Source organism: Camellia sinensis, chromosome 1, assembly GCF_055761805.1.
Source record: "Camellia sinensis isolate YWXY chromosome 1, ASM5576180v1, whole genome shotgun sequence".
Classification (NCBI taxonomy): domain Eukaryota; kingdom Viridiplantae; phylum Streptophyta; class Magnoliopsida; order Ericales; family Theaceae; genus Camellia; species Camellia sinensis.
The window spans coordinates 39008125-39152303 of record NC_138961.1 but is presented as its reverse complement, the minus strand read 5'-3'; the positions used below and the strand labels follow the sequence as shown (position 1 = coordinate 39152303).

At 40.8% G+C, this 144179-nt stretch overlaps 1 protein-coding gene and 1 pseudogene across 1 annotated transcript; one reads left to right on the top strand and one right to left on the bottom strand.

Moving 5' to 3' along the window:
• Window positions 1-44434: 44434 nt before the first annotated feature.
• LOC114310883 (putative methyltransferase ICS2 pseudogene) lies at window positions 44435-45565 on the bottom strand (annotated as a pseudogene).
• A 30772-nt stretch (window positions 45566-76337) lies between these two features.
• On the top strand, window positions 76338-140330 carry LOC114310687 (caffeine synthase 1-like). Its single transcript, XM_082871159.1, has 7 exons — window positions 76338-76983; window positions 84793-85217; window positions 85345-85366; window positions 85767-86039; window positions 86856-86983; window positions 94785-94790; window positions 139769-140330. The coding sequence occupies exons 2-7, from the start codon at window positions 85099-85101 to the stop codon at window positions 139980-139982; spliced, it is 762 nt and encodes a 253-aa protein (XP_082727285.1). The 5' UTR covers window positions 76338-76983; window positions 84793-85098; the 3' UTR covers window positions 139983-140330.
• The last annotated feature ends 3849 nt before the right edge of the window (window positions 140331-144179 follow it).

Genomic DNA, 144179 nt, shown 5'->3' with positions numbered 1-144179 from the left:
CAGCCTTTGCTATCAGCTTCAGTGGTGCCCTTTTCCGGCAGGTATGATGCCCTTTCTGGCAAGTGTGTTGATAAAGGGGAAAAGACAGAAAACATGACTCAACTGTGCCCCTAATTCATCATTTTGACCATTTTTTTTTTGTTTTTTTTTTGCTTTTGCTAAAACAATTTTAACCAAAATGAGAGTTAGATTAACACGCTTGTTCAATTTTCTGATTTAAAATCATACAAGTCAGGTTATGAGCACTGAAAATTTCCTTTTTTGGGTCTAAGAGATGGTCCAGTTTTAGAAAAATGGAATAATTTTCGAAAGAATTAGTCAACCTCATTAAAAGTTCTCAAAAACTATTTTTGCAAATGGCCACTGCTTGACCAACGCAGGATTTACTCTTGAGATGCACAACCACATATCCAAAACAATGGAAAATTACCCCTTGTCTAAACGGCACTGCATGGCAACTGAAAGTTGCCCCTAGTCTGAATAGCACTGCATGGCAACGGAAAGTTGCCCCTAGTCTGAATAGCGCCGCAGCACGTGGCAACCAGTCCTCATAGTGACAATTACAACCAAATTCTCGGATACAGAGAAGACAAAGATGACCAGAACCATCACATGGACACAGTCAAATTTGAAATGTTTTACGGCTGGACTTCAGAATGAAGTTGCCTACGTATCCCAAACATAGGAATCAAGCCTTACGTAGTTCGGGATTAAGGTACACTCAGGTATTAACCTCTCCTTTTGCGCTCTACCTTTTGCTAAGGCCGCCCTTCCGGGTTTTCAACCTTGCGAGCTATGTTCTTTTTTTCTTTTCAATTCTTTTCTTCTTTTTTCTTTTTCATATTTTCTTTTCATTTTCTTCATTTTTCTTCTTTTCTTTTTTTCTTTTGTTCTTTTTCTTCTTTTTCTTGCTCTAACTTTTTCCTGGGTCGCCCTTTCGGGTTTTCGGCCCAGCGAGCCTCTTAAGGGTAAAAGTTTAGCTTTGTCCATGTTGAATGGTTTGAGATCTCGGAGCCATCTGAATCCAAGAGAATGGCTGTTGTTCGCTGATGATGTAGAAGTCCATCCAATGGAAGGTGAATTTGCCCCTAGTGTTGTGGATAGGAACATGGTTGTCCTTTAGCAATACTTTCTTCTTTCCCCCTTCTAGGATTTGGCATTCTTGCCAGTCTTCCCTAGTTTGCAGAAAAGACTCATCTTTGACTCTTCGAGTGCATCTGACATTTTTTCCCCTAGTTCAAGGGCTGCTTTTGATCTAACTTCGCAAGCTTCCTTTGATCACATCTGATATTCTCGCCCCTAGTTCATAGGCTACTTCTGATCCAGCCACACGGGCCTTACATTGTGGTTGACCGTTGAACATTCTGAATTAAGGTTCAAGGTTTGGAAGCAAAGGGGTTGAGTCTCGAGGCTGAGAGCGATCCTAAGTTGCACAATCTCAAGAGCAATTTCACACAGGTCTTCGCAAGACCGCACAAAACATTTTTTTGAAATCTTTTAAGAAAGCGACAAATCGCTCTCGCTGAAGACAATGTAGAACCAATCTGGATCAAGCCAGGATCCTTCTCAGTACTCACATTAACAAGCACGATTTCATTCATTAAGGGCTTAGCACGCCTCTCTTTGTCTCATTTGGTCAAATTTTGCAAATCCCGAGGAATTCTTTCATCTTTGTTTTCACCACAGTGTTCAAAAAGTTTTGAAAAACTTAGGACAATGCAATGATTTGAAGGCATAGAAGAGCAGGTGAAATGTACTGTCGTTTCATTCGAGTTTACTGGCTCAACAGGCTCAAAGCAGAAACAAGCACAAAAGTATGAAAACCGTGACTGTTTCATTCAGATCTTCTGGTGTAACTGTCTCCACGGCAGAAACAGACTCAAAAGAATACGAAAAGACAAACACAAAACAAAATAGTGATATCCAAGGTAACGCCCCTGGAATCACTCGACTCCTACGCAACAGGACTGACTTGATACAACAAGACAGACCCAACTGACATAGTGCAAAAAGACTGACTATATACAAAACAACAAAACTGACTGAATACCCAAGTCAGAAAGTGCAAAACTAGCATTCGTAAATGCTCAAAATCATGCGTGCCATACGCCACATCTGAAGTAAACTGATTGCCGCCCGCAGGTGGTTTATCCCCGATCACATAATCACATTATCCCCCAAGTTCACCGGTCCAGTGTCGATAGACTTTCCAGAGCTTGGCGCGGAAATGACCCCATCGTCAATCAGATCTTGTATTTCGTGACGAAGACGAAAACACATGTCAATATCATGGCCGGCTTGTTGATGAAAGGCACAATACTTAGCCAGGTTGTGGGAAAGAGGAAGTTTGTCTAGTAATGGCCGTGGCTCCAGGGGCTTCAGATCCCCCTTTTCGATCAGGACCCTCAGGGCCGTTGACAGAGACATGTACAGTGGGTTGAACACCCTTTGGTCCCGAGGTGGGTATTCGGCAGGTTGTGAGCTGGTTGCGTTGGATGTACTGACGAAAGGGTCGGTAGGTGCTGACTTTTGATTATCTCTTCTGAGTGTAGGATTGGAGCTGCTTCTGAGTGTAGGATTGGAGCTAAAAGGGGTATTTCTGGTACGACACCCCTTGTCTCGGCTTGCCCCTTGATCTAGACTGCCCCCAACTTGAGTGGCAAAAGTATCATCCATAGTTTTTGCAACCACTGTAACCACTTGCTGTTTGTTCAGTCCCTCGGCTTTCGAAGCCTCAACAGCCCACTGAAGGTGTTCATGGGGACTAATGTCTGCCCCAATGTTGTTCTTACCACTGGCCTCCACTTTGTCAGGAGACTGGCCTTCTTCCGATGCAGCTAGTCCCAAGATTGGGGAGCCCTTTGGTGTGAAATCCTTGGTAGGTGATGTGGTTGATGATGGAGCCAAAACTCCACAGGCTAAATTTGCCACTATTCTTTGAAGATCTTCAATCATCCTCATCAGCTCAGAAGTGGGGGGTTCATGGGTTTGAGATGATTGGGATTCCGAGACTAGATGTATGGTAGGTGCCCCAGATGGGTGTTGCATTTCGACATCGGTCTCACCCTGCATGGAGATTCCCTAGGTTAACGCTGCTACCATGGCCACAACCTCTTCCAAACACTGTGCCATCACGGTCTGCTAAGTTTGGACGAAGGTGATACGACTAGTGACTGACGGATCAGATGAACCAGTAAGCCTGGACTGGCCTTTCTTTAACTTGCCTCAGCGAAGGAAAATACTGGCTGCTCTAAAGTGAATCTTTGAACGGAACGAGAAAACAGGCAGCATTTCAGCCCAATTTCACCAGAACAGATATAAGCATAACTGAATAACTATATTCGATCACTGATCACTGCTCTCCAAATTACTGCCCCAAAACTGAATCTGATACCTGCAGATATAACTGATTCTCAAATACCGATGCCTGTAGGCCTGATACCCAGACTTGTAAGCTGATACGTGCAACTTGTAGAGACACACTCTAACATCACATAGCAAGCAAGTGAGAACCAAAAACACCCCTATGGAGGGGTAGGATTTCCCTGTTCTATTTTGTCAGGAGCTATGGTTTCACTACGCACACAACGGTTTCAAACAACCTATAATCAGGTAAGCAACCTATCCTAGTTTGGGATGGTCACTATGGATTCCAAATATGCACTAGGTTGAATGGTCAAAAAGGGTGGCCCGATAAAAATCGGGGTTTGCATTCCCATCGTGGCAGAGCCCGTAACCGGTCAGCCTTATGGCATGCTTCTCAAAGCGAGCCTCCGACAGATCGTTCAAGAATAGCAGATGGCAAACACGGTGTCCTAGGTGCACCAATACACATGTAATGCAAAGAAACACATAAGTGTAGTCAAAACAAGATATCATGAGTTCGAGTCAAGTTCTTGAAATTCCCAACAGAGTTGCCAGAAATTGTGGACGCGCCCGAACGTCCCGGGAGAATCCCATTTTGTTCATTGGGCTCACTACAATTCGGACTCAAATGTCATGGTTTTGAATCTAATCTCGCAAAGTGCAATGCAAGACCGATAAATCACCAAAGAGTCCAATCCAGCAAATTATTTTGAAAAACTGATTTTTAGAAAGAAGTGCCAAACATGAACTGCTTTGCCAGATACAGAGTCGCCACCTGAATATTTATTTTGGGAAATTTCGAAAACCCTGACTCGTTGCCTAAGGCCACGTGTCCGTCATCACCAAAGTTGCCTCGGCTCGGGAACTTGGGTACGAGAAGGAAAGGTCATCTATGAGCACCCCCACTCGCCCGATCAAAGATCGGCCTGTACTAAGCATGATAACTTGTTTTTGAAAACACATGTGTTCTTGTTCCAGTTAATTAGCTAGAATTACTATGTGATGCGCACAACACACAAGTATAGACTAGATCACCTAATTTGGAACAAAGCATCGCATAAGGGTTTGAATGTGCTACTTGCAAATAGACTAAGACGTGGATTTTGCCACCCTTAAGTGGGCTTAAGAAAACAGGATTTTGCCAACTCAAGTGGGCTTAAACCTTACATTTCGATGAATTGTTCCAATTCAAGTAATCCAACCTTCACCCACAGGCATTCAGGTAGTTATATCACTTAAGCAGTTAGCCTCATGACAAGTATGCTATCATGGCAACACTCACACTCATGCAAGATGCTAAAGCATAAACACTCGCCGAGTACTCCGAGCCAAAACAGAAACTAGTTAGTAATCAATGCATGATCCTAGTTGTGTTAAGATGGCTTATGCAACACATGCAAAATGCAACTAGAAATAGGCTCGGCTATCCTAAGATGTCATGTGAAATGAAACACTTGATACATGTATTTAAATTGGGATTGAAATACAATGCAGTTAGTACGATGCGCCAAGCCCGGTGCATGCAATATAGATGAATGAATGCACACATGCAAGCATAAGGTATGCTAAACAAAATATGCCCTAATACTAACCATCGTAAGCTAGTAAATAAAAGGGAGAAAGACGTGGGGCTAGAAGACATGCATCACACACACGTACACTTATTACAACAAATGTGCCCTCTCGAAGGAGGGTCCGAATAAATAATACAGAACTGACTAATTAACTAACTATTCTAGCTAATTAATTATTACAAAACAAGTTGAAACAAATAACTATTCTAAGTTAACAAAGCACTGAAATGGCCTCATGACAAGGGATGCATGCATGCTCGAATCGCCTCACTCGAAAATCCATAGCGACGCCGTAACTTGCCTCTGTTTGCAACTATTTTCAGAACACTTCACCAAGCTCCACAAAGCTTCAACTCCACCTAGGAGACCTCTAGGGATGCTGCCGGCCAGTTGTTGGGGAGGGAGACCACCTGCCGACCACTTTTCTTGCTGAAAAACCAGAAAAAGTGGTCGGCCAACTAGTAATACTGGTCGGCCGACCAGTTTTGCAACAATTCTTCCAGTTTGCTGCAACAGAGAGCAAGAAAGGGCATGTCAATATATTTGCAAGATATGTGTGCGCAACCACCCTCCTATCATTTCATAAGCTCAAGGGAGTGTGGTTCTCGACCCTCGGGCCACCAATCACGCATCTCGATGCATGATGGCCGAGAGATGAAGTTGCACAATTCAATATGAAAATGAATGCACAGTAAACACATAAGGCCTAAATCTCTATCATGTAAGATCAAGAGCGTCGGCGACCGAGAATTGAGGCACGTTTCATCACATCAAGTATGAAACGTCCCTCGTTTCTTGTGTTTGGACTAAGCATCTATTTCAAACACAATGCAACAAGTGGGATGGAACATAGCATACTCAATGCAAGGAACAAGCACACTCAATGCTAAGCAACAAAATGGCATACACAATGCGAATGACAGCCTAGCATACTCAATGCAAGGTAAGGTGGCATACTCGATGCAAAGTATATGGCATACGCAATGCAACAGTCAACATAGCATGCAAAAAACATGCAATCAATCATGCTCAATGGACTTAAATTAAAGTGGACAGACCTCAGCCATGCCCAAATAGAGGCCATTGGTGATAAAATAAAGGCATGGAAGTAAGAGAAATGCATGCACGTGTATTGGCTCACCAATTAGGCATAAGAACACAGCTCTCAAAAGGCATTGAAAGGATGAAACATGGAGTACAATGGCATATGTTCCAGCACTGAAATGTCATGCTAAATGACTTCAAATCATGCAAACAACTCATGTGATGCATGTTGCAAGGCTTAAGCATCGAAGCTAGTGAAATGTATTACACTAGAGGCATGCAAGACAATGCTCAAATGGCCAAACCAGTCCCAAACAGACCTTATACAGGCCAAAACAGTAGCCAAAATGGACTGAGATGATGGCTTGAAAGGGAAGAAAATGAGGCTCATGCCATGGCTCACAAACAAGGCATAAAGGGGCAACTCTCAAACACATTGAAGGAGTGATAAACATAAGAGTATGGCAAAGATATAAGCTCTGAAATATCATTTAAAATGATGCCAAGGCATTCAAACATCACAAGTATAGCATGGTAGAGGCCTCAAAACTCAAGACTAGCCAAGGCATTTGCACTATAGCTATGCAATGCATGAAGCATATGGCCAATACAACCCAAAATAGTCCTAGAACATGCCAAAAAAATGACAAAACATGCATGGAGCAAAGCCAAAACAAGCTAGCATGAAGGGTCAAAACATGGAGTATGTAAGGCCAATAAGGAGGTTTACGCTACACCTACCAAAGCCAAGTGTGTGATGACTTAACCAACAAAAATCAGAGTTATGGTATGTCAAATGATGGCCAAAAACCTACTGAAATGGAGCTAATACATGCTAGAAAGACATACTACTTTGCAAGGCCACAAGTAGGTTTACACTACAAGTATAAAAAGCATGCAAGATGTGACCAAGACAGACCAAAACAGAGTTATGGAAGGTCTAGAAAGTCACAAAAACATGCTTGAAAAGAGCTAACATAAGCCACAAAAAGATGCTACTTTATAGAGCTAACAAGGCATGGCATAGAGAGACAAGGAGGGGAGGCTATCCCCTCCCATTTGGGACCTCTAAACAAGCTTTTTACCACTGAAAATCCTATGGATTTCAGTGGTTCTATGGCCACAAAAAGTTGTTTTGAAAGGCCTTAGAAGATGGCTCAAAAGCTATACATGTCAAGGAGCAAAAGGGAGGAAACACATCCTAGCCAAACAAGGCACAAACCAACACTTTGAGGACTGAAAAACAGAGTTTTCTTCAGTTCAAAACCAGGCCAAAAATAGTTTAAAACGGTGGCAAAACAAGCATGCAGGAATGGCCAAGATAGTATACAAAAATGAGCTTATAAGAGGGAGATGTTTATCCTTGAAGCACAGTTGCAAAACAACCACTTTTCTGAGCCAAACAACCTTCAATCAGCCCAAAAATTAGTTCGAAGAGACCTTAGTCCATGGATATGCAACTTTGATGAAGGATGCCTAGGCCAACTAGTTATATTTCTCTACTTCTATGCCCTTCTATGCACAAAAGCGGAAGAGAGAGTGAACTATAGAGAGAGTGGTAGAGATTTTGGTCTGAAAATTCTAGAGAGAGAGGAGTTTTTAGAGATAGAGGCTCCCAAACTTGCTCAAGAAGTTCTCCCTTTGCAAAATTGGAGATATGGCTCATATATAGCAAAAAGCAAGAGTTGGTTCGAAATATCTGTTTATGGAATAGCTGGAGGTTGTGGAAGACAGCTGGAGGGAAAATATCTTCAAAAAATCTGAGTTTGGGACCTGCCAGCCACTTTACTGGTCGGCCGACCACTTTTCTGGTCGGCCAGCTACTTTTTCTGGTCGGTTGACCACTTTTCTGCTTTCCAGGTCTAACTTCAAGTAGGCATAACTCCTTCATCTGGACTTCTTTTCAGGTCATTCTTGTGTCGAAATTAAAGCCCCGGAAGTAAGCTTTCCAACGATGGCAGCTTTACATCAAAATTCAAACTGTGAAAAATGTTATTCCTATTTTGGTGAAGCCGCGCAGTTTTAGTCCTACTCGGATTCATGCCGAACTTCTCCCAAACTAGTTTTCTTCTTTCCTTTCCTCTTTTCTTAAACTCCAAACCCCTAAACAAAGTGTTCTGAAAGATTTTTCAAAGATTTCATCTCTCTTTCATTCATTTCCACTTTGTCCTTGCTCGATTTATCGAAAAGCGTGACATTTAACAAAATGCGAGTGTCAGAACATCGTAGAAACTTTATTTTCAAAACATTTTGAAACAGAGGGTTTCGAGGTCTAAAATATTTTGATCAAGAATGTTTTGGTCCAAAAGGGGTATGAAGTTGAGATTTGTCTCTCTCCTTGCCGAAGGAACAGAACTTTGGGCCTGCACACATTTCTCCACCAAGTAAACCATCAGTAGTGCCCCAGTCTTGAGGGCGGTCAAAAATGGGGTGTCTACACCATGTTTCCACTTCAGTCATGCTTTGAATGCCTTTGAGTGTTGTGCATTGTTGCCTTGTTTGTGGCCTAGCATGCATGCTTGCATGCCTAGGCCTTTGGGCCCTCATCTCAGCATGTTTAGGTCATTGTTTTCACATACTTGAGCTCTGTCTATGATTAGTTCATGCATTTGTGCCATGTATTGCATGCCTCCTTTGTGTTGCTCTTTGCTAGCTTTCATGCCTTAGGACCCTAGCATGCTTTACTTATGTTGTTTGAATGATTTGGCATCATTTCTTGCTTCATTTTAGTGCACTTAGTATTGTTGTCACTCATCGAGCACTCTTGAGAGTTGTGCTCTTTGGCCTCTTTGATGGCCAATGCATTGTGCATGCATGCCTTGCTTTATGTGCCTTCATTTCATCACCAATGGCCACTGATTTGGGCATGACTGAGGTCTACCCCTTTTGGTTTAAGTCCATTTAGCTTGTTTATTTACATGTTGATCGCATGCTTATTGTTGATTGCATTAAGTATGCCATGCTTGCTTGCATTGTGTTTGTAATAGGTGCTATAGTCCAACCATGGGAAATGAGGGACGTTTCATATTTAAAGTGATGAAACGTTCCTTGATTCCCTGTCGCCGACGCTCTCGATCGTACATGATAGAGTTTTAGGCTTTATGTGTTTACTTGTGCATTCATTTTCATATTGAATTGTGCAATTTTGCCTCTCGGCCATCATGCATGAAAATGCATGATTGGTGGCCCAAGGGTCGAGAACCACACCCCATTGAGTTCATAACATGATAGGGAGGGTGGTTGTGCATACATATCTTGCAAATACATTGCCATACCCTTTCTTGCTCTCTGTTGCAGAAAACTAGAGTCTGGCAGCAACAACTGGTCGGCCAGCCAGAAAAAGTAGTTGGCCAACCACTTTTTTTGGTTTTCAACAACAAAAAGTGGTCGGCAAGGGCCTGGAGAGACCAAAAGTGGTCGGCCACCCTCCCACAGGATTCCCAAGGTGAAGTTTCATCTTTCTGGAGCTTGGTGCAAGTTTTTGAAAACAAATGAAAATAGAAGCAAATCGAGGCATCGCATTGGATTTTCGAACGAGGCGACCGAGCATGCATTCCTTTCCCTCTGAGGCTCCTGATTTACTGCTTTCCTTAGCTGCCATGCTTAGATAGCTAGCTTTTGCTTTGGTTTGTACCTTTAATAGTTAATGCGTTAGCTATTCAATTCGTTTTGTAATAATTAGTTAACTAGGATTAGTTAATTAATTTGTTGTGTAATAATTAGTTTAATTAGCTTAGATTAGCTAGTTTGCTCCTTATTCGGTCCCTCATTCGAGAGGACGCATTGTTGTAATAAGCGTGCGTGTGTGCGATGCATGTCTTCCAAACCCCCATTTCTTTCTCCCTCTTACTTAAAGGCTTACGATGGTTAGTTTTAGGGCATATTTCATTTAACATATCTTATTCTTGCATGTTTGCATCCATTCATCTGAATTGGATGCGCCGGGCTTAGCGCATCATACTAACTGCATTGTATTCCAATTCCAATTTGAATATATGCACCAAGCTGCATTTCACATGACACTCTTAGGATAGCCGAGCCTATCTTAGTTTCATTATTGTATGTGTTGCATTAGCCATTTTAACATGAACTAGGATCATGCATGATTTCTAACTAGTTCCTTGTTTTGGCTCGGAGTACACTGTGAGTGTTTATGCTTTAGCATACTGCATGTGTGTTAATGTTGCCATGTTAGTATGCTTGCCATGAGGCTAACTGCTTATATGTTATAACTGCCTGAATGCCTGTGGGTGAAGGTTGGATTACTTGAATTGGAACAATTCATTGAAATCCGCATTTTAGCCTACTTGCGAGTAGCAAACTTCAAACCATTTTCCAAACAAATGGATATGCGATGCTTGGTTCCAAATTTGGCGATCTAGTCTATACTTGTTTGCTGTGCGCATCACATAGTAAGATTAGCTAATTAATCGGAATAAGAACACATGTGTTTTCAAAAACAAGATATCATGTTTAGTACAGGCCGACCTTTGATCGGGCGAGTGGGGGTGCTCATTAAATGACCTTCCTCAATCGTACCCAAGTTCCCAAGCCGAGGCAACTTTGGTGATGACGGACACGTGGCCTTAGGCACGAGTCAGGGTTTCCTAAATTCCCCTAAAATAAAATATTTAGGTGGCGACTTTGTATTTGGCAAAGCAGTTCATGTTTGGCACTTCTTTACAAAAATCAGTTTTCCAAAATGATTTGCCGGATTTGGACTCTTTGGTGATTTATCAATCTCACATCACACATTGTGAGATCATATTAAGAACCGTGGCATTTGAGTCCGAACTGTAGCAATGAAGCCCAAGGGCGCACCTACAGCAAGTTTTGCACGTGCGGTCGGCCTAAGTCCGAGAAGGCTCTGTTTTTCTCCTCTTTTTGGGATGTGTGTATCATTTTTCTTGTCTCTCTCTCTCTCTAAAAATACATTGCTCTCCCCTCTGTCTATATCTCTATCTCAAAACAAGATCAAATCCTTGATCTTTCACCATCCATTAGAAATTGGTCCATAGTTTCTTCGTCAACATTGTAGAGCCTCTTGAGAACCACATTATGGGCGGTGGAGATCTCTTTTCAACACCATCAAATCTAGGGTTTCATCTTCTCATCTTCAATCCAAACTTGAGGTAGGGACTTCTTTAGTTATATATACATGTTTTTCTATATTGATGTTGTTTTAAAGGCTTTCTTGAGGTTATTATGTTGATTTTGATTTCGTGGCCCAAAATGTTGAGATTTTCAAAAGTGGGTTTTTTTTTTAAAAAAATCTCAAATCTTTCTAAGATAGCATCTTGAGGGTTGAAATCCTCTTAAGCAAGAAGATGGTGTGCTCCTTGAGTCCCCTTTCAAGTGTTTCGTGTGTGTGTTTTTGGTATAGGAGAAAACCTAGAGATTTTGGGAATTTCCTTGAATAAAAGAAGATGAGGGTTTATGGTTGCTATTATAAATATATATATATATATATATTCATAGTTGTGTGCCATGATAAGTAAGAAAGTGGAGAGTTTTCCTTGTTTTATTACAAATATATATATATATATATATTGATGATGGTTTCTCTACACAAGAGAACTATTGAGATTGGAGATTGTTTGTCCAAATTTTACTATAACTTTGAAATGATTAAAATGATGGAAGTGCATGAATTGTGGACATATTGTTATATATTGGCAAATGGTAGCAAACTTTTAGCTAATTGTTGGTAGGGTATTGAAAAGAGAAAATGGAAATTTTGAACCTTATGGAACTTTTGTTGGAGTTATGCGGAGAGTGGATAAAACATGATGTATATATATAATTGTTACAGTAGCTTTTCTAAAACCTTGCATGTTACAAACATTAGATTTGGAAATTGGAACTTCTTTGAGAATGAAATATCGTGGAATGAAATCATGGAAAAGTTATGGGGTAAATACGTTGGTAAGTCCGGTTAGGGGGCGTAGGTGAATTTGATTAGTTGGCTTGAGTGTCAGGGGTGAAAGACCGAAAACACGTACGGAGAAGGTACCACTTCCCTTCCGGTTAGCAACTGGTAAATTGGGGTTATTGGTAGTGCTGGTTAAGACTACTTGCAGACACCAACCTAGGGATTACCTGAGTCGTATTTACCGCCCCTATTGAATAAAATTTTGGAAGCACCGAAATTGTTGAGATTCCAAGTTATTATTGGAAACATGGTAATTTTCAGAAGAGCGTGTAAATAAAATTTTCTTTACAATGGCATTGCATGGCTTTTGCACTTACATTTAATATTGGAGGTTTGCATAACTGTATATACTTTGCAAGAATATTGGGCTTTATGCTCACCCCTATGGGATTTTGGTGTAGGAAAAGATGTGGTGATTCCGCCAAATTGAGGGCATGGACATATTTTTGTGAAGAGCAGATGACTCTATTTTGTTGTAAATTTTCTTGTTAGCCAAGGGCTTTAAGTGTATGGGTTCGTAAAACCATTTTTGTGTAACCGGGCTCAATGCCTTGGAAGATGTAAGCCCTTAAGGGCATTTTAATTACTTGAGACTAGATGCTTCACATGCTATAGATTCATGTGTTTCTTTTCATACCATTGGATGTATATTTGCATGGGAAACTTTTGTATAAACTCGTTCGTTAATCATGTAAGGAAGGAAGGATTAACATCATTATATAGTGAATGTTGGTTGATGTGGTTGCTTTATATTGGTTTATTTTCGGGGCGTTACATATTTAGTTTTTAAAAATATAACAAAAAATTTAAAAGTAAATGTTTTTAAAATGTGAAATTATATGAGACTAAAGTTACATTGAAATTTCCTTTTAAAAGTTTTTTACTTTCAAATTAGAAATGAGTTAGAAAAGCCTTTTTTTTTTTTTTGACATTTTATTTTGAGGATTTAAAATTTTTAACATGTGTATTTACAAAAATTTAAAATTAAAAAAAAATTAAGAAATTTAGATTAATGTTTTAGAGCTATTTTAGATGCAAAATCATTATAGTTTTCTATCCGACAATGCAATTTTGTAAGAATTTGTTCAAAACAAAGTTAAAAAAAAAAAGTTTAAATTTAATTTTTATCCAAATTGATTAAACAAAAAAAATGACAAGGATTACAACCTTGTGTAGGTTTCATTATAAAAAGAAATAATTAATAAATAAATAATCAAAACAATAATGTTTTTTGATCAGCAAATAAAATGAACTTTATTAATGAAGCAGAAAACTATTACAACAATAAAGGAAAAAAGAGGATGAGTGCAAAAACAATCCCAACTAGGGTGGCACCAATAAGACTGCCCAATCATATGCTAGCATACCATCATGAGTTGGTGAGGAACCAACCAAAAGCACCCAAATCAACCTCAACCAAGTGAAAGCTAACCAAAACTAATACATACCAAATAACCCAAAACTACCAAACACAACAAAACAGGACAACAACAAAATAACAGCAGCAGAGGACATAATAATAAAACAGGACAACAACAAAATATCAGCTGCAGTAGCCCAATTAAAAGATCATTACCCACACAAAACCAGCAGTAACCCATATCAGCAGAAAATGGACATCAAAGCAAGAACATCAGCAACAACAACCAATTGAAAGGGATCACTACCCACACAGATCAACCACCACAGAGTAGATACTCCTTTTCACCAAGTAGAACCAGCATCATTAACAAGTACAACATTAGTAGCCCATCTTCACCAACACCAACCCAAACCCCCGGAATCGAGTTGGAAGGATTCCAATAGAAAAACAGAAATAACAAAAACACCCAAGCTTACAAAAAATCTGTAAGCTTTCAACCCCCTAAACATTTTCTAATATAAGAAAAATTAAATAAAAAGTCAGAAATAGAATACTGGTGCTCTTTGGAGTAAGCCTCCAACCAAATAGCTAATTTGACGATGATTGCCTCCTTCAGCTCCCTATCATTGGTTGTATACCGTTGAACAAGCAATCATTTCTATACTTCCATAAAGACCACAAGGCAACTAGAGGTAAAGCCAACTAGATTTTCCTCTTAGATTTTTTGACTCTGTTACCATCCTACCATTGTAACAACCTTTCCACTGATTCAGGAACCACCCACTGAATTCCTCACCACTGTAGCAAATCAGTCCACACCCTCCAAACCAAAGGGCATAAGATTAGTACATGCTGAACTGTTTCTAGCTCATTATTGCAGAACGCACACTGATAAGACACACTTCCATCTGAAAATTCGTATCCTCTGCAAAAAATCAAATGGTTTCACCTTGTGTTTCCATGCAAGCCACCTAAAGAATTGCACTTTGGGCGGGGGATAATTCACCCATATCAGTTTACTAACAGTAGACTGCTCACCAGTCTCCAAATTTGTATACTTATAGGGGGTGGAAAAAATATACTGATCTGATTGTGCTGCTAACAAAACTGGTTTATCCTTTTCATTCCTATTTAGTGATGGAGCCAGACATAACTCCTCTCTGAGTTTGTTAAGTTCCTCCTTCTCCCAAACAAATAAATTCCTCCTGAAGCTAATTTCCTAACCACCAGTACTATCTTGCTTTTTAATAAAAGACCTTAAAGAACCTCCTCTATCAGTAGATAACCTAAACAACCTGGGAAATTTCTCTTTGAAAGAACCATCACCAGACTATTTATTCTGCCAAAACCTCACTCTGTTCCCATTACCCACACTAATCTGAACATTGATTGTGAAAAAATTGATCATAGGTTTGTGCTCTACAGCAACTAAAATATCACTCCACAACTTTGATGCCCTCTTATCTTGGTTCAAATTTGGAAACCATACTCCCCTATTTAGATTGTATTTACTACAGACCACCTTCTTCCATAAAGCCTCAGCTTCATTAGCAAACCTCCACTACCACTTTATCAAAAGACAATCATTAAAATCTCTAATTCTTCGAATCCCAAGCCCTCCTTGCATCTTGCTCTTAGTAACCTCCTTCCACTTCACCAAGTGTAATTTCCTCTTCAAATCTAGTCCTCCCTACAGAAAAACAGCCTGAATTTTTTCAATCTCCTTTGCTATTCCTGCTGGCATTTTAAATAAAGAGAGATAGTACACTGGCAAATTGGATAACACAGCCTTGATCAAAGTCAACCTACCAGCAAATGATAAAAGCCTTCTTTTCCATCCAGCGAGCTTTGACCTTATCAACAATTGGCTTCCAAGATTTCTACCTACTTGGGCTAGCACCCAATGGCACCCACACTAATCAAAATAGTAATGTTAGGAATACAAAAATCAAACACAAAATGGGATACTGTAGTGATCCTGGTTTTGATCCTTCTTTCATGTTTTGCCACCTGCGGACGCGCCCCGAGGGCCTCATGCTACAGTTTGGACTCAAATTGTCAATGTTCTTAATCTGATCTCACAATGTGCAATGTGAGATTGATAAATCAGCAAAGAGTCCAAATCTGGCAAATCGTTTTAGAAAACTAATTTTTAAGAAAGAAGTGCCAAACATGGACTGCTTTGCCAGATACAGAGTCGCCACCTAAATATTTCATTTTAGGAGAATTTAGGAAACCCTGACTCATTGCCTAAGGCCACGTGTTCGTCATCACCAAAGTTGCCTCAGCTCGGGAACTTGGGTACGATTGGGGAAGGTCATCTATGAGTACCCCCACTCGCCCGATCAAAGATCGGCCACTACTAAACATGATATTTTGTTTTTGAAAACACATGTGTTCTTATCCAAGTTAATTAGCTAATCTTACTATGTGATGCGCACAACAAACAAGTATAGACTAGATCGCCTAATTTGGAACAAAGCATTGCATATCCGTTTGTTTGGAAGTGGTTTGAAGTTTGGTACTCGTAAGTAGGCTAAAACACAGATTTCAATCAATCGTTCCAATTCAAGTAATCCAACCTTCACCCACAGGCATTCAGGCAGTTTATATCAACTAAGCGGTTAGCCTCATGGCAAGCATGCTTTCATGGCAGCATTAACACACATGTAGTATGCTAAAGCGTAAAAGCTTACCTAGTACTCCAAGCCAAAACAAAAACTAGTTAGTAATTAATGCATGATCCTAATTCATGTTAAGATGGCTGATGCAACACATGCAAAATGCAACTAGAAATAGGCTCGGCTATTCTAATATGGCATATGAGGTGCTACATTTGATACATGTATTCAACTTGGAATTGAAATACAATGTAGTTAGTATGATGCGTCGAGCCCGGTGCATGCAATATAGATGAACGATGCAAACATGCAAACATAAGTATGCTAATTGAAAATGACCCTAAACTAACCATCAAAAGCAGGTAAGTAAAAGGGAGAAAGACGTGGGGTTGGAAGACATGCACACACGCACGCACACTTATTAAAAAATTCGCCCTCTCGACGGAGGGTCCGAATGAATAATACAAACGAACTAATTAACTAACTAACAAGCTAATTAATTATTACATAACCAAATGAATAACTAGCTACAACTAATTATTACAAAACTTAATTAATTAACAAATTAACTAATTAAATTACAAAACCAAATGCTAACTAACAAGTAAGCAATTAAACAATGTTTCCTCGGCAAGTTGAAGAAGGTGAACATGCATGCTCGGTTCCTGTCCCGGTAAACTCTCCGGATGCTCTTTAGAGGCTCTGTCTGCACGGTGTCCTCAAGGAATTCCTACTGAACCTCAGCAAAAGCAGTCTAAGGAATACATCAGTGGCCTGCCAGCCATGGAGAGATGCTGCTGACCACCTGCCGCCCAAGGTTGGGCACTGCCGGCCAATACTGAGGGACTGCCGTCCATCTGTAAGGCACTGCTAGCCACTGATGTGCTGGGAAACCAAGCTACAAAAGAGCACAAAATAGAGAAAATGGAGGGTCTCCCTAGGGTATGTACGCACTATGTCACTCACCTCAAAACATCAAGGGAGAGACATAGTCGGATCCATGACCATCAATCACGCATCCCGATGCATGATGGCCAAAGATCCAACTTGTGCAAATCAGTATGAAATGAATGCACAAATAAACATGTAAAGCCTAAAACTCTATCATGTGTGATCAAGAGCATCGGCGACCGAGAATTGAGACACTCTTCATCACTTGAAGTATGAAACGTCTCTTGTTTCTCATGCGCGAATTAACACTTAATCCAAACAACAATGCAACACAAGCATGGCAAACATGCAATGCAACTATATGGCATACTCAATGCTCAATGCTAAGAACTAGATGGCATGCTCAAAGCAAGGCGATCATAAGGTTCTAATTACAATGTAATGCATGCATGTACAATGCAATATAACAAGGGTAACAACATGGCATGGAACAAGTATGCAACTATGTACCAATGCATGCAACAACATGTGATATAACAAGCTTGCAACAACATGCAAAATGGATAAGCATGTAACAACATGCAAACATGCAAGCATGCAACAACATACAAGGTAACAAGCATGCGACAACATGGAAAAGATGGACTTAAGCCAAAGTGGGAAGACCTCAGCCATTCCCAAATTAGTGGCCAAAATGATGGATTGATGACACACAATGCAAGACAAGCATGCATGCCAATTGGCCCAAGAATTAAGGCATAAAGAGGACAACTCTCAAGCACACTTAAAGAGTGACAAGAATGGAAGTATGACAATACTACATGCTCTGAAATGATGTTAGGAATGATGCCAAATCACACACACAAAACACAAGCATGGCTTGCATGAAGCTTATAAGCTAAAAACTAGCAAAGGGGCTTAAGCCATGGCCATACAAAGCAAGCCCCGAAGGGCCAAGGGGGACCTAAAACAGTCCCAAGGCAGGTCCAAACAAGACTAAAAACAAGCTTGAAGCTAGCCAACATAAGCTAGAACACAAGTTCGAAAGGCATGAAGCATGCAAGGCTACAAAAGGAGTAATAGACTACACCTATTAAAACCAAACATGGCATGACATGGACAACATGAAACAAAGTTACATCATGGTATAACAAGACCAAAAATGCACTGATATGATAAGCCAAAGGCTTAGGCTTAGTGGCATGCACAAAAGTTCATTCTTGAGGCATAAAGCACAAACTCTTCAAGGCATTCAAAGCATGTCAAATGCAAGTGTATGACCACATTTCGTGGACTGAAATAACATTTGAAATGATGGCAAAGCATGCAAACATCACATGTATGGCATGGTAGGGGCCTCAAAACCCAAGGCTAGTTAAAGCATTTACACTATAGCTATACAAGACATGAGTGATATGGCCATGGCAGCCCAAAACAGTCCTAGGACAGCCCAAAATAAGAATAAAATCATCCTAGAGCAAAGCCAAAATATGCTAGGATGATGAGTCAAAACATCATGCACATAAAGCTAGTAAACAAGATTTGTTCTACAAGTATATGGAGCATGCAAAGGACGACCAAACCAACTATGGACAGAGTTATGTCATGGAAAAACATCACCAAAAACATGCTGGAATGGACTCAACATAAGCTAGGATGACATACTAAAGCAAGAAGCATATAAAGCTAGTTTATGAGATTTACACTACAAGTGTATCATACATGCATGGAGTGACAAAACCAATCCAAAACAGATCTAAGGCATGGTAAAACATCACCAAGAACCTACTGAAATGGAGCCAACACATGCAAGAAAGACTTGCTACTTTGATGAGCCACAATTGGGATTACACTACACATGCAAGAAGCATGCAAAATATGACCAAACCAACCATGGACAGACTTAAGGCAGGTCCCAAAAGTCACAAAAAAAGGCCTGAACCAAGCCTCAAAAGTACAGAGAGGCATGGTCCTTTGGAAGGCCAAAAACTCAAGCAAACAAAAACAAGAAGAGAGGGGGCCACCCCCTCTGATTTGAGACCTGAAAACCACATGACTACCATTGAAAATGCACTGGATTTCAGTGGTTAAAAAGCCAAACCAAGGCTAGCTCAAAGGCCTTAAGGCATGGCTCAAAACAAGGCCAAACAAGGCAAACAAGACCCTCAATAGCACAAAGACCTTAAACAACTACCAAAAGCACTTAAATACAAGACTTTTTTCAGTTGAAAGGAAGGCCTAAAACAATATACAAGAATGGCCAAAATGAGATACAAAAAAAGTGCTAAAATGGGAAAAAAACTCACCCTTGAAGTCCAACTTCGAAACCAGCAACCTCAGGGGCCAAAAACCAACTTTCAAAGCTCAAGTAGCACTCCTAAGAACTTCAGCCCAAAGGTGGTGGTGTGTCTCTATGTGTTGTAGTGCAAAAGTGCAAGAAAAATGCACAAAACTAACAACAATATAGAGAGAGAGTAAGAAATATGGAGAGAGAAAGCTATATCTCTTCTAAATGGCTGAACGTCTGCTAAGGAGAGAGGGCCTCTCCTTATATAGAGGGAAAACAATGCAAAGCTTTTTCAAGAAGCTTGGCAAGAGCTTCATCCCTCCATACACGTGTATGGAGGGGAGATGAAAGGATTCCAGCTGGTTCAAAAGATCTGGAGTGAAACCAGCTGAGACAGGGGTTCTACCAGCCATCAGTGGTGGCCGGCAGTGGCTCGCTGATGGCTGGCAGGCTTTACTAGTGGCCGGCAACAACAAAGGCATGGCCGGCAACAACAAAGGCATGGCCGGCAGTGCACCAAGAAAAGCATTCTGAAAAGACCAAGCCATGTTCCAAGAATGGGGCATGAAGGATACAGGGTTTGGAAAGTTCAAACTTGTGACGATCTGCCGTGAAAGTCGAGTACTCGGCGAGCAATTGAGCTAGTGGCTGGATGTGCCTCTATGCACAATCGAGTCTTGAGGACGGTCAAATATAGGGTGTCTACAGTTGGCCCTCTTTGACAAAACTCGAAAGTCACAAAGTGACGGGAGTGAGCGTTAAAGCCCAAAGATGACCCATTTTTGACATGGCCAAAGACTCAAGAAAACACTTAATATAAGCATGCAGAGATGCGCCCGAAGGCTGGGGCAACATGCAAATGATATACAAGATGCAAAGGCATAACTTATGATTATGCAAAGAGAGCTATAATGGAGCAATTATATACAATAAATGCAATAGTTTTAAGCAAGTGGATAACAGTCTTACATATTCCAACAGAAAGGATGTAAGAAAATTATGCAATTCTCACCACATCTGACGCGGAGTGAATATAATACCGTCGGGTTTGGCTGGTTGCGTCAGCTTCAAATGAACCGTACATACAATATCGTGCCTGTAAAAGGAAGAAACTCAACAGGTACAATATCGTCAGAAACATGCATAGCAATTAAAGTGAAAAGTGCGTGACAACGCAAGTGAAGGGGTGCAAGACAATGCAATCCTGAGGGTGCGAGACATCGCGGGTGGAACACGCGTAACAGCGCAAAGAAAACATGCATAACAACGCAAGATAGAGACATGTGCATAACAACACAAATAAAACATGCGCGACAACGCAGGTCATAGAAATGCGAAACAATGCAAATAAAATATGCGAGACAACACAAGTTATAGGAATGCGAAATAACGCAAATAAAACATGCGAGAGTACGTAGATAAAACATGCGTAACAGCGTAGATAAAACATGCGTAACAGCGCAAGTGAAAGAAGAAGACATGAGTAACAACGGAAGTAAGACATGCGTAACAGCGCAAGTAAAACAAGAAAAGCATGCATAACAGCGCAAGTAGAAGAAATAAAACATGCATGACAGCGCAAGTTAAAGAAGTGGACATGCGTAACAGCGCAAGTAAAACATGCGTAATAGCGCAAGTAAAACAAGTAGAACATGCGTAACAACACAAGTAGAAGAAATAAAACATGCGTGACAGCGCAAGTTAAAGAAGTAGACATGTGTAACAGCGCAAGATAGATGTGCATAGCAATATAAGTAACATGTGTGATAGCGCAAGATAAATGAAGTGCGTAACAATGCAAGTAATGGGAAATGCGAAACAACGCAAGTTAGATGAGTGCGAAACAACGTAAGTTAGTGGGGTGCGAAACAACGCATTTAACAAGCATAACAACGCAAGTTAAAGGGGGTGCGAAACAGCGCACTTAACAAGCGTAACAGCGCAAGTTAAAGGGGGGTGCGAAACAACGCACTTAATAGGTATAACAACGCAAGTTAAAGGGGGTGCGAAACAATGCACTTAACAAGCGTAACAGCGCAAGTTAAAGGGGGGCAAAACAATGCGATCTAGCTGTGATGCATAATAAGGTGGAAGGGATGCAAGACAATGCAAGTGAAGTATACATAATAATGCAATGCACTAACAAGTGCAGGTGAAATGCGCAAAAAAGTGCAAACAATGCACTAACAGGTGCAGGTGGGTGCACAAAATTGCGCGAACGAAATGCATGCACAATATAACAAAACAGTGTAAATGATATACAATGTAACGAACCAATGCAAATGATATGCAATGTATTTGAGATGATCAAACCATAAGCAGTACAAGACCACACAAATATCATAAAGGGATGGAGATGCAACATTAGACTACTTTTAACACAGAAAAGGCAGTGGGCACGAGGCGAACGACGCCTAACACAGGCTAACTGCCTACATCCTCAGTGCTGGCCCAGCTCAGCATGGATGCTTACACATAACAAAACTGTGTTTCAACGTGAAAGGGGTGCGAGCACATGCAAAATTATGTGTTTCGCAGAGAGACCACAAAGTACAAGTAATTGGGTAGTATGATACAAGTGAGGAATGATCTGCTGAGGAAAGATTGTGATCCTACATGCTGAATGCAACAAACTAAAATATGATGCAATGGATGCAATGGATGAAGCGAAAACGGCGCGCGGCCAAACCACATTTTGCCTAGAAAAGGCATAGACACAAAACAAACCACGTCTAACATAGAAATGGTGTCGTCACCCTCAAACAATAGGCGCGTACACATAATCTCATAACCATGCTTTAATGCGAAAAGTATGGACGCATGCCAGACTAAGCTTAACATGGAAAGGCGCAAGCGATAGATGGATATGCAGTGAATGCATCAAACTACAATGCAATATACTCTATATGGGGTGAATAAGGCACTAGGCCAAACCACATTTTTCCTAGAAAAGGCATAGACACAAAACAAACCACGTCTAACATAGAAATGATGCCGTCACCCTCAAACAATAGGCGCGTACACATTATCTCATAACCATGCTTTAACACGAAAAGTATGAGCACATGCCAGACTAAGCTTAACATGGAAAGGCGCAAGCGATACAATGGATATGCAAATATGTCCATGTTTAACCCATATAAATCAATTCATAACCCAGTTCAATTACATGACAAATATGTCCATGTTTCATTCCTCTTTCCTTTACTTAACCGATTTTCAATTCGTAGACATGGCTCAGAACCTGGCCAAACAATTCCCATGAGACCACAGCTCACATCAACAATACTTCCATAATTCACAATAGATACACATATTTGTTGTATCAATAACACATTTAAACACTTCCATACTTCACAATAGATACACATATTTGCTGTATCAACACTTCAATAGATACACATATTTGATGTATCAATGGAGTCCATCCCCTATCACCTCCCAAATAACATTTGGTTTAGGAGTCCATCCCCTATCTCCTCCTAAACCTGTGGAGTACATCCCCTATCTCCTCCCACACAACACAATGTATATAAACACATATCATATACATAATCCATCAATACATAAATTTAATGTATTATTCCAACCATCATATTCAGTGACATATTCCATTGATTAGTTTTAATTCGCCTAATCATCATGCATTGTCTACAACAATCAAGACTATCCTCCACCGATAGCCCAAAGCAATTTATTTCTAAACAGATAATAAATGCATCAACAGGTAATTTGACAACAATTTCATAAGTGAGCGATTAATAAATCCAACTCCACCATTCTACCTCATAATAAGCCAATTTCATTATTCCCACTCAATTTCATATTTCCATAATGAATGTCATTAATTACACTAATGACCCAAATATACCCAAACATGGCATTTTCCCCCTTTTTCCAACATTGACCTAAAGGTCCAAATATTATCAACAACCTCAATAACCTCCTTTTTAGACCGAAAACAGAAATGTTTGAATCAAAAGAATAAAACCCCTCTTTCCAATACAACACATATCAAACCCTAACTTCCCAAATCAAACCATTTATACAAAAAACTCAACATTTAGGTTAAAGCTCATAAAAATGAGTAGTTATTCCTACCTCAAGTGATGAAACTCAAAGGAGATGATGAAAAAATCTCGAAATGCTCTAAAACCCAAGATTTTCGGATTGATATGAAGCCCAAGCCAAGCTCTACACTCTTTGCAAAGACACTAAGGGAGTAGATCACTCAAGCTAGATCAATCCCTAGAGAGAAGGTAAATTCTAGAGAGAGGGGCTCTCAAAAGAGGGTTTAGAAAAGTAAGAGAGAGAAAGGAAATGTGAAAAGTGATTCAAAATCACCCAGCTGCCATCTGATATACGACTATCCCGCTCGAGCGGAGAATAGGACGCTTGAGCGTCAAACACAAAAACTGGACCCGCTCGAGCGCAAAAAGACCCGCTTGCCAAGACACAAAAATCAAAAAGCACCCGCTTGAGCGCAAAGGGAACCTGCTCGAGCGTAGATTACCCTTTTCCAGTATTTTTACAGACATTGAACCCCCGCTCGAGCGCCAAAAGGCTCGCTCGAGCGTAAGGAAATCAGCTCAAGCGTGAAGAACGCACCTACAGTAGTTTTGCAGAGGCAGAAAATGCTAAAAGTGTGTAAATTTCGCTCGAGCGCAAAGGGACCCGCTCGAGCGGACCACCAAAAATCTGGGCAACAAGGAATGGGACTAAAGCTCAACCAACCTGTTCCAAACACGCCCAATACATCCTAAAACTCAAATATATGGAATTAAAGGATGACAACAAGACATATACAACAACCAACTCCACGGAACCTAAGTCCGGATACAACAATCAAAGAAGGAAGAACCAGGATCGCTATAACCTCCCCCCTTAAGGAATTTCGTCCCCAAAATTAAGTACAAGTTTTTTTTTTTTTTTTTCAAAAACATGATTTCTCAATTACCAACATTATTACAATGCAAAATTCATCAACTTGACCCATTACTGGTCATTCCATCTCTATTCAAGAGGCAAACTTCTATATAGTCTCCAACATGCATTATCAACATGTATCTCAAAACATATTCAATGCCAACAATACATTTGCATTTCTAAAACATCATTAACATATACAATGTTAAAATTAACTTCCATTTTAAGGCAAGTTCTGAAATATATTTCCATAAATCAAAACATTTACAATATTTTATAACTTAAGACATATTCCATGCTCTTAAAGTTTATCAATATTAAAAAATTCCCGTTACATGCTTAAACATTAACAAACAAGTCCAAATACTTTTCACGGACATCCAACTCATGTTTCCAAGTGGCTTCTTCCACTCCGTGATGTTTCCACAAAACTTTCACCAAGGGAATGGTCTTGCCTTGCAAGACTTGATCCCGCCTGTCCAAGACCCGAACCGGTCTCTCCTCATACGAGATATCCTCGCCAAGCTCCAAGTCGGTCCAATCCAACACATGGAATGGATCCGGCTCGTACTTCCGAAGCATACTAACATGAAACACGTCATGCACTCCGGACAACTGCGACGGCAAAGCCAAGTGATAGGCAACCTCGCCAATCCTCTCAGGGATCTCAAAAGGGCCAATAAACCAAGGGGACAACTTCCCATTCTTACCAAATCTCATCAAACCCAGCCTAGGTGATATTTTCAAGAAGACATGATCCCTCATCTCAAATGCCAAAGGCCTCCTCCTACGGTCGGCATAACTCTTTTGGCGACTCTGGGCTGTAACAAGCCTTCTACAAATAAGCTCAACTTTCTCCGTCGTTTCCCTTACTAACTCCGGGCCCAACAAAGGTGCATCACCCACCTCGGCCCAACAAACTGGAGACCTACAAGGTCGGCCATACAAGGCCTCAAACGGTGCCATACCAATACTCGACTGAAAACTGTTGTTGTAGGCAAACTCCACCAAGGGCAAGTGCCTCTCCCACGTCCCACTAAAGTTAAGGACACAACCTCGAAGCATATCCTCAAGGATCTGAATAGTACGCTCGGACTGCCTGTCAGTCTCAAGATGATAAGCCGTGCTAAAGGTCAATCTAGTGCCCAAGGCACTCTGCAAACTCTGTCACAACCTAGCAGTAAAGCGTGGATCTCTATCTGAGACGATCGACACTGGGACCCCGTGCAACCTCACTACGTCCTGAAAATACAAGTCGGCAAGATGATCTACCAAATCTCTCAGGCGCATAGGGATAAAGTGCGCCGACTTAGTCAACCGGTCTACAACTACCCAAATAGCATCACTACCCCGCTGAGTCCTCAGAAGACCCACAACGAAGTCCATAGTGACATGCTCCCACTTCCACTCGGCAATAGGAAAGGGCTGTAACAAACCCGCTGGCCTCTAATGCTTGGCCTTCACTTGCTGACAAGTAAGGCACTTCGATACGAAAACTGCCACATCCTTCTTCATATCCCGCCACCAAAACTGATGACCCAAATCACGATACATCTTGGTGCCTACCGGATGCACCGCAAGGCGTGAATGGTGAAACTCTCAGAGTACCTTCTCTCGGCAAGACTCCGGCACAAACAAACAGTCTCGGTATCTCACACTCAGGTCGGGATACACAGACAAGCCCTTCTCAACCTTCCCACTGGAGATCTTCTCTCGGAGGGATTCTACCTCAAGGTCACCCCCCTGTGCCTCTAACACTCGAGTCACAAGTGTAGACTGCGCAACAACGGAAAACAAGGCCGCCGCCTCAACCGATTCGTCCAGAAGCAAATCAAACTCGCCAAGTGCACCCAGCATCTCCCACTCCCGGATGGTTATTCAAGCTACATCACTAATGGATTTCCTACTAAGGGCATCGGCCACAACATTGGCCTTTCCCAAGTGATAGTGCAACTCGAAATCGTAGTCCTCAATGAACTCCATCCACCTTCTCTGCCTCAAATTCAAATCTCTCTGTGTAAACAGGTACTTCAAACTCTTGTGATCCGAGAATATCTCGAATCTCTCACCATAAAGGTAGTGCCTTCAAATCTTCAAGGCAAAAATTACTGCTGCTAACTCTAGGTCATGTGTAGGGTAATTCCTCTCGTGTATTTTCAACTGACGTGAACCATAGGCTACCGCCTTCCCCTCTTGGATCAACACACAACCCAAACCCTCTCGTGAGGCATCACAATAAACCGCATAGCCCAAACCTCTCTCCGGAATAATCAAAACCGGAGCGGTGGTCAATCTAATTTTCAACTCTTGGAACGACTTTTCACAAGTCTCACTCCATACAAATTTGACCCTTTTCCGCGTCAATCTAGTCAACGGCGAAGCTAGTTTGGAGAAATCTTTCACAAACCGGCGGTAATACCTAGCTAATCTGAAAAAACTACGGATCTCAAAAACACTCTTAGGCGGTGCCCAATCCTGCACTGCCTCAATGTTGGATGTATCAATAGACACCCCTTTTCCGGAAACCACATGGCCTAAGAATTTGACCTCTCCTAGCCATAATTCACACTTCCCAAACTTGGTATACAGCCTATGGGCTCTAAGCAACTCAAGCACCACTCTCAAGTGTTCCTCGTGCTCCTCCTCCGAAAGTGAATAAATCACGATGTCGTCTATGAAAAAGACTACGAAACGATCTAAAAATTCCCGAAATATCCGGTTCATCAAGTCTATAAACACTGCCGGTGCATTGGTGAGCCCAAATGGCATGACTAGAAACTCGTAGTGGCCATATCGCGCATGGAATGCCGTCTTCGGAATATCCTCCTCCTTGACCCTCAACTGGTGGTAACCCGATCTCAAGTCTATTTTAGAGAAACAACGGGACCCCTTCAACTCACTCAACTCGGCTGGGGCAAAACGATAAGGTGCCATAGAAATCGGCACCGTGCCAGGCACTAAGTCAATAAAGAACTCGATCTCTCGATGTGGTGGCAAACTCACAAGATCCTCGGGAAAAATGTCCGAGTACTCACAAACCGCCCTCGGCAATACAGTCTGGGTCTCATCACACTCGCCACTCATAAAGCTAGCGAGAAGACCACTAAGCTCACTCTGCCCTCGCGGATCATACACCGGTGGCAACACACTACCAACCTGATCCCCCAAGAAATGGAAACAATCCTCGCTCAAGGTACATACCGTGACCCGCTGGCGGTAATAATCAATAACTGCTCGGTATGACGATAGCTAGTCCGTACCCAAAATAACATCAAAACCCGACATAGCCATAACTACAAAAGAGAATGGAAGCTGGCGGTCGGCGACCTCTATATCGCACCCTCTACACCCTTGTTTCAAAATCATTTCACCCCCAACAGGTGATAGTACACAAATAGGAGATGCTAACTATGCCAACTCCAGCCCAAAACAGATGCAAATACAGCAGATATAAAGGAATGAGATGCACCTGTATCAATCAACACATTGGCAACCGAGTTGCAAAACAAAAAGGTACCTCTCAAAACAGATGGAGCCGGTACTAGATCCTACACGGTAACAGCATACACACTCCCTGTAGGCCCCCGATCTACCTGCTCACCCCTAAGAGCAAAAGACTACTGCACAGACTGAGATGATGAAGCCCCTTGATTGGTCCTTGAGGCCTGAACTGACTGTGCTCGTTGAAAACTCTGCGTCTGCCTTGAACCAGACGCATCAGAAGTGCCATCCAACTGCGGCAATACCTTTTCAGGTGCCCTGCCTGACCACACTGGTAACAAGAGAGCGGCTGGCCTCTGCCCTAACTCTGGCATTGAGGTCGAGCCGAAGATGAAGCTGCTCTCTAACCTCTTCCCCTCTGCGGGCAAGCTGGAGACTTGTGGCCCAGCTGACCACATTTGTGACAGGTGATGTCTCCCTAACTGCCTCTCCCAGAGCCTGTACTCGGCACTGGAAAGGTCGATCTAGCAAAAGCACCCCGGGACTCCTGAGGGTTAGGACCCCTCTGCCTCCTACCGACCCACAGACCATCCTGACTCCTCTTGGAGCCCCTCTGTCTCTTCTCCTCCTCCTGCATCATAATCTCCATATGCGCTGCAGCATCCACAAGGTGCCCATAGTCCCGGGTCATAGAACCCCCAACTCTCATCTTGAGGCCATGCCTCAACTTCCTCTCAAACTTGATACAACGGCGTTTCTCAGATGCCACAAGCTCTGGTGCGAACCTGGATAAGCTAGTAAATGCGGCCTCAAACTTGGCCACTGATAAACTCAGGTGCTTGAGCTGACAAAACTGGTCCCTCAGCTTCTCCCTGACAGCTGGAGATAAGAACTTCTCCTAGAAAGCGTCTACAAAAGCCTCCCATGTACCACCAACACGACCTCTCATGAACTTCCACCACTGACTCGCATCCCCCTTAAGATAGAAAGATGCCAAGGTCACCTTCAATGCCCCGTCTTCGATGCCAAGCATCTCAAGCGTCTTCGTCATCTGCTCCAACCATTCATCAGCCTTAAGTGGCTCCTTAGGATCCCCAACAAACTCATCCGGATTAGACCGGAAGAACTACCTCTTCAGAAAGGAAAGCCCTGCATCAACAACCTGGGCCTGAACTGGATTCCCAGCTCTGAGAATGCCTATGGATTCCCTCATAGCTCCTGCTATCTCGCAGGCTAAGGCACCCATGGCCTGCTGACCTACTGGCTCGGCCACATTGGCTTGACCAACCCCCTCCTGCTGTGCCGGAACCTCCTCCGGTATAGGCATCTCCTGCCTACCACGCCTACTACGCCTACCACCTCGTCCTCGTCCTGACATCCTAATAAAGGTAACGAAGACATTAACACATTCACAAATATGCCGAAGCTATAACACTCGCGTCCTAAAACATTAGACAACTGTAATTCATTCCACGTAAGCACATAATCACATAAGCACCTACGAATTTTGTTTCTGGATAATGATAGTCCCGAGGCGTTACTAGAGTTTCGGTTAGAAACAGCATTGACCAAGTGCTTTTCCAACAAGACTCACAGAAACCCAAGGATCCAATCAACATCCAAGAAATTAAATTCCATACCCAAATAGTCACATGAACATGTTATCAACATAAGCATATAACACTACATATAAGTCTCTAACAAGCAAGACAAACCCATTGTGATACTAATCACTTCCTACGTACCCAAAGTATTCAAACCCAGTAAGTTCTGATACCAAGTTGTAACGCCCTCGAAATAAACCCATAATATCATACAATCACGATAAAGAAAAGAGAATTCATATTACAATCATCAGAGTATTCTTACAAAAGGTATTACATGTTGACAACAAAAGTAAATGCCATATAGGCTTACAACTTTCCAAGTCAACACTTGGTTACAAAAAAGAGAGAGTACTAGCTCTATACAAATAAGCCCTTGGCTTGATATACATGTAATACAACAAAAACAACAAAAAGAGTCTAGCAGCCTCAAGCCTTCCAAGCTACATCCTTGGAGGTGGCATAACACCTGTACCTGAAAATGATGTCCCATATAGGGTGAGCCAACGCCCAGTAGAGATATGCTAAACATAATATGAGCAAAAACTAAAACATTAGCATTTGATAAATGTTTACCCACATAAATCAATTCATAACCCAGTTCAATTACATAACAAACATGTCCATGTTTCATTCCTCTTTCCTTTACTTAACCGATTTTCAATTCATAGACATGGCTCAGAACCTAGCCAAACAATTCTCATGAGACCACAGCTCACATCAACAATACTTCCATAATTCACAATAGATATACATATTTGTTGTATCAATAACACATTTAAATACTTCCATACTTCACAATAGATACACATATTTGATGTATCAATGGAGTCCATCCCCTATCTCCTCCCAAATAACATCCGGTTTAGGAGTCCATCCCCTATCTCCTCCTAAACCGTGGAGTACATCCCCTATCTCCTCCCACACAACACAATGTATATAAGCACATATCATATACATAATCCATCAATACATAAATTTAATGTATTATTCCAACCATCATATTTAGTGACATATTCCATTGATTAGTTTTAATTCGCCTAATCATCATGCATTGTCTACAACAATCAAGACTATCCTCCACCAATAGCCCAAAGCAATTTATTTCTAAAACAGATAATAAATATATCAACAGGTAATTTGACAACAATTTTATAAGTGAGCGATTAATAAATCCAACTCCACCATTCTACCTCATAATGAGCCAATTTCATTATTCCCACTCAATTTCATAATGAATGTCATTAATTACACTCATGACCCAAATATACCCAAACATGGCATTTTCTCCATTTTTCCAACATTGACCTAAAGGTCCAAATATTATCAACAACCTCAATAACCTCCTTTTTAGACCGAAAACAGAAATGTTTGAATCAAAAGAATAAAAACCCTCTATCCAATACAACACATCTCAAACCCTAACTTCCCAAATCAATCCATTTATACAAAAAACTCAACATTTAGGTTAAAGCTCATAAAAATGAGTAGTTATCCCTACCTCAAGAGATGAAACTCAAAGGAGATAATGAAGAAATCTCGAAATGCTCCAAAACCCAAGATTTTCAGATTGATAAGAAGCCCAAGCCAAGCTCTACACTCTTTGTAAAGACACTAAGGGAGTAGATCACTCAAGCTAGATCAATCCCTAGAGAGAAGGTATATTCTACAGAGAGGAGCTCTCAAAAGAGGGTTTAGAAAAGTAAGAGAGAGAAAGAAAATGTGAAAAGTGATTCAAAATCAACCAGCTGCCATCTAATATACGACTATCCCGCTCGAGCGGAGAATGGGACGCTCGAGCGCTAAGACACAAAAATCAAAAAGCACCCGCTCGAGCGCAAATGGAACCCCGTTCGACCGTAGATTACCCTCTTCTAGTGTTTTTACAGGTATTGAACACCCACTCGAGCGCCAAGAGGCCCGCTCGAGTGCGACCCGCTCGAGCGTAAGGAAATCAGCTCGAGCGTGAAAAATGCACCTGCAGTAGTTTTGCAGAGGCACAAAATGCTGAAAGTGTGTAAACTCTGCTCGAGCACAAAGGGACCCGCTCGAGCGGACCACAAAACATCTGGGCAACAAGGAATGGGACTAAAGCTCAACCAACCTGTTCGAAACACACCCAATACAGCCTAAACCTCAAATATATAGAATTAGTGGATGACAACAAGACATATATAACAACCAACTCAACGGAACCTAAGTCCGGATACAACAATCAAAGCAGGAAGAACTAGGATCGCTATAATTTAAACCAGACTTTAGTCTCAAAAATTCCAAACCTTCGTGTTCTAGGCAGCAGCCATTCGAACTATGGTTTCCACCATCTCAGTTGATCTCTTAGGAACTCACAACAAACACAGGCAAGTGGCTATACCAGACCACCGAAAGTCGTTCAGGCACGACAAACACCAAAGGAATTGCACCTTCAGAGGATTTAAGGTCTCCTAGACCAGAGACGGATGCGAATATATTCAAGTGCGTCTCATGCAAGAGGAGAAAGGTATCAAACGCACGCCAAACGTGAGATGAGGAAGGTTTCAGTCAAACTGAACTAGAACTTCTCTCATGGGATGGGTGCCGATGAACCGCTCTACTCTGACGGGGATCTCACCCCACCCCCCGTGTTTCTCGAACACTTACCTTCAACTCACAGTACAAAGGTGCTGAAATGTTGGCAAGGAGCAACATCTGTTGGGGAAGCCACGGATGCCGCTTTTCTTCCTGATCATGTTCACAACTTTCCCTTTTTTCAACGGGGTGACAAACTAGGTTGGATCAGTATCTAGAATCGAGGCGCATACCCACAACCTCAACCAATGGGGCTTCCATACAAATTTCAAGCCGGGGATACACCCTTGGGTATTCAAACCAGACTTTAGTCTCGAAAATTTCAAACCTTTGTGTTCTAGGCAACAACCATTCGAACTCTAGTTTTCACCGTCGCAATTGATCTCTTAGGAACTTATTACAAACACAGCCAAGACACCCCTGACAAGGACTGATTTTCGGAGGGAGCACTTCTGATCGCCATTCTGGCTTTGAAGCAGTCGACATAGTATTCAGTTTACTCTGAACACACAACTCATTCTGAATACACAGTTCATAACAGTACTCAGTTTATTCTGCACACGGAAAATTCTGAAGAAACAGTTCAGCCTGAACAGACAGGACGCAAAAAACGGATCATGCAAAAGTTGAAACAAACTCAGATGCTCCAAATTTTTCCTTTTTTCTTTTCCTTTGCAGCCTGGAACCTATACAGCTTCAGAGAGGTCCTGATTTTACTGTTCTCACATGACCTGGGTTGAACCTTGTAGTTTTACGGAAAAGCGAATCTTGTTTTGTACAAATGTAGAGAATGGCACAGCACTCTGAGTACAAAACAAATCATTTTGAAATTGAAATTGAGAGAAGAGTTCTCGACCGGGTATTGAGCCTGCAACCGACCAAAGCCAAAATGACTCAAGAATGGGAAAGACAAGGTAAAACAACCTAAACACATCTATTGACACTCGAGATGACTCAAAATAAGAATCGAGACAAACAATAACAACAGACACGACACGCACACCACTCGGATGTGTTACAATGGCAAGTGACCTCTCATTTCGCGAGGAGCCAGTTTCTTCGGGTATTATTTCCCACCCTTTCTTATTTGTGATTCTCACATCACTCAGCCCTCAGGCTCTGTTTTTCTGAAAAAGCCCTTTTCTCACTTTTTCTCTCAATGCACGTCTCTCTATTCTTCAATCTCTCATTTTTTATCCCTTCCCTAGATGGTCGGTGGATAAACATGAAGTTATTGGGGCTACTTCCTCCGGTGATGCCTAATCGATGCCCTAGATAAGGAAGTGGAGTATCTTGATCCATTCCAATTCGTGTTTTGCACTTAGCTTGATACCTCGCTGCTTGGGGGATGAGAGAGCTTTCAGCCCTTTGTTGTTAGCTTTAGTTGTGCGCATTGTGGCGAGTAAGGTGCCCTTCTGGGCAAGTATGTTGACAACAGGGGAAAAGACAGAACACCTGACTCAACTGTGCCCCTAGTTCATCATTTTGACATTTTTTGTTTTGGTTTTCTACTAAAACAATTTTGACCAACATGAGAGTTTGATTAACATACTTGTGTGATTTTTTGATTTGAAATCAAGCAAGTCAGGCTATGATCACTAAAAATTTTCCTTTTTTAGGTCCAAGAAATGGTCCAGTTTTGGAAAATAATGGAATAATTTTCGAGAAAATTAGTCAACCTCAGTAAAAATTCTCAAAAACTGTTTTTGGAAACTGCCACTGCTCAACGAGCACGTAACCTACCCTTGAGATGCACAACCTCAGATCCATAACAATGGGAAATTGCCCCTTGTCTGAACGACACTACATGGCAATAGAAAATTTCCCCCTGTTTGGATAGCGCCGCAGCACACTGTAAACGGTTCTCATAGTGATGATCACAAACGAACTGTCAAATACAGAGAAGGCAAAGATAATCAAAAACCAATACATAGGCACGATCAATTTGGAAGTGTTTGTGGCTGGACTTCAGAATGAAGTTTCCTACGTATCCCAAACATGGGAATCAAGCCTTACGTAGTTCAGGTTGGGGTACACTCGTGTATTAACCCTCACCTTTTACGCTCTAACTTTTGCCAAGGCCACCTTTCCGGGTTTTCAACCTTGCGAGCTCAATTTTTCTTTTCTTTTCATTTCTTTTCTTTTCTTCTTTTCTTTTTTTTTTTCTTTTCATTCTTTGCATTTTTCTTTTTTTGTTCTTTTTCTTCTTTTCCTTGCTCTAACTTTTGCCTGGGTCGCCCTTCCGGGTTTTCAGCCAAGCGAGCCTCTCAAGGGTAAAAGTGTAGCTAGTCCATGTCAAATGGTTTTGAGATCTCAAAGCCATCTGAATCCAAGAGAATGGCTGCTGTTCACTGATGATGTAGGAGTCTATCCAATGGGGGGTGAATTTGCCCCTAATGTTGTGGATAGGAACACAGTTGTCCTTCAGCAATACTTTCTTCTTTCTTCCCTTCTGGGATTTGGCATTCTTACCGATCTTCGTCAGCTTGAAAAATGTCCCAATTCTTGACTTTTCGAGCACGTTTGACATTTTTGGCCCCTAGTTCAGGGGATGTTATTGATCTAGCTTTGCAAGCTTCCTTTGATAGCATTTGATATTCTTGCCCCTAGTTCGAGGGCTGCTTCAAATCTAGCCACACAGGCTTCCTTTGGTGTTGACTGTTGAACATTCTGAATCCAAGTTCAAGGTTTGAAAGTGAGGGGTCGAGTCTCGAGGCTGAGAGTGATCCTAAGCTGCACAATCTCAAGAGCGATTCCACACAAGTCTTCGCAAGACCGCGCAAAACATTTTTTGAAATCTTTTAAGAAAGTGACTAGTCGCTCGCGCTGAAGACAGTGTAGAACCAATCTGGATCAAGCCAGGATCCTTCTCAGTACTCACGTTAACAAATATGATCTCATTCATTAATGGGCTTAGCATGCCTCTCTTTCTCTCAAATTGATTAAATTTTGCAAAACCCGAGGAATTCCTTCCTCTTTGTTTTCATCACAATGTTCAAGAAGAAGTTTTGAAAAACTTAGGTCGATGCGATGAATTCAAAACACAAAAAAGACATAGTTTCCAGTCAAATACTACCATCTCATTCAGAACTTCTGGCATAACCAGCACAAGGCAGAAGCAAACATAAGAGTGTGAAAATCACTGTTGTTTCATTCAAATCTGTTGGCACAACTAGCTCCAAGGCAGAAACAGACTCAAAAGAAAGCGAAAAGACAAACACAAAACAAGCAAGTGATATCTGAGGTAACACCCCCGAAATCACCTGACTTCTATACAACAGGACTGACTCGATACAACAAGACAGACCCTTAATCAAAAAAGGCTGACTCAAAATAAAGAGACAAACTCAAAACAAAACCACAGAACTGAACTCATCACCCAAGTCAGAAACTACAAAAACCAGCATTCACAAATGCTCAAATTAGTGCGTGCCACATGCCACATCTGAAGTAAACTGGGCACCGCCTGTAGGTGGTTCATTCCCTGATCACATCACATTATCCTCCAGATTCACTGATCTAGTGACGATGGACTTTGCTGAGCTGGATGGGAGGACAACCTTGTTGTCAAACAAATCATGTACCTCATGGCAAAGACAGAAGCAATTGTCAGTGGTATGACCAGTTTGTTGATGGTACGCACAGTACTGGGTAGCGTCCTGGCTAGGTGGAAGACGACTAGGGAGAGGCCGAGGCTCAAGGGGTTTGAGATGCCCCTTTTCAGCAAGGATTTGAAATGCCTTAGACAAAGGCATGTAGAGGGCATGAAAGACCCTGTGACCTCGGGGTAGATACTTCGAGTTTTGTGCATTTTTACTGGATGCGCTAGTAAAAGGATCGGCAGGTACAGGCTTGGCTTGCTGACTTTTCCTGGGTGCAAAATTAGGGTTGGAGGGAATGGTTCCGGCATGATGACCCTTCTTTCGATTTTCCACTTGGCTTGAACTGCCCTCGGCCTGAGTGGGAAAAGCGTCATTCATAGTTCTTGCAACAACCGTGAGCACTTGTTGTTTGTTCAGTCCCCTGGTTTTCAAAGCCTCAATAGCCTGCGGAAGTTGTTCGTAGCGATCAATGTCTGCCTCCACCTTGTTCTTACCACTAGCCTCAGCTTGGTCGAAGGTTTGGGTTGTTATATCAAAGCGGAGCCCGGTTGCGGTCGAGATGCCATTGCCTATACTTAGGATGGGTTCAGGTTGGCTAAGTTCAATTACAATTCGCCCCAAGAGTGGGGGTTCTCCTGGCATGAAATTTTTGGCATACGATGTGGTCGATGGTGGAGCTGACATTCCAGAGGCTAGATCAACCACAGTCCTCTGAAGATCGCCGATCATTCCCATTAGCTCAAAAGTAGTGGGCTCACGGGTTTGAAATAATAGGGGTTCCCAGATTGGATGCACGGCAGGCAACCTGGGTGGGTGTGGTATGTCAACATCGGTTTCACCCTACATGGTGATTCCTTGGTTTAGTGCCGTTGCCATGACCACAATTTCTTCTAAATTTTGCGTCATCACAAGTCTGCTGAACTGAACAGAGGTGATGTGACTTATGGCTGACGGCTCTGATGAACCGGCGAGCCTTGACTGGCCCCTTTCTGTCTTGCCTTAGCGAAGGAGAACACTGGTTGCCCTGAACCGAATCTCTGAACTAAAAGAGAAAACATGTAGCATCTCAGCCCAATTTTACCAGAACAGACATAAGCATAGCTGAATAACTGTATTCGATCACTGATCACTATTTCCCAAATTACTGCCACAAAACTGAATCTGATAATTGCAGATATAATTGATTCTCAAAATACAGATGCCCGCAGGCCTGACACTCAGACTTGCAAACTGATACGTGCATTTCCTGTAGAGGCCAAATCTAAAAGCATATAGCAAATAAGTGAGAGCCAAAACAACCCTATGCTGGGGTAGGGTTTCCATGTCCTATTTTGTCAGGAGCTAGGGTTTCACTATGCACACAGCGATTTCAAACAACCTACAATCGGGTAAGCAACCTGTCCTAGCTTGGAATAGTCACTATGGATTCCGATATGCACCAGGTCGAATGGTCAAAAAGGGTGTCCTGGTAAAAATTGGGGTTTGTGTTCCCGTCGTGGCAGAGCTCGCAACCGGTCAACCTTATGGCACGCTTCTCAAAGCAAGCCTCCGGCAAACCGTTCAGGAATAACATACGGCAAACACGGTGTCCTAGGTGCACCAATGCAAATGCAATGCAAATAGACACATAAGTGTAGCCAAAACAAGATATCATGAGTTCGAGTCAAGTTCTCTAACTCCCTAGCAGAGTCGCTAGAAACTGCAGCCTCATGCTACAATTTAGACTCAAATTGTCACGGTTCTTAATCTGATCTCACAATGTGCAATGTGAGATTGATAAATCACCAAAGAGTCCAAATCCGGCAAATCATTTTGGAAAACTGATTTTTAAGAAAGAAATGCCAAACATGGGCTGCTTTGCCAAATACAGAGTCACCACCTAATATTTCATTTTGGGGGAATTTAGGAAACCCTGACTCGTTGCCTAAGGCCACGTGTCCGTCATCACCAAAGTTGCCTCGGCTCGGGAACTTGGGTACGATTGGGGAAGGTCATCTATGAGCTCCCCCTCTCGTCCGATCAAAAATCAGCCACTACTAAACATGATATTTTGTTCTTGAAAACACATGTGTTCTTATCCCGGTTAATTAGCTAATCTTACTATGTGATGCACACAGCAAACAAGTATAGACTAGATCACCTAATTTGGAACAAAGCATTGCATATCCGTTTGTTTGGAAGTGGTTTGAAGTTTGCTACTCATAAGTAGGCTAAAACACGGATTTCAATGAATCGTTCCAATTCAAGTAATCCAACCTTCACCCACAGGAATTCAGGCAGTTTATATCAACTAAGCAGTTAGCCTCATGGCAAGCATGCTTTCATGGCAACATTAACACACATGCAGTATGCTAAAGCGTAAAAGCTTACCTAGTACTCCAAGCCAAAATAAAAACTAGTTAGTAATCAATGCATGATCCTAGTTCATGTTAAGTTGGCTGATGCAATACATGCAAAATGCAACTAGAAATAGGCTCAACTATTCTAATATGGCATATGAGGTGCTACATTTGATACATGTATTCAACTTGGAATTGAAATACAATGCAGTTAGTATGATGTGCCGAGCCCAGTGCATGCAATATAGCTGAACAATGCAAACATGCAAACATAAGTATGCTAATTGAAAATGACCCTAAACTAACCATCAAAAGCAGGTAAGTAAATGGGAGAAAGACATGGGGTTGGAAGACATACACATACGCACGCACACTTATTACAAAATTTGCCCTCTCGACGGAGGGTCCGAATGAATAATACAAACAAACTAATTAACTAACTAACAAGCTAATTAATTATTACATAACCGAATGAATAACTAGCTACAACTAATTATTACAAAACTTAATTAATTAAAAAATTAACTAATTAAATTACAAAACCAAATGCTTACTAACAAGTAAGCAATTAAACAATGTTGCCTCGGCAAGTTGAAGAAGGTGAACATGCATGCTCGGTTCCCATCCCGGTAAGCTCTGTCTGTAGGGTGTCCTCAAGGAATTCTTGCTGAACCTTACCAAAAGCAGTCTGGGGAATACATCAGTGACCTGCTGACCATGGAGAGATGCTGCCGACCACCTGCCGCCCAAGGGTGGGCACTGCCGGCCAATAATGAGGGACTGCCGGCCATCTGTAAGGCATTGCTGGCCATTGATGTGTTGGGACACCAAGTTGCAAAAGAGCACAAAATAGAGAAAAGGGAGGGTATCCCAAGGTTTTGTACGCACTATGTCATTCCATATCACCTCAAAACATCAAGGGAGAGACATAGTTGGATCCACAACCATCAATCACGCATCCCGATACATGATGGCCAAAGATCCAACTTGTGCAAATCAGTATGAAATGAATGCACAAATAAACACGTAAAGCCTAAAACTCTATCATGTGTGATCAAGAGCGTCGGCGACCGAGAATTGAGACATGTTTCATCACTTGAAGTATGAAACGTCTCTCATTTCTTGTGCTCGGGTTAACACTTAATCCAAACAACAATGCAACACAAGCATGGCAAACATGCAATGCAACTATATGGCATACTCAATGCTCAATGGTAAGAACTAGATGGCATGCTCAAAGCAAGGTGATCATAAGGTTCTAGGTACAATGTAATGCATGCATGTACAATGCAATGCAACAAGGGTAACAACATGGCATGCAACAAGTATGCAACTATGTACCAATGCATGAAACAACATGTGATATAACAAGCATGTAACAATATGCAAAATGGATAAGCATGTAACAACATGCAAACATGCAAGCATGCAACAACATACAAGGTAACAAGCATGCGACAACATGCAAAAGATGGACTTAAACCAGAGTGGGCAGACCTCAGTCATTCCCAAATCAGTGGCCAAAATGATGGATTGATGACACAAAATGCAAGACAAGCATGCTTGCCAATTGGCCCAAGAATTAAGCCATAAAGAGGACAACTCTCAAGCACACTTAATGAGTGACAAGCATGGAAGTATGACAATACTACATGCTCTGAAATGATGTTAGGAATGATGCCAAATCACACACACAAAACACAAGCATGGCATGCATGAAGCTCATAAGCTAAAAACTAGCAAAGGGACTTAAGCCATGGCCATACAAAGCAAGCCCCGAAGGGCCAAGGGGACCTAAAACAGTCCCAAGGCAGGTCCAAAAAAGACTAGAAACAAGCTTGAAGCTAGCCAACACAAGCTAGAACACAAGTCCGAAAGGCATGAAGCATCCAAGGCTACAAAAGGGGTAATACACTACACCTATTAAAACCAAACATGGCATGACATGGACAACATGAAACAGAGTTACATCATGGTATAACAAGACCAAAAATGCACTAATATGATAAGCCAAAGGCTTAGGCTTAGTGGCATGCACAAAAGTTCATTCTTGAGGCATAAAGCACAAACTCTTCAAGGCATTCAAAGCATGTTAAATGCAAGTGTATGACCACATTTCATGGACTGAAATAACATTTGAAATGATGGCAAAGCGTGCAAACATCACATGTATGGCATGGTAGGGGCCTCAAAACCCAAGGCTAGTCAAAGCATTTACACTACAGCTATACAAAACATGAGTGATATGGCCATGGCAGCCCAAAATAGTCCTAGGATAGCCCAAAATAAGAATAAAATCATGCTGGAGCAAAGCCAAATTATGGTAGGATGATGAGTCAAAACATCATGCACATAAAGCTAGTAAACAAGATTTGTTCTACAAGTATATGGAGCATGCATAGGATGACCAAACCAAGTATGGACAGAGTTATGTCATAGAAAAACATCACCAAAAACATGCTGTAATGGACTCAACATAAGCTAGGATGACATGCTAAAGCAAGAAGCATATAAAGCTAGTTTATGAGATTTACACTACAAGTGTATCATACATGCATGGAGTGACAAAACCAATCCAAACAAGATCTAAGGCATGGTAAAACATCACCAAGAACCTACTGAAATGGAGCCAACACATGCAAGAAAGACATGCTACTTTGATGAGCCACAAATGGGATTACACTACACATGTAAGAAGCATGCAAAATATGACCAAACCAACCATGGACAGACTTAAGGCAGGTCCTAAAAGTCACAAAAAAAAGGCCTGAACCAAGCCTCAAAAATACAGAGAGGCATGGTCCTTTGGAAGGCCAAAAACTCAAGCAAACAAAAACAAAAAAAGAGGGGGCCACCCCCTCTGATTTGAGACCTCAAAACCACATGCCTACCACTAAAAATGCACTGGATTCCAGTGGTTAAAAGGCCAAACCAAGGCTAGCTCAAAGGTCTTAAGGCATGACTCAAAACAAGGCCAAACAACGCAAACAAGACCCTCAACAGCACAAAGACCTTAAACAACTACCAAAAGCACTTAAATACAAGACTTTTTTCAATTGAAAGCAAGGCCTAAAACAATATGCAAGAATGGCCAAAATGAGATACAAAAAAGTGCTAAAATGGGGAAAAAGCTCACCCTTGAAGTCCAACTTCGAAACCAGCAACCTCAGTGGCCAAAAACCAACTTTCAGAGCTCAAGTAGCACTCCTAAGAACTTCAGCCCAAAGGTGGTGGTGTGTCTCTATGTCTTGTAGTGAAAAAGTGCAAGAAAAAGGCACAAAACTAACAACAATATAGAGAGAGAGAGAGAGTAAGAAATATAGAGAGAGAAAGCCATATCTCTTCTAAAATGGCTGAACCCCTACTAAGGAGAGAAGGCCTCTCCTTATATAGAGGGAAAACAATGCAAAGCTTCTTCAAGAAGCTTGGCAAGAGCTTCATCCCTCCATACATGTGTATGGAGAGGAGATGAAAGGATTCCAGCTGGCTCAAAAGATCTGGAGTGAAACCAACTGAGAGAGGGGTTCTGCCGGCCATTAGTGGTGACCGGCAGTGGCTCACTGATGGCCGGCAGACTTCACCAGTGGCCGGCAGTGCCAGACCATGGTCGACAGTGCACCAAGAAAAGCATTCTAAAAGGACCAAGCCATGGTCCAAGAATGGGGCAGGAAGGATGCATGGTTTGGGATGTTCAAACCTGTGACGTTCTGCCGTGAAAGTCGAGTACTTGGCGAGCAATCGAGCTAGTGGCTGGATGTACCTGCAAGCACAATCGAGTCTTGAGGACGATCAAAAATGGGGTGTCTACCGCCACTTCGACTGGGCCAGTCAGGGATCGAGCTGCCCGGTCAGCTCACGAGGGTCTAGGGGGCAGCGCCCCTTGGCGGGTCCGAGGGCAGCGCCCCCGAAGCAAAAATGCAAAATGCATTCGAAGTTGCTTAACCGCTCTAGCGGCCGTTTATGTGCTCGAGTGAAGAATGTTTGGTTTCAGAAGTTTGACCTATCTGCAAAAGTACTAGGTTAGTGTATTTGACACTTGAATGGGGCTTTCCACGCTCAATCAGACCATGTTATATCAGTTCGTGAATATGATATTTTAGATCACTTTTTCAGTCATCTCTCTCACTAAAACTCTCCAGAATTCTAGATCGGGAGCTTCGCTCTCTATAAGTCATCTTCTCTCTTTGATTTCTCCAAATCCATTGGGATTTAGATCTAAGTTCTTCACCAAAGTTGGTTATCATCTCGAGGGCTTTGTTGTGTCCAGTGAAGATCGAGTTTCGACACCGCTGATTTTGGGGGTTTCATCTCATTTCTTCTTCAAAACACGAGGTAGGGATTTTCTTAGAGTTATATATATATATATATATATATATATATGCAAGATCTATATGATTTTCGAAATCATCTTTCGATAGCTTTGAAAATTGATTGTTGATTCAAGAAGTTGAGCGATTTTGAAAGTGGGTTTGTCTCTTGTTCTTTTAAAATGATCTTATGGGTTTTGATCATCGTTGATTGAAGAAAAGATGATTTTGGAAAGTTTTCTTTCAAAGGATTTGAGTTGTACAGTTTTGGTGAGAAAGCCTAGAATTTGGGGATTTTTTTTTAAGAGACTGAAAATCCATGAATGTTATTGTTGTATTTATTTTGTGTGTCAAAATAAATGGATGTTTGAAAATTTTCTTATTTATATTTATATAAATGATGAATTTCAGGGAATACGAAAATTGTTGTTCATTTTGGAAATTATTGTTCAAAACGTTGAAATAGTCTTGAAATGACTAATTGTTGAGAATACTTGAGAAGAGGGAATTGTGTTATTCCTTGGATGATGAATTGGAATAAAAGTATTTATATTCATCTTGTGTTATTGGCATAACAATTCATTTGATTACGTTAAACTTTGAAAGTTGATTTGAAAATTTGCATTGAGAAAAGAATGTTGAGAAACAAGTTTTCATGAAATGGTTTTTGGGTAAATACGTTGGTAAGTCTTGATAGGTGGTGTAGATGATATTGAATAAGTTGGTCTGAGAGTCCAGGGTGAAAGACCGAAAACCCGCGCGGATAGGTGTCGAGCCTTCTGGTGAATACTGGTAAAAATGAAAATTTGGTAGTACTTATATAGTCTACTTACAGACACCGACCTAGGGATTACTAGAGTCATATTTACCGCCCTTGAAAAAAATTGTAAAGTTTTGAACAATTGAAATTGCATGACATCATTGATTATGATGGTTTTCAAAAGATGAAAATGTGATATATCTTCAAAAAGGGGCATAGCATGGCATGCGCATTTCATCTCTTCAGACTTGTATAAAATATATATACTTTGTTAAGGATTTTCTACTGGGCTTTATGCTCACCCTACGATATTTTTGTGCAGGAAAAGATGTGGTGATACCGCCTAACTGGAGGCAAGGAAATATGTGTTGAGAGTACGAGACTCTCATTTTGCTGTGACTCAGCGTGTAAGCCAAGGGCTGTATGTGTGTGGGTTTGAATAACCATTTTGTGTAACCAGGCTCAAGCCTTGGAAACTTGTAAACCCTTGGGGGTATTTATTTGTTTATTTACTTCTTGTTGGATTACGATTTGCGTATCACAGATTTAAATCAAGAAAAAATTCTCTCTCCACACGAGGAAAAAACTTTCTATATTTAACCCTTCTCAAATCTTCTTGTGCAATACATTGGCACAACCCTCTAGTAGCATAAATGTGATGGGGACTACAGTTTATTTCACAACACTAAAAAACTATCCATCAATCTTGGAAAGCACTAGAATGATACTTGTGGTCTTCGGTAGCTTTGCTTCCAAATCTGAAACTACAATGTAAGTGAACTAGTCATATAGTTTGTCCATGATTTCATGTCCAAACTGGTTTGAAATTATAGGCTCTGTGAAGGCCTTGACAACCTTGGCAAATTTTTCCCCTCTAATCCATTTATCATTCTCTTGCATCTGTAGGCTATCAAGTTCAAACCCCTCCATATGATCAACTGTGAATGATCCGTCCCTCTCCACTATATCTTTCACTTCCTCAAGTGATAGAAAATAGCTAGGTACATTGAAGGTGTCTAATTTATCTTCATCTATCAATCCCTATTATCACGAAGGAAAGAGAGAAAATCAATAGATTGGAATAAATAAAGTAAATAATTTTAGGGTAGTGCTATGCCAAATATATATATATATATATATACAAATGATGGGATAAGTATTGATTTTATCATTTTAATGGAAAGAACTCATCAAGATGACTTATATTTTTAAAATGTTGCGGAGAAAAATTAAACAAAAAATTATTAATGTTGGACACATTGAACTCTGTTTTTCATGATCCGAAATAGTTGGAAAGCTTTAAGAATCTAACTGGTTTGAGCACCAAACTCTTAGTACGTTTTTGAGTTATGAATATTTTACCTTCAGAGAGTAAAATATGAGTCAATGTGATAGCATGTTCGTAATAATTTCATTTTAACTCTGATTAAAGCGTACTTTATATATATGAAATGCTTTTTGAGAGCAATGAAGAATACTCATTTTGGTAAAATGCTAATAACTATTTCATGTAGCCGATCCCATTTGATGAGACTTAAGGCTTGGTTTGGTTTGGTTTGGCTAATAACTATTTCATTTTAACTCAATTAAAGAATAGTTTATATATGTATGTAACGAATTTTGTGAGTAATGACGAATGATTGAAACCAATTTCGAGATATGAGAGATTTTGCACAAAAAATATATAACAAGCGAAATCAGACCTTTGTGGACGGCACCTAAGGGAATTGTCGGTTTATAGTTTGCATGTTTTACCTTTTTTACGCCTAGAAAAATTGTGTTCTAGAGGTATGTAAGAGCTTGTGAACATCAAACGAAGACATTTAATGGTAAAGAAGTGTTAAAAATTGCAGCTACTTGTGAAACCAATTGAGCAATGGCTATAGCTAATAGTTCCCAAGTAAAGTAGCTCTCCATGTTTGAAGGATGAGAAGATTGCCTACCACGAAGTATCAACACCATACAACCATTTGGAACCACCTCTTGGGATTTAACGTTGAGAAACATTGTGAAATCTTCCTGAAATTGAGATAAGTAAGCTTCTCTTACAACAGGAGGGCATGTCTTTGATATGCAAATCTTCCCCTTGTTTAATGCCAAGCCTTCTCTGCTTGTGAGTGCCTTTTATTTCACCAAAGAAACCATTGAAATGGTTAGCGTGCAAGCTTATTACGCATCAAAAGCAAATGGGTCATATGAAATAAGTAATACAACTTATACATGCAATACAATGATATTACATTAACAAAAAGAGAGTGGGATTGAACCATCATTCATTGCTTAAGAAGCACATCCTAATTAAGTTGCACATGCACCAAGTCCATCATATGAAAATTCCAGACTTTATGACATTTTCGGTAAACACTGGGAAACACATGGAGAAAGACCTTTCTACACGTGTTTATATTGCCCATTTTTTTGGGTCTACATATTTTGAATAATTTTACAATTTTTTAAAAACTTTTATATGTATCCATACAACAAATACAGATAAATACATATAGTACCGGTCATATAGTTAGAGTAAATATTGATCTTTCTCTAGTGGCATGGCATGGTCAATGAAAATTATTCATTTGTCCATCACAGTATGTGACCAACATCTAACAACTCTGCTCATATTGTGATGGGAATTAACATAGGATAATTTGATAAGTACAAGGTTAATTACTAGTTGAAACAATTGGATGTACAAACCTGGGTAAGCCAATGAACATTGTAAGAGGAATGAACTAAATGCAAGCTATTACGAGGAAAAAGCCAGCCATGGAAAGACCCCGGTACTCCCATCACATAACAAGAAACTTCCTCACATTTGTTACCAACAACCTTAGATGACAGGCCTTTGAAGAGGGTATTGAAATCGTTTCTAGGAAGATCATTCAAGTAAACCTGAAGTTCTAGTGTTTGGCAATTCAATTCCCTGCATTTCTTTTCCATCATTCTCTTGATCGTAGAAATTACTGTGAACGTGTTGGACCCGCTGCACAACCCAAGTCCGCTGCGTTAAGAGCTTCAAGAAGGTGGAAATCTTTGGAGAAGAGAGTTTCAACTACATTTTCTAGCACTGGCATTGTCATTGAGGCCACTTTTTGCTGCAAGAGAGAACAACTTTTGAGTTTGTTCCGGAAAAAGTTATATGAATTTGAGCACATATCACTAACGGCATGTTTGATTGACAGGATTAGAGTATGAGATTGAGATTATTAATCTGTGAGCCCAATAATTCTGTGTTTATTTTAAAATTTTGTTTCAGGATTATTAATCCAATGGATAAATCATCCAACAAATTTGTAGGATTATTAGTATTGGGGTAGGGGTGGAATTATATATCCTGAGTTGGGAAATAAAATAAAAAGACTCTTTTACCCTTGACTAAAAATTAAAAACACTTATTATTCTTATATAATTTTATATTTTAAAGGCTAAAAATAATTTTTAAAAATTTAAAAATATTTTTTGATATTTATTTTATCAAATTAGTTCGTATTTGAAAAAATAAAAATAAAAAACAAACCAAATATGGCCTTTGTATTTTGTATTTTTATTTTGATTTTATTTATTTATTTATATTTTTTTCGAAACCACGTTTATGAAGAAATTTTGATAAAGTAAAGATTGTAAAGAAACATTGATGGATGGTAAGATTGGAAAAGAAGATAAATATAACTGTAATCATACATTCATATGTTTTCTTATCTAATGCAAATCAAACAATACACAATTGGATAATTTATCCTACTAATCCAAATGGATAGTAAATATCATACTAATTTGATGAGATTATTAATACCTTCACTATTAGTCTTGTGAATCAAACATGGCCTAAAAGTATTAAATTGTATTGTAAATTTAAACTTGTATGATGTATGTTAATTTTAAAACAAATTTGGTTCACACATTTCATTATTTAAGTACTTTTCATGGTGTGAATGATAGAGTTGTTGCTTATCAAACTAAAGATTCGCATTTTTTTTTCTCGTAATTTATAAATATTGGAAAAAAAAAATTATTTATAAAAATGCTACACTTTTCAAACTATTTAGGAAGTTAGTGCATTTTTTTGAAATCCTATTTTCAAAATGCAATTTCAATAAAAACTCGCAAGTTAAAGATATGATTTCATTGTGATATGACCACCCCAAGCATCCACTAACATTGCATAGGGTGCGAACGTGACATGTTGAATATACGATTTCAATCTTGCAATGTCTTATTAAAATTATGTTTTTATGATGCGATTTAACATGTGATTGTAATATGCATATTGTGAAAAAATTAGCCGTGTAATTGAATTGTAAAATTACAATACATGTCTTGGAGTGTTGTTTTTCAATTTCACTCTAGACGATCTATTTTTAGTCTTTTAAGTACATATGAGTTTTAGAATTTGCTTCTAATTCTCTAATCGGGAGTTCTATCAATGTCACATATGATCCATTGTAATATCTATTTTTTTGTTTATTAAATTCATTAAAAATAGACGTAAAATCACAGACAAAAATATTCTAGAGTGACATGAATCAATTCATATCAGGGACTTGTTGTGTCATGCTATCATCAATGACTTGCTACATCATTCTATCTTAATGATATGAATATAATTTAAATGATTACAATTTTTAACTATCAACGACTAATTTTTATTGTTGGTGACTATAGTGATCCCGGTTTTCCCTTTCGTGCTTAACTGTAATCCGAATTCGGTTTCGTAAGAGTGCTGTTGTCTTATTCTCTTTCTATCCCTTTCTCTTGGTGTTCGTGCTTTGAGTTGTGTTGGGCAAGTTGGGAATAAGTTGGTTGTGTTTTAAAACGTAAAATCTTTGCCCAGTTTTTGGTCTCTCCGCTTGAGCGGCGCTTTTGACGCTCGAGCGGGACTCTGTTGTTGCTTGTCTCGAGCGGGGGTGTTGGCGCTCAAGCGGGGAAATCACCCATCCAGTATTTCGTCTGCAGTGGTAGACGCTCGAGCGGGGAGTTTGACGCTCGAGCGGACACCATGTCTGTAAAAGTTCTGGGAGCGTGCATCCGCCGCTCGAGCGGGGGATTGAACGCTCGAGCGGGGATCTGTGAGTGACGCTCGAGCGGGGATTTTGTCGCTCGAGCAGGGCGACTTTTATATAAAGCCGAGATCCGACCTTTTCGTTCACTTTTCAACATCCTTTTTCTCTCTTACTTTTCCAAAAAGCTATTTTGAGAGTTTCTGTCACTAAAACCCTAACTTCTCTCTTAGGATTGATCTAGTAGGAGTTGTTTTCTCACCTTGGGCCTTTACAAAAGTTGTGTTGATCGTCGAGGGCTATCTTTTAATCTGAAAATTTCAGGATTTGGAGCATTTCCGTTTCTTCATCTCCTTCGTTGAGTCCCATCATTCGAGGTAGGGATAACCTACTCCATTTTATGAGCTTTGTCTTTGAATTTTAGCATTTTGATAAGTTGGGGGTTGTTGGGTATTTTGAGAAAGTTTGCGCCTTTGTGTAATTTTACAAAAGTTGGGGTTTTAAATATATAAACCTATATGCATGTTAGGCATAGAGAAATGAGATTAATGTTGGGACATTGATGGAAATGGAACCTTAGGGTTGTTTTGCGAATTATGGTAATTTGCCCTAATTGGTTTAATTAATTAATGCATATAATTAATTAAAGAAAACGAGGAATTGAATTGAGAATGTTGAAATGTTGATTTATTATCCACTTGTGCATTTATTTCCTGCTTAGAAATAATTGCTTTGGGCTACCGGTGGAGGGTAGTGTTGATTGTTGTAGACAATACATGATGATTAGGCAAACTAAAACTAATCAATTGGATGTGTCATAGAGTATGACGGTTGATAGAATACATTAACTTTATGTATTGGTTGATTGTGCATATGGCCAATGTGTTTATATGCATTATGTGTAAACAGTTGATAGAATACATTAACTTCATGTATTGGTTGATTGTGCATATGGCCAATGTGTTTATATGCATTATGTGTAAACAGTTGATAGAATACATTAACTTTATATATTGATTGATTGCTTACGTGATTCTGTGTTTTTAGGCATTACTTGTGTATGGGAGGAGAAGGGGGATGTACTCCACGATTTAGAGGAAGATGTGGGATGTACCTTTAAACCGGTTAATGGTTAAGGAAATATGGGGGTTGGACCCAGGGATGCAGCTCATATGCTCCCCCATTGTAGTGAAGATACAACTCATATGCTTATCTGTTGAAGTGTTGATACAGCTCATATGCTTATCTATTGGAATGTTGATACAGCTCATATGCTTATCTGTTGTAGTATTAATATAGCTCATATGCTTATCTGTTGTAGTATTGATATAGCTCATATGCTTATCTGTTGTAGTATTGATATAGCTCATATGCTTATCTGTTGTAGTATTGATATAGCTCATATGCTTATCTGTTGTAGTAGTGATATAGCCCATATGCTTATCTATTGAAAAGTTTGTTTGAATTGATATAGCACTAAATGTATATCATGATCATTTGTGAAGTATGGAAGTAGTTTATGTGTTATTGATACAACACCAAAATGTGTATCCACCTTGAATTTCGAAAATGTTCTAGTGATGAGCTATAATCTCATCAAATGTTTTGGCCAGAGTACTGAACCTTGTTTTCAAACTCAAAATTGAATAAGAAATGGAAGGTGAATTGTAACCTAGACTTGACCGTCATGGAATTGTAATAAGATGTAAATGGAAGTGTAAGTGTTAACCATCTACCAGTTGCTAATCTCTTAGTCATTGTTCATAGTTGGTTTAGTATATTTCTACTAGGCTGTGGCTCACCCTATATGGGGACATCATTTTTAGGTACAGGTAGCATGCCACCTCTAAGGACATAGCTTGGGAGGCTAGAGGCGGACATACTTTGGCTGTCTTATTTTCCTTGAATGTATTACATATAGTTTCAAGCCAAGGGCTTAAGGTGTAATTGAGTTAGCACTCTCTTTTGTAACCAAGTGTTAACTTGGAAAGTTGTAAGCCCGTAGGGCATTTGCTTTTGTGTTGTCAACATGTAATACTGTTGTAATGAAATACCTTGATGAATAGATGAATGTGGACCTTTATGTATCAATGCATGTCCCTATATGGATGGGTTTAATGTTATTATTTTGAGGGCGTGACAACTTGGTATCAGAGCTTACCGGGTTCAAATACTTTGGGTACGTGGGAAGTGATTAGTATCACAATGGGTTTGTCTCGCTTGTTAGAGACTTAGACGTAATGTTATGTACTTATGTGATAACATGTTTAGGTGATTATTTGGGTATGGAATGTAGTTTCTTGGATGTTGATTGGATCCTTTGGTTTCTGGGAGTCCTATTGGAAAGGTACTTGATCAATGTTGTTTCTGACCGGAACTCTAGTAACGCCTCGGGACTATCATTATCCGGAAATGAAATTCGTAAGTGCCTATGTGTTTATGTGCTTACGTGGAGTGAATTACAGTTGTCCATGTATTAGGACGTGAGTGTTTAGCTTTGGCACATGTATGAGTGTGCTAACGTGTCTCTGTTACTTTTACTAGGATGCATAGGCGAGGAAGTTGCGATTTCCCTCCTTCCACTCGGGAAGAGTTGCGGAAACAGTTTGTGGAGTTACGCCAGGGTACTACACCTTTGGTGCGGTTCGAAAGATGGTTTGCTAACCTATCGAGGTTTGCTCCAGAATTGGTGGGGACGAAGGACTTGCGTTGTTTCGAGTTTGAGAGTAAGCTGCGTGACGACATCCGTGTAAGGATAGTGGGGTCTTGGCATAAAAGATATAGTGTGCTTGTTGAGGCAGCTGCCCGTGTAGAGGTTGCGGTGCTAGCAATGGGGCAGAGTGCGGAGGGAGCCATCTCGGTAACTCCCGTGACTCAGGGTGTTGGTAGGCCTTTTAAGAGGCAGAGGGGTTTAAACCCGCAACAGGGAGGTCGGGCTAGAACTACCCTTCCAGTGTCGGATTTGGGTTCGGGAGAACGTAAACAGAGGGGTGTCTTTTGTTTCAAATGTGGTCTACTGGGCCACAAGGTTTCGGGTTGCCCACAGAGGAAGGGGGCAGGGTTAGCAGTTTAACCAGTAGTTGTACCACCAAGATCATCTAATCAGCCGGGTCATATTCGACGTTTCTATACTCAGCCGAGGGCTTCTTTAGGGGTTTTGCAACCTAGCCAGGCTCAGTTTCATTCGATCGGGCAAGAACAATATCGTTTTGGGGGACTAGCAGGCCAGATTGCGAGGGCCTCAATAGAGTCGAGTTCCCAAGCCCCAGTTGGGGAAGTTTGTAGTTGTCCCAGGTGTGGACAGAGGGGGCACGTCAGTAGTTCTTGTCTGTGGCTTGTAAGCTCGTAGGTTATCTTATGTTCGGGGATGACCAACTTCGGCAGTCCAGCAAGGGACGGTAGTGGTGGTAATACCGATGGGATGGTTTTGTTTTGACTAATCCGTTTTCTAATCAGTGGATTATTGTTTTGTGATCATTGGGTTCTGTTGTGTAACCAATGTGTTTTGGGAATGCTGAAACATCTAAACTGTTTGTTTATCTATATATATATATATATATATATATATATATACATATATGCTTTGTTTGTTAATTTTCTTGGAGTGGGTGAATTGGAGCATGTTGTAGCTCTAAAGTTTTATTAATGTAATAAGCTGCTGTAAAACCATAAAATTTTTGGTATTAATGCTTTTTTTCTTTTTATTATGCGTGTGACTTGATTTGGGAAAGATGAGGGCTGAGGAGCCATGTTTTCAAAATTTGGGAGAACCACCGAGGGGTGCATGTCCTAGCCAAGGCAATATTGGAGCGAGAACCGTTTTACTTGCCGAGTGTGTGGAATTTCATGGGTATTACCCATTTAAAATTTTGTGCGTGGTATAGATTTTGGTCTACTGTCGGGTGAACTCGAGAGGATGTGAAGTGTGCGATTAATACTAGATGTAACACGTATTTAATGTGGTGTCCTACGGGGGCATAGTGCATAATTTTGTTAAGGTTGGACTTGTACCTTCGTGATAAGTAACGTTGCCGAGATTGCAGGTGTACTGATTGGCCGTTTTAAGTGAGGGGATGTTAGTCCCTATATAAGGTTGTGATTGTTGTATCGAGAGTGATGTGTTGTGGGTAGCTGGTACTATATCTCAGGCAGTAGTATAATGGGTGTTTCCTAAGTTTTCAAATTCCTTTATTTGGATCGAATGTGATAGGTTCGTACCTTAGCACTGGTCAGGTCAGAGGATGTTATCAAAAGGGTTAATTGGGTATATAGCCCGTGGTTAGAGTGTGACCCGTGGATGGAGTCACAGTGGTATGGTCTTTACGAATGAAGATGTGGGTTAATGACGAAGGAGGCGAGGACTTTTACTCCTCTGGAAAGTTAGAAGAGTGAATCTTTGAAAGCCTCGTCGGCGACTTGTAACGGTGTCGGGGTTTGGTTCATGATGGTTGCCTAGTGGTAGTTTTGACTAGTGGTTCAGCATGGAGGCCGGGCCTCTTGATGGTACTCTCGAGATGAGTGACAAGTAAGATGTAGAGTAACGAGTGGACCCTATGAGTTATTGGGGGATTCGATGTGGGAGTAAGAGGGCTTGCAAAATAAGGAGGTTTTGCCTAGTACGGTTGAATGTGTTAGATGTGATGGTTTCGAGAGTTGCTCAGTGTTGGCAAGACTATGTAAGAATGTTCGAGGGAATCTAAGATTTGTATCTCGAGTTAGTGGGAATGGTACCTATATGTTGGTTCATGTTTTGGGCCTTGCTAGTTAGTGAGTCCGTGGTGACCCCATTGGTTGTATAGGGGTAGTGTTCGTATTGTGATTGGTCATCAATTGTTGGGTGTGGGGTTGTGAGTGGATGCCGGTAGCATTCTTTGAAGGAAGAATAGTTCGTGTTCTAGAGTAATGAGTATAGCGTTGGTCAAAGTGGTCCTTCGTGTTTGGGGTTGTTGTGATTGAGGTTGACCATGTCGGTCTTCAGTCAAGGAAGTGAGCAGGCTTGCTAGATAGTCATGGTGGGGGACGGTGATTTCCTTAGACGCAGTGTTGATGCAGTTCAATTTTAGGAGATCCGGTGAGATTCCAAAATTTGTGGTTTGCGTAGGGAACTCTGTGTTTGGGGTTAGTAGTTTGAGTGGCACATCAGTGTGTGGATTACTGGGTGTAGAGTTTATTGAGTTGACTAGGCGACTTGCCGGTATCGGGTTTTGGGTTGGCATTAGTCACCTTGAGTTTAGTCTCGTTTATTGTAGACTTTGTATGTTGATTATGGAAAACTGAGACTAATCGAACATGTTTTGTCCTTGAATCTGACGGTTGGAATAATACATCTTATATGTGTATTGATTGATCATTGTGAAGGATTGGATTTTTATACATTATGTATGTATGATGTTTGGTTTGATATTGATACAGCACTAAAATGTGTATCATTTGTGTATTAAAGGGGGGTATTGTTGGGATGAGATGTGCTCTCATTTGGTTGTTGGCCAAGTCCTGAGCCGTATTTATGATATTTTTTTTGTAAAGGGAGGCAGGATGAAATTGCAAAACCATGATTTTCTTATGCCTTATGTGTTGTTAGTACTGTTGTTATTTCTATTAACTATCATTATAGAAATGTTATATTCTGTGTCGGTTGTGGCATCACTATGTGAGTGATGGTTGTGGATAATGCTGTTTTGGAAAGAAATGGAAAACAAAATTTTCCCAGTGTTTGGGCCATCTGAGGGCGTTGTTGAAAAGTTGATTTAATTCAAGGATTTTAAGGAATTCTAGATTAATCTTTTGGCAAATAAACTGTGGGTGACTCTGCGTTTTGGGTAACACCGTATTTGTGAAAAATGTTTACAAAGCTTTTGAGTTTTCGTATGGAAAATGCAAGATTTATTCCGGAATGTTAACGTTGAAAATTTAAACATCTTTGAGAAATGCCTCTTGGACAAGAAAATGTTTTCTTATTATCTACTCTAAAGATTTGCTTTGGTCGTGTTGTTGAGTAGTGACTTAGCTTGAAGCACTAGTCGGTTAATGGTGAATTGTTTCGGGGGAGGTTTGGTTTGTTGAGGCTTGCGTACCTAAGGTGTTGTCGTTTAGAATGTGTTCCCCTGGTTAGTCTCTTCCTTGGTAAGAGTGAGTCGGAGGTTTGTTTTGAAAGTAATTTCTTTCCTTGGGGCTCGGTTGTTGAATGCTCTGTGATCAATTGGCCTTGTGTTTTGGCGTATCCTTAATTTCGGGGACGAAATTCTTTAAGGGGGGGGAGGTTAGAGCGATCTCGGTTTTCCCTTTCGTGCTTAACTGTAATCCAGATTCTGTTTCATAAGAGTGCTGTTGTCTTATCCTCTTTCTATCCCTTTCTCTTGGTGTTCGAGCTTTAAGTTGTGTTGGGCAAGTTGGGAATAAGTTGGTTGTGTTTTAAAACGTAAAATCTTTGCCCAGTTTTTGGTCTCTTCGCTCGAGCGGCGCTTTTGACGCTCGAGCGGGACTCTGTTGTTGCTTGTCCGCTCGAGCGGGGGTGTTGGCGCTTGAGCGGGGAAATCACCCATCCAGTATTTCGTCTGCAGTGGTAGACGCTCGAGCGGGGAGTTTGACGCTCGAGCGGACACCATGTTTGTAAACGTTCTGGGAGCGTGCATCCGCCGCTTGAGCGGGGAATTGAACGCTCGAGCGGGGATCTGTGAGTGACGCTCGAGCGGGGATTTTGTCGCTCGAGCGGGGCGACTTTTATATAAAGCCGAGATCCGACCTTTTCGTTCACTTTTCAACATCCTTTCTCTCTCTTACTTTTGTAAAAAGCTATTTTGAGAGTTTCTATCACTAAAACCCTAACTTCTCTCTTAGGATTGATCTAGTAGGAGTTGTTTTCTCACCTTGGGCCTTTACAAAAGTTGTGTTGATCGTCGAGGACTATCTTTTAATCTGAAAATTTCAGGATTTTGAGCATTTTCGTTTCTTCATTTCCTTCGTTGAGTCCCATCATTCGAGGTAGGGATAACCTACTCCATTTTATGAGCTTTGTCTTTGAATTTTAGCATTTTGATATGTTGGGGGTTGTTGGGTAATTTTGAGAAAGTTTGGGCCTTTGTGTAATTTTACAAAAGTTGGGGTTTTAAATATATAAACCTATATGCATGTTAGGCATAGAGAAATGAGATTAATGTTAGGACATTGATGGAAATGGAACCTAGGGTTGTTTTGTGAATTATGGTAATTTTCCCTAATTGGTTTAATTAATTAATGCATATAATTAATTAAAGAAAACGAGAAATTGAATTGAGAATGTTGAAATGTTGATATATTATCCACTTGTGCATTTATTTTCTGCTTAGAAATAATTGCTTTGGGCTACCGGTGGAGGGTAGTGTTGATTGTTGTAGACAATGCATGATGATTAGGCAAACTAAAACTAATCAATTGGATGTGTCATAGAGTATGACGGTTGATAGAATACATTAACTTTATGTATTGGTTGATTGTGCATATGGCCAATGTGTTTATATCCATTATGTGTAGACAGTTGATAGAATACATTAACTTCATGTATTGGTTGATTGTGCATATGGCCAATGTGTTTATATGCATTATGTGTAGACAGTTGATAGAATACATTAACTTTATGTATTGATTGATTGCTTATGTGATTCTGTGTTTTTAGGCATTACTTGTGTATGGGAGGAGATGGGGGATGTACTCCACGGTTTAGAGGAAGATGTGGGATGTACCTCTAAACTGGTTAATGGTTAAGGGAAGATGGGGAATGGACCCAGGGATGCAGCTCATATGCTCTCCCATTGTAGTGAAGATACAGCTCATATGCTTATCTGTTGAAGTGTTGATACAGCTCATATGCTTATCTATTGGAATGTTGATACAGCTCATATGCTTATCTGTTGTAGTATTGATATAGCTCATATGCTTATCTGTTGTAATAGTGATATAGCCCATATGCTTATCTAATGAAAAGTTTGTTTGAATTGATATAGCACTAAAATGTATATCATCATCGTTTGTGAAGTATGGAAGTAGTTTATGTGTTATTGATACAATACCAAAATGTGTATCCACCTTGAATTTAGAAAATGTTCTAGTGACGAACTATAATCTCATCAAATGTTTTGGCCAGAGTACTGAACCTTGTTTTGAAACTCAAAGTTGAATAAGAAATGGAAGGTGAATTGTAACCTAGACTTGACCGTCATGGAATTGTAATAAGATGTAAATGGAAGTGTAAGTGTTGACCATCTATCAGTTGCTAATCTCTTAGTCATTGTTCATAGTTGGTTTAGTATATTTCTACTAGGCTGTGGCTCACCCTATATGGGGACATCATTTTTAGGTACAGGTAGCATGCCACCTCTAAGGACATAGCTTGGGAGGTTAGAGACGGACATACTTTGGCTGTCTTATTTTCCTTGATTGTATTACATATAGTTTCAAGCCAAGGGCTTAAGGTGTAATTGAGCTAGCACTCTCTTTTATAACCAAGTGTTAACTTGGAAAGCTGTAAGCCCGTAGGGCATTTGCTTTTGTGTTGTAAACATGTAATACTATTGTAATGAAATACCTTGATGAATTGATGAATGTGGACCTTTATGTATCAATGCATGTCCCTATGTGGATGGGTTTAATGTAATTATTTTGAGGGCGTGACAGTGACTTATCAAGTTGTCCTATTAGTAACATGGCTACGGTTTCTATTGTAGCTAAAATTAAAGGCATGTTTGTTTGGGCAGATTAGATTAGGTTGGATTAGTATTTCCATGACTAATGGTTTTAGGATTACGAATTCCTTTGTATTGTGTACCATATCCTATGTTTGGATTGAGTTATGATTATAACGAGGGATTAACAAAATATTATCCAATCCGATGTTTGTTTGAGGGGATTGGTATGGATAAGACATGACAGGACATGGAACATCCAATATATTGACCATAATACCCCTAGTATAATTATTGTAAAATTTTGCACTAGCATGTGTTATAATGTTTAAAAAGCAAATTTCCCTATTGTTGTTCCACATTCATTTCGATTCATTTGAACAAAATTTAACCTACTTTTTTTTAATAGAAAAAATAAAAAATATTCAACTATAAACTTTATATATATATATATATATATATATATATAAGCTACCATTAAAAAAAATACACTGCTATTTTAATCATCTAACCATTCATTGTCTAAATTCAAAAAAGTATTTGTTGGAACAAAATTTAACCCTCACTTTTTTTTAACAGGAAAAATAAAAAATCGTTCAACTATAAAATTTATATATACACAAGCAATCATTAAAAAATATAAAACTGCTATTTTAATCATTCATTGCTCAAATTCAAAAAAGTATTCATTTAATCCCATTTTTTTAAACATAAAACATAAAAAATCATTTCACTATAAAATTTATATACACAAGCAACCATTAAAAAATATGCGCTACTATTTTAATCATCCAACCATTCATTGCCCAAAATTCAAAAAGAAATTCATTTAAACAAAAATTTAACTTCTTTTTTTTTTTTTTTTGGGAACAAAAAATATAAAAAATCATTCAACTATGAAAAATAGCTATTTAGAAAAATAATGATATCAGAAAATACAGAAAATGAAGCAAATATATTTATGAGAAGATGCATACAAAATACCAATTGTAGACATGTTAAAAGTCATGGGTGGTAATTAATGATTACTGCAATTCATAATTGTTAAAAATAATAATGTTATCGTTCTTAGATCATCTCTAGCCAAGAATATGTCAATATCATGTTCTTAATTGCATTTTGAAATCGTTTTGGTTTTTTTTTTTAAATATTTAAAAAATTTCTTAATTTTTTAAAATAATTACAAATTGAAAAAAAAATTGGACTTTTTTTTAAAAAAATATTTCAAATATTTTTTAAATATTTAAATGAGGGTTAATATATATATAGTCATGGTTAATTTAGTCATTTGATGAGTTCAAATGAGTTAGTCCAGACTTTGGCTTAATTCTCCAATTTATATCCTACTCCCTCTGTGGGATTGAATCGTACATCATATATGGGATACTATATCCGGATGTATTATTAGTCCATACTTCAATTTTTTAACCAAATATCAGATTAATAATTTTATTGGACTATTAGTTCAATTCCAAGCACATACCCACCCAAACAAACATGGCCTAAAGGAATAAAGTTTGATCCACAATTATTTTAGTGAGTGGAAAAAAAAAAAAAACCTAACAATCCAGTAAAACTTCAAAACTGTTATTTGATTAACAAAATCTATAACTTTGATACAAATTGCAAGGTATAACAATTGTTGAGTTAGTAGAAATTTTCACAGAAGTGAGAATTGGACATACCATGAACATGAAGAGTAATGCTACTACACAAATTGACAAACATTATCTTACTACGAAAGAAGAATTAGCATAAATTTTCACAGAAATGAAAATTAGAGATTCGTGACTGACAATGATAGAGACCACTAAAAGTAGTGCTCTAAAGTAACCACTAATCATGTGGCATCAACTTAAAAAAAAAAAAAAAAAAAAAAAAAAAAAAAAAAACAACAACATTGTGGCAGTGGGTGAGACTCACTGCCATATTATTAGTGGTGACACTAATTAGTGCTCTTACTCATTTTCCATTCCTATGCCCCACAAGACGACAAAAAAATAAGTAAAAAAGAAAATCCGGTCATGCACCAGCTGCATAACTCATTTTCCATTCCTATGCCCCACAAGACGACAAAAAAATAAGTAAAAAAGAAAATCCGGTCATGCACCAGCTGCATAAGAAGAAAAACAAAAGGAAAAAAAACTCAATCAATGAGCATGTGATATGCTCCGGCGCATGAGGTGACCTCACATAAGGGGCAAAAAGGTAAATTCACAGCATTACATTATTTTATATCACGTATTTTTCATACGCATTTTTTTTTAAAATTTGAGATCTCATTTAACATGTAGCACGTAAAATAATGTAATGGTGTGAATTTACCTTTTTGCCCCTTATGTGAGGTCACCTCATGCGCTAGAGCATATCACATGCTCGTTGATTGAATATATATATATATTTTTTCCTCTTATGCAGCTGGCACATGACAGGATTCTCTTTTTTACTTATTTTTTTTGTCGTCTTGTGGGCATGCACATGTCAGGAATCTCTAATTTTCACTTCTGTGAAAATTTCTGCTAACTCTTCTTTAGTAACATGGCTGCAGGTTCTATTGTAGCTAAAATTAAGGCGATGTTTGTTTGGACAGATTAGATTAAGTTGGATTAGTATTTTCATAACTAATAGTTTTAGGATTATAAATTTTTTTGAATTGTGTACCTATCTTATGTTTGGATTGAGTTAGAATTATAAGGAGGGATTAACAAAATATTATCCAATCTGATATTTGTTTGAGGGGATTGGTATGGATAGGACATGACAGGACATGGAACATCCAATATATTGACCATAATACCTCTAGTATAATTATTGTAAAATTTTGCACTAGCATGTGCTATAATGTTTAAAAAGAAAATTTCCCTATTGTTGTTCCACATTCATTTCGATTCATTTGAACAAAATTTAACCTACTTTTTTTAATAGAAAAAATAAAAAATCATTCAACTATAAACTTTATATATATATATAAGCTACCATTAAAAAAAATACACTGCTATTTTAATCATCTAACCATTCATTGCCTAAATTCAAAAAAGTATTTGTTGGAACAAAATTTAACCCTCACTTTTTTTTAACAGAAAAAATAAAAAATCGTTCAACTATAAAATTTATATATACACAAGCAATCATTAAAAAGTATAAACTGCTATTTTAATCATTCATTGCTCAAATTCAAAAAAGTATTCATTTAATCCCATTTTTTTAAACAGAAAACATCAAAAATCATTTCACTATAAAATTTATATACACAAGCAACTATTAAAAAACATGCACTACTATTTTAATCATCCAACCATTCATTGCCTAAAATTCAAAAAGACATTCATTTAAACAAAAATTTAACTTCTTTTTTTTTTTTGGGAACAAAAAATATAAAAAATCGTTCAACTATGAGAAATAGCTATTTAGAAAAATAATGATATCAAAAAATACAGAAAATGAAGCAAATATATTTATGAGAAGATGCATACAAAATACCAATTGTAGACATGTTGAATTAAAAATCTAGGGTGGTAATTAATGATTACTGCCATTCATAATTGTTAAAAATAATAATATTATCGTTCTTAGATCATCTCTAGCCAAGAATATGTCAATATCATGTTCTTAGTTGCATTTTGAAATTGTTTTGGTTTTTTTTTAAATATTTAAAAAATTTCTTAATTTTTTAAAATATTTACAAATTAAAAAAATATGGAATTTTTTAAAAAATATTTCAAATATTTTTAAGATATTTAAATGAGGGTTAATTAATATATATATATATATATATATATATATATATATATATATATGTATATATAGTCCTGGTTAATTTGGTCATTTGATGGGTTAGTCCAGACTTTGGCTTAATTCTCTAATTTATATCCTACTCCCTCTGTGAGATTGAATAGTCCATCATATGTGGGGTAATATATCCGGATGGATTATTAGTCCATACTTCAATTTTTAACCAAACATCAAATTAATAATTTTATTGGACTATTTATAGCGATCCCGGTTTCTCTTCCTTTGATTGTTGTATTCCAGACTTAGGTTCCGTGGAGTTGGTGGTTGTATATCTTGTTGTTATCCTTTAATTCCGTGTGTTTGAGTTTTAGGATGTATTGGGCGTGTTTCGAGCAGGTTGGTTGAGCTTTAGTCACATTCCTTGTTGCCCAGATTTTTGGTAGTACGCTCGAGTGGGTCCCTTTGCGCTCGAGCGGAGTTTGATTTTTGATTGTCCGCTCGAGCGGGCCTTATTGTGATCGGGGTTTTCACACTTTCAGCATTTCGTGCCTCTGCAAAACTTCTGCAGGGTGTGTTTTTCACGCTAGAGCGGATTTCCTTACGCTCGAGCGGGTAGTTCATTGTCTGTAAAAGTTCTGGAAGGGGGGAATCTATGCTCGAGCGGCCTTCCCCTTGCGCTCGAGCGGGTGTGTTTTCCATTTGTGTCTTGGCGCTCGAGCTGGAATCTTTACACTCGAGCGGGTCCAGTTTTTGTCTCTGACGCTCGAGCGTCCTATTATCCGCTCGAGCGGGTCATACGTATATCAGATATCAGCTAGGTCTTTTTAGATCACTTTTCAACTTCCACTCTCTGTCTTACTTTTCTGAAAAGCCATTTTTGAGAGCTTCTCTCACTACTTTCTTCCTTCTCTCTTACGATTTGATCTAGTAGGCCTGATTTTCTACCCATGGGCCTTTGTAAAAAGTGTGTTGATTGTTGAGGGCTACATTTTGATCCTAGAATCTTGGGATTTGGAGCATTTTCGAGTTCTTCATCATTTCTTTTGGGCTTCATCTCTTGAGGTAGGGATTCCTACTCATCTTTATGATCTTTAACCTAAATGCAGAGCTTTTGTATAAATGGTTTCGTTTGGGAAGCTTGGGTTTGAATTGTATTATATTGAAAAAGAGGGGTTTTGTCTTTTTGACTCATATATATATGTTTGGGGTCTTAAAAAGAGATTATTGATATTGTTGGTGATATTTGGACCTTTGCGTCAATATTGAAGTTTAAAGGGAAAAATGCCATATTTGGGTATATTTGGGTCATTAGTGTAATTAATGACATTTGTTATGAAATTGAGTTAGGGATAATGAAATTTGAACATTAAGAGATAGAATGGTGGAGTTGGATTTATAAATCGCTCACTTTTGAAAATGTTAATTATATCTGTTGAGGCATTTATTATCTACTTAGAAATAACTGCTTTGGGCTATCGGTGGAGGATAGTCTTGATTGTTGTAGACATTGCATGATGATTAGGTGAATTGAAACTAATCAAGTTGTGTATTTGAATACATGGGTGCCGAATCCCGCGGATGAAATTTCCGTAAAATGGCCATTTGAATGTAATAATACATGGGTGTCGAATCCCGCGGACGCAATTTCCGTAAAATGGCAATCTGAATATATATATATACATGGGTGCCGAGTCCTGCGGATAAAATGTCACGCCCTCAAAAAAATAACCCATTAATTATACATATCATCAGAATGCAATGATAGAGAGGAAACATTTCATTATAATATTCACCAGAGTCTTACTAAATAAAAGCATTACATGTAACCTCAAATTAAATGCCCTACAGGCTTACATCTTTCCAAGCCAACACTTGGACAACAAAAATATGAGTTCTAACTCAAATCCAAATAAAGCCCTAGGCTTGAGTGTTTACATGTACTAACAAATAAAAACAAACAACTGAAAAATAGTCTTCAAAATCCAAGTCCCTTCCAAGCTAAGTCCTTGGAGGTAGCTTATCACCTGAACCTGAAAATGATGTTCCCATATAGGGTGAGCCACAGCCCAGTAAAAATATACTAAACCAATTATAAGCATTGATTAAAGCAATAGCATTCAATAGATGGTTAACCAAGATAATCAATTACATCATTATACAGTTTCATGACATTAATGTCTAAGACACGTTTTGCTTTCCAACATTATCAATATGACTCAGAACCTGGCCAAACTTACAACAGTGAACTATATATATCAAATTCACATTCTTCCAATGTCAACATACAAATGAGACTCAAGCTCAAATCAAAACACTTCATACTTCCAGTTTGATACACATTTTAGTGCTGTATCCATAAAAACACTTCAATATAAATAAGCACACATAAAAGTGATGCTAATGGAGTCCATCCCCTATCTCCTCCCAAACAAAATCCGGTTTAGAGGTCCGTCCCCTATCTTCCCCTAAACCGTGGAGTACATCCCCTATCTCCTCCCACACAAAACAATGTATGTAAACACATAACATATAAAACACAATTAATACACATAATGTCTGTATTAATTCAGCAGTCAAAATGAATGACTCAACCAATGTGATTAGTTTCAGTTATCCCTAATCCACATGCAATGTCTACAACAATCACGACTATCCTCCACCGATAGCCCAAAACAGTTATTTCTAGATTTGGAAATAAATATATCAACAATTCAATAGGCGAGTGATTTAAATTATCCAACTACACCATTTAATCAATGAATTCCTCAATTTCATAAATTAACCAAATTCTCCAATTCCCTTAAATTAATTATACAAATTAATTAATTAATACAACTAGGGTTTTTCCCAAAATTATCAAAGTAATCCCAACATATCAATATACCAAAACTTAGAACAAAACCTATAAAATGGAGTAGGAAATCCCTACCTCGAAGAAAACAACCCAAATGGAGAAGACAGAGATGAATACTCAAATACCAATGTGCTCCAAATCGCAAAATGTTCAGATTAAATGAAAGCCCTCGACTCCCTCTATCTTTTTAATAAAGCAACTAGGGTAAAAACACACTCTAAATATATCAAACCTAAGAGACAAGGTGAGTAGGGAGAGAGAGAGGTCGGACCTAGGGTTTGGAATAAAAAAGAAGATGAAAAAGACTGATCAAAACCCGCTACTGCGTATATAAACTGGACAGGCTCGCTCGAGCGAATACATGGTCGCTCGAGCGACCAGACACAAGAAAACCTCGCTCGAGCGAAGAAAAACTAGCTCGAGCCAAGAATGCAATACTACAGGCCTATACTAGACGCAAACTCTCGCTCGAGCGACCAAACTCCAGCTCGAGCGAAGAACCAAAAACAACAGCTCGCTCGAGCGACCAACTCCTCGCTCGAGCGAAGATCCAAAATTCTGGACAGCAACACTTGGTTTCTAAACCCAACCAACCTGAAACAAACCTGCCCAACACATCCTAACTCCAAATGAGAAAATAAGGGACAACAACAACAATTATACAATGACAGAATCTACGGAACCTAAGTCCGGATACTATAATCAAATGGGAAAAGACCGGGGTCGCTATAACCTCCCCCCCATAAAAGAATTTCATCCCCGAAATTAAGCATAAGTTTATAAAAAAACAAGTTTTTCTCAATTCCCAAAGATATTATATAACAATAATAAACAGCTTGACCCAATATTGGTCACTTCATCTCTTTATCAAGAGGCATCTCACAATATATAAATAAAACAACATATATCTCCACCTGTATCATTATTATGCATTATTCCTTTCAATGTTAGCAATCCCCATATCATATTCAATTGCATGATATATACAACACATTCAGCAATGTAATCAACATATGCAATGCTACACTAAACTTCTATAATAAAGCAAGTTTCAAGATACACCCATTTACTAAAACATACTCAACGTTTTACAACTTAAGACATATGTAAGGCTCTTAAGTTCAACAATAATACAAAATCTAAATACAAGATTACAAATCGATAAACATGTCCGGGTATTTTTCGCGGACTGCCAACTCACGTTCCCAAGTGGCTTCCTCCACTCCGTGATGTTTCCACAAAACTTTGACCAAAGGGATGGTTTTGCCTCACAAAACTTGATCCCGCCTATCCAAGACCCGAACCGGTCTCTCCTCATACGAGACATCCTTATCAACCACTAAATCGGTCCAATCCAACACATGTGATGGATCCGGCTCATATTTCCGAAGCAGACTCACATGAAACACGTCATGTACTCCGGACAGCTGCGGCGGTAAAGCTAAACGATAAGCAGCCTCGCCAATCCTCTCAAGGATCTCAAACGGACCAATGAACCGAGGGGACAACTTCCCGCTCTTCCCAAACCTCATCAAACCCCGTTTAGGTGATATCTGCAGAAAGACATGATCACCTACCTCAAACACCAAAGGTCTCCTCCTACGGTCGGCATAAGATTTCTGACGACTCTGTGATGTAACAAGCCTCTTACGGATAAGCTCAACTTTCTCCGTCGTTTCCCTCACCAACTCCGGACCCAACAGAGGTGCATCACCCACCTCGGCCCAACAAACAGGAGATCTACACGGTCGGCCATACAAGGCCTCAAATGGTGCCATACCGATACTTGATTGGAAACTGTTGTTGTAGGCAAACTCCACCAACAGCAAGTGCCTCTCCCACGACCCACTAAAGTCTAGAGCACAACCCCGAAGCATATCCTCAAGGATCTGAATAGTAAGCTCGGACTGTCCGTCAGTCTGAGGATGATAAGCCGTGCTAAAGGTCAACTTAGTGCCTAAGGCACTCTGCAAACTCTGCCACAACCTGGCAGTAAAACGAGGATTCCTATCTGAGACGATCGTCACTGGAACCCCGTGTAACCTCACTATGTCCCGAATGTACAAGTCGGCAAGATGATCTACCGAATCTCTCACGCGCATAGGAATGAAGTGCGCCAACTTAGTCAACCGGTCTACAACCACCCAAATAGCATCACTACCCCGCTGAGTCCTCGGAAGACCCACAACGAAGTCCATAGTGACGTGTTCCCACTTCCACTCGGCAATAGGCAAGGGTTGCAACAAACCCGCTGGCCTCTGATGTTCGGCCTTCACTTGCTGACAAGTAAGGCACTTAGATACGAAAGCTGCCATATCTCTCTTCATACCCTGCCACCAGAACTGGCGACCCAAATCCCGATACATCTTAGTGCCTCCCGGATGCACCGCAAGGCGTGAATGATGAAAATCTCGGAGTACCTCCTCTCGACAAGACTCTGGCACAAACAGACGGTCTCGGTATCTCACACTCAGGTCGGGATACACCGTCAAACAATTCAATACGCGAGTGATTTAAATTATCCAACTACACCATTTAATCAATGAATTCCTCAATTTCATGAATTTAACCAAATTCCCCAATTCCCTTAAATTAATTATACAAATTAATTAATTAATACAACTAGGGTTTTTCCCAAAATTATCAAAGTAACCCCAACATATCAATATACCAAAACTTAGAACAAAACCTATAAAATGGAGTAGGAAATCCCTACCTCGAAGAAAACAACCCAAATGGAGAAGACAGAGATGAATACTCAAATACCAATGTGCTCCAAATCGCCAAATGTTCAGATTAAATGAAAGCCCTCGACTCCCTCTATCTTTTTAATAAAGCAACTAGGGTAAAAACACACTCTAAATAGATCAAACCTAAGAGAGAAGGTGAGTAGGGAGAGAGAGAGGTCGGACCTAGGGTTTGGAATCAAAAAGAAGATGAAAAAGATTGATCAAAACCCGCTGCTGCGTATATAAACTGGACAGGCTCGCTCGAGCGAATACATGGTCGCTCGAGCGACCAGACACAAGAAAACCTCGCTCGAGCGAAGAAAAACTAGCTCGAGCCAAGAATGCAATACTACAGGCCTATACTAGACGCAAACTCTCGCTCGAGTGACCAAACTCCAGCTCGAGCGAAGAACCAAAAACAACAGCTCGCTCGAGCGACCAACTCTTCGCTCGAGCGAAGATCTAAAATTCTGCACAGCAACACTTGGTTTCTAAACCCAACCAACCTGAAACAAACCTGCCCAACACATCCTAACTCCAAATGAGAAAATAAGGGACAACAACAACAATTATACAATGACAGAATCTACGGAACCTAAGTCCGGATACTATAATCAAATGGGAAAAGACCGGGGTCGCTATATAAAATATTCGTAAAATGGCCGTAAGAGATTGAAAATACATGGGTGCCAAATCCCGCGAACGTAATTTTCGTAAAATGGCAAGTTGTAGTATTGTTGGCATGAGATGTAGCCTCATTCAGTTATTTGGCCAGGTTCTTAGCCATGTTTATAAGTTGAGTTTTGTTAAGTTGAACATTTATCAAGTGCTAATGTTTTAGTTATTGCTCATATTATGTTTAGCATATCTCTACTGGGCGTTGGCACAGCCTATATGGGACATCATTTTCAGGTACAGGTAGCATGCTACCTCCAAGGACGTAGCTTGAGAGGCTTAGTGGCTAGGACATCTTTTGTGATTACATTTTTATATTACATGTATATCAAGCCAAGGGCTTCTTTTGTGTAGAGTTAGTACTCTCCTTTTGTAACTAAGTGTTGACTTGGAAAGTTGTAAGCCTATAGGGCATTTACTTTTGTTGTCAACATGTAATACATTTTGTAAGAATACTCTGATGGTTATAATATGAGAACTCTTTTACTTATCGTGAATGTATGCTATGATGGGTTTATTTTTGAGGGCGTTACAACTTGGTATCAGAGTGTACCGGGTTCGAATACTTTGGGTACGTGGGAAGTGGTTAGTACGACAATAGGTTCGTCTCGCTTGATAGAGACTTAGATGTAGTGTTATATGCTTATGTGATAACATGATTATGTGACTATATGGGTATGGGATTTAGTTTCTAGGATGTTGATTGGATCTTTGGGTTTCTGTGAGTCTTGTTGGAAAAGCACTTGATCAATGCTATTTCTAACCGGAACTCTAGTAACGCTTCGAGACTATCATTATCCGGAAATGAAATTCGTAAGTGCTTATGTGATTATGTACTTACGTGGAGTGAATTACAGTTGTCCATACATTAGGACGCGAGTGTTTTAGCTTCGGCACATTTATGAATGTGCTAATGTTCTTCGTTACCTTTATTAGGATGTCAGGACGAGGACGTGGTGGTAGGCGAGACAGGCCTAGGAGGCAGGAAATGCCTATATCAGATGATATTCCGGCGCAGCAAGAAGGGGTTGGTTAAGCCAATGTGGCCGAGCCAGCAGGTCAGCAGGCTATGGGCGCCTTAGCCCGTGGGATAGCCGATGCTTTGAGGGAATATATAGGCATTCTCAGAGCTGAGGTTCCTGTTCAGGCCCAGGTTCAGGCCCCGGTTGTTGATACAGGGCCTTCCTTTCAAAAAAGGGAGTTCTTCCGGTCTAATCCGAACGAGTTTGTTGGGGATCCAAAGGAGCCACTCAAGGCTAATGAGTGGTTAGAGCTGATGACCAAGACATTTGAGATGGTTGGCATCGAGGACGGGTTATTAAAGGTGACCTTGGCATCTTTCCAGCTTAAGGGGGATGCGGGTCAGTGGTGGAAGTTCACGAGGGGCCGTATTGGTGGCACCTGGGAGGCTTTTATTGATGCTTTCTAGAAGAAGTACTTAGCCCCAGCTATTAGGGAAAAGCTCAGTGACCAGTTCTGTCAACTTAAGTAGCGAGGCTTGTCAGTGGCCGAGTTTGAGGCCGCCTTTACCAGTTTGTCTAGGTTCGCACCTGAGCTCGTGGCGTCGGAAGAACGTCGTTGTATTGAGTTCGAGAGGAAGTTATGGCATGGCCTCAAGATAAGGGTTGGAGGATCCATGATCCGGGAGTATGGGCGTCTTGTGGATGCCGCGACCTATATGGAGTCTATGATGGATGAGGGGCTCCAAAAGGAGTCAAGAAGGCCAGGGGGATGGTAGGAGGCAGAGAGGTTCTAACCCTCAGTAGTCCCAGAGTGCTTTAGCAAGATCCACCTTTCCAGTGTCGAGTTCAGGTTCTGGGAGAAGTAGCCAGGGGGGCTTTACCTATTTCAAATGTGGTCAACTGGGCCACAAGTCTCCAGCTTGCCCGCAGAGGGGAGGAGGTCAGGGAGCAGCTTCATCTTCAGCTCGACCTCAGAGTCAGAGTCAGGGCAGAGGCCGGTCGTTCTCTTGTTATCAGTGTGGTCAGACAGGACACCTGAAAAGGTTCTGTCCACAGTTGGGTGGTCCATCCGATGCGTCTGGTTTGAGACAGACATAGAGTTTGCAGCCAGCACAGTCTGTTCAGGCCTCGAGGGCCAATCAGGGGGCTTCATCGTCTCAGTCTGTGCATCAGTCCTTTGCTCCGAGAGGTGAGTAGGTAGATCAGGGGCCTACAGGGCGCGTGTATACTGTTACCGTGCAGGATCTTGTACTGGCTCCATCTGTTGTGAGAGGTACCTTTTTGTTTTGCAACTCGGTTGCCAATGTGTTGATTGATACGGGTGCATCTCATTCCTTTATATCTGCTGCATTCGCATCTATTTTGGGATTGGAGTTAGCACAGTTAGCATCTCCTATTTGTGTTATATTGCCTGTTAGGGGCGAATTGATTTTGAAACACGGATGTAGAGGTTGTGACATAGAGGTCGCCGACCGCCGACTTCCATTTCCTTTTGTAGTTATGCCCATGTCAGGTTTTGATGTTATTTTGGATATGGACTGGTTATCGTCATACGGGGCAGTTATTGATTGTTACCGGTAGAGGGTCACAGTTTGTACCGTGAGCGGGGAGTGTTTCCATTTCTTGGGGGATCAGGTTGGTAGTGTGTTGCCACCGGTGTATGATCCGCGAGGGTGGAGTGAGCTTAGTTGTCTTCTTGCTAGCCTTATGAGTAGTGAGTGTGATGAGACCGGGGTTAAGTTACTGAGAGTGGTTTGCGAGTATTCGGATTTTTTCCCTAGGATCTTGTTAGTTTGATACCACATCAAGAGATAGAGTTCTCTATTGATTTAGTGCCGGCACAACGCGGATTTCTATGGCACCTTACCGTTTTGCCCCAGCTGAGTTGAGTGAGTTGAAGGTTCAACTCCAGGAGTTGCTAGATAAGGGTTTTCTTTGCCCTAGTGTTTCACCGTGGGGAGCACCGGCCCTCTTTGCTAAAAAGAAAGATGGTGCCTTGAGACTTTGTATCGACTACCGGAAGTTGAATCGGGCTACGGTTAAGAATAAGTACCCTATGCCCCGTATAGATGACTTGTTTGACCAGTTGAAAGGGTCCTGTTGTTTCTCCAAAATAGACTTAAGATCGGGTTACCATCAGCTGAGGGTCAGGGAGGAGGATATTCCGAAAACAGCATTCCGTACGTGGTATGGCCACTATGAGTTTTTGGTGATGCCTTTCGGGCTCACCAATGCACCGGCAGTGTTTATGGATTTGATGAACCAGATATTCTGGGAATTCTTAGATCTCTTTGTAGTCGTTTTCGTGGATGACATTCTGATTTATTCGCCTTCGGAGAAGGAGCACGAGGAACACTTGAGAGTGGTGCTCGACTTGCTTAGAGCCCATAGGCTGTAAGCCAAATTTGGGAAGTGTGAGTTCTGGCTAGGAGAGGTCAAGTTCTTAGGCCATGTGGTTTCCGGGGAAGGGGTGTCTGTTGATACATGCAAGATTGAGGCAGTGCAAGATTGGGCACAACCTAAGAGCGTTTTTGAGATCCTCAATTTTCTGGGATTAGCTGGGTATTATTGCCGGTTTGTGAAGGATTTCTCCAGGCTAGCTTCATCGTTGACTAGATTGACGCGGAAAGGGGTCAAGTTCGTGTGGAGTGAGACTTGTGAAAAGTCGTTCCAGGAGCTGAAGGTTAGATTGACCACTGCTCCGGTCTTGATTATTCCGGAGAGAGGTTTGGGTTATGCGGTTTATTGTGATGCCTCATGAGAAGGATTGGGTTTTGTCTTGATGCAATAAGGGAAAGTGGTAGCCTATGGCTCATGTCAGTTGAAGATTCATGAGAGGAATTACCCTACTCATGACCTAGAACTAGTAGCAGTAATTTTTGCCTTGAAGATTTGGAGGCACTACCTGTATGGTGAGAAATTCGAGGTGTTCTCAGATCATAAGAGTTTGAAGTACCTATTTATACAGAGGAACTTAAATTTGAGGCAGAGGAGGTGGATGGAGTTCATTGAGGATTATGACTTTGAGTTGCACTATCACCCGGGAAAGGCCAATGTTGTGGCTGATGCCCTTAGTAGGAAATCCATTAGTGATGTTGCTTGTATAGCCATCCAGGAGTGGGACATGTTAGGTCCATTGGGCGAGTTCGATTTGCTTCTGGGCAAATCCATTGAGGCTGTGGCCTTGTTTTCTATTGTTGCACAGCCTATACTTGTGACTCGAGTGTTAGAGGCACAAAGAAGTGACCTTGAAGTAGAATCCCTCCGAGAAAAGATCTCCAGTGGGAAGGCTGAGAAGGGTTTGACTGTGTATCCCGACCTGAGAGTGAGATACCGTGACCGTCTATTTGTGTCAGAGTCTTGCCGAGAAGAAATACTCCAAGAGTTTCACCATTCACGCCTTGCGGCACATCAGGGAGGCACCAAGATGTATCGTGATCTAGGTCATCAGTTTTGGTAACGGGGTATGAAGAAGGATGTGGCAGTTTTCGTGTCTAAGTGCCTTACTTGTCAGCAAGTGAAGGCCGAGCATCAGAGGCCAGCGGGTTTGTTGCAACCCTTGCCTATTGCCGAGTGGAAGTGGGAGCATGTTACTATGGACTTCATTGTAGGTCTTCCAAGGACTCAGTAGGGAAGTGATGCTATTTGGGTGGTTGTAGACCGGTTGACCAGGTCAGCTCACTTTATTCCTATGCGCGTGAGAGATTCGGTAGATCATCTTGCCGACTTGTATATTTGGGACATAGTGAGGTTGCACGGAGTCCCAGTGTTGATCGTCTCTAATAGAGATTCTCGTTTTACTGCTAGGTTGTGGTAGAGTTTGCAGAGTGCCTTGGGCACTAAATTGACCTTTAGTACAACTTATCATCCTCAGACTGATGGACAGTCCGAGCGTACTATTCAGATCCTTGAGGATATGCTTCGGGGTTGTGTCCTTCACTTTAGTGGGACGTAGGAGAGGCACTTGCCGTTGGTGGAATTTGCCTACAACAACAGCTTTCAGTCTAGTATCGGTATAGCGCCGTTTGAGGCCTTGTATGGCTGACCGTGTAGGTCTCCAGTTTGTTGGGCCGAGGTGGGTGATGCACCTTTATTGGGCCCGGAGTTGGTGAGGGAAACGACGGAAAAAGTTGGGTTTATCCATAAGAGGCTTGTTACAGCCTAGAGTCGCCAAAAGAGTTATGCCGACCGTAGGAGGAGCCCTTTGGCATTTGAGACAGGTGATCATGTTTTCTTGAAAATATCACCTAGGCGGGGTTGATGAGGTTTGGGAAGAGTGGGAAGTTGTCCCCTTGATTTATCGGTTCCTTTGAGATCCTTGAGAGGATTGGGGAGGTTACTTTCCGTTTAGCTTTGCCGCCGCAGTTGTTCGGAGTGCATAACGTATTTCATGTTAGTATGCTTCGGAAGTACGAGCCGAATCCATCGCACATGTTGGATTGGACCAACTTAGAGGTAGATGAGGATGCCTCGTATGAGGAGAGACCGGTACGGGTCTTGGATAGGCGGGATCAAGTCTTGCGAGGCAAGATCATTCCCTTGGTAAAGGTTTTGTGGAAACATCACTGAGTGGAGGAAGCCACTTGGGAACGTGAGGCGGATATCGGTAAGAAATACCCGGACTTGTTTGTAAATGTTTAACCATGTATTGGGATTTTGTAATATTAATGAACTTTAAGAGCATTAAATATGTCTTAAGTTGTAAAACATTGTGAATGTTTTGGTTTATGGGAATATTGTGGAACTTGCCTTGTAATGGAAGTTTATTTTAACATTACATATGTTAACTCTATTGTAGAAATGCAAATATAATTTTGGCATTTAATTTGTTTTGTGATGCATGTTGATAATGCATGTTAGAGATTATGTTGGAAGTTAGCCTCTTGAATAGAGATGGAATGACCGGTACTGGGTCAAGTTGTTAAATTTTACATTGTAATAATGTTGGTAATTGAGAAAACATGCTTTTGAAAAACTTGTACTTAATTTTGGGGACGAAATTCTTTAAGGGGGGGAGGTTATAGCGATCTCGGTTTCTCTTCCTTTGATTGTTGTATTTCGAACTTAGGTTCCATGGAGTTGGTGGTTGTATATCATGTTGTTCTCCTTTAATTCCGTGTGTTTGAGTTTTAGAATGTATTGGGCTTGTTTCAAACAGGTTGGTTGAGCTTTAGTCCCATTCCTTGTTGCCCAGGTTTTTGGTAGTACGCTCGAGCAGGTCCCTTTGTGCTCGAGCAAAGTTTGATTTTTGATTGTCCGCTCGAGCGGGCCTTATTGCGCTCGAGCGAGGTTTTCACACTCTCAGCATTTCGTGCCTCTGCAAAACTTCTGCAGGTGTGTCTTTCACGCTCAAGCGGATTTCCTTATGCTCGAGTGGGTAGCGGTCGAGCTGGTGTATTGGCGCTCGAGCGGGTAGTTCATTCTCTGTAAAAGTTCTAGAAGGGGGGAATCTACACTCGAGCGGCCTTCCCTTTGTGCTCGAGCGGGTATGTTTTCCAGCTGTGTCTTGGCACTCGAGCGGGAATCTTTATGCTCGAGCAGGTCCAGTTTTTGTGTCTGACGCTCAAGCGTCCTATTATCCGCTCGAGCAGGTCATACGTATATCAGATATCAACTGGGTCTTTTTAGATCACTTTTCAACTTCCACTCTCTCTCTCTTACTTTTTCGAAAAGCCATTTTTGAGAGCTTCTCTCACTACGTTCTTCCTTCTCTCTTAGGATTGATCTAGTAGGACTGATTTTCTACCCTTGGGCCTTTGTAGAAAGTGTGTTGATCGTTGAGGGCTACATTTTGATCCTAGAATCTTGGGATTTGGAGCATTTTCGAGTTCTTCATCATTTCTTTTGGGTTTCATCTCTTGAGGTAGGGATTCGTACTCATCTTTATGATCTTTAACCTAAATGTAGAGTATTTGTATAAATGGTTTGGTTTGGGAAGTTAGGGTTTGTAATGTATTATATTGAAAAAGAGGGGTTTTGTCTTTTTGACTCATATATATATGTTTGGGGTCATAAAAAGAGATTACTGATATTGTTGGTGATATTTGAACCTTTGGGTCAATATTGAAGTTTAAAGGGAAAAATGCCATATTTGGGTATATTTGGGTAATTAGTGTAATTAATGACATTTGTTATGAAATTGAGTTGGGGATAATAAAATTTGATCATTGAGAGAAAGAATGGTGGAGTTGGATTTATAAATCGCTCACTTTTGAAAATGTCAATTATATATCTGTTGAGGCATTTATTATCTGTTTAGAAATAACTGCTTTGGGCTATCGGTGGAGGATAGTCTTGATTGTTGTAGACATTGCATGATGATTAGGTGAATTGAAACTAATCAAGTTGTGTATTTGAATACATGCGTGCCGAATCCCGCGGATGAAATTTTTGTAAAATGGCCATTTGAATGTAATTATACATGGGTGCCGAATCCCACGGATGAAATTTTCGTAAAATAGCCATTTGAATGTAATTATACATGGGTGTCGAATCCCGCGAACGCAATTTCCGTAAAATAGCAATCCGAATATATCTATACATGGGTGCCGAGTCCCGCGGATGAAATTTCCGTAAAATGGCCATAAGAGAATGAAAATACATGGGTGCCGAATCCTGCGGACGCAATTTTCGTAAAATGGCAAGTTGTAGTATTGTTGGCATGAGATGTAGCCTCATTTCAGTTATTTGGCCAGGTTCTGAGCCATGTTTATAAGTTGAGTTTTGTTAAGTTGAACATTTATCAAGTGCTAATGTTTTAGTTATTGCTCATATTATGTTTAGCATATCTCTACTGGGCGTTGGCTCACCCTATATGGGACATCATTTTCAGGTACAGGTAGCATGCCACCTCCAAGGACGTAGCTTGAGAGACTTAGTGGCTGGGTCATCTTTTGTGATTACATTTTTGTATTACATGTATATCAAGCCAAGGGCTTCTTTTGTGTAGAGTTAGTACTCTCCTTTTGTAACCAAGTGTTGACTTGGAAAGTTGTAAGCCTATAGGGCATTTACTTTTGTTGTCAACATGTAATACATTTTGTAAGAATACCATGATGGTTATAATATGAGAACTCTTTTACTTATCGTGAATGTATGCTATGATGGGTTTATTTTTGAGGGCGTTACACTATTAGTCCAATCCCAAGCACATACCCACCAAAACAAACATGGCCTAAAGGAATAAGGTTTGATCCACATTTATTTTAGTGAGTGGAAAAAAAAAAAGGACCTAACAATCCAATAAAACTTCAAAACTGTTACTTCTTTCGTCCGAAAATATTAGTCACTTATTCCCTTTTTCATTGTCCTAAAATATTAGTCCCTTTTCAAAAATCAAGTACAAAAATAATATAAATTTCCTATTTTGCCCTTTTTTAAAATTAATAAATAATATAAAAAGTACAATTATGACATTGATATTCTCAAAAAATGCACTATCAAAAGGATAATTTTGGAAAATCAACTTTTTTAAAGTGCAATAATTATACTACCAAAAAAAAATTAAATTCCCCAAAAAAGACTATTATTTTGAGATAGAGAGAGTATTTGATTAACAAAATCTATAACTTCGATACAAATTGCAAGGTATAACAATTGTTGAGTTAGCAAAAATTTTCACAGAAGTGAGAATTGGACATACCATGAACATGAAGAGTAATGCTACTACACAAATATACAAACATTATCTTACTACGAAAGAAGAGTTAGCAAAAATTTTCACAGAAGTGAAAATTAGAGATTCCTGACATGTGCATGCCCCACAAGACGACAAAAAAATAAGTAAAAAAGAGAATCCTGTCATGTGCCCAGCTGCATAAGAGGGGAAAAAAAAAGGGGCAAATTACATATACCTCCCTTGAGGTTTGGCTAAATTACAAATAACTCCCTTGAGGTTTCAAAAATTACATCACGCCCCTTAAGATTTGTATTTTCATAACAAATTACCCCCTAATTTGTTATGCAAATATAGCATTCAGGGGAGTATTTGTAATTTAGCCAAACCTTGGGGATGGTCTATGTAATTTGCCCAAAAAAAGGAAATATTCAATCAACAAGCATGTGATATGCTCCGGCGCATGAGGTGAACTTACATAAGGGGCAAAAAGGTAAATTCACACCATTACATTATTTTATATTACGTATTTTTAATACCCTTTTTTTTTTAATTTTAGATCTCATTTAACATGTAACATGTAAAATAATGTAATGGTGTGAATTTACCTTTTTGCCCCTTATGTGAGGTCACCTCATGCGCCAGAGCATATCACATGCTCGTTGATTGAATATATATATATATATATATATTTTCCTCTTATGCAACTGGCACATGACAGGATTCTCATTTCTACTTATTTTTTTGTCATCTTGTGGGGCATGCACATGTTAGGAATCTCTAATTTTCACTTTTGTGAAAATTTCTGCTAACTCTTCTCTCGCAGTAAGATAATGTTTGTATATTTGTATAGTAGCATTACTCTTCATGTTCATGGTATGTCCAATTCTCACTTCTGTGAAAATTTCTGCTAACTCAACAATTGTTATACCTTGCAATTTGTATCGAAGTTATAGATTTTGTTAATCAAATAACAGTTTTGAAGTTTTATTGGATTGTTAGGTCTTTTTTTTTTTCCACTCACTAAAATAATTGTGGATCAAACTTTATTCCTTTAGGCCATGTTTGTTTGGGTGGGTATGTGCTTGGGATTGGACTAATAGTCCAATAAAATTATTAATCGGATGGTTGGTTAAAAAATTGAAGTATGGACTAATAATCCATCCGGATATAGTATCCCACATATGATGGACTATTCAATCTCACAGAGGGAGTAGGATATAAATTGGGAAATTAAGCCAAAGTCTGGATTAACTCATCAAATGACCAAATTAACCATGACTATATATATATTAACCCTTATTTAAATATTTTAAAAATATTTGAAATATTTTTAAAAAAAATTCCATATTTTTTTAATTTGTAAATATTTTAAAAAATTAAGAAAATTTTTAAATATTTAAAAAAAAAACCAAAACAATTTCAAATTGCAGCTAAGAACATGATTATAATGACTCGGATTTTAAATTCACATTGGATTGATGTATAGTGGTATCCGTCACCTTAGAACTTGTATGGTTGTCGGACTCTTGATATTGATGGGTTGGCAAGTGAACTTTAAATATTATAATTGAGGACCCTTGGGTGATTTTTGGAACCTTGATTGAAGCCTTAACAAGATATATAGATACGATTAGATAAAAAGCCCCAAATTTGAGTTTGAGTTTTTGACCAGCCATCACTCTTTTGCCCTTTTCTCCTTTCATACTTGGAATTTGAATGTGAGGCTGAAACCATTGGAAAGCTTGTTTCCGGGGCTTCAATTTGGACACAACAACGACCTAGAAAGGAGTCCTGATGAGAGAGTTATATCCGTTTGAAGTTTTCATATCTGTGTTGGAAGCAGGTTCGCACGAGCGAGAAAAGCGGCGCACGCGCAGGACTGCCGAATTCAGCAGCTTAAAAACGTGATTTTTAGATCATTTCTTACATTTTCTTTTCCCCTCTTCTTTCATCTTATTCTAGGTCCGAAAAGCTAGCCCTAAAAACCTTGATTTCCTCCACTTTTATCAACAAATCCACCATGGATCTGGCATCAAGGATGGAGAACAAGAGAAGATCAACATTTTCAACCGATTGAAGCTCAGATTTGTGACAGATTCTCATCAAAGCTTCGCTCCTTTGCTTGATTCTTCAGGTAGGGGTCCTAGTTCTTCCTCAATACTTCCATAAATAGATAAATTTGTGGTATTTTGATTATATACACACAAAACCTATATTTTTCAGCATATAGAGTATATTATGAGAATTGGGGGTTTAGGGTTTGAGATGTTAGGAGTTCAATTGATGGGTTAAAATGGTGGATTATGAACCCTAAGTGTATAATTAATGGGAAAGCTAGAATAAAAAGTAATGGGTTAAGAAGTTTGAATTTTTCTTGAAATTTCTAGATTTTTTTTTTTGAAACCCTAGGTTGATTCATGATGATAATCAATGATTTGGCCCAAATTGAAAGTAGAATCATGAAATTGGTAGGTTGAATTATATATGTACAAGTTTAATTGAAATTTGGTTATGTTTGAAAATTATGTTTAAAATTTGCGAATGAACTTTGTTATGAGCATTGTAAATCATGTTATAATGAGAAAGGAAATTGGGGGAAATGATTTATTAATGATATAGATGACATAAACTCGGTTATGAAATGTTGAAATGGGATTTAAGAATTCCACTTGAATTATGTTGAATTATATTTAATGATGTTGAGTTGAATCATGTTGAATCATGTTGCTTATGTTGAATTGTGATGATTATGTGGAATTGTATTGATTATGTTGATTTTGGTTTTTGTGATCTAAAATGTAGAGTTTCCAAAATGGGTTTAATCTCAAATCATTTTATTAAATTCCTAGTGGGCTTGTTTAGTCATTCAACTCAAGAGGATGATTCAATGGGGTTTCTTTATGGGGATGGGAAATGTTTGGTTTTTGGTGAAAACCCTAGAAATTTAGAGATTTTTGGGGAACATGGAAATGTTCATAAAACTCATTTCTTTCTTTGAATAGAAGATGAATGGGTGTAAATTCCATAATGTGTTTTGCAAGAATGGTAATCTTTTAAATATATTGAGTTAGAGAAATGGTTTTGAAAACTTCATGTGTAGTCCTTGATGAGACCATGTTGTTATGACTTGTGAAATGAGGAAGTTGATGGTATATGGTTGACTTGGGAAGGAATGTTATGAATCATAGAAATTTTTGCATTTGCATATCATTTCATTTATTATTGTGCATGGTAGTTCTAAATCGAAGAGATTTGCATTCATGACAGAAAATGGTTTGTATGAGAAAGATGAAAATGTGTATGGGGTAAATACGTTGGTAAGTCCGGATAGGGGGTGTAGATGAATTTGATAAGTTGGCCTTAGTGTCCAGGGTGAAAGACCCAAAAGCCACGCGGATAGGTGTCGAGCCTTCTGGTTAGCACCGGTAAAAATGACAGTTTGGTAGTGCTCATAGAGACTACTTGCAGACACCAGCCTAGGGATTGCCAGTGTCGTATTTACCGCCCCTATTGAATTAATATTGGAAGTTTGAAATTGATGAAATCACATGATAATATTGAGAACATGGCGATTTTGAAACAATGTATTGAACTGAATATTTTTCCTCATTGATTACCCTTGGCATAACATTGCATTTACATTTACTTTTGTGTTGAGGAAAAAGCATAACTATATATACCTTGTGAGAATTCTCTACAGAACATGGAAATTAATTACAAAAAAAAAAAAAAATGGTTGGTTTTCAAAAATGTTTTGGGTGCCCACATCCCGCTGTATAGTAGCTGGCAAAATGTGGGGGATGGTTTTAAAAAGTTGAAAAAATGGTTTTTGAAAGAAAATGGCTTTTATGAAAATGTTTTTTTTGGGAGTTCACTTCCCACCGTATAGTAGCCGACAAAAGGTGAAAAGTGTTATGTATTGGGTGCACGCTATCCCGCTGTAGTAAGTCGGCAAAATGTGGATTGTGTTGAGTTATGTGTTGAGTTGATCATGTTATTTGTAACTTGTGATGGATTTGTTAAATTGCATATTGATGTGTAATTTGGTTTAAAAGAGGAAATGTGCATGGGCATTATTTGTAAAGAATGGAAACCAAAAATGGATATGAGGATTATAGACGATGATGGTAAACTTAATGTAGTAGTTGTGTTAATAAAAGTAAAGTGTGAATGTTATTCTGTAATTAGATAAAGGATTGAATTGAAAGGGGTTATTAAAGTTGTGTTATCTTGAAATGAAACTTTGTGGGTGTAATTAACGGTGTGAATTGAGTATATGAGAATTGTTGGCGAGTCAAAAACGAACCTGAACTTGAAAGTTATGGGGTTTTAAATTAAAAATGAAGAGTAAAAAAGAAGAATGAAAGGAAAAGAGGAGTATTAAAAATGAAAATTAAATGAGAAATATTTTGGGAATTGGTTAACAACCTTTAATTGATGTTGTTTCTTAAATATGGTTGTTTCACAAGGATCTATGGTTTTCTAAAGTTAAGGGATGATTTTAATGGCCGAAGGTTTTTCTTAAAAGTGTTTAAATAGTTTTTTAGAAAAAGGTACCTTACTTATGATATTTTGAAATTATGAAATGTCACCCTACGATATGGTATCATCCTGCATGCTTGAACATTTCTATCTGTGTGTTAGTTATTGATTTAGAACTATGAGATTCCTACTAGGCATTAGTGCTCACCCCACTGTTGTTTTATCTTTTTACAGGAAGAAAGTTTAGATTATTTGATTGAAGATTTATAGCGATCCCGGTTTTCCCTCCTTTGGTTGTTGTATTCCGAACTTAGGTTCCGTGATGTTGGTTGCTACTTATATCTTGTTTCCGTCCTTCAATTCTTTGTGTATGAGTTTTAGGAGATGTTGGGTAGGTTTGTAACAGGTTGGTTGTGGTTGGAAGCAAATGGCTGCTGTCCAGCCTTTAGTCTCTTCGCTCGAGCCAGGACTTTGTCGCTCAAGCAAGCCTTGTGTTGTTGCTTCTTCACTCGAGCGAGAGTTTGTACGGTCGAGCGAGTTTTGTGTGTCTTCAGGTTTTGTTCAGACGCAGCCTTGGCTCGAGCGAGCTTTCCTTCGCTCGAGCGAGCGAGCTGTATGTTTTGGGTTTTTTCGCTCGAGCGTGCTTCTGGTTGCAGACCTAAAGCTTAAAATTGTTGGCTCGAGCGAGGATTTCTACGCTCGAGCGAGTTATCTTTGGGTCTGGTCGCTCGAGCAACCACTCCTTCGCTCGAGGAAGCCTCTGCTATATCAGTACGCAGCAGTAGTCCCCTTCATCACTTTTTGATTTTCTTTGCTCCCTCAAACCCTAGATCCGACCTCTCTCTCTCTCTCTATACATCTTCTCTCTAGGGTTTCATCTAGTCCCTTTGGTAGAAAGGTAGAGCTTTGCGAGGGCTTCACTTTAATCTGAAAAGTTGTGGATTTGGAGCACTTTGGCTTTCACCTCTCTTCTCCTTTGAGCTCCGAAAATTAAGGTAGGGATATCCTACTCCATCTTATGCGTTTTGACATAAATATTGGTCATTTTGACTAGTTGATGTTGTTGGGTAATTTTGGGAAAGTTAGGGTTTATTTCGTAGTTATAAAAAAAGAAAAAGGTGGTTTTCAAATGTTAAACCCCGTGTGTATGAAAGACTTTGGAAAATGGAATTATTGTTGTCAAATTGGTGAAATTGAACCTTAGGGTTGATATTGAAAAAGGGAAAAAAAGCCCTAATTATGTTGAATAATTAATTTAGGGAAATGTGAAATTGAGTTGAGAATAATGAAATTTGGAAATTATGGGAGTAAATGGTGTAGTTGGATAAATTAATCATTCACCTATGAAAATGTCGATATTTTATCTGTTGATAAATTTATTATCTGTTTAGAGATAACTGCTTTGGGCTATTGGTGGAGGATAGTCTTGATTGTTGTAGACATTATATGTTGATTAGGGAAAACTGAAACTAATCGAACGTGTTATGTCATTGAATGTGACGGTTGGAATAATACAACAAATATGTGTATTGATTGATCATTGTATGAGATAAAGTGCTTAAATACATTATATATGTATATTTGTTTGGGAGGAGATAGGGGATGTACTCCACACACTTATGTGTTCATATACTTTAACACATTGTTTATATATCTTTGTTTGGAAGGAGATAGGGGATGTACTCCATATGTGTTCATATACTTTAACACATTGTTTATATATCTTTGCTTGGGAGGAGATAGGGGATGTACTCCATATGTGTTCATATACTCTAAAACATTACTTATGTATCTTTGTTTGGGAGGAGTTAGGGGAGCGTACTCCATAGACAATTATGTTGGCCGGAGTGTCCGGGGTTAAAGGTCCCGCAACCTTATAAAGTACAGGAATGAAGTTGTCAATTGAGGTATTAATTACGTGAGATGTAGTCTCTTTTTGAATTGATGGTAACGGAGGTGTTAATAAGTTGAGTGGTAGTTTCACTTAAATTGTTTGGGTTAGATAATGAACCATATCTAGGAATTGAATTGGATAAATAAGGGAGGCGGATGGAAACATGGATGTAATTGTTGTTGGGCTATGAGAAGGGTGTGAATTGGTTTACACGTGTTAATCACTTGTTGAATGATAATGTTTTAGTTATTTCTCATGTTGGGTTTAGTATATCTCTACTGGGCTTTGGCTCACCCTACTTGGGACACCATTTTCAAGTACTGGAGACGTGCCAAGTTCATGATATTTGCTTGGGAGGTTTTAGGAGTTGAAGACTCTGCTTTATTATTTGTTTTGTTGATTATATGTAAATGTAAGCTGAGGACTTTACTTGTAAAAGAGTTAGGACTCTTCTTTCGTATAACCAAGTAACAACTTGGAAAGAAGTAAGCCTGCAGGGCATCTTATCATTTTTGTAAACATTTGTGACTTATATGAGATACCCATTTGTAATATTAACTCTGATGTATGTATGGGAATGTGACTTATCTATCATGTATATCTATATAGGACAGTTTGGTTGGTGGAATTATGTACTATTTTGAGGGCGTTACAAGATTTATGGAGTTTTTGAGTCCATTGGTATAACTTCATAGTAGATATAAAGGAAGTGAATTTTGTATTTGTATTTATTTATTTGTAGCACAGTAGGAGATTGGCATGTATGATTGCCATTGTAATATTCATTGAGAGAGAGAACATGTATTATTGTATTTCTATTACTCAAGTGTAATAGATATTTGTATATGTATAAAAAAAAAAATTACAGGCTTTGGTAATGTTTTCGAGTAATAAAAATTCGGGACATGACAATGATATTGACATATTCTTGGCTAGAGATGATCAAAGAACGATAATATTGTTATTTTTAACAATTATGAATGGCAATAATCATTAATTGCCACCCTAGACTTTTAATTCAACATGTCTACAATTGGTATTTTGTATGCATCTTCTCATAAATATATTTGCTTTATTTTCTGTATTTTCTGATATCATTATTTTTCTAAATAGCTATTTTTCGTAGTTGAATGATTTTTGATATTTTTTGTTCCAAAAAAAAAAAAAGTTAAATTTTTGTTTAAATGAATGTCTTTTTGAATTTTGGGCAATGAATTGTTGGATGATTAAAATAATAGTGCATATTTTTTAATGGTTGCTTGTGTATATAAATTTTATAGTGAAATGATTTTTGATGTTTTTTGTTTAAAAAAATAGGGTCAAATGAATACTTTTTTGAATTTGAGCAATGAACGATTAAAATAGCAGTTCATATTTTTTTAATGATTGCTTGTGTATATATAAATTTTATACTTGAACGATTTTTTATTTTTTCTATTAAAAAAAGTGAGTTAAATTTTATTCCAATAAATACTTTTTGAATTTGGGCAATGAATGGTTAGATGATTAAAATAGCAGTATATTTTTTTTAATGGTTGCTTATATATATATATATATATATAAATTTATAGTTGAATGATTTTTAATTTTTTCTATTAAAAAAAAGTAGGTTAAATTTTGTTCAAATGAATCGAAATGAATGTAGAACAACAATAGAAAAATTTGCTTTCTAAAAATTATAACACATGCTAGTGCAAAATTTTACAATAATTATACTAGGGGTATTATGGTTAGTATATTGAATGTTCTATGTCCTGTCATGTCCTATCCATACCAATCCCCTCAAACAAACATCGGATTGGATAATATTTTGTTAATCCCTCTTTATAATCCTAACTCAATCCAAACATAGGATACGGTACACAATCCAAAGGATATCGTAATCCTAAGACTATTAGTCATGGAAATACTAATCCAGCCTAACCGAATCTGCCCAAACAAACATGACCTTAATTTTAGCTACAATAGAAACTGTAGCCATGTTACTAATAGGACAACTGGATAAGTCACCGAAAATAAAAATAAGTCGTTGATTGTTAAAAATTGTAATCATTTAAATTATATTCATATCATTAAGATAGAATGATGTAGCAAGTCATTGATAATAGCACGACACGACAAGTCACTGATATGAATTGATTCATGTCACTCTATAATTTTTTTGTCTGTGATTTTACGTCTATTTTTAATGAATTTAATAAACAAAAAAATAGATATTACAATGGATCATATGCGACATTGATAGAACTCCCGATTAGAGAATTACAAGCAAATTCTAAAATTCATATGTACTTAAAAGACTAAAAATAGATCGTCTAGAGTGAAATTGAAAAACAACACTCCAAGACCTATATTTTAATTTTACAATTCAATTACTTGGCTAATTTTTCACAATGTGCATATTACAATCACATGTTAAATCGCATCATAAAAACATAATTTTAATAAGACATTGCAAGATTGAAATCGTATCTTCAACATGTCACGTTGGCACCCTATGCAATGTTAGTGGATGCTTGGGGTGGTCACATCACAATGAAATCATATCTTTAGCCTGCGAGTTTATATTGAAATTGCATTTTGAAAATAGGATTTCAAAAAAATGCACTAACTTACTAAATAGTTTGAAAAGTGTAGCACTTTTATAAATAATTTTGTTTTTTTCCAATATTTATAAATTAAGAGAAAAAAAATGTGAATCTTTAGTTTGATAAGTAACAACTCTATCATTCACACCAAAAAAAGTACTTAAATAATGAAATGTGTGAACCAAATTTATTTTAAAATTAACATACATCATACAAGTTTAAATTTACAATAAAATTTAATACTTTTAGGCTATGTTTGATTCACAAGACTAATAATAAAGGTATTAATAATCTCATCAAATTAGTATGATATTTACTATCCATTTTGATTAATAGGATAAATTATCCCATTGTCCATTGTTTAATTTGCATTAAATAAGAAAACATATGAATGTACGATTACAACTATATTTATCTTCTTTTCCAATCATACCATCCATCAATGTTTCTTTACAATCTTTACTTTATCAAAATTTCTTCATAAACGTGGTTTCGAAAAAAATATAAATAAATTAATTAAAGCAAAATAACAATACAAAATACAAAGGCCATGTTTGGTTTGCTTTTTATTTTTATTTTTTCAAATATGAACTAATTTGATAAAATAAATATCAGAAAATATTTTTAAATTTTTAAAAATTATTTTTAGTCTTCAAAATATAAAATTATATAAGAATAATAAGTGTTTTTAATTTTTAGTCAAGGGTAAAAGAGTCTTTTTATTTTATTTGCCAACTCAAGATATATAATCCCACCCCTACCCCAATACTAATAATCCTATAAATTTGTTGGATTAATTATCCATTGGATTAATAATCCTGAAACAAAATTTTAAAATAAACACAGGATTATTGGGCTCATAGATTAATAATCTCAATATCATACTCTAATCCTGTCAATCAAACATGTCGTTAATGATATATGCTCAAATTCATATAACTTTTTCCGGAACAAACTCAAAAGTTGTTCTCTCTTGCAGCAAAAAGTGGCCTCAATGACAATGCCAGTGCTAGAAAATGCAGTTGAAACTCTATTCTCCAAAGATTTCCACCTTCTTCAAGCTCTTAACGCAGCGGATTTGGGTTGTGCAGCGGGTCCAAACACGTTCACAGCGATTTCTATGATCAAGAGAATGATGGAAAAGAAATGCAGGGAATTGAATTGCTAAACACTGGAACTTCAGGTTTACTTGAATGATCTTCCTGGAAACGATTTCAATACCCTCTTCAAAGGCCTGTCGTCTAAGGTTGTTGGTAACAAATGTGAGGAAGTTTCTTGTAATGTGATGGGAGTACCGGGGTCTTTCCATGGCCGGCTTTTTCCTTGTAACAGCTTGCATTTAGTTCATTCTTGTTACAGTGTTCATTGGCTTACTCAAGTTTGTACATCCATCTGTTTCAACTAGTAATTAACCTTGTACTTATCAAATTATCCTATGTTAATTCCCATCACAATATGAGCAAAGGAGTTAGATGTTGGTCACATACTGTGATGGACACATGAATAATTTTCATTGACCATTCCATGCCAGTAGAGAAAGATCAATATTTACTGTAACTATATGACCGGTACTATATGTATTTATTTGTATTTATTGTATGGATACATATAAAAGTTTTTAAAAACTTGTAAAATTATTCAAAATATGTAGACCCAAAAAATGGGCAATATAAACATGTGTAAAAAGGTCTTTCCCCATGTCGTTCCCAGTGTTTACCGAAAATTTCATAAAGTCTGGAATTTTCATATGATGGGCTTGGTGGATGTGCAACTTAATTAGGATGTGCTTCTTAAGCAATGAATGATGGTTCGATCCTACTCTCTTTTTGTTAATGTAATATCATTGTACTGCTTGTATAAGTTGTATTTCTTATTTCATATGACCCATTTGCTTTTGATGTGTAATAAGCTTGCACACTAACCATTTCAATGGTTTCTTTGGTGAAATAAAAGGCACCAAAAGGACTCACAAGCATAGAAGGCTTGGCATTAAACAAGGGGAAGATTTACATATCAAAGACAAGCCCTCCTATTGTAAGAGAAGCCTACTTATCTCAATTTCTTGAAGATTTCATAATGTTTCTCCATGCTAGATCCCAAGTGGTGGTTCCAAATGGTTGTATGGTGTTGATACTTCGTGGTAGGCATTCTTCTGATCCTTCAGACATGGAGAGCAACTTTACTTGGGAACTATTAGCTATAGCCATTGCTGAATTGGTTTCACAAGTAGCTACAATTTTTAACACCTCTTTACCATTAAATGTCTTCGTTTGATGTTCACAAGCTCTTACATACCTCTAGAAGACAATTTTTCTAGGCCTAAAAATGGTAAAACATGCAAACTATAAACCGATGATTCACTTAGGTGCCGTCCACAAAGGTCTGATTTTGCTTGTTATATATTTTTTGTGCAAAATCTCTCATTTCTCAAAATTGGTTTCAATCATTCGTCATTACTCTCAAAATTTGTTACATATATATATAAATTATTCTTTAATTGAGTTAAAATGAAATAGTTATTAGCCAAACCAAACCAAGCCTTAAGTCTCATCAAATGGGATCGGCTACATGAAATAGTTATTAGCATTTTACAAAAATGAGTATTCTTCATTGCTCTCAAAAAGCATTTCATATATATAAACTACGCTTTAATCAGAGTTAAAATGAAATTATTATGAACATGCTATCACATTGACTCATATTTTACTCTCTGAAGGTAAGATATTCATAACTCAAAAACGTACTAAGAGTTTGGTGCTCAAACCAGTTAGATTCTTAAAGCTTTCCAACTATTTCGGATCATGAAGAACAAAGTTCAATGTGTCCAAAATTAATAATTTTTTGTTTAATTTTTCTCCCCAACATTTTAAAAATATAAGTCATTTTGATGTGTCTTTCCTTTAAAATGATAAAATCAATACTTATCCCATCATTTGTATATGTATATATATATATATATATATTTGGCATATCACTACCCTAAAATTATTTACTTTATTTATTCCATTCTATTGATTTTCTCTCTTTCCTTCGTGATAATAGGGATTGATAGATGAAGATAAATTAGACACCTTCAATATACCTAGCTATTTTCTATCACTTAAGGAAGTGAAAGATATAGTGGAGAGGGATGGATCATTCACAATTGATCATATGGAGGGGTTTGAACTGTTGGAAATGGTTGGAAAATTCTGGGTAAAACCAAAATTTTTTCCTAAGTTTGGTCTATTTTTTAGGTGGGCCTCGTGAGTCGATTTTCGAGGGTCAAAGTGATAACGCGTTCTATGCCGCGTTGTGATTCACGTGGTATATTTGGTTGCTTAAAACCATTATCGAGTGAATGAGAAATTGAAGCCAAAGTGTGTTCCATGGAAATGGAGTTTGGTGGAAATTCCTCAAGGTTGAAAAATGGCTTGTCCCACATTGATTTGATGAGAAGTTTTGAATGGGTTTATGAGGCATGGGATTGGAACTTGGAGTGTGCCTCAAGGGGTACCCAAGTTTTGTAGAGAGGGAGGTTATGAGCAAAATGGGCTTGGCCCATTGGACCCAAAAAAATCACCAAACGCGTGCGCGCGCGTCGCCGTCCGGTCGGGTTGTGCGTGGTGTGTGGTTGGGTTGGGTTTGTTCGGCCCAATACCTATCTTTTTTGGGCCAAAAACATTTGAATTTTATTTTCTAAAATTAAATTCTAATTTTTCCAATTTGATTTTCAAAATTTAAATTCAAAATCTGGTCTGGTTTTCTCCCACCCGAACAGAATTGACTGTTTAAAATTCAAATAACCTGGACATATTAAAATCTGGGTTATTCGGTTTTTTATCAGTTCAAATTTGAAGCTAATCAGTTCTAATTCAAAACCCAACAGCTATTGTACCTGTTCAAACAGGTTTGCACCTGTTTAATTCAAAACGTGCAGCCACCAGTATGTCTATAAATAGAACAACCCTCATTTGATGTTTCAATCAGAAATTTCGTACTTCTCCTTTGCAAATTTATTCTTCATTTTGCTGCATTTAATTTTTGTGAGAAAGAGTGTAAACACTTAGTGTGTTCGTTGAAAAAATAAATTGTAGTGCTGCATTTATTTGTAGTTGATCATTTCATCCTGGGAGATAGACGTCCATATTCTGAAAGCACCGTGGAGAGGACGAATTTGTCTTAAGGAGACAGTGTCGAACACTGGACTTCATCAGAATAATATTCAAGATATTAATCAAGTAAGTTATTTATTTATTTTCTGTTTTATTATTTATTTAAATCAGATTTTAATTTTGTTTTTGTAACAATATAAAATCTGTTTTTATTTATTTAATTCTATTTCTAGTTTGATTTTTGTAATCAAACTTTTTCTCTCCTTTCCTGTTTTTCTTTTATATTCCATTTTTCGTTTAGTACCCAAACAGAATTAATTAATTTAATTACAGTGAAGATTGTCCAACAATCTTAAGACTTAATCTTTTTGTATCTTTATTGTATTTAATTTTCTGTGTTTCACAAAGTGATATTCTAGTTGGAAAATACAAATAGTATTTATAAACTATTTGACAGATAGTAGTAATATACTGTCTATTTTCTTTGACAACTAGTATAGTAGTAATATACTGTCTATTTTCTTTGACAACTAGTAGTTATATATTGGTGTCATTAACAATTGCAGAATATTATTTGGTGTCATAGAAAATTATTGTGGTATTTTATTTTCTAGTTTTAGTAACAAGGAAAATAAAATTATTTTGTGTTATAATATATTTTCTGGTTTTAGTAACTAGAAAATTAATTTTTTTAATCATTCATATAACTTTGTGTCTCGGTCACAATTTGTAAATTTTGTACGTGACTTACTGTTTCATTTAGAAGTGTAGACACCCCATTTTTGACCGTCCTCAAGACTTGGACGTCACCGTTTGAACACTCGGTGATTATCCATGTTTGTGTTCGTTTGGAGTTCCCGGAGGTCTCGGCTCGCGCGCCCCGCCTCAGGATCCCCGAACTCGACCGTTTAGTGTCTGGTTTTGCACCAAACACTTGCATCTTGCCTTTGAGAGGCAGGTTGGGGCTTGTAGACCATCCCCACCCATCACCGGCAGTGGCTAGATGCCACCGGCTGGTTTTTGCTGCCACCGGCAATGTAGTTTGCCGGTCGGCACTATTTGTTGCCGGTCAGCACTTTTTTGTGCCGGTCGGCACTTTGTTTGGCCAAGATGGCATTTTTTGCCAGCCGATTGCTGTTCATCTGCTTTTGTAGATATTTTAGGACAGCTGTATTGATTTTGCTCCCCTCCATACACGTGTATGGAGGGATCTCCCTCTTGCAAAGCTTGTCTTGTAAGCTTTACAAGAGGCATATAGAGAGGAACTCTCTCTAAGGCAAGAGAGAGGCTTTAGACATTTTAGAGAGAGGAAAATACAGAGGAGAGCTCTGGTTTTCTAGGGTTAGGGTTAGATACACTCACCTATCTCTCTTTCCCTCTCATTTTGCACACTAGGTGTTTTGTGTCTCACTATTGCACACAAACACCTAGTGTTTCACCTTCCTCTAGGAGCTGAGGTTATAAAGAGTGTGTTTTGAAGTTTTGGTCTTGGATTCAAGCTCAAGGAGGCCATTGGAGCATCTTTGTTGAAGAAGGCATCAAGGGTGAGAAACTAGTCTTTTTTTTCCCCTTTTTTGCATTGATTTTCTACTAGTCTTAGAGCTGTTTTTGTGATTATTGTATAACATAAAAAAGTTCTATTTTTAAGCCCTCTTTATTGTTTATTAAGAGTGTTTTGTTGTTTGAGGGTTGTTGACCACCCTTAGGCCTCAAAAGGCCTCATTTTGAGCCATTTTGTGCTAGCTCCGGGATTTTGGTGTTGAGGTCTCTTCACCACTGAAATCTTGAGGGATTTCAGTGGTGAAGATGATGCTTTGAAGTCCCAAGAAGGAGAGGGCCACCCCCTCTCCTTGTTGTCCTTGAAAAGGGCATATTTTGGCCTCTTAAGGAAGCCTATGCTTGAGTGTGTGTTGAGCATGTTTGGTTTGTTTTTCATGCTTATATATCCATGGTATAACATGATTTCAAGTTGGTTTTGGAACTCCATGCATGTTTAGCATAGTTGCCATGTAATGCCTTGTTTATGCCTTAATGTGCCTTAGGTTGTTAGCCTTTGTTGGAGCATGTTTTAGGCTTAGTCTTGTGAAGATTATGTGCTTATTTTGCCATGTTCTAGGTCTGTCCATAAGTATTTGGGTTGATTTTAGCATGCATTATATAGCTCCTTTGTATTTGGGCTTGTTGGCCTTGAGTATGTGCATGTGTAGCATGCCATCTTTGCATTGTTTTGGTGATTTGGGATCATTCTATATGTCATTTCAGTCCCATTTCCATGCTTGTTTGATTGCCTTGCATGCCTCTTTAATGCTTTGGAAGCATGTGTTGCAATGCTCCATGTTTTGGCCATGGTGTATGCCTTTGTATTTGGGCCATTTAGATGCCATCTAAAGAGTCTTTTGGCTTTGTTTTAACATGCTAAAAATCTGTTTTTAGTTGTTTAATGCATGCCATGTTTGGTCATGATAAGTGTAGTTCAATGCATTATTGATTTGCCTTGAACACTTGGACTACTCTTTGCATGTTTTGGCTTGATTTATAACTTGATTTGGCATCATTTTATAACATGATTTTAGGGCTCATGTTGCATGCTAATTAGTCCATGATCCCTCCTTTCAAGTGTGCTTGAATGTTGCTTGTTTTGTGCTTAAGTGTTGGCCCTTATGTGCATGTGTGTGTGCATGCCATTTAGCTCTCACTCTTCAGCACTTGTTGGCTACTGTTTTAGGCCTATTTTAGAGTCGCCTAATTCATGTTTATGTCCATCTTTGCACTCATTTGTATTGCCATATGCATGCTTGTATGCTTGCATAAGTGTTTTGCCATGCCATGTTGCATCCTTAGCTTGTATGCCTAGGTTGCATTGCATCTTGCATGCATGCCTTGTTCCTTGAATTGGTGATAGGAATTGGGCCTAATTTGTTTGATTGGTTTGCATGCATTTGAAACCAAAGTTGCATGCTTGGTTCCTTGGGCCATCATGCATGGAAATGCGTGATTGGTGGCCCGAGAACCGAAGCACATGTCCCTTTGAGTCATTACAATGATAAGAGACATGTTTGGTGCATACATGCCTTGAATTGTGCTGTCATGCCTTGTTTTGCCCTCTGTTGCTGTGAGTTGCAGGTTCTGCAGGAATACTCTGCCGACCGGCAGTGTAATGTGCCGACCGGCACAATTTTCTCTGCCGACAGACCCTATTTTGTGCCGATGGCCATACTACACTGCCGGTGGAAGTTTCATTCAGCCGGTGATGATCCCCTCTGTCCAAGGATGCAGTCCTGAGGCTTTGACAGCCTCCAGAGGAGGAAAGGAAGGAAAACAGAGGCAGCTTGCGCATGGTGGCACGCTTCCCGAGGCGTTTTCCTGCTTTAATTAATTAGTTAATTTGTTAATTAATTAATTTGTAATATTTAATTAGCTTGCGTAGTTAATTAATTTGTAATATTTATTTGGTCCCTCCGAGCAAGGGCAAATCTGTAATAAGCGTGTGTGGGTGGTGTGAATGTCTTCCAATCCCCACTTCTTTCTTCCCTTTTACTTACCTGCTTTGATGGTTAGTATTAGGGCACGTCTAATTTAGCATACCTTATGCTATGCATGTGTGCATCCATGCATTTGTATTGCATGCATTAGGCTCGGAACATCACGCTAATTGCATCAATGCTTCAATTCCAAACTGAATATGTGATAACTGTGCATTTTCACATGACATGTTTAGGGTAGCCGAGCCTATTCTAGCAACATTTTGTATGCGATGCATTAGGCACTTCACATGGACTTGGATCATGCATGTGTGCTAACAAGTTCTTTGTTTTGGCATGGAGTACTATGTAAGTATTTCCGCTTTAGCATATCGCATGAGTGTGAATGTTGCCATAACAGCATGCTTAACATGTGGCTAGATGCTTATGTGTTAAACTGTTTTGAATGCCTGTGGGTGAAGGTTGGATTGTTTGAGTTGGAAAGACTCGTTGAAATCCGCATTTTAGCCTACTTGCGAGTAGCAAATTCCAAAGCATTTTCGAAATGAACGGATATGCAATGTTTCTTTCCAAATTAGGCAATCTAGTCTATACTTGTTTGCTGTGCGCATAACATAGTAATTCTAGGCTAATAAATGGAATAAGAACACGTAAAGTTTTCAAAAACGGATATCACGGTTAGTAGAGGCCGGTCTTCGGACCGGGCGAAAGGGGGTGCTCATAGCTGACCTTCCCCGATCGTACCCAAGCTCCCGAGCCGAGACAACTCCGGTGATGACGGACATGTGGCCTTCGGCACCGAGTCAGGGTTTCCTAAATTTCCCCATTTTAAAAATATTTAGGTGGCGACTCTGTATCTGGCAAAGCAGTCCATGTTTGGCACTACTTTTTCAACAAAATCTGTTTTCTCAAACGATTTGCCAGATTTGGACTCTTTGGTTCAGATTAAGAACCGTGACACAAATCGAGTCCGAACTGTAGCACGAGGTCCCACGCGGGCGCTGTTACAGTTTCTGGCGACTCTGCTGGGGATTTTTAGAGAGCTTGACTCGAACTCGTGATATCCTGTTTTGATCTCATTTATGTGTTTCTTTGCATTGCATGTGCATTGGTGCGCCTAGGAACACAGTGTTTGCCATCTGCCATTCCTGAACGGTTTGCCGGAGGCTTGTCTTGTCAAGGCATGTCCATAAGGCTGACTGGCTATGGGCTCTGACAGTATGGGAACACAAACCCCGGTTTTACCGGGGCACCCTTTCTGACCATTCGACCTAGTGCATATTCGGAACCATAGTGACCATTCCAAACTAGGACAGGTTGCTTACCCGATGTTAGGTTGTTTGAGAACCGCTGTGTGCGTAGTGAAACCCTAGCTCCTGACAAAATAGGACAGGGAAACTTTACCCCAACATAGGGGTGTTTTGTTCTCTTTACTTGCTATGTGCTTTTAGAGTGCTGCTCTACAGGAATGCACATGTCAGTTTGCAAGTCAGAGTATCTAACCTGGGGACACCAGTATCAGTATCAGTTGTGAGAATCAGTTATCCGCGGGTATCAGATTCAGTATTTTGGGAACAGTGATTTTTGGGAACAGTGATCAGCAGTAGGGTACAGTTGTTTGGCTACACCTGTGATTGATCAGTTTGGGCTGAAATGCTGTCTGTTTTTCTTTCAGTTCAGAGAGTTGCAGAGTTGATACAGAACAACCAGTGTCTCCCCTTTGCTGAGGCAAGATTTATGGCGACACAAAGTTCAGAAGAAATTGTGGTTATGACAGCCGCACCGGAGCAGGGAACCACTCCGCAGAGTGAGGCCAGCATCAGTATGTCACACCCGCCCAGGATGCCCGTTGTGCACCCGGTTTGGGCTCCCCAGTTATACCAGGCTCGTGAGCCCACCACCTTCGAATTGATGGGGATGATAGGCGATCTCCAAAGGTCTGTGGCAGACCTCGCCTATGGAATGTCGGCTTCACCGCCAGCGGCGCCGTACGCCGGGAATTTTGTACCACAGGAGCCCCCGCTACTGGGGCGGATTGTGATAGAGCTCAGCCAGCCAGAGGTGGCTTCCGGCTATAGCTACGACATGTCAGCACCAACCCAGACCCTCGATCAGGCTGAGGCCAAAGGAAAGGACAAGGCAAAGGTAGACGCCGACCCTATTGAGCAAATGTTGTGGGCAGTCGAGGCTTTGAAGGCCAGAGGGATGAACAAGCAACAAACGTCTGCAATAGTGACCAAAGCTGTAGATGATGCTTTCCCCGCTCCAATCAAAGGCAGTTCAAGCCAGACAGAAAATCGGGATGGGCCCCGTCATGCCCAGACAATTCCAGTAGCTCCCAACCCTGCACCGGGGAAGGTTCAAAAAGCCAAGGCAGCGCCGGCTGATCCTTTCGCCAGCGCATCTGGCAAGAATCCTCAAAATACAAAGTACCTGCCCCGAGGGCACAGGGTCTTTCACGACCTCCACATGCCTTTGTCTAGGGCATTGTTAATATTGGCAAAGAACGGGCATCTTAAGCCTTTGGAGCCCCGGCCACTCCCGAAGAATCTCCCCGCCACTCATGATGCTACCTTGTACTGCGCGTACCATCAACAGTCCGGTCACAGTACCGATGGATGTTCCCGCCTTCGTCATGAAGTGCAGGATTTGATCGATAACAAGGTTATCCTACCACCCACCTCAGGCAAGCCCGTTACCACCCAGTTGCTGGATTTCGAGGGCTCAGATACTGCGAGTATATAAAATGAACCGCCTGCGGGCAACATTTGGTACATTTTTGGATGAAGCGTCTGGCACGCATTTTTGAGCATCGGTGAAACCGAGTTTTTGTAAATCCTGGCTTGGATGTCGAGTCAGTCTTTTGTTTTGAGTCTGTCTCTTTGCCTTGAGTCAGTCTCTTTTGCTTAAGGATCTGTCTCGTTGTATCGAGTCAGTCCCCTTTGTATATAATACCTGGTGATTCTGGGGTTGTTGTCCCGAACACCATTTTGTTTTGTAATTATTATCTGTTTTTTTGTTTTGAGTCTGTTTCTGCCGAGGGGCCAGTTGCACCAACAAAGCCGATTGAAACAGCTGTTGCTATCTCAAACTTCATGCTTGCTTTCAGCATAAGTGCCGGAGAATTTGAATGAGCTGACAGTACATCTCGCCTGCTCTCCTGTGTGCCAAACTCATTGCATTAACCTAAGTTTTTCAACAAAACAAACTTTTTGAACACTGCGGTGATGAAAACGAAGAGGAAGGAATTCCTCAGGTTTTGTAAAATTTTGATCATTTTGAGAGAAAGAGAGGCGTGCTAAGTCTTTTTATGAATAAAGCCATGCTTGTCGGCATGAGTACTGAGAAGGACCCTGGCCTGATCCAGATTGGTTCCACACTATCTTCGGCGCGAGCGATTCGTCGCCTTCTTAAAAACTTTCAAAAACAAATGTTTTACGCGGCCCTGCGAAGGCCTGTGTGGAATCGCTCTTGGGATTGCGCAGCCTAGGATCGCTCTCAGCCTCAAGATTCAACCTATTTGTTTTTCGACTTTGAACCCTTTCAGAATGTTCAGAAAGCTCAACGGACAAACGCCATGAAAGGCCCGTGTGGCCAGTTTTGAGGTAGCCTTCTATCAAGAAGCATCAAGGCCGAATCAGAAGGAGTAGATCTCGCCGGGAGAAGCTCGTAGAGTAACCCTGATGGATTCTCCGCAAATCAGTGCAACAGCCGTTCTCCTAGACACAGAGAGGCTTCAATTTCAAGAAACCATTTGGCATGGACTTGCTACACTTTTACCCTTTGAGAGGCTCGCTGGGCCAAAAACCCGGAAGGGCGGTCCAGGCAAAAGTTAGAGCAAGAGAAAAATACAAAAAGAAAGATTGAAAAGAAAAGAAAAAGAAAAAAAAAAGAGAAAAAAGGAAAGAAGAAAAGAAAAAAAAGAAAAAAGAAAGAAGAAATAGAAAATGAAAAGAAGCTCGCAAGGTCGAAAACCCGCATTGGGCGCCTTGGCAAAAATAAGAGCCAAAAAAAGTGAAGGTTAAAATACCCGAGTGGACCTTAACCGGAACTACGTAAGGCTTGATTCCCATGTTTGGGATACGTAGGCAACTTCATCATGAAGTCCAGCCCCCAACGCTTTCATAAGCGTCTCAGTCCATGCAATGGTTTCGATTTCATCCCCAAAGTCCAGTGGCCAACACCCTTCAAGGTGATTGTGTCCATATATGTGTTGTGACCGTCTTCGTCATCTCTGTGTCTAAGAGCTCGACCACCGCCAATGAAGACTGTTTACAGATTGCTGCGGCACCATCCCAAACAAGGGGCAACTTTCCGTTGCCACAAGCCGTCGTAAGACGCCATTCAAACTAGGGGCAACTTTCCGTTGCCTCCCACCCCCCTTCGAACCAGGGGCAATTTTCCATTGCCTCCGATCCGAGGTCGCGCATCTCGAAGAGTAAGTTCCATGCTTGTTGAGTATCAGCTGTTTGAAAAATAGTTTTTGAAAATTTTTACTGAGGTTGACTATTTTCTCGAAAACTGTTTCATTTTCCAAAACTGGACCATTGTCTTGGACCCCAAAAGGAAAATTTTCAGTACTTGCAGCCTGACTTGCACGGTTTTCAAATCAAAAATCGAACAAGTACGTTAATCCGACTCTCGTTTTGATCAAAACCGTTTTAGTAGAAAGCAAAAACGAAAAAATGGTTAAAATGATGAACTAGGGGCACAGTTGAGTCAGGCGCTCTCTTTCCCCCGTCATCAACGTACTTGCCAGAAGAGCACTCTGCCTGCCGGAAGAATAGCTGTGAGCTAACGGCATCGGGCGTGAACCCACACCTTGCTATTTATCCATCAATCACCCCGGGGAGGGATGAAAAATGAGAGAATGAAGAATAGAGAGGTGTGAGTTGAGAGAAAAGAGAGGAAAAGGGTTTTGAGAGAAAATCCGAGCTTGAGAGTTGAGTGATGTGAGGATCACAAATGAGAAAGGGTGGGAAACAATACCCAGATTGAACTGGCTCCTCGTGGTCCGAGGTCCCCCATCTTCGTTTACGCGTCTGTGTGTCGTGTCTCTTTCATTTGACGGTCTCGTCTTTTGTTTTGAGTCTCTCCCGAGCGTGTCTCGTTGTGTTTAGGTCGTGTACCTCTTTGTTTAAGTCCTCCCCGCTGTGTTCAATGGTAGGCTCGATATCCCGGTTTGAAAAACCCTCATTTGATTTCAAAAATCATTTATGCTCAGGATGCTGTGCCATTCTCTACATTCGAGCGTGTTTCGACTCCAACCGGTTCCGTCTTTGAGCTCCGTCTTGTCAGATTGGGCCGTTTGTTCAGAGTTTGCTGTGTGTAGAATGAACCGAATGCTGTGTTTTGGGCTGTATGCAGATCAATCCCCAACAGAGTAAGGGCTGTGTGTTCAAGAATCAGGCAGTGGGTTGCTTGGGTTATTTTGCTGTTGGCTGTTTAGTTATCTGATTATTACAGTGCAAGTGTTCAATTTTCAGACAACCAATCAATTCCATTTACATTGAGGTGTAACATGATGAGATGCGATGCAACGCATGAAATGTGTAAATGTAAACACTTATTCAGATAAGAAGTCTGTTTCATTTACTTAGCTTTTCAAATGTACAAGTTTTGGAAACAAAAATCTGCCTGCGGCAGTACAAGGTAATCTATCTACCAACAAAAAGAAAAGTACAAAGAAAGAAAGAAAAGATAGCAAAAATCTGCATCTGTGTCAAGCACTCCGAAGGGCTGTCAGTCCGTCCTGGTCCTCTTCCTGGACGAGGGTCCAGGAGCATCATCAGCATCGTCGTCAGAGCTCGGGCTAGAACCGTCTTCGGTCTCCTCCTCCGATGACCCTGCCTCCGCCTCTGACTCCTCGTCGTCGTCATCATCGTCCGGAGCTGGAGCTCGCGAGCTGCTCCCGACGTGAGTACGCCCACCCCTAGTGCGGGGAAATATCCTGCCCTCCTCGTCTCTCCCCCGAGCAGGGACAGCAGGTCTAGCTGGAGCACCTCCTGCCATGGGAATCTGGAAAGGAGGCTGAAAAAGTGCACAAAAGTGAAATGCATTAGTGTACTGTAGACAGTTTATCAGTGCAGAATGCAATGTTGAATACAGTGTATGAATGCCGTGGGCAGTTTATCAGTGCAGAATGCAGTGTGTGAATACAGTGTATGAATGCCGTGAGCAATTTATCAGTATAGAGTACAGTGCAGAATGCAGTGTATGCAGTGTATCAGATGCTGCGAGATCAGTATGTCGGGTGTTGTGCCGTGCATCAGATTATGTGAATCAGTGTATGAATGGTTTGAGGCCAGTGTCAGAAGGACATACCGGTATGCTGTAGACAGCCAGGAGGTCAAATGTCCGCTGGAGCATCCCCATCATCGAGGCATTCATCGCCAACGACTGACGGGTGTACTCAGAAGAAGCCTGCAAAGGTATCAGATGCATTAGTATTCTGTGGAATATCAAGTAAACTGAAATGAAATAACTGTACGAAGTGCAGTGATACATACCGGCGGAAGGTCGGGGACGTCAATGAACTCATGACCAGCCGGTGGACGGGCAAAGGGGATCTGATAGGTCACCCCACCCTGCCCCTGGAAAGTCAGCACAGCGGGAAGGGCAGGCCAGCCAGCTCCTCGTCCACCCCGCACTCCGCCCCTGCCACGGACCCGGGCCCTCCTCGAAGATCCAGCCCCTACTCTCGCTCCGGCCCCAGCCGCCGATGCTACAGGCCTGGCCCCCTCTGCTCGACGACCGCTCAAGGGACGCATCAGGTACGTCCGCACGTACTCCTGATAGTCGCCGGTGCCTCGGAAGCCGGCCTCCTCCCAGCCGATGGAGTAATCATCCAGCTGCTCAGGGGTCAGCCCCTCGGTCTCCCTCATCTCTGCAGGAGGGTGAGCCGGGACTATCTGCTCAGGTAACCCGCGGGTCTGGCATAGAAAACGCTCCCCCAGGTACCAAGCCCGACAGACAGGGCCCTCAAGCAGAATCCGGAAACGCGAGGTCTCCTCAGCACCAGGGAACCGACCCCGCATCGCCGACGGCAGCGAAGCCCATGGCCGCCATGTGATCTGAAAGTGACACACAGTTTGTTATCTACTGTTACTGAAATATGCAGTGGGAAAGCGAAGCCTAAATGAACTGTAAGTAAAGCATACCTCAGCCGGGGTGATGGTGTCGAAATATCGGCAGAAGAAGCCGAATGTCTCCCGCGGTCGCCGGGTGCATCTCCCATGAAAACGACTCGAGAAAGGAACAGCCGGAGGAGGCTCCGCAACTGGCACAGGTGCAAGCCTAGGGAAGTAGGCATAAACCCACAACTGCAAAACAGATGTCAGTATGACTATCAGAAAAAGCAAGATATACAGAATAAAGCAGAAATGGCAGAGCCATGTGTTGTGCAGTGTATTGTTTGCAGTGCACAGTGTGAGCAGTGTACAATCAGTGTAAAGCAGAATGTATGTGTGTGCCGTGTGTACAGTATACAGTGAGTGTAAAGCAGACTACAGTGTGTGTAGTATACAGAGTACAGAAAGTACGAGACAGAAATGAAAAGTGGAGAAGAAATGTACCTCCCAAGCCCGCCAGTAACCTCCGAGCAGCTGGCCGCTGCCGCGAGAAGCCGAGCTCATATAGCCGTACAGGGTGGCCAGAGCAGCGCCGCCCCAGTCGTAGTGCAAGATGTCTCGGACGTCCACCAGTGCGCTGAGAAGGCAGAGAGGCACGGTGTTCGCCCGGTCGGCGAAGATAGTAGTCCCGAACAGGAACATGAGGAAGCCGCGGGCATACCTCTCCACGTCCTCCTCGGTCATCTGAGTCTCCTCCCCCAGTGCGGGCTGGACCCTGAACTGTGCCTCGAACCAAGAGTATCGGACGAAGCCTGGACGAGCTAGCGGTGGGGCCTCCCCCAGTAGATGGACCTGAGCGGCGGTCCACTCATCCATGTCGGTGTCGAAGGGGATCGGATCCCCCCCTACCCCGATGCCTGTGAGCATCGAGAAGTCATAAGGGGTCATCGTCATATCCCCCGCAGCAGAAAAGTGGAAAGAATCGGTGGTGTCCCACCACCTCTCCGCCAGAGCGGCAAGAAGAGGTCTGCAGGTGGACAACCTGGAGAGCCCTCGGCAGAAGGTGCCGAAGCCCGCCCGATCCACGATGCGCTGGACCGCATCAGGGAGCTCGTCATACCACTCCCGCGCACCAGTGTTCCCATACCCGCGAATGGTATGGGAACCCTCCTGCAAACAGAAAATGACAATGGCAAGACAACATTCAAAATGCAGTTTTGAAAAGACAGATATGGCATGTATGCAAGTTTGTCAGTTTCAGGCAAATATCGGGTGCCGGTGTGCTTACAGTAAAATACGTGTGCTGTGTCAGCGTGTTTAGGTGTTTCAGAATAGATGTGGCATGTATGCAAGTTTGACAGATTCAGACAAATGCTGGGTACCAGTGTGTGTGCAGTAGAATACAGTGTGTGCCGTGTGTTTGGGTGATTCAGGGCTAGTGCAGTGTGTGTGCATGTGTCAGTCTCGAGCAGATATCAGTTGTATGTATGTTTACAGTCAACTACGGTCTACGGCATATCAGATTTCAGCAATTAAAGAATACAGCTAACTATGGCAGTTTTGTATCCTACATTGCAGAAAAGTAAAGCAGAAGATGAAGAGTTACCTCGGGAGTGCCGAATGAAAGGTGGGAGGTAGGCTCGTGTAGTAGTAGCTCAGGGGCCGCGTACCTCTCAAAGCTCCGGAACTGACGCAGGCCGTCTGGGGGCAGAACGTGGATCGCCGGCCGGTAGGTCGCCGGGTCGAACGGGCGCTCGCTCAGTGGTAAGAGCTCGACCCCGGGATCCATCTCGTGGTCCGGGGGAGTCCCGACACGTGGAATGTCGTCCGCCATGTAGAGAATGGTACGAGAATGGCCGGAAAAGGAAAACCGAGCCGGAATACGAAGAGTCAACTGAAAAGTCGACTCCCGAGAGGGTCGGAAATGGCCGGGAAGGCCGGAATGTGAAAAGGCACGGAAATGAAGAGGAAAGTGAGGGGAACAAACCCCGAAAAGGCTAGAACGCCAAACGAGGCACCGAAACGAGAATGTGATCGGTGGAAAATATCCGAAACGCGAAGAGGATCGCGAATCCGACGACGAAACGAGCGTAGAACGCGAAGAAACGGGCGAAAAATGAGAAAGAAATGCTCTAGAGAGAGAGGGCAAGAATTTTCGGCGGTGGAAAAGTGAAGAATAGGGTTTTCAAGCCCTATTTTATAATGCCCGAAGTGAAAAGACAGAACTGCCCCGATTCAGCAACTGTTTGCCGGTCGGCAATGTTTTGTGCCGGCCGGCACTTTTTTGTGCCGATGGAATTGTTTTTGTGCCGATGGCCAGCCGGTGGCCTCATCTTTTGGCCGGTGGGGTTCCCACAGCCTTGTTTAGGCCATTTGAGAAGTTTGTGGTCTTCATAGCTCAAGAAAGTACAAGAAAGTGCATCTCCGACGCTCAACCGACCTCCGTTTTGACCGTAGGTCGTGTCTCCAGTGCGTGGCACTCGAATTCATGCAAGGTGTATCCTTTTTGTATCCTTTTAAATTCAAAAGTTGCCCCATGTGTGTTGCACAAGTTCATCACACTACTTCGGTGCATTACATCGCACTGTTGTGCGCCGCACATTTGCATTGTTATGCACGTGTTACATGCGTTGCAACACGCACCCCTTTGCATTGTCGTGCACATTTCTCATGCATCATTGCATTTCCATTCCATGCATTGTCATGCATTCCGGAATACGTGCGTTGTTGCGCATTTAAGCCCATTTTACACTCCGTGTGGCATGCATGTCACACTTGGCATCGCACTATTTTGTGCATTGAATTGTTCGCGCTGTTCTGTGCATTGCACTGTTTTGTGCATTTCAAATTTCGCGCTGTTCTGCGCATCGCACTGTTTTGTGCATTGAATTGTTCGCGCTGTTCTGCGCATCGCACTGTTTTGTGCATTGTATTGGTCGCGTTGTTCTGCGCATCGCACTGTTTTGTGCATTGTATTGTTCGCGCTGTTCTGCACATCGCACTGTTTTGTGCATTGAATTGTTCGCGCTGTTCTGCGCATCGCACTGTTTTGTGCATTGTATTGTTCGCGCTGTTCTGCGCATCGCACTGTTTTGTGCATTGTATTGTTCGCGCTGTTCTGCGCATCGCACTGTTTTGTGCATTGTATTGTTCGCGCTGTTCTGCGCATCGCACTGTTTTGTGCATTGTATTGTTCGCGCTGTTCTGCGCATCGCACTGTTTTGTGCATTGAATTGTTCGCGCTGTTCTGCGCATTGCACTGTTTTGTGCATTTCAAATTTCGCGCTGTTCTGCGCATCGCACTGTTTTGTGCATTGAATTGTTCGCGCTGTTCTGCGCATTGCACTGTTTTGTGCATTTCAAATTTTGCGCTGTTCTGCGCATCGCACTGTTTTGTGCATTGAATTGTTCGCGCTGTTTTGCGCATCGCACTGTTTTGTGCATTGAATTGTTCGCGCTGTTCTGCGCATTGCACTGTTTTGTGCATTTCAATTTCGCGCTGTTTTGCGCATCTCATTGCATTTTGCATGCATTCCATCGCACTGTCCTGTGCACTCGCGTTGCCTAACGCATTGCGCTATTTTGCGCATCATGCCGTCGTGCAATACCCCAGTGGTCTGGCGAGACCTTAAACACGCACGGTCTGGCGAGACCTTAAACACGCACGGTCTAGGAGACCTTAAATCCTTTGGAGGTGCGAAACCTTCAGCGCATTGTCACGCGTCGTGCAATACCCCAGTGGTCTGGCGAGACCTTAAACACGTACGGTCTGGCGAGACCTTAAACACGCACGGTCTAGGAGACCTTAAATCCTTTGGAGGTGCGAAACCTTCAGCGCATTGTCACGCGTCTTGTAAATACCACCGTGGTCTGGCGAGACCTTAAACACGCATGGTCTGGCGTGACCTTAAACACGTACGGTCTAGGAGACCTTAAATCCTTGGAAGGTGCAAGACCTTTAGTGCATTGGTGTGCACACTATTGCTTTGTACATATCTTAAGCCGCGTGTAGTCGCGCATTCCATGCAACATGCATCACGTGCATCATTTGCATTTCAAAAAAAAAAAACCAAAAAACCAAAAACATGCATTGTCATGCATACATTTTGCATTCCGGTCTAGGAGACCTTAAATCCTCTTAAGGTGCAATTCCTTCGGTGTTTGTCGTGCCCGAACGACTTTTCGGTGGTCTGGTAAAGCCACCAGTCTGTGCTTGCGATGAGTTCCTAGAAGACCAACTGGGACGGTGGAAACTAGAGTTCGAACGGCTTATGCCTAGAACGCAAAGGTTCGGGAGTTCCGAGACTAAAGTCTGGTTTAAATACCCAGAGGTTTACCCTCGGCTTGAAATCTGTATGGAAGCCCCATAGGTTGAGGCGGCATATCTACGCCTCAGTTCTGGATACTGAACCAACCTAGTATATCACCCTGTTGGTAAGATAGGGAAAGTTGCAATCATAGTCATTGCATCATAGTGCATTGTCATGCACTTGCATTGTAGTTTGCATGCATTCATCGCATCACCTTCCACCTATGGCTTGCGCCTTTCCAGGTTGAGCTTGGTCTGGTATGTGTCCTTACATTTCATGTTAAAACACAGTTCTGTATGTGTATCGCGCCGATTCCATGTTGATATGTTGGTTGAGGGTTGCGGCACCTTTTCTGTGTTACACATGGCTCGTATGTATACATGCCTTTCCTAGGCAAGATTTGGTTTGGCTTGTATGCCATATCCATTGTATCCATTCCATTGCATATTTGTAAATATTGCATTGTAGATTGCATGCATTCATTGCATCACCTTCCGCCTTTGGCTTGCGCCTTTCCAGGTTGAGCTTGGTCCGGTATGTGCCCTTACTTTTCATGTTAAAACACAGTTCTGTATGTGTATCGCGCCGATTCCACGTTGATATGTTGGTTGAGGGTTGCGGCACCTTTTCTGTGTTACACATGGCTTGTATGTATGCATGCCTTTCCTAGGCAAGATTTGGTTTGGCCTGCGTGCCATATTCATCCATTACATTGTAGTGTAATTTTTGCATCCGGCATTAGGATCGTAGTCCTTCCTCCAGCGGGTTGTTTCCCCACTTATGTCAATTCCACCCAATGCTTGTTCATGCGTCTGTCTACAATACTCATAGTTCAGTTGACCGTTCTATGGTAGACAGACTTGTTACCTCCATCAATCTATTTGACATAGGTGTGGTTTCGAACCGCTCGTGATTGGATCACGATTCAAATGCTTTGCATGTAGTTTGCATTGTTTCAAATACATTGCATCTTCATTTGCATTGTTTATACATTGTTTTGTATATATTGCATTTCGAGTACACCATTATTCTTGCATTGTCATGCATGTCGCTAACCATATTGTACCTGTTAAGTTTGTTTTCTTTGCAGGCACGATATTGTATGTACGGTTCATTTGAAGCTGGTGCAACCAGACGAGCCGCACAGGTATTGTATCTCCCGAGTGAGACATTTTGAGAATTCCATAATTCTCTTACATCCTTTCTGCATTATAGTGTAGTTTGGTATGCTAGCTTAAAACTGTTGCATGTTTGCTTCGTTACAGCTTTCTTTGCATGATCATAAGTTATGCTCGGCTCCGTGCATTGTCTTGCATTTTGCCCCTGCCTCCGGGCGCATATCTTATTTGTATTGCATGTTTGTCTAAGTCTTCGGCCTTGTCAAAAATGGGTCGTCTCTGGGCTTTGACATTCACTCCCGTCATTGTTATGACTTCCGAGTTCTGTCAAAGAGGGGCAACTGTAGACACCCCATTTTTGACCGTCCTCAAGACTTGGACGTCATCGTTTGAACACTCGGTGATTATCCATGTTTGTGTTCGTTTGGAGTTCCCGGAGGTCTCGGCTCGCGCGCCCCGCCTCAGGATCCCCGAACTCGACCGTTTAGTGTCTGGTTTTGCACCAAACACTTGCATCTTGCCTTTGAGAGGCAGGTTGGGGCTTGTAGACCATCCCCACCCATCACCGGCAGTGGCTAGATGCCACCGGCTGGTTTTTGCTGCCACCGACAATGTAGTTTGCCGGTCGGCACTATTTGTTGCCGGTCAGCACTTTTTTGTGCCGGTCGGCACTTTGTTTGGCCAAGATGGCATTTTTTGCCGGCCGATTGCTGTTCATCTGCTTTTGTAGATATTTTAGGACAGCTGTATTGATTTTGCTCCCCTCCATACACGTGTATGGAGGGATCTCCCTCTTGCAAAGCTTGTCTTGTAAGCTTTACAAGAGGCATATAGAGAGGAACTCTCTCTAAGGCAAGAGAGAGGCTTTAGACATTTTAGAGAGAGGAAAATACAGAGGAGAGCTCTGGTTTTCTAGGGTTAGGGTTAGATACACTCACCTATCTCTCTTTCCCTCTCATTTTGCACACTAGGTGTTTTGTGTCTCACTATTGCACACAAACACCTAGTGTTTCACCTTCCTCTAGGAGCTGAGGTTCTAAAGAGTGTGTTTTGAAGTTTTGGTCTTGGATTCAAGCTCAAGGAGGCCATTGGAGCATCTTTGTTGAAGAAGGCATCAAGGGTGAGAAACTAGTCTTTTTTTTCCCCTTTTTTGCATTGATTTTCTACTAGTCTTAGAGCTGTTTTTGTGATTATTGTATAACATAAAAAAGTTCTATTTTTAAGCCCTCTTTATTGTTTATTAAGAGTGTTTTGTTGTTTGAGGGTTGTTGACCACCCTTAGGCCTCAAAAGGCCTCATTTTGAGCCATTTTGTGCTAGCTCCGGGATTTTGGTGTTGAGGTCTCTTCACCACTGAAATCTTGAGGGATTTCAGTGGTGAAGATGATGCTTTGAAGTCCCAAGAAGGAGAGGGCCACCCCCTCTCCTTGTTGTCCTTGAAAAGGGCATATTTTGGCCTCTTAAGGAAGCCTATGCTTGAGTGTGTGTTGAGCATGTTTGGTTTGTTTTTCATGCTTATATATCCATGGTATAACATGATTTCAAGTTGGTTTTGGAACTCCATGCATGTTTAGCATAGTTGCCATGTAATGCCTTGTTTATGCCTTAATGTGCCTTAGGTTGTTAGCCTTTGTTGGAGCATGTTTTAGGCTTAGTCTTGTGAAGATTATGTGCTTATTTTGCCATGTTCTAGGTCTGTCCATAAGTATTTGGGTTGATTTTAGCATGCATTATATAGCTCCTTTGTATTTGGGCTTGTTGGCCTTGAGTATGTGCATGTGTAGCATGCCATCTTTGCATTGTTTTGGTGATTTGGGATCATTCTATATGTCATTTCAGTCCCATTTCCATGCTTGTTTGATTGCCTTGCATGCCTCTTTAATGCTTTGGAAGCATGTGTTGCAATGCTCCATGTTTTGGCCATGGTGTATGCCTTTGTATTTGGGCCATTTAGATGCCATCTAAAGAGTCTTTTGGCTTTGTTTTAACATGCTAAAAATCTGTTTTTAGTTGTTTAATGCATGCCATGTTTGGTCATGATAAGTGTAGTTCAATGCATTATTGATTTGCCTTGAACACTTGGACTACTCTTTGCATGTTTTGGCTTGATTTATAACTTGATTTGGCATCATTTTATAACATGATTTTAGGGCTCATGTTGCATGCTAATTAGTCCATGATCCCTCCTTTCAAGTGTGCTTGAATGTTGCTTGTTTTGTGCTTAAGTGTTGGCCCTTATGTGCATGTGTGTGTGCATGCCATTTAGCTCTCACTCTTCAGCACTTGTTGGCTACTGTTTTAGGCCTATTTTAGAGTCGCCTAATTCATGTTTAAGTCCATCTTTGCACTCATTTGTATTGCCATATGCATGCTTGTATGCTTGCATAAGTGTTTTGCCATGCCATGTTGCATCCTTAGCTTGTATGCCTAGGTTGCATTGCATCTTGCATGCATGCCTTGTTCCTTGAATTGGTGATAGGAATTGGGCCTAATTTGTTTGATTGGTTTGCATGCATTTGAAACCAAAGTTGCATGCTTGGTTCCTTGGGCCATCATGCATGGAAATGCGTGATTGGTGGCCCGAGAACCGAAGCACATGTCCCTTTGAGTCATTACAATGATAAGAGACATGTTTGGTGCATACATGCCTTGAATTGTGCTATCATGCCTTGTTTTGCCCTCTGTTGCTGTGAGTTGCAGGTTCTGCAGGAATACTCTGCCGACCGGCAGTGTAATGTGCCGACCGGCACAATTTTCTCTGCCGACAGACCCTATTTTGTGCCGATGGCCATACTACACTGCCGGTGGAAGTTTCATTCAGCCGGTGATGATCCCCTCTGTCCAAGGATGCAGTCCTGAGGCTTTGACAGCCTCCAGAGGAGGAAAGGAAGGAAAACAGAGGCAGCTTGCGCATGGTGGCACGCTTCCCGAGGCGTTTTCCTGCTTTAATTAATTAGTTAATTTGTTAATTAATTAATTTGTAATATTTAATTAGCTTGCGTAGTTAATTAATTTGTAATATTTATTTGGTCCCTCCGAGCAAGGGCAAATCTGTAATAAGCGTGTGTGGGTGGTGTGAATGTCTTCCAATCCCCACTTCTTTCTTCCCTTTTACTTACCTGCTTTGATGGTTAGTATTAGGGCACGTCTAATTTAGCATACCTTATGCTATGCATGTGTGCATCCATGCATTTGTATTGCATGCATTAGGCTCGGTACATCACGCTAATTGCATCAATGCTTCAATTCCAAACTGAATATGTGATAACTGTGCATTTTCACATGACATGTTTAGGATAGCCGAGCCTATTCTAGCAACATTTTGTATGCGATGCATTAGGCACTTCACATGGACTTGGATCATGCATGTGTGCTAACAAGTTCTTTGTTTTGGCACGGAGTACTATGTAAGTATTTCCGCTTTAGCATATCGCATGAGTGTGAATGTTGCCATAACAGCATGCTTAACATGTGGCTAGATGCTTATGTGTTAAACTGTTTTGAATGCCTGTGGGTGAAGGTTGGATTGTTTGAGTTGGAAAGACTCGTTGAAATCCGCATTTTAGCCTACTTGCGAGTAGCAAATTCCAAAGCATTTTCGAAATGAACGGATATGCAATGTTTCTTTCCAAATTAGGCAATCTAGTCTATACTTGTTTGCTGTGCGCATAACATAGTAATTCTAGGCTAATAAATGGAATAAGAACACGTAAAGTTTTCAAAAACGGATATCACGGTTAGTAGAGGCCGGTCTTCGGACCGGGCGAAAGGGGGTGCTCATAGCTGACCTTCCCCGATCGTACCCAAGCTCCCGAGCCGAGACAACTCCGGTGATGACAGACATGTGGCCTTCGGCACCGAGTCAGGGTTTCCTAAATTTCCCCATTTTAAAAATATTTAGGTGGCGACTCTGTATCTGGCAAAGCAGTCCATGTTTGGCACTACTTTTTCAACAAAATCTGTTTTCTCAAACGATTTGCCAGATTTGGACTCTTTGGTTCAGATTAAGAACCGTGACACAAATCGAGTCCGAACTGTAGCACGAGGTCCCACGCGGGCGCTGTTACAAGAAGGCCACTTAATTTTGAACCCTTTGTGAAAAGGTGTTAGTTCTTTTGACTTTATCATAGTTCATCGTGAGTATACATGGAAATATTTGATTCTGGAGTTAAATATTAGTTTTACAAACTAATTTCATTTTTATTACGAAGAAACCTTTGTGGCAAGTTTATTTTCTTTATTGGTTTACTGATTCATTCTTTAATTTCTTCGTATGGATCTGTAGTCGTGAATAGTTTCTGTACATGAGTCAGAAAATATATATATATATATTCACAAGAACATTTTAATGTATACATAATTAGTTTATTTATGTACAAATCAAACTGATTAAATGAATGTATGTTTTGTCATTTTTGGAGTTTAAAGTTTAAAACGCGTTGGATTTTATTTATGGGTTGAGAATCTTTTTATCTCATGATGCAAGTTATGGGATCATGCATGATTAATTTATTTTGTTAATTCATTATTTTTAGTTGATGCGTTTGATATGCATGTATTGATATCAACTCAAGTTATTTCTTAAAAAATAATTTCATGTGATTTGAAATGACAAATTGATATGTTGACTTTGAACATAAGTAGATTAATTTGAGTATTTCTAGTCAATTTTGAATGGGTGTTTAAACACCTGAGAAATTTAAACATGAAGATGTATGTAGTTATATCGTTCCATTTAATTGGAAGTAAATTTAAGAAATCTTTTATGTTGATTATTAGTTTGTTTTGAATTTGTGACATGAGTTGTTGTTAATTATTATTTTACTTGCGTAGTAGAATTTGTTAAACCATAAACCATTATATTAATATGGAAGTGTATCTCTTGCATTAGATGAGATAATATAATTTTCTTTTGTCACAAATATTTGATTGTATCTCTTACAATCAAATGGGTTTTTTGAATTGTTTGATTCATAGGCAAAATTTTTATGAGGATATGATTTTGTCAAAACATTAATTCTGATTTGTGTAGTCATAATTATTTTGGATTTTTCATTTGAAATTTATGAATCATGATTTGAAATTTATGAATCAAGAACATCATAGTCAACAAGTGATGGATGCTATATTTTTTGATTTATATTAGAAGTGATAGGGGTGGTGAATATGATGCACCATTAAATAAATTTTGTGCACAACATGGCATTGTTCACCAAACTACAGCATCCTATTCTCCTAAGCAAAATGGAATTGCTGAAAGAAAGAATAGAATCCTAAAAGAAATGATGAATGTCATGTTACTAAGTTCAGGCTTACCACAGAACTTGTGGGGGGAAGCAATATTGTCTGTTAATTATGTTCTTAACAGAGTACCCCACAAGAAAACCAATAACACTCCTTATGAATTGTGGAAAGGTCGACCACCTTCCTACAAATACTTAAAAGTGTGGGGGTGTTTGACAAAAGTTGAAAAGACTAAGATTGGACCAAAAATAGTAGATTGTGTGTTTATTGGTTATGCTCAGAATAGTAGTGCATATCGGTTTCTGACTTATAAATCATAAATACCTGATATAAATGTGAACACTATTATAGAGTCAAGAAATGCTGTGTTTTTTGAACATTTCTTTCTTTACAAGAAAGGACATGAATTAAGTTTACAGAAAAGAACTTATGATTGTACAGAAAGTCAAGAGACTAATGACAATCAAACACAAGAGACTAGTAATGGTCTCAACCAACAGGATTTAACTGATGATGAACCAAGAAGAAGTAAGAGAGCGAGAACATCAAAATCCTTTCGTCCAGATTTCCTAACATACCTATTAGAAAATGAACTTCAAAGCTTTAAGGCAGCAATGATAGGTCCTGAAGCACCTTTGTGGAAATAGGCTATTAATAATGAAATTGAGTCCATCATGCAAAATCATACTTGGGAATTGGTGGATCTTCCACCAAGTTCTAAACCTCTTGGATATAAATGGATATTCAAGAGAAAAATGAAGACAGATGGTTCAATTGACAATTATAAAGCAAGACTTGTAGTTAAAGGTTACAGACAAAAGGAAGGTCTGGACTATTTTGACACATATTCCCCTGTGACAAGAATAACATCCATTAGCATGCTTATTGCTATAGCAACGTTGTTTAATTTAGAGATACATCAAATGGATGTTAAGAAAGCTTTCTTAAACGGTGATCTAATTAAAGAGATCTATATGGAACAACCCGAAGGGTTTGTAGTGTCAGGGCAAGAAAAGAAAGTTTGTCGGCTTGTAAAGTCTCTTTATGGATTAAAACAAGCACCTAAGCAATGGCATGAAAAATTTGATCACGCAATGCTTACTAATGGGTTTAAGATAAACGAATATGACAAATGCGTCTATGTTAAAAACACTGACCAATGATATGTGATAGTTTGTCTTTATGGGGATGACATGCTTATCATTGGAAGTAGTCAAAACATGATCAAATCAACAAAGTAAATGCTTAACAAAAGATTTTATATGAAAGATATGGGGCTCGCAGATGTTATATTAGGAATGAAAATTACTAAAACATCTGACGGATATGCATTATTTCAATCACATTATATTGAGAAAATTCTTGGTAAATTTATCAAGGATGATATGAATTTAGCTAGAACACCTGTAGACATCAGTCTTTATTTATCGAAAAATCAAGGTGATGCAGTGTCTCAGTTAAAATACTCCCAAATCATTGGAAGCCTAATGTACCTAATGAATTGTACTCGTCCTGATATAGCTTATGCTATCAGTAAATTGAGTTGGTACACTACTAACCCTGGAGAAGACCATTAGAAGGCGATCATTCGGGTTCTTAGATATCTAAGATTCACCTGTGATCATGGTTTGAATTTTACTCGATATCCAGCAATACTCAAAGCTTATTGTGATGCAAATTGGATATCGGATACTAAAGATTCAAAATTCACAAGTGGATATGTCTTTACTTTGGGAGGCGTTGATGTTTCTTGGAAATCCACAAAACAAACATGCATTGCACGATCCACAATGGAATCCGAGTTCATTGCTTTAGACAAAGCAGGAGAAGAGGCATAATGGCTTCGTCACTTGTTAGAAGACATTCCAATGTGGCCAAAAGCTGTGCCAGCTATTTGCATTCATTGTGATAGTCAATCTGCAATAGGTGTAACGCCCTAAAAAATAATACACATAAACCCAACATTCATGATATTCATAGACAAGAGAATAAAGCTTATTTCCATTCATCAGAGTATTCTTAAAAAAGTAATACATGTTGACAACAAAAGTAAATGCCCTGTAGGCTTACTACTTTCCAAGTCAACACCTGGTTACAACAAAAGAAGAGTTCTAACTCTCTACACAAATAAGCCCTTGGCTTGAATTTACATGCATCACCAAAATAATAGAACAACCAAAAGAGTCTTCAACTCCCAAAACCATCCCAGCTAAGGCCTTGGGGGCATCATAACAACTGAACTTAAAAATGATGTCCCATATAGGGTGAGCCAACGCCCAATAGAGATATGCTAAACATAATATGAGCAAGAACTAAAACATTGGCATATGATAGATGTTTAACTCATATAAACAAATATACATCTCTTTCCATTTCATTATCCAAACCAATTTATAGATATGGTTCTCTATTCATCCAGACAGTTCAAATGAGACTACAACTCATATCAACAATACTTCGATTATAATCAATTAACATGAGACTACAACTCGCATAATTAACACTTCAGCACTTCAAGTTCAAATGAGACTACAACTCATATTATTAACACATCAATACTTCAATTTATCTACGTTATACAAACGCAATTAGGATTTTGGGACTCACCCTGGACACTTTGGCCAACTTAGTTATCATTGGAGTCCATCCCCTATCTCCTCCCATATCCGGTTTAGAAGTACATCCCCTATCTCCTCCCAAACCATGGAGTACATCCCCTATCTCCTTCCAAACAATATACATATATAATGTATTTAAACACTTATCATGTATAATGATGAAGCCAAGAACATATTCAATGTGTTATTCCATCCGTCATATTCAATGACATACTCAATTGATTAGTTTTAATTCACCTAATCATCATGTAGTGCCTACAACAATCAAGACTATCCTCCACTGATAGCCCAAAACAATTGTTCCTAAACAGATAATAAATTATCAAATAGATAAATTATCTACAATTTCAAAGGTGAGTGATTAATCAATCAAACTCCACCATTAAATCTCACAATTACCCAATTGCATTATTTCCAACTCAATTTCATATTTCCATAACTTTTCCAAATTAATTATACCAATTTATTCATCACAATAAATTAGGGCTCTTCTTCCCCTTTTCTCAACATTGACCCAAAGGTCCAAGTATCATCAATAAACATCAATAATCTCATTTTAAGATCCAAAATACACATGTATGGGTCAAAAGAACAAAACCCCTCTTTATACATTTTGAAACCCTAACACCCAAAATTTTCCAACTTCAACATTAAATCAAAATGACCACATGTTTATGTCAAAGACCATAAATATGAGTAGTTATCCCTACCTCAAATTTTGGAGCTCAAAGGAGAAGAAGAAGAAAACTTAGGATGCCCCAAACACCAAATTTTTCGGATCAAAACGAAGGCCACGTCAAGCTCCACACTTTTTACAAAGGGACTAGGAATGAAGATCACTAGAGCTAGATGATTTCGTAGAGAGAAGGTGTATTCCAGAGAGAGGAGCTCTCAAAATAGGGTTTTGGAAAGCTAAAGAGAGAGAATAGCCTGAAAATGTGATTCAAAAAGTTACAACTCGGACTGATATAAAACACAGCCCACTCGAGTGTCAGACACAAACTCCCGCTCGAGCGTCAAAAGCGCCGTTCGAACGCCGAATGCACACTTCTAGAAGTTTTGCAGACGAAGGTCCCCACTCGAGCGCCCGATGACCTGCAGAGAAAGGTACCGAGGGTTGAATAATCCCGCTCGAGCGGAGGAACAAAAGCAAAAGGGCCCGCTCGAGCGTCAAAAGCCCCACTCGAGCGTGAATGCTAAAATCTGGGCATCAACTCTTTGTTTCTAAATACAACCAACCTGTTTCAAACCTGCCCAACAGAACCCAAAACTCAAATACAAAGAGTAAAGGATGGAAACGAGAATAAGACAACACCCAACATCCACAGACCCGAGCCCAGAATACAATTAAACATTGAAGGGAAAACCGGGATCGCTATAACCTTCCCCCCTTAAAGAATTTCGTCCCCGAAATTAGATGAATAAGTTTCAAAAACATGATTTCTCAATTTTTAACAATATTAATACTCAACATCCTGATCCATTACCGGTTATCCCATCTCTTTTCAAGAGGCAAATTACAATATAACTCAATATGCATTATCAACATGCTTTTCTTTGAAATTCAACAATTTCAACACATGTATTCCACAATTCAATAACATATTCAATGTCAATAATATATTTTCATTTCTAAAACATAATTAACATATGCAATGTTAAAGTAAACTTTCATTTCCGAACCATATTCAATGGCTATAACATTTCCACCATCTAAAACATTTATAATGTTTCCAGAATTCATTAACAAAACAAAATTTCCAATACATAGTTATACATTAACAAACAAATCCGGGTATTTCTCGCGGACCTCCAACTCACGTTCCCAAGTGGCTTCCTCCACTCCATGATGTTTCCAAAAACTTTCACCAAGGGCATCATCTTGCCTCGTAAGACTTGATCCCGCCTATCCAAGACTCGTACCAGTCTCTCCTCATACAAGGCATCCTCATCTACCTCTAAGTCGGTACAATCCAATACATGTGACAGATCCAGCTCGTACTTCCGAAGCATACTAACATGAAACACGTCATGCACTCCGGATAACTACGGCGGTAAAGCTAAACGGTATACAACCTCCGCAATCCGCTCAAGGATCTCAAAGGGGCCAATAAACCGAGGGAACAACTTCCCACTCTTCCCAAACCTCATCAAACCCCGCCTAGGTGATATTTTCAGAAAGACGTGATCACCCACCTCAAATGCCAAAGGCCTTCTCCTACGGTCGGCATAGCTCTTTGGGCGACTCTGGGCTATAACGAGTATAGCAATCCCGGGTTTACCCTTGTTGTACAGTGATCCGGACATGTGTCTGTGGATGTTGGTAGTTGTTTATTATCAAGTTTGTATCCTCTTTACTTTGTATATTGAGTTATAGGATGTGTTGGGCAGGTTTGTTACAGGTTGGTTGTGTTTGGGAGCCTAGTGTTGCTGCCCAGATTTTTGGACCTTCGCTCGAGCGAGGAGTTTGTCGCTCGAGCGAGAGTGAGGTTCGTGTCTGGTGGGTCGAGCCAGGGTGGCTTCGCTCGAGCGAGTGTTGCGTCTGGTTCTGGACCTGAGAGTTGCCTTTCTTGGCTCGAGCGAGCTCCCTTCGCTCGAGCGGTCTGGGTTTTTCTTCGCTCGATCAAGAACTTCTTGGCTCGAGCGAGAGTTTCTGTGTCTGGTCGCTAGAGCGACCAAGGCTTCGCTCGAGCGAGCGTGTTTTATATCAGCGGACAGTAGCGATTTTGAATTTCACTTTTTCACTTTCTTTTTTATCCAAACCCTAAATCCGAGACTCTCTCTCTCTAAACTTACACTCTCTCTAAGATTTGATCTCCCTAGAGTGTGAATCTAGCTTAGGGTCTTTGTTAAAAAGATAGAGGGCACTGAGAGCTTTGTTTTAATCTGAAAAAGTTTGGATTTGGAGCAAGTTGATCTTCGAGTCTTCATCTCCTTTTTGGCTTAAACTTCGAGGTAGGGATATCCTACTCCTCTCTATGGATTTTGTCTTTAAATTTTGGTATTTTGAGATGTTGGGGTTAGTTTGGTAATTTGGTAAAAGTTTGGGGCTTTTGTGTAATTTTACAAAAGTTGAGGTTTTATTCATAATAAACCTAGATGCATGTTTGGCATAGAGAAATGGAACGTTAATGAATAAAAGTATGTGGTTAGTTTATATGTAAATGCATGTCTTATCTGATGGGTTTAATGTTGTTATTTTGAGGGCGTTACAACAAGCCTCTTACGGATAAGCTCAACTTTCTCCGTCAATTCTCGCACCAATTCCGGGCCCAATAAAGGTGCATCACCCACCTCGGCCCAACACACTAGAGACCTACACAGTTGGCCGTACAAGGCCTCAAACGGTGCCATACCAATGCTCGATTGGAAACTATTGTTATAGGCAAACTCCATTAAAGGCAAGTGCCTCTCCCACGACCCACTAAAATCAAGGACACAGCCTCGAAGCATATCCTCAAGGATTTGAATAGTACACTCTAACTGCCCGTTAGTCTGAGGATGATAAGTCGTGCTAAAGGTCAACTTAGTGCCCAAGGCACTCTACAAACTCTGCCACAACCTAGCAATAAAACGTGGGTCTCTATCTGAGACAATCGACACTAGGACTCCGTGCAACCTCACTATGTCCCGAATATACAAGTCGGCAAGATGATCTACCGAATCTCTCACGCGCATAGGAATAAAGTACGCCGACTTAGTCAACTGGTCTATGACCACCCAAATTGCATCGCTACCCCGCTGAGTCCTCGAAAGGCCTACAATGAAGTCCATCGTGACATGCTCCCACTTCCACTCGGCAATAGGCAAGGGTTGCAACAAACCTGCTGGCCTTTGATGTTCGACCTTCACTTGCTAGCAGGTAAGGCACTTAGACACAAACACTGCCACATCTTTCTTCATCCCCCGCCACCAAAACTGGCGACCCAAATCGTGATACATCTTAGTTCTTCCCGGATGTACCGCAAGCTGTGAATGGTGAAACTCTCAGAGTACTTCTTCTCGGCAAGTCTCCGGCACCAACAGACGGTCTCGGTACCTCACACTCCGATCGGGATACACAGTCAAACCCTTCTCAACCTTCCCACTAGAGATCTTGTCTCGGAGAGATTCTACCTCAAGGTCACTCATTTGTGTCTGTAACACTCGATTAACAAGTGTGGGCTGCGCAACTACAGAAAATAAGGCCGCAAACTCAACAGATTCGCCGAGAAACAAATCAAACTCACAAAGTGCACCCACCATCTCCCATTCCCGAATGGCTATATAAGCTACATCGCTAATGGATTTCTTACTAAGGGCATCGGCCACAACATTGGCCTTCCCTGGATGGTAATGCAACTCGAAGTCGTAATCCTCAATGAACTCCATCCACCTCCTCTGCCTCAGATTCAAGTCTTTCTGTGTAAACAGATACTTCAGACTCTTATGATCCGAGAACACCTTGAATCTCTCACCATACAGGTAATGCCTCCAAATCTTCAAGGCAAAAATTACAGCTGCTAACTCTAGGTCATGTGTAGGATAATTCTTCTCATGTATTTTCAACTGACGTGAGCCATAGGCTACCACTTTCCCCTCTTGCATCAACACACAACCCAAACCCTCTCTAGAATAATCAAAACTGGAGCGGTGGTAAGTCTAACTTCGAGCTCTTGGAACAACTTGTCGCAAGTCTCACTCCACACAAATTTGACCCCTTTCCGCGTCAACCTAGTCAACAGCGAAGCTAGCCTGGAGAAATCCTTCACAAACCGATGGTAATAACCAGCCAATCTCAAAAAATTGCGGATCTTAAAAGCACTCTTAGGCTGTGCCCAATCCCGCACTGCCTCTACCTTGGATGTATCAACAGACACCCCTTCCCCGGAGACCACATGGCCTAAGAATCTAACATCCCTTAGCCAGAACTCACACTTCCCGAACTTAGCATACAGCTCATGGGCTCTAAGCAACTCAAGCACCACTCTCAAGTGTTCTTTGTGCTCCTCCTCCGAAGGTGAATAAATCAGAATGTCGTCCACAAAAATGACCACAAAACGATCTATGAATTCCCAAAAAATCTGGTTCATCTGGTGAGCCCAAAAGGCATCACCAGAAACTCATAATGGCCATACCACGTACGGAATGCTGTCTTCGGGATATCTTCCTCCCTGACCCTCAACTGATGGTAACCTGATCTCAAGTCTATCTTAGAGAAACAACGAGACCCTTTTAACTGGTCAAACAAATAATCTATACGAGGCATAGGGTACTTGTTCTTAACCGTAGCCCGATTTAATTTCTGGTAATCAATACAAAGTCTCAAAGCCCCATATTTCTTTTTAGCAAAGAGGGCCGGTGCTCCCCATGGTGAAGTACTAGGGTGGATAAAGCCCTTATCTAGCAACTCCTGGAGTTGATTCTTCAAGTCACTCAATTTGGCTAGGGAAAAACGATACGGTGCCATGGAAATCGGTGTCGTGCTAGGCACTAAGTCGATAGAGAACTCAATCTCTCGATGAGGTGGCAAACTAACAAGATCGTCGGGAAAGACGTCCGAGTACTCACAAATCACTCTTGGCAACTCAGCCTGGGTCTCATCACACGCATTACTCATACAGCTAGCGAGGAGATAACTAAGCTCACCCCTCCCTCGCGGATCATACACTGCTGGCAAAACATTACCCACCCGATCTCCCAAGAAGTGAAAACAATCCCCGCTCAAGGTATATACAGTGACCCTCTGGTGGTAGCAATCAATAACAGTCCGGTATAACGATAACTAGTCCATACCCAAAATCACATCAAAACCCAACATAGCCATTACTACAAAAGAAAATAGAAGCCGGTGGTCGGCGACCTCTATATCACAACCTCTACACCCCTGTTTTAAAATCAACTCTCCCCCAACAGGCAATACTACACAAATAGGAGAAGCTAACTGTACCAACTCTAACCCTAAGACAGATGCAAATGCAGCTGTAGACACCCCATTTTTGACCATCCTCAAGACTTGGATGTCACCATTTGAACACTCGGTGATCGTCCACGTTTGTGTTCGTCTTGAGTTCCCGGAGGTCCCGGCTACGCGCCTTGCCTTAGGACCTCTCGACTCGGCTGTATTGTGTTTGGTTTTGCACCAAACACCTGTGTTTTTGTTTGGAGGGTAGGGAATGGCTTGTTGGCCATCCCCACTCCTCACCGGCCATGGCTTGAGGCCACCGGCCGTGTCTTCTTGCCACCGACCATTGGTGATGGCCGGTCGGCACTTTGTGTGGTCGACCGACCATTTAGTTGGCCGATGGCCTCCTTTTCTAGCCGGTACCACATTTTTGCCTCTTGCAGGCATGGTGCATGCCAGCTGTGCCAGCTGGGATGCACAGACCCTACCCCCACACACGTGTGTGGCTGTTTTGGCCCCTTTGCACCCTTTTTGATCCAAACTTCTTCTAGAAGATTGCACCCTTTGCTCAAGCTTCTTGAAGAAGCTCGACCCTTTGTCTTAGCTTCCTCAAGAAGCTTGCACCCTTAGTTTAGCTTCCCTTGGAAGACTTGACCCCTTTAGGACAACTTCTCTTGGAAGCTTAGCCTTTTCCATGGTCTATATAAGGAGACCTCTCTTCTCCATTTGAGGGGTTCAGCAAAATCAGACCTAAAACATATATATTCTGATATATATATATATATATCTTCTCTCTCTATATCTCACTCTTTCTTGATTTTGTGTGTGTTTGAGGGCCTAAAAGTGTATTTAGTTCTTAGTTTTGTACTAAGACACCTACTATTACACCATACTTCGACTTTGGAGGTCTTGAGGGTCTGTTCTTGCAGCTTTTGGTTAGTTTTGATCAGAAGAAGAGGGCTGAGCTTACTGTTCTTGAAGTGTTCTTCAAGGGTAACACTATTTACTTTATATTCCCTAATCTTGCACTAGTCTTTAACCTATCTTGCATACTGATTTAAGCTTTCTGTATAACTGAAAAAAGTCTTGTATTTTCCTGCTTAAGATCTTTCATTAAGGTCATTTCAGTGTTGGGGGTCGACCTCCCCCTCTTAGGCCTTGTTTGGCTCTTTTTGTGCTCTCTTTGATAAGCTTTGGGGACTTTTTTGTATTGGCCTTCTCACCATTGAAATCCAGTGGATTTTCAGTGGTGTAGAAGGGGTTTTAAAGTCTTGCATAGGGGAGGGACACCCCTCTCCCTTGGTCTCTCTTTTGTTTGCATTTTTGGCCCATAAGGGTAGCATGTATGATTAGTTGTTCTTGGCTTCATTCCAGGGGTTTTTAGGTGTTATTGGGTCATATTATGCCTCTGTTTTTGGTTGGATTAGTGACCCCTTCCATGCTTAATATACTTGCTTTGTATTCCTCTCTTTTGCCTAGAAGTGTATCATGTATTTAGTCTACCATGCTCTCATGTTTTGGCCTAACTTTGTGAAGTTCATAGCCATGTCTTACCATGCTTGAGGTCTATTAGGAATGGTTTTGGTCATATTTGCCGTGTTTAGGGTAGCCCCTTTGTATTTTGGCTTGTGAGCCTTGAGGGTGTGAGTCATGAGCATGCTTTAGTCAGGCTATTTTAGCAATTTGGAATCACTTCTCATGCTATTTCAGTCCCTAATCCATGCTTGTATGCTTGCATTCATCACCCCTTTCATGCCTTGAAGGATTGTTCTTTTATGCCTGGAAATGAGTCATTGTGTATGATACCATGTTTAGGCATTTGAGGCTACCATATCAGTGGGTTTTGGGGTGTATTTTGATGCATAGAAACTCTTGTCTTTTTTTTGGTTGCTTAGTTCATGCCATGAGTGCTTGGGGTAGGTGTTGAGCAACGCTCTCTTTTGTGGCCTTGAATCCCTTCCATTTTTGCATCCATTCCCTAGCATGTTTTGGCATCATTCTTGGCATGCTTTTCAGAGTTTAACAGGAGTGTTTAATGTCCATGTATATCACCTTTGAGTGTTCTTGAGAGTAGCCCTCCATGCTTGGGTGATGGGCCTTGGTGTGTGCACACTTGCATGCATAATTTGTCCCCTTTTGCATCATCTTTTGGGGTGTGGCTGAGGCCTCTCATTTCGGTTTAAGTCCCTCCTTGTGTATAGTTGCATGTTTGACATATTGCCTCTAATTACGTGCTTACATTATACCATGCTTGCATCATATGTTAGGTTGCATCGCATTGTAGCATTGCATACTTGGCACTTTACATTCTTGCATGATAGGTTACCTTGCATTTGGCATGCCTTGTAACTTAGCCTCATGTTGCATATTTGAGCCACGTTGCATTTTTTAGCCATGTTTGTATACATGCATTGCATGGTTTGGTTTGGGGTGTCAAACCAAGCACGAGGGTTGAGGTGTGTTCATACTCAAAGTGACGAAACACGCCTCAACCCTCAGTCGCCAATGCCTTTGACCCCAACATGATAGGGCATAAGGAATTCATCTATTTTATGCATGCATTTACATTAAGTTGCAAACTTGGTGCCTTAGGCCATCATGCATTGAAATGCGTGATTGGTGGCCCAAGTACCGAGGGTCACACTCCCATGAGTCCATAGCATGATTGGGAGAGTGGCCATGCATATATTGCTTTGAATTTCCTTGTCATGCACTGTCTGCCCTCTGTTGCTGTCACAAACAAGTTTCTGCAGGAAGAAATGGCCGGCCGGCCATATACAGTGCCGGTTGACCATTAATATCTAGCTGGTGGTGTAACTTTTGGCAGATAAATCCATTCCCATGGCTAGTGAACTTGAATTTTGGCCGGTGACCCCCCAGAGCACTCAGAGGGTGATTCAAAATGGGTATGGGGACTTTCAGAATTTTCAGAGGAGCAAGGCAATGTAAACAGAGGCAACAGTGGCATGGCACGGGTTTCCGGGCGGGGTAAGTCGAGCATGCATCATCCTAGCATTTCGAGACGGGGCTGCGGCCATCCTCTTTCTGCATTTAATTTGTTAATTAAATAGAAGATATGTAATATTTAATTAGTTAGAAGGGTTAATTATTTATTTGTTTTGTAATATTTATTCAGACCCTCCGAGTGAGGGCAATTGTGTAATAAGTGTGCGTGAGTGTGTGTATGTTTTCCAACCCCACGTCTTTCTTCCCTTTTATTTACTAGCTTTCAATGGTTAGTTCAGGGCATGTTTCAATTAGCATACTTATGATAACATATTTGCATACATTCATTCATTCTGCATGCACCGGGCTCGGCACATCATACTAACTGCATTTGTATTTCAATCCCAAATGGAATACGTGTTAGCTGTAGCATTTCACATGTCATTTTAGAATAGCCGAGCCTATTGTAGTTGCATTCCTGCATGTGATACATTAGGCATTTTTGTATAATTAGGACCATGCATGGATTTCTAACATAGCTTATGTTTTGGCTTGGAGTACTCTGTAAGTCTTTTCGCTTTAGCATCCTTGCATGCGTATGAGTGTTGCCATGACAGCATGCTTACCATGTGGCTAAATGCTTATGTGATATAACTGCATGAATGCCTGTGGGTCAAGGTTGAATTGTTTGAGTTGGAATAACTCGTTGAAATCCGTGTTTTAGCCTACTCGCGAGTAGCAAATTTCAAACGTTTTCTAAACAAATGGATATGCAATGCTTTGTTCCAAATTAGACGATTTAGTCTATACTTTTGTGTTGTGCGCATCACATAGTAATTCTAGGTAAAATAATTGGAATAAGAACGCATAATGTTTTCAAAACAAGATATCATGGTTAGTAGAGGCCGATCTTCAGATCGGGCGAGAGGGGTGCTCATAGCTGACCTTCCCCAATCATACCCAAGTTCCCAAGCCGAGGCAACTTTGGTGATGACGGACACGTGGCCTTAGGCAAACGAGTCAGGGTTTTTTAAATTCCCAAAATAAAATATTTAGGTGGCGACTCTTTATTTGGAAAAGCAGTCCATGCTTGGCACTTCTTTCCTAAAAATCTGTTTTCCAAAACGATTTGCCGGATTTGGACTCTTTGGCGCAGAGTAAGAACCGTGACGATTTGAGAGTCCGAACTGTAGTGAGCCCAAAATGAATAGAATGGAACCCATCCTCCCGGGGCGTTCGGGGACGTCTACAGCAGCAGATATAAAGGAATGGGATGCACCCGTATCAATCAACACATTAGCAACCGAGTTGCAAAACAGAAAGGTACCTCTCATGATAGATGGAGCCGGTAAAAGATCCTGCGCGGTAACAGCATACACACGCCCTGTAGGCCCCTGATCTACCTGCTCACCTCTCGGAGCAAAAGACTGCTGCACAGACTGAGCCGAAAAGGCTCCCTAATTGGCCCTCGAGGCCTGAAATGATTGAGCTGGCTAAAAACTCTGCCTCGACCTAGATGCACCAGATGTGCCACTCAACTGCGGGCAAAACCTCTTCAGGTGCCCCGCTTGACCACACTGGAAACAAGAGAGCGGCTGGCCTCTGCCTTGACTCTGGCTCTGAGGACGAACCAAAGATGAAGCTTCTCTCTATCCTCCTCCCCTCTGCGGGCAAGCTGGAGACTTATGGCCCAGCTGACCACACTTATAGCAGGTAAAGTCTCCCTGACTACCTCTCCCAGAGCAAAAACTCGGCACTAGAAAGGTAGATCCCACAAACACACCCTGGGACTGCTAAGGGTTAGAATCCCTGTGCCTCCTACCATCCCCCTGGCCATCCTGACTCTTCTTGGAGCCCCTCATCCTCTCCTCATCTTCATGCACAATAATCTCAAGATGGGCCGTAGCATCCACGAGGCGCCCATACTCCCGAGTCATGGACCTCGCAACTCTCATCTTGAGCCCGGTCCTTAACTTCTTCTCAAAGTCAAGACAATGGCGTTCCTCAGACACCACTAGCTCAGGTGCGAACCTCGATAAGCTGGTAAATGCGGCCTCAAACTTGACCACTGGTGTATTCAGCTGCTTGAGCTGACAGAACTGATCCCTCAACTTATCCCTAATAGCAGGAGGCAAAAACTTCTCCTGGAAGACACCGACGAAAGCCTCCCAAGTCCCACCAATACGACCTCGAACAAACTTCCACCACTGACCCACGTCTCCCTTTTGCTGGAAGGACACCAAGGTCACCCTCAAGGCTCCGTCTTCGATGCCAAGCATCTCAAACGTCATCATCATCTGCTCAAGCCACTCCTCAGCCTTAAGTGGCTCTTTAGGATCACCCACAAACTCGTCCGGATTAGACCAGAAGAACTCCCTCTTCAGAAAGGACGGTCCTACCTCAGTAACATGGGCCTGGACCTGATTCTCAGCCCTGAGAATGTCGATAGATTCCCTCAAAGCTCCTGCCATCTCGCGGGCTAAGGTGCCCATGGCCTGTTGACCTACTGGCTCGGCCACATTGGCCGGACCAACTCCCTCTTGCTGCGCCGGAATCTCATCCGGTATAGGCATCTCCTGCCTCCTTGGCCTACCTCGCCTACCACCACGTCCTCGTCCTAACATCCTAATAAAGGTAACGAAGACATTAGCACATTCACAAATGTCCCGAAGCTATTTCACTCACGTCCTAATGCAATGGACAACTGTAATTCACTCCACGTAAGCACATAATCAGATAAGCACTTACGAATTTCATTTTCGGATAATGACAGTCCCGAGGCATTGCTAGAGTTTCAGTTAGAAACAGCAGTGATCAAGTGCCTTTCCAACAGGACTCCTAGAAACCCAAGGATCCAATCAACATCCTAGAAACTAAATCCCATACCCAAATAGTCACGTAAGCATGTCGTCACATAAGCACATAACATCGTACATAAGTCTCTAACAAGCAAGAAAACCCCATTGTGGTACTAACCAGTTCCCATGTACCCAAGTATTCAAACCCGGTACACTCTGATACCAAGTTGTAATGCCCTAAAAAAAAATACATATAAACCCAACATTCATGATATTCATAGACAAGAGAATAAAGCATATTTCCATTCATCAGAGTATTCTTACAAAAGTAATACATGTTGACAACAAAAGTAAATGCCTTATAGGCCTACAACTTTCCAAGTCAACACTTGGTTACAACAAAAGAAGAGTTCTAACTCTTTGCACAAATAAGCCCTTGGCTTGAATTTGCATGTATCACCAAAATAATAGAACAACCAAAAGAGTCTTTAACTCCCAAAACCATCCCAGCTAAGGCCTTGGGGGTGGCATAACACCTGAACCTGAAAATGATGTCCCATATAGGGTGAGCCAACGCCCAATAGAGATATGCTAAACATAATATGAGCAATAACTAAAACATTGGCATATGATAAATGTTTAACTCATATAAACAAATATACAGCTCTTTCCATTTCATTATCCAAACCAATTTATGGATATGGTTCTCCATTCATCCAGACAGTTCAAATGAGACTACAACTCATATCAACAATACTTCGATTATAATCAATTAACATGAAACTACAACTCGCATAATTAACACTTCAACACTTCAAGTTCAAATGAGACTACAACTCATATTATTAACACTTCAATACTTCAATATATCTACGTATACAAACGCAATTAGGATTTCGGGACTTTCACCTTGGACACTCCGGCCAACTTAGTTATCACTGGAGTGCATCCCCTATCTTCTCCCAAATCGTGGAGTACATTCCATATCTCCTCCCAAACAGTATACATATACAATGATCAAGCCAAGCCCATATTCAATGTGTTATTCCATCTGTCATATTCAATGACATACTCAGTTGATTAGTTTTAATTCACCTAATCATCATGCAGTGTCTATAACAATCAGGACTATCCTCCACCGATAGCCCAAAACAATTATTTCTAAACAGATAATAAATTATCAAACAGATAAATTATGTACAATTTCAAAGGTGAGTGATTAATCAATCCAACTCCACCATTAAATCTCACAATTACCCAATTACATTATTTCCAACTCAATTTCATATTTCCATAACTTTTCCAAATTAATTATACCAATTTATTCATCACAATAAATTAAGGCTCTTCTCCCCCTTTTCTCAACATTGACCCAAAGGTCCAAATATCATCAACAAACATCAATAATCTCATTTTAAGACCCAAAATACACATGTATGGGTCAAAAGAACAAAACCCCTCTTTATATATTTTGAAACCCTAACACCCAAAATTTCCCAACTTCAACATTAAATCAAAATGACCACATGTTTATGTCAAAGACCATAAATATGAGTAGTTATCCCTACCTCAAATTTCGGAGCTCAAAGGAGAAGAAGAAGAAAACTCAAGATGCCCCAAACACCAAAATTTTCGGATCAAAACGAAGGCCATGCCATGCTCCACATTTTTTTACAAAGGGACTAGGGATGAAAATCACTAGAGCTAGATGATTTCGTAGAGAGAAGGTGTATTCTAGAGAGATGAGCTCTCAAAATAGGGTTTTGGAAAGCTAGAGAGAGAAAATGGCCTGAAAAAGTGATTCAAAAAGTTACAACTTAGATTGATATAAAACACAGCCCGCTCGAGCGTGGAATGCCCCGCTCGAGCGTTAAACACAAAATCCCACTCGAGCATCAAAAGCGCCGCTCGAGCGCCGGATGCACACTTCCTGAAGTTCTCCAAACGAAGGTCCCCGCTCGAGCGTGAAAGTGGACGCTCAAGTGTCCAATCACCTATAGAGAAAGGTACTGAGGGTTGAATAATCCCGCTTGAGTGAAGAAACAAAAGCAAACGGGCCGGCTCGAGCATCAAAAGCCCCGCTCGAGCGTGAAGGGAAAAATCTGGGCATCAACTCTTTGTTTCTAAACACAACCAACCTGTTTCAAACCTACCCAACACAACCCAAAACTCAAATACAAAGAGTAAAGGATGGAAACGAGAATAAGACAACACCCAACATCCACGAACCTGAGCCGAAAATACAATTAAATAATGAAGGGAAAATTGGGATCGCTATAATCGGCAGGGCACTTAATCACATGTATAACGGTTAGTCACAACATATTCGTAGTCGACATAATACCGTAAGGCAATTGTTGTCAAATGGAATAATCTCAATAGATTATATAAAATCTAAAGGGAATATTACGGATCCGTTAACAAAAGGTTTGACAAAAGAGCTAGTGTATAGTTCATCGAAGGGGATGGGATTAAAGCCTAATACATAAGAGTCGTCATAATGCAACCCTACTTATATGACTGGAGATCCCAAGAACTATGTTCAAAGGGACAACTAAGTTATGTGTGGCTCGCCAAAAATCACCAAGGGATTAAAATTCCCTACCCATTCCTATGGTGAGAGTGATATATGCAACATGTGTTGTCTGCAGGGGTTATATCTTGATTTAGGCATGAAAATCAAGACGAGTATAGGGAGATACTCACAATATGAATCACCTATATGAGTATCGAACTGGGGCCGGTTCTATGAGAATGAAAAGGCTAAATTCTCTAGAAACACTTACGAAAACCAAGAGCGTTCAAGGACAAAATGAACACAACAGTGAGAACCACGATGTGTTAGAAGATATTTTGTGTGAAATCTATTGTCTTGGCTTACACAAACGACTAAACAATTCAAGGCATCGCGTCCATTGGTTAGCCAGTAAGTCTGATAGGTTATCACTAGGGAAGGTTCAAGGCCGAAAGCTACCTATGCTGATGCAAGATATTTTCGACTTATACTCTTTCAATAAAGTCTGCATATTGTTGCATTTCCGTTGTCATCAAATTTCATTCATGTGGGGGATTGGTGGAAATGGTTGGAAAATTCTGGGTAAAACCAGAAATTTTTCCTAAGTTTGGTATATTTTTAAGTGGGCCTCGTGAGTTGATTTTCGCTGGTCAAAGTGGTAACGTGTTCTATGCCGCGTTGTGATTCACGTGGTATATTTGGTTGCTCAAAACCATGATTGAGTAAATGGGAAATTGAGCCAGAGTGTGCTCCATGGAAATAGAGTTTTGGTGAAAATTCCTTAAGGTTGAAAAATGGCTTGTCCCATATTGATTTGGTGCGAAGTTTTGAATGGGTTTATAAGGCATGGGATTGGAACTTGGGGTGTGCCCCAAGGGGTCCATTGGATCCAAAAATCACCACACGCGCGCGCACGCGCCGCCGCTGTCCGTCTGTCCAGTCGTGCTGGGTGCGGGTGCGTGGTGTGTGGTTGGGTTGGGTTTGTTCGGCCCAATACCTATTTTTTTGGGCCAAAAACATTTGAATTTTATTTTCTAAAATTAAATTCTAGTTTTTCCAATTTGATTTTCAAAATTTAAATTCAAAATCTAGTCCGGTTTTCTCCCACCCGAACAGAATTGACTGTTTAAAATTCAAATAACCCAGACAGATTCAAATCTGGGTTATTCAGTTTTTTATCAGTTCAAATTTGAAGCTAATCAGTTCTAATTAAAAACCCAACAGGTACTGTACCTGTTCAAACAGGTTTGCACCTGTTTAATGCAAAACCTGCAGCCACCAATACATCTGTAAATAGGACAGCCCTCATTTGATCTTTCATTCAGAAATTTCGTACTTATCCTCTACAAATTTATTCTTCATTTTGCTGTATTTAATTTTTGTGAGAAAGAGTGTAAACACTTAGTGTGTTCGTTGAATAAATAAATTGTAGTGCTGCATTTATTTGTAGTTGATCATTTCATCCTGGGAGACAAACGTCCATATACTGAAAGCACCGTGGAGAGGACGAATCTGTCTTAAGGAGACAGTGTCGAACACTGGACTTGATCAGAATAATATTCAAGATATTAATCAAGTAAGTTATTGTGGGAGCCGGATTTTATTAGATCTATAGGGGCGAATGAGCGGGTCCGGTCCGAAACGTAACCTATATACGGCATATACCCCAGCCAGTTAAGGAGCCGAATAAAATAACCAGTATCCCAGCCAATAGAACTGACGCCAAGTAGAGGTACATGTGACGGAACAAGGAAGGGCCCAGCCCAAAGGCCCAAAGAAAATACTATAAATATGGGATCATCCATCAGAGAGAAGTGGGTGAGAATTGTTGTGCTTAATTTAGAATATAAGCAATCTTGAGTGTTGAAACTGACTTGTCCGTCAGAGTGCTAATTCCGGCACCCCCGACCGGAGTGTTTATTCCTTTTCAAGTGACTATCAGTGGATCACGAGCGTCCTCCAGGATCAGAAGAGTATTTCCAAACCACCTCTCCATAATTGGCGGCGTCTGTAGGAATACTCAAGCATATTCATAGCGGGCGTGACGAAGGACCCTCCAATAGTCACTGATGAAACCACGCAGAGAGACGACCTCACTCCACCAAGCAGGCTTGGACCGAACATCATCCCCGTAAGATGCGCTCTGAACTTCGCCTCACCCTCGACTCTAGAGCATGAAGCAATGCAAACGATCATGGAACAGGCAAAGCAAAACGAACAAAGGTTGGAGAACGTGATCGCAGAAAATGAATGTCTTCATGAAGATTTGGCCTTGGAAGTGGTGAAGTCCAAACAAGCTGTACGCCTAAATCCGGAACAATCTCCGAAGGCAGGTGGTCGACGACCTTGAACCCGACAGGACGACACTGATATTGACTCCGACTTATTATCCTCGGAGCCCAGGAAGAAGGGGCGACCTGAAACTACCAGTTTTTTTGAAGAAAGTCCCGGTATAAGGCACAAGCAAAGAAGAAGCAGTTTGGACGAAGATCAACACGACCCATTCATACGACGGATTGCAAAGGCAGTACTACCCAAGAAATTCAAAGCACCATCATTCACCTTGTATGACGGCAAATCAGATCCCACCGACCACATCTGCCACTACAACCAAGCCATGGCATTGCATGCAGACGACGAGGCCCTCATGTGCCGAATATTTCCCAGCAACTTGGGACTATTGGCTCTCAGGTGGTATTATAAACTGGAGTCGGCTTCGATCAAAACCTTCCACCAATTATGGAAATCGTTCAGGGCCAGATTCATCACTAACGAGATCCAGCCGAAACAAGCCAACTCTCTCTGGGCAATGCAAATCCTGCCAGGAGAAACACAAAGAGCATATTCGGCGCGATATTAATGCTTTAATCTTGTTGATGACGCTGGCAACGACTCCATGGCCATCACCGCCTTCAAAATGTGGTTACATCCAGATAGTGTCCTCCGCAGTTCCTTGACTAGAAGACCCCCCAAAACGGTCTGGGGGTTGATGAAGAAAGTAGAGCAATACTGCAAAGTGGAAGATGACGCCTTGCAGGTTAAAGCCAGACACATGGCCAACAAAACATCCCCTCCAAAAACTTCTCAGCCAATAAGTTTCATACCACCTCAGAGCCCCAAACCATGACAACGGGCTAAACGAGACAAAAAACGGGATTCTCGCCGATCAAGCGATCAATGCTCACACTAAGCAAACGAGCAACTGCAAGTTGGTAGTAGGCGCACAGAGCGCGCTGACAAGAAATATATGGAGCTGTCAGAGCCAATCAGCTCGGTTATGTCCAAAATCCAACATCTTTCGTTCTTCAAATGGCCGCCCAAAATGGTGGGACCTCCCAACACGAGAAGGCGGGATAGGCGGTGTGACTATCACAAAGATCACGGCCATGATACGGACAGTTGTTATGCTTTGAAAGACCACCTTGAGGAATTGGTGCAAGATGGTCAGCTCCAGCAACATGTCCGAAATAGCGCAATCAAAACAGTCGCCCTTCGGTAGGATTCACCTCCGTTCAGCGTCATCCATATGATATACAGCCTTCTAATGCCTTTTACCGTACACGCAATTCAGTCAGCCCCCCAGAAGCAATGCGCATTAACGAAACGGCCCCACGAAGCTCCTAGTATTATCTTCGACGATTCCGATCTTATCGGCATCACACTCCTCCATATCGATCCATTGGTCATTGAACTACATGTAGACCGATTTACCGTTGAACACGTCCTCATAGACCAGGGGAGCACTTCGGAGGTTATGTATTACGAGACCTTCATCAAACTCTACTTCAACGAATCAGACCTGTCTCCGGCTCCTTATCCATTATTCGGCTTCAACGCAAATCTAGAGTGCCCGTTGGGGAAAATCACACTTCTCGTTCGCGCGGGCTCCCAAACAGTGGATGTGGAATTCGTGGTCGTCAAGCTCTCTTCGCTGTATAATCTCATCATGGGGCGAACTTGGTTGCATACTATTCAGGCCGTCCCAAGCACCTATCATCAGCTGCTACACTTCCCGACCGAACACGGCATTGAGCAAATCCGTGGTTCCCAGCAATCCGCACAAGCATGTTATCTCCTTTCTGGAAAGACACCAACGGAGTCACAGGTCAACTCCACTGAAGTGCCGAGTCGCAAGTCAACTCCACCGAAGTGTCGAGTTGCAGGTCAACTCCACTGAAGCCACAGAAGCCCTAGGCAATACCAGCAGTAGCTTGCCAAGTCGCATAATCAACACGTTCAGTTGCGTCGCTACATCGGGAGAGTTGATCCTGAAGGCACTTCCGGATGACAAGAAATAGACTGATGGAAAATTGGGTCCGAACTGAGACGGCCATTATCGGATAGATTCCATATCGGCTCATAAATATATCAGGAAGGAGTCTGCCACGGCCCTGGAACCTGACACCCTTGCAAAAATTCCGTCATTAAACCCGACTTGTGGGGAATGATCCTAGTTCTAAATGATTCGCCATGTACACATTCCGCTTTTGAAATGCAAGGATTCTTGTTGAAAAGTTGTAATCCCACCCACTGCGAAATATAATTAAAAAGTGCTGCAACGGAAAAAAGTCTCCAGATTCGGAGCCCCATCGACGCATGACGTCTTTGGGCTGAAAAAGCTTTCGGATTCGGAGTGCCCTTCGTCGATATCACGATTGGCCGATTAAAGCCTCCGGATTCGGAGCGCCCTTCGTGGATATCACGATTGCCTAGCTAAAGCCTCCAGATTCGGAGCGCCCTTCGTGGATATCACGATTGCCTGGCTAAAGCCTCCAGATTCGGAGCCCCATCGGCGCATGACGTCTTTGGGCCGAAAAAGCCTCCGGATTCGGAGCACCCTTCGTGAATATCATGATTGGCCGACAAAAGCCTCTGGATTCGGAGCCCCATTGGCGCATGATGTCTTTGGGCTGAAAAAGCCTCCAGATTCGGAGCGCCCTTCGTGGATGTCACGATTGGCCGAAAAAGCCTCCAGATTCGGTGCGCCCTTCGTGGATATCACGATTGGCCGATTAAAGCCTCCCGATTTGGAGCGCCCTATGTGGATATCACGATTGGCTGACTAAAGCCTCCGGATTTGGAGCCCCATCGGCACATGACGTCTTTGGGCCGAAAAAGCCTCCGGATTCGGAGCGCCCTTCGTGGATATCACGATTGGCCAAAAAGCCTCGGATTTGGAGCACCCCCCGTGGGTATCACAATTGGCCGACTAAAGCCTCCGGATTCGGAGCACCCCTCGTGGGTATCATGATTGGCCGACTAAAGCCTCCAGACTCGGAGCGCCCGTCGTGGATATCACGATTGGCTGACTAAAGCCTCCAGATTCGGAGCACCCTTCGTGAATATCACGATTGGCCGAATAAAGCCTCCAGATTCGGAGCGTCCTTCGTGGATGTCACGATTGACCGATTAAAGCCTCCCGATTTGGAGCGCCCTTCATGGATATCACGATTGACTGACTAAAGCCTCCGGATTCGGAGCGCCCTTCATGGATATTATGGTTGGACAAAAAGCCTCCGGATTCGGAGCACCCCTCGTGGATATCACGATTGGCCGACTAAAGCCTCCGGATTCGGAGCACCCCTCGTGGGTATCACGATTGGCTGACTAAAGCCTCTAGACTCGGAGCACCCCTCATGGATATCACGATTGGCAGACTAAAGCCTCTGGATTCGGAGCCCCATTGGCGCATGATGTCTTTGTGCCGAAAAAGCCTCCAGATTCGGAGCGCCCTTCGTGGATATCACGATTGGCCGAAAAAGCCTCCAGATTCGATGCTCCCATCATGGATATCACTATTGGCCGATTAAAGCCTCCCGATTTGGAGCGCCCTTCGTGGATATCATGATTGACTGACTAAAGCCTCCGGATTCGGAGCCCCATCGGCACAGGACGTCTTTGGGCTGAAAAAGTCTCCGGATTCGGAGCGCCCTTCGTGGATATCACGATTGGCCAAAAAGCCTCTGGATTCGGAGCACCCCATGTGGGTATCACGATTGGCCGACTAAAGCCTGCGGATTCGAAGCGCCCCTCGTGGATATCACAATTGGCAGATTAAAGCTTCCGGATTCGGAACCACATCGGCGCATGACGTCTTTGGGTCGAAAAAGCCTCCAGATTCGGAGTGCCCTTCGTGGATATCACAATTGGCCAAAAAGTCTCCGGATTCGGAGTGCCCCTCGTGGATATCACGATTGGCCGATTAAAATCTCTGGATTCGGAGCCCCATCGGCGCATGACGTATTTGGGCCGAAAAAGCCTCTGGATTCGAAGCGCCCTTCGTGGATATCACGATTGGCCAAAAAGCCTCCAGATTCGGAGCGCCCTTCGTGGATATCACGATTGGCCGAAAAAGCCGCCAGATTCGGTGCGCCCTTTGTGGATATCACGATTGGCCGATTAAAGCCTTTCGATTTGGAGCGCCCTTCGTGGATATCACGATTGGCTGACTAAAGCCTCCAGATTCGGAGCCCCATCGGCACATGACGTCTTTGGGCCGAAAAAGCCTCCGGATTCGGAGCGCCCTTCGTGGATATCACGATTGGCCAAAAAGCCTCCGAATTCGGCGCACCCCTCGTGGGTAACACGATTGGCCGACTAAAGCCTCCGGATTCGGAGCACCCCTCGTGGGTATCACGATTGGCCGACTAAATCCTCTGGATTTGGAGCGCCCCTCGTGGATATCAGGATTGGCCGATTAAAGTCATCGGCGTATGACGTCTTTAGGCCGAAAAAGCCTCCGGATTTCGGAGCGCCCTTCGTGGATATCACGATTGGCAAAAAAGCCTCTGGACTCGGAGCACCCCTCGTGGGTGTCACGATTGGCCGACTAAAGCCTCCGGATTTGGAGCGCCTCTCGTGGATATCACGATTGGCCGATTAAAGCCTCCAGATTCGGAGCCACATCGACGTATAACGTCTTTGGGCCAAAAAAGCCTCCGGATTCGGAGCGCCCTTCGTGGATATCACGATTGGCCAAAAAGTCTCCAGATTCGGAGCTCCCCTCGTGGATATCATGATTGGCCGATTAAAATCTCCGGATTCGAAGCCCCATCGGCGCATGACGTATTTGGGCCGAAAAAGCCTCCGGAGCGCCCTTCGTGGATATCACAAATGGCCAAAAAGTCTCTGGATTCGGAGCGCCCCTCGTGGATTTCACGATTGGCCGATTAAAATCTCCAGATTTGGAGCCCCATCGGCGCATGACGTCTTTGGGCCGGAAAAGCCTCCGGATTCGGAGCGCCCTTCGTGGATATCACGATTGGCCATAAAGCCTCCAGATTCGGAGCCACATCGGCCCATGACATCTTTGGCCAATAATGCCTCCAAATTCGGCTGGCCAAATAGTGTCCCACCAGGCAACGCTCAAGGGCCGTATGAAAAATGCCTAACTAAAGCAGGGATATGCAAGTTGAGCCGGCACAACCACATGAACAAACAAAATGTGCCAACATTCTAGCATTACAACGAGATAAGATGCTTAATTGAAATAAAATACTTAATTAAGAATGAGATATATAAACTTTTAAAATAACACATTTTATTCGATTAAACAGTAATTACAAAAATGCAATCCGCGTTCGAGCATTACAACATCTATCTTCATACGGCGTCGCCTTCGTCCTCACCCTTCTCAAACTTCGAAGGCGAAAAAGGGGAAGTGGTCGCGTTGGTACAGCGGTAGCACCGAATTAGTGCCCGCTGCTCGGAGAGCATCCGCAGCTTGAAATGCTTTGATCTGACCGCGCTTGAATCCACGATGTTCACACCGGCGAGACAATCACCCTCGAGGTGGAAAGCTTTGACACCATAGACAACATCAAAGCCAAGATCCAGGACAAGAAAGGAATTCCCCACGAAAACAGTAAAACTCAACGGTTGCGGCGCTACATTGGCCTCATTTCTTGGTTGCGGTTACGGAGAACTTCCCCGTTGTTGTTTCTCCCTTCAGGGTGATCTGCTTCGACGACTTGGGGGCAGACGTTTTTCCCGTTCTTTGAACGCCCTACCTCTCGCACGGGTGGGTTTTCTGCTACGATTCATTGCAGTATCAAGCTCAGCAAAAGTTTGAGCTTCTCCTCTGCTGATTGAAGAAAACTCCATTTGACATTCACACTTATTTAACCCCACGCAGCATAATTTTTTTAAACTGAGTCTAAACACAGTAAGTGAAGTTACTGGTGCAAAGAGTCCGAGGCGATTTATTTCTAATCCTTGCAGCGACCCCGAGGCGATTTCATTAAACACTGAACTCCAAAAGACGGACGCCGATCGATATTGGCCACAGCCATTCCATGTACTACTTTTCGGCTTTTCGAAGTTAAAATGGCCCAATTATCTAAACGGAAACTAAAGATGGCTGATAGTCCCTGGATTCGTAGCCCCATCGGCGCAGCCGAAAAAGTCTCCGGATTCGGAGCGCACTCAGCGCGTGACGTCTCTAAAGTCGAAATACACGTGTGCCGAATAAAAATTACAATGAAACAAAGTTGAAATAGGAAAAATTGAAATAAACAATGTACTATTCAAATTAGATTGTTCAAGCCGTATAAATGTAATACGTGCACACATCCGGAATAAAATGTGTACTAATATAAAATGCGTAGTAAGTGCACTACAAATTAAGAACTAAGCATTTTATTAAAATCAACTAATAAATACATAATTTCACCTTGAATCTACATAATCATTACAAGGTTTTCTTCGGTTCGACGGCTTCTTCATCATCACTCTTCTCAATTTCAAAAGCAGAGAAGGGTAAATCATTCTGTTGGTACGACGGAAATGCCGAATCCAACCCTGCCACCTGGAGATTCTCAACTTGCCAGCCTTGACTTGCCGAAGTGCCTTGATCCAACCGTGCTTAAATCCACGATTTTCACATCGGCAGACTTCTTCGGCAAGTTTCTCCATGGTCTTCTGAATCCCGACCTTTCGGCCATTGTGGAAGCCTTTTTCATAAGTCGTAGCCCTCGCAGTCTCAATCGCGAACATGCCAGTCGTATTACGATCGACGATCGCATCACTAATCAGCCTTTGAGTAACCCTCTCTTTGACAACCGGGTTGGGGTGGCTGGTTACTTGGGGCTCGACAGACTTGATTTTCTTTAGCTCACGCTCGGCCTTCTCGGCGTGAGCTTCTAACTTCCGAATGCGTTCATCTCTTTGTTCTATGTCGCGGAAAGCGGCGCGAAGACGCATGTCGATCTCATAAGCTGTGTACAATCCCCTTACTGCCCCATGAATGCCTTCACGAAACACTTCGAAGTCCGGCCGCCCTACCATCGACTGTTGAACTTCGGGTGAAAAAATCTGTCGAGCAAACTCGACTGCCACATTTGGATCTCGAATGATCGAATCCGCCTCTGTCATTGGTCTATTACCCATGAAGAACGCGAAACTCAATGGGCGAGGAGTCGCATCGGATTCCCTTCCAGGATGAGGTTGAGGAGACTTATGCTGTGGCTGTTTGTCCCTCCTGGGCGACCTACTTCGACAACGAGGAGATTGGTGTCCTTCCCGATCCCTCGAAGTCCTACTGCCCGCTCGCGAAGGTTCATTGCTTCGACTCATCGCACCTCTCAACTCAGCTAGCGTCTTCGCTTCACCTCTGCTGTTGAAGAAAAGCTTATTTGACATTCGCACTTGTTTAATCTTCTTCCAAGAGCTAGACTGAGTTGCTGACCGAGCACATAAATAGGACCCTCGTTCACGAAGTACAAGCCCATTTATTCCCTACGAGGGTAGCACCTCCGAGGCAATCTCATTACTATTGAAGCATCAACAGCCCGGCCCCGACTAAATCATATGCCACAATCGCCTCATCCACTACTGATAATCGGCGTTCTACCATCATGAACCAGCTAGGGCAAGGGCAGATTCATTAATCTAGATGGTTTGAGTGCCCCAGCCGTTCCATGAATCGATTCTTCAGTACAAGATTCATAAGTAACGTGTTAATCGGCATTCTATGATCATGAACCAGCTGGGGCAAGGGTAGATTCATCAATCTAGACAGGTTGAGTGCCCCAACCGTTCCACGAATCAATTCTCCAGTACAAGATTCATAAGTAACGTGTTAGTCGGCGTTCTACGTTCATGAACCAACTAGGGCAAGGGCAGATTCATTAATCTAGACGGCTTGAGTGCCCCAGCCGTTCCACGAATCGATTCTCCAGTATAAGATTCATAAGTAACGTGTTAATTGGCGTTCTACATTCATGAACCAACTAGGGCTAGGGCAGATTCATTAATCTAGATGACTTGAGTGCCCCAGCCGTTCTACGAATCGATTCTCCAGTACAAGATTCATAAGTAACGTGTTAATCGGCATTCTACGATCAGGAACCATCTGGGACAAGGGCAGATTCATCAATCTAGATGGCTTGAGTGCCCCAGCCGTTCAATGAATCGATTTATCAGAACAGTAGTCATAAATTCATTTTGTTTATGATTAAATCAGATCCCTAATTTTAATCGGCTGATTAAGTCTGTCGTCTTACGTAAGCTTGACATTTTGTCCTAACAACTGATTCTCCTAACTATATACTCATACAGCAAACAATATGAGAAATAATTTGAGAGCATATAAAATTTTCATTCATAAATTGGGCCCTAGCAGTGGACATTTTACATATGAAAATCCAAAAAAGACAGAAGTCAACTAACAAAAAGCATACATTGCAATTAAGTAAAGCCTAACAAAAGTAGAATGCCACCTAAATCAAGTCTTAGGACCAGACTCAAGCGGCTCAACGTCCACTTGCTCGTATGGAATTAGCATGGCCAATGTAACTCCAGCAGCAGCAGGGGCTTTGAGCCAGCCGTGTCTGAATCGCCAATTCTCAAATTTGGGGACTTCTTCTACGTAGTCATCAAAAATGGCGCTCTTCCCAGCCTCGAACGCTGCGGAAGCCTCAGATTCGGCTTTTTCCTTGGCCTGCTTCAACCTTTCTAACTCAGGCTCCAGTTTCACAAGCGCCTCCTTGGCCAACTTGAGCGATTCCTCGCTCGTGTTTGCTCTCTCTTCGGCGTCAGACCTGAGTTGATCAGCAGTCCTGGCCCTTTCCTTCTCAGCCTTTGCCCGTGCACTTTCCATTGCAGCCCTTATTGCCTCAAACTCCACCCTGCTCCTTTGGCCATCAACTTCCGATTGCAAACGGCCAGTCCTTTCAACAACGTCCCATTGGCGTCAAACTAATTCGGCGATCCTTCCAATTGTCTGCAAAACAAAGGATCATCACATTCCAAGAAACATCGAATGCAAACCAAAAAATCATCACATTCCAAGGATAAACACTTACTAAGAAGGTCAACTGAGCAGCTAATGCTACCGTTGCCAAGTCTGGCTCGGCATGAAAGGTCCCCATGTCAACCAGCAAGGAGACCGCGACAGCCAAGCTCAATGCCACAGCTGGATCTTTCAAAGCCGACGCTTCGGAGGAGATCGGCATGTTTTTTATCTTTGGTTCAATGATGAAAGGAACAACCATAGCTGACTCCTCTAAGCGTGGCTGCTTATCAACAAGGCCGTCTTCGGAACCGCCTTTGTCCTCGGCGCTTCTTTTTTCACATCGATCCTCCGAAATCAGCAGCTCTTCTGTAATCGGGCGCTCAACATCCTTTTCCATCTCGACGATGACAACCTGGGCCAATTCCTCTACAACAGTAGGTTGAACTGATTCAGTCAGGACAAATCTGGAACGGAAGGCCTCAACCTTTTTTCGGGCAGCCATGCGTTCAGCATTCCTCTTCCGTTCCATCTGTGTAAGATTTTCCCTAGCCATATCTTCAGAGTAATGGCCGGGAACGTTTCCCAAGTTCGAAAAAATATTTTTGAAGGTGTCCCTTCGGCCTGATGTAGACGGAGGGTCAGAATAGTTCAATTCGGCTACCTCAAAGGCCGAATTAATCGCTTCGTCAACTTTCGCAGCTGACCGGTCCGAATCCTCGGCGATTAGTTCGGCCACTTGTTCTTCCATGTGTTCAGAATCAGATGACTCTAAACCGATTTGCCTCAAGTTTTTGAAGCTGGGAAAGATGAACGCAGTAAGTTGATTGTCGCCTTGCGCGATTGGAATGTTGTCTGCCGCCGAGAACGTTGTGTAAGTCGGCTCGTACTGTAGGAGAATGTGGGCTGCCCTCCCTTGTTTTCGAAGATTTGGACGGTCGACGAACTGTAGTGCGGTTTTGATTTCTGCGAGCACGACGTCGTCGTCTGAAACCAACACTTTTTTCAAATCGCTGCCTGCACAAACAAAACGATATGATGAACATTGTGCCGAATACATATACATGCAAATATGAAGACCAAAGTGATCTAATCGGCCACCTAGTTCGCCTTTTTTCCTTGGCACCGAATCTAGGCAATCTTCGCCTTCGCCGAACTCCCAGTTGTCGCGGACAACGACCATCACGTCGTCGACACGCTTGCCAGAGCTGGCGAACATAGTCACTAAGTGATGATCAGTATCCTTAGCTCTAAGAAAGTAGTACCCTAGCCGGCCAGTAGATTTGGCAAGGGCGTAACAGTGCCGAATGGCAGGAATACCTAAATTAGTCGTAAGACGACGATTTAGTTCTACGATCCCCATTATGATACGAAAGAAATTGACGTTGGGCTGGGAGGGGATCAGACCCCAGTATCTAAGAACGGCCTTCAAAAGTGGGTGAAGAGGAAAGCCGACTCCGCCCTCAGCAATTGATAAGAGAGGAAAGACAATTGTGCTCTCATTTTCCCTCTGCATATCAGTGATGTTGTCTGCCAAAAGTGATAGATGGACGTTATTAGGGATGAAGAAATGGCGTCGAAAGCCAGAGATTCGATCCGCCGAAAGGAGCTCTTTTTGATGTTTTGCCATTCTTTTTAAGCCAAACCCAAGGATTACGGAAAGTTAAAAGCCAATAAGGAAGCAAGATAAAAAATGAAGGAGAAGAAGACTTACAGGAGATAAAGCGAGAAATGAGTCGTAGAAGCCGCGAAGAGATAGAGTTGCACTGGAGGGCGTGCAAGATATCTTTTGAACATTCAGGACATACAGTCGAAGAGGCAATTTCAAAATCATATTAAATGGAAGGAGTGTACGAAGGGGCAGGAAAGCGTTACGATGACTAAGAAGCGGGTGCGCATTCTGACACGCATTGGGAAGAGGGTTAACTGCCGAATTTTTGACTTCTCAAGCTAAAAGCCAAACACACCGACTAACTGATGATAACAGGGTGTTTGGGGGGCAATTGTGGGAGCCAAATTTTATTAGATCCATAGGGACGAATGAGCGGGTCCGGTTCGAAACGTAACTTGTATTCGGCATATACCCCAGCCAGTTAAGGAGCCGAATAAAATAACCAGTATCCCAGCCAATAGAACTGACGCCGAGTAAAGGTACATGTGACGGAACAAGGATGGGCCCAGCCCAAAGGCCCAAAGAAAATACTATAAATATGGGATCATCCATCAGAGAGAAGTGGGTGGGAATTGTTGTGCTTAATTTAGAATATAAGCAATCTTGAGTGTTGAGATTGACTTGTCCGTCGGAGTGCTAATTCCAGCACCCCCGACCGGAGTGTTTATTCATTTTCAGGTGACTATCAGTGGATCACGAGCATCTCCCAGGATCAGAAGCATATTTCCAAACCACCTCTCCACAGTTATTTATTTATTTTCTGTTTTATTATTGATTTAAATCAGATTTTAATTTTGTTTTTGTAACAAAATAAAATATGTTTTTATTTATTTAATTCTATTTCTAATTTGATTTTTGTAATCAAACTTTCTCTCTCGTTTCCTATTTTTCTTTTATATTCTGTTTGTCGTTTAGTACCCAAACAGAATTAATTAATTTAATTACAGTGAAGATTGTCCAACATGAACTTGATAGCCTAGAGATGCAAGAGAATGAGAAATGGATTAGAGGGGAAAAGTTTGCCAAGGTTGTCAGGGCCTTTACAGAGCCTATAATTTCAAACCAGTTTGGACATGAAATCAGGGACAAACTATATGACAAGTTCACTCACATTGTAGTTTCAAATTTGGAAACAAAGCTACCGAAGACCACAAGTATCATTCTAGTGCTTTCCAAGATTGATGGATAGTTTTTTAGTGTTGTGAAATAAACTGTTGTCCCCATCACATATATGCTACTAGAGAGTTGTGCCAATGTATTGCACAAGAAGATTTGAGAAGGGTCAAATATAGAAAGCTTTTTGCTCTTGTGTGGAGAGAAAATGTTTTCTTGATTTAAATCTGTGATACCCAAATCGTAATGCAAGGAAGAAATGAGAAGTTGAACATGAAATTTTAATTTCTTTACCTTATGTATGTATGGAATTAGTGGTTGTTTGCTAAAAATAACGTCTCCTCCAATTATTGTAATGTATTAGGATGGTTCTTGCAAAGAATTTTTTGCCCTTTTTAAATCTCAAATTGAAATATTTTATCAATAGTATGAAAGTCATATATAATAGCATTTCATCAATTAATTCAAGACTGTGCATGTTAAGTGTATTTGTCTATGAGTCTTTTGTAAGAGGAAAAAAAAGAAAAAAAGAAAAGAAACTCATATTCAGATGTAGAGGAAACAACGTGATAAGGATTTCAAATGTCAGAATTGATATATTTTTAAATGTTGATGGCTTAATTTGAGACAACTATGAGTTTCTTTGTTTCAGCGTCTCTTATGCTTTGCTACCTATTTGGGAACCTCTCCAATGTGGTAGTGTTGGTGGTTGTTCCTTCTTGTTGTTCTGGATTGTATTGATGTATTATTTTTTATATAATATTCCACTGTTCACTAATACAATCAGTTGCACTTTTTTTTTTTTTTTTGCTGATCAAAACAATTTCAAACAATCAAAAAAGTTAGTATTTGCTTTGTTACAGAAGTCAAACTTTAGGTGTTTTTTTTTTCCCTAATAATAATAATCTTAGCAAAAGATTAACAAAAATGAAATCCTGAGTTGGAAGAGGTTTTGTGTGATATTTTTTCAAATTAAGAAAATTTAATCACAACAAGCTAGCAATTATATTTTTGAGTAATGCGAAGATATAGCTAAATTTTTATATTAAATTTGTTTAGAAAATTATGTGTCATCACTGTTTTTTATATAATTGACCTCACCTCCACATTCATTCATAGATCATTTTCATGGCCAAACATCATTCAAAGTTCAAATTCCAAATCCTGAATACAACAGGCACAATCTCATTAATTGGAACAAACATGAAATGACCTATCCAGCAACAACAATTGCAAAAAGAGACAAAACACACTTGTATGTGGGACCCACCCCTTGTGAGAGGATTGTATCTGTAACACCCCAAATTTCTAGCCCAAATGATAATAAAACAATCATTGCTCTTTCAAGGAAAACTGAATATAAATCTCTAAACTTACATTACATGATACAATAGTTCTTCATACAACAATACGTTAATCCAACAAGTAAATAAACAAATAAATACCCCCAAGGGTTTACAAGTTTCTAAGGCTTGAGCCTGGTTACACAAAACGGTTATTTAAACCCACACACATACAACCCTTGGCTTACACACAGAGTCACAGCAAAATGAGAGTCTCGTACTCTCAACACACATTTCCTCGCCTTTAGTTAGGCGGCATCACCACATCTTTTCCTGCACAAAAATCCTGTAGGGTGGGCATAAAGCCCAGTAGAAAATCCTTAACAAAGTATATATATTTTATACAAGTCTGAAGAGATAAAATGCACATGCCATGTTATGCCCCTTTTTGAAGATAAATCACATTTTCATCTTTTGAAAACCATCATACTCAATGATGTCATGCAATTTCAATTGTTCAAAACTTAACAATTTATTTCAAGGGCGGTAAATACGACTTTGGTAATCCCTAGGTCGGTGTCTGTAAGTGGACTATATAAGTACTATCAAATTGTCATTTTTACTGGTATTAACCGGAAGGCTCGACATCTAACCGCACAGGTTTTCGGTCTTTTACCCTGGACTCTCAGGCCAACTTATTCAATATCATCTACACCACCTATCAAGACTTACCAACGTATTTACCTGAAAACCATTTCATGAAAACTTGTTTCTCAACATTCTTTTCTTAATGCAAGTTTTCAAATCAACTTTCAATGTTCAATGTAATCAAATGAATTGTTATGCCAATAACACAAGATGAATATAAATACTTTTATTCCAATTCATCATCCAAGGAATAACACAATTCCCTCTTCTCAAGTATTCTCAACAATTAGTCATTTCAGGACTATTTCAACGTTTTGAACTAGAATTTCCAAAATTAACAACAATTCTCGTATTCCCTGAAATTCATCATTTATATAAATATAAATAAGAAATTTTTCAAACATCCATTTATTTTGACACACAAAATAAAAACAACAATAACATTCATGGATTTTCAGTCTCTTAAAAAAAAATTCCCAAATTCTAGGTTTTCTCACCAAAACTATACAACTCAAATCCTTTGAAAGAAAACTTTCCAAAATCATCTTTTCATCAATCAATAAAGATCAAAACCCATAAGATCACTTTAAAAGAAGAAGAGACAAACCCACTTTCAAAATCGCTCAACTTATTGAATCAACAATCAATTTTCAAAGCTATCGAAAGATGATTTCGAAAATCATATAGATCTTGCAAATATATATATATATAACTCAAAGAAAATCCCTACCTCAAGTTTTGAAGAAGAAATGAGATGAAACCCCCAAAATCAACGGTGTCGAAACTCGATCTTCACCGTACACAACGAAGCCCTCGAGATGATAAACAACTTTGGTGAAGAACTTAGGTCTAAATCCCAATGGATTTGGCGAAATCAAAGAGAGAACATGACTTATAGAGAGAGAAGCTTCCGATCTGGAATTCTGGAGAGTTTTAGAGAGAGAGAGAGAGGACTAAAAAAGTGATATGAAATATCAGATTCATGAACTGATATAACATGGTCCACTCGAGTGTGGAAAGCCCCGCTCAAGCGTCAAATACACAAACCCAGTACTTTTCCAGATAGGTCAAACTTCTAAAACCAAACATTCTTCGCTCGAGCGGACAAGCAACTTCGAATGCATTTTGCATTTTTGTTTCGGGGGCGTTGCCCCTCGACCTCGCCAGGGCGCTGCCCTCGGACCTGCTAAGAAGCGCTGCCCCCTGGATCCCCGCGAGCTGACCGGGCAGCTCAATCCCTGATTGGCCCAGTCGAAGTGGCAAAACATGAAATAAGGATCGAAACCGGGATCGCTACAACCTTCCCCCCTTAAAGAATTTCATCTTCAAAATTCAAATCAAACTACCCAAACAAAGGGGTTTCTATCGATCAAAGCCACACTATTTCATTTTCAAATCACAATACTAATGCTCAACCAAATTCCATCATTTCCACCATGGTTATCTCATTAACAACAAACTCCCAAATATGCATAAACATGAAATTTCCTAAAAAGTAATGGCAACTCTCAACAACCTTATGCTTAAAACAACAACGCACATATCAACATGTGGTTAACAATTTTAAATACGTTTCCCTTAACACTAGGGAATATTACAAAGAAAAGCAACTTAAGCATTTTCAAACAAATCCGGATATTTGGTGCGGACTTCCGCCTCCCGTTCTCATGTTGCTTCTTCGACCCCATGGTGTCTCCACAACACCTTTACCAACGGTATAGTTTTGCCCTGTAGCACTTGCTCCTGGGTATCTAATATTTGAACCGGTCATTCTTCGCAAGAGGCATCTACATCTACCTCCAAGTCAACCCAATCAAGAACATAAGAAGGGTCGGGTTCATACTTTCTGAGCATAGATACATGAAATACGTTGTGAACTCTCAAAAGTTGTGGCAGTAAAGCTAACCAGTATGCCACTTCCCCAATTTGCTCTAAGATCTCAAAAGGCCCAATGAACCTTGGAGATAATTTACCACTCTTACCAAATCTCATCAAACCCCACCTTGGTGAGATTTTTAGAAACACATGGTCACCAACTTCAAAGGATAAAGGTCGTCTCCTCTTATCGGCATAACTCTTTTGTCGTCTTTGGGCCATAGCTAACCTCTTTTGAATGAGAACAACTTTCTCGGTTGTCTCTCTAACAATTTCTTGACCCAGTAACGGTGCATCACCCACTTCAGCCCAACAAACCGGTGATCTACAAGGTCGGGCCATACAAGGCCTCAAATGGTGCCATCCCAATACTAGCTTGGTAACTATTGTTGTAAGCAAACTCAATCAATGGTAAGTTCCTTTCCCAAGGCCACTTAAAATCAAGGACACAAGCTCTAAGCATGTCC

Bases quoted from the DNA above. Each gene is read 5' to 3' on its own strand.
- LOC114310687 (XM_082871159.1), top strand. From the start codon at position 85,099: ATGGGAGTACCGGGGTCTTTCCATGGCCGGCTTTTTCCTTGTAACAGC. The intron at 85,367-85,766 runs GTAACTATATGA...GTGAAATAAAAG, and splicing joins GAGAAAGATCAATATTTACT to GCACCAAAAGGACTCACAAG. The intron at 86,040-86,855 runs GTAGCTACAATT...TCGTGATAATAG, and splicing joins TTGCTGAATTGGTTTCACAA to GGATTGATAGATGAAGATAA.